The sequence below is a fragment of the Hoplias malabaricus genome, chromosome 5 (assembly GCF_029633855.1).
Source record: "Hoplias malabaricus isolate fHopMal1 chromosome 5, fHopMal1.hap1, whole genome shotgun sequence".
Lineage (NCBI taxonomy): Eukaryota > Metazoa > Chordata > Actinopteri > Characiformes > Erythrinidae > Hoplias > Hoplias malabaricus.
In genome coordinates, this window is record NC_089804.1 from 35,039,460 (window position 1) to 35,183,638 (window position 144,179).

The window sequence follows — 144,179 nt, forward strand, 5'->3', positions numbered from 1 at the left end:
TCAATGGTGCAAGGAGCGCAGCTCTTGGGCTGTGGACAATGTGAAACATGTATTGTTCTCTGATAAGTCCACCTTTCCTGTTTTCCCCACATACGGGAGAGTTACGGTGTGGAGAAGCCCCAAAGAAAAGTACCACCCAGACTGTAGCATGCCCAGAGTGAAGCATGGGGGTGGATGGATCAGTGATGGTTTGGGCTGCCATATCATGGCATTCCTTCGGCCCAATACTTGTGCTAGATAGGTGCGTCACTGCCAAGGACTACCGAACCATTCTGGAGGACCATGTGCATCCAATGGTTCAAACATTGTATCCTGAAGGCCGTGCCATGTATCAGGACGACAATGCACCAATACACACAGCAAGACTGGTGAAAGATTGGTTTGATGAACATGAAAGTGAAGTTGAACATCTCCCATGGCCTGCACAGTCACCAGATCTAAATATTATTGAGCCACTTTGGGGTGTTTTGGAGGAGCGAGTCAGGAAACGTTTTCCTCCACCAGCATCACGTAGTGACCTGGCCACTATCCTGCAAGAAGAATGGCTTAAAAACCAGGTGTTTCAGTTTCATTGTCCAACCCCTGTATATAGTGCTTATCTTCTACTAAATTTTCTTTCAGTCTTTTCAGTTGTGTGTGAGTTATATTGGGAGAGTACAGGTCATCAGACTAAATATTTAGCAGCTTGTGGCATCCGAATGCCACAGCTTTATTTTCTAACATGTAATAACCATTATGTCTCTATATTTGAGACCTAGCTGAAAGTATACCTTGACAAACTCACCAAAATCCATTAGAGCTAGAGCATACCTGCACCACAAAAATAGCAGGCATTCTGGAAACATAGAAACATTCTAAGTGGTGCTCACAACTTACTTAGTGGTGCTCAAGACATACTAAGTGGTTTTTAGTAACTCGTGATTGTTCACCATGTCCCTTCAGGGGCTCCATAATAAAAATATATAGGAAATTGAAAATTGAAAATAAATAATTTATTTAAAAAAAAAAAAATAATTGAATCAAAATTCTATTTAAACTGAAAAACATCCTGCTTTTATTTTAATTTTGAATACATTGTTGTATTTTTCAAAATTCAGTCTCAAGATTTGAACTTTCCGTTTCAATTTTTTTTTCAAATGAGCAAAACTTTTGACCCTAATATAGCTCCATAGTTCTGGAATTTTCAGTTTTACTTTTGGAAGAATGGAATCAAACAAAAAAATGATAATAGATAGATTTGCCTTTGGATGATATATATATATATATATATTTTTTTTTTTTTCCCCCAAAATGGTTGTTCCCATGTGTGTGTGTGTGGGGGGGTGTGTATTTACATTATATCTTAGGGTTGCACTATACAGATAAAAATACCCACACACACACACACGCACACACACACACACGCACGCACGCACGCACACAGACACACACACACACACACTAGGCGGTACTGAAGCCCCCTCCTCCCCATGATCTCACTGGTATTTAGCCTAAAGTCTCTTGTGTTTATGAGTAATTCACTTTCCAGTCTCTCAACGGGCAGACGATGGCAACTGAATCGATGGAGATGAATGGAGTGACGGAGGGAGCAAATGGGGGAGAGGTGAGAGATTTTTAATGAACAAATATTTTTTAATCCATCTGCAAAAAGCGCGCTATAACTTCTATTAGGCGATAAACATCCTTCTCGCCGGCTTCTTGTTAGAATTTCCCGTTCCACCTTAAATGGTCAGCGGTGGATGGTAAGTGCATTCTTAGGCGCCTGAATATAAACGCTGCCATTTAAGGTGGAACTGAGAATTCCAACAAGAAGCCGGCGAACGGGCTAATAATAGTTATAGGGGTTTAGGAATAAGCTAAAAACATGTTTATGTCGGATTAGTTAGGTTTGGGTGGGTTTAAATCTCATTTAGTCCAAATAAACCTCCTGGAAATGTAGGCTTTTGGTGAAATGAGGCTTTTGGTGCTGCAGTATGGAAAAACAGGTTACAGAATTTTGATCACACTTTCATAGAAAAAGAATTGGCTCTGATTACAAAAGGAATATAAAAGTGGACAACCCTTATTAGTCATAGTCTTTTTATTATTTAATTTTATTTAGTATGGCAGATATAGAAATAAAAAATCATGAGCCATTACAAATTCAATAAAGGGAACTGGGGATTATATTACTATATCAAAATATTAAAGACTAATTAATGCCCTTAAATTTTTATCAAGATTTTTTATACATATTACTTTAAGAAAAAGTAGAACAGTACCTGTTCATTAACCTGAACCTACTCTGAAACTAGTGGTAAAAGTTCTGCATTTTCAGGAGTGAGGTGGATCTGAGGTAATTCCAGAGATCAGTTTAATATGGTCAGTGTGTCCAGGCTGGGGAATGTCAGGAGCAGGTTTAGGAGAGTTTATAGATTTAAAGGGATTTCAAACAAAGCGTTCATTCATCTGTTTGTGTCTGAAAGAGGATGAGGACATTAAGTCGTCCAATGGAATTTCCCAATGAAGTGGAGCTTAAATTATCCCTGATTACAAACTGTGGTTTTCTTCTTACATCATTCAGCAGTTGTAACATCAGTAATCTGTATCTTGCTTGTGTTCTGGAGATATTGCCTGTGTTATTACATATTTATGCTTCGGTGAAGTGAAAAATGTTTTTAAAATACCATGACCTTACGGCTGGTACGTTTTGAAGTTGTTAAACTTGTATTAATATAAATGAAATAGTGAATTCCACTGATTTTTAAAATATATTTCTCCTTAATTGAAGGGTGACATCTGAGAAAAGGTCATGGAGAGAGGGGTACCTGTTTTGGAGAAACTGCCCGTCGTAGAATTGTGAATAGTGGTTGTCAATGGATCCAGATATCTTCCTCTAAAATCTTCTCACTGAAATGGTTCTGATTTTTTTTAATGTTTTAGGCCTAAAATGGTGTTGTGAGGTAAAATAGTCCTCAAAGAAATCTTTAAAAAATAATAAATTATTTACCTCATCAGGATCCATATAATATTCACGTGTTCTGCTGAAGAATAGTGTAATTTCTGTGCACAGAGAGAAAGGGAAAGTTAACCTTGTATAAAGTCTGATCTCAGGAAGTGGACTGAGATAAAGCAGGTCATTGTTTTACTCACTGGTTTGTGGTGGATATGGTTGAAGCAACTGAAATCATTCTGTACATTTTAGATTGTGTTCACAATCACATGAAATAGTAATTTCAGTCATAAATATTGATTTTTTTTTTATGGCATTAATGTTTTAATACCCGAGGACCTTAAATGAGAATGAGTAATGGTGGAACAGCTTTTTTGTATCACTGTCCAATTAAAAGCATCCCCCAAAACTTTAAAAGACTTCTTAACTTTCCATGGAAATTAATGTTATAAGATTTTATTCTAAATAATTTTGGAGTATTTCTATTGGTCCATTCTTCTTGAAATTTCCTCACAGTGTGGAGGACAGCTGCTGTGTTCAAATGATGTAATAAACTACATGCAGATACATGTTTTTAATTGGACTGCGATGAGATATTTGTTCATTTATTTATTTTACAAAATGTAATAAACGATATGGATCCTTGTGTATGAAGAGGGATTAGTCTCAAAATACTTTACAAATGCCTAAATGTTAATCCACAAATTAGACACAAGTCACAAATGAATACTTCCCAATCTGTGTCTCAGTCTGTAATTTGTACAAATACAGTTACATTCATAAATACATGTTTTCGTTTTTTATAGATATAATTGTATGCAAAAATTAATACATTTGATTCAATTTACATTGCATATATTTGTCAAGTCGAAGTCTCGGATTTAAAATTTATTTGTAAATTGTTTGATCTGCGTTTGTGGATCAAATCACTCACGTGTTTTCCGTGACGTGCATTTGTTCAATTCCTCTCGTGGGTTTTTTGATATTGAGACATTCCTTTCGTATTTCACACGATCCAAAAACAAATGCAGCCTGATCTACAAATGTGGCCAGCAGGTGAACAAGCCACCGCTAAGTGGCACTGTTGTTTTAGGACGTGTGGTGCAACTTAAAATGGAGATGCATTTAATGTGGAAGTTCTAACACAAATCCGCCCACGCCGCTGAATTCAGCTTCACATCACAGTCAGGATCAGGAGATCACCGTGGAACACTTTTAAATGTGCCCTAAATTTAACGACGTTAAAGTCAAGCGGAACTTCCCTAATTTCGTAGCAGACTATGTTTGTCAAATAAAATACTTCATCGTATTTACAATCATCCCGTATTTGGACACTAAAAGCCGAGTTGCGTATTGGACTGATACGGGACGCGCTGTGTTCCGTATTTTTGAGATTGGATTGTTAAGACGTGTGATTTGTTTCAGAGAGGTCGATGCCGGAGGGAGGGGCAGATGTCCAACGACTCCTAAACAGAAAATGCGGTTTTCATTTGTCATCATTTTTATTCAGCCAATCCGCAGCCATCATTTACTGTGGCAGCCAATGGAGTCAAAGTCCCGCCTACAGGGCGTCGTTTTGCTGCTGCCCTCAGAGCAATAGGTCGCTTGCTGGCCACATTTGTTGATCAGGCGAGAAGGCTATCTGTGCAGGCCGGAGACAGCTCCAAGTGGGCGGTACAGCTCCAAGTGAGCGCGGAAGAACATTTTAAGCACGACTCAAGAACCCTTTTTATTTGTTTTTGAAAACAGGGCTGATATGGAGCTGTTTTTGAAAGCTCGTGTTGATTAGCAGGGTCTCAGGGTCAATGCGATGTTTGTGGTTACGCCATGCCCCTCACCCCAGAATTTTTAAGGCATGGAAACTGGACTGTAGGGCCCTCACCTCAATTCTTAAGGCACAGAGACTAGACTGCAGGGCACCTTATACACCACAGTTCAGACAGTTTGTATAGTTTGATACTTTTAGAAACCTAGGCTGTCTGGTTAACTGTGATGTCCTGCTTTGAGTAAAATACCCTTCACAAAATAGGATTACTAGTTATTTTCTTTCTTCAAACAAATTTCTATAACTAATGCGGCTCAAATTGCTCTGTTTGAGCATTGTTTGGAAGTTTAAGAGAATGTCAGTGAGTTCTTTGGGATATTGTGTTAGATTATTGTGTATTTTGTAGTACAGCTGTGTTCCTGGTGACCATGTCATAACTGTTTTGTTTTCAGTGTTAATATTGTACCTTGCAAACATTGAGTACATTATATAGAGTACATTTTCAGCATTATGTGATTTACAGACTTGTTTGTGGTTGGCTTAATATGTGAAATTCTTGCAATAAGAAGAGAATAACCATTTAACTGAGACCACATGTACTGAGAATGATAATTTTTGCTTACATATGGGCTACTACTCACTTCCTGACAAGAGACATGACAGTAAATATGGGTTCATTAGCACAGCCCAGTGCTGTGATGCAACATATTCTTTGCCTGGCATTAGGTTCATGTTTCTCTACTCCAGAGAATCCATTTCTATTGTCAGTATTTCTCTACAGGGATTAGAGAGGCAGTGTGTGCACATCTGTGTTAGTAATGGGTGCAATGTAGAATACATTCATTACAAATTTGTTCTCAAATATTTGTACATATGGTGTATTTCTGAAATAAATTAAACTAAATAAATGAACTATATACGAATAAACTGATAGCCCTCCGGGCGGCACGGTGGTGAGGCAGGTAGTGTTGCAGTCACACAGCTGTGTGTGTGTGTGTCGCCCTGTGAGGGACTGGTGTGTTCCTGCCTTGCATCCAGTGATTCCGGTTAGGCTCCAGATTGGATCCACCGCGACCCTGAATTGGATAAGCAGTTTCAGACAATGAATGAATGAATGAATGATAGTCCTTCTACAAATTCACATGCACAATGCAGGTAAGAAGAAAGGGAGGCTTTCTGACAGTCTAAGCGAATGATATCCAATTTGGATCCTGTTCTACCTGTTCAAAGAAACTTGATTCAACTAATTTTGTGAGTAGGATGTTCCAGGACCTGGTTCTGATGCCAAATCAAAGCATGTGTGATCATCTGAACGCAAAGAGTAATACATAATACTCTACAACAAGGACATACTTCTATAAAGAATCATTTAAAACCATGCAAAGGAACTAGATGAAGTACAGTGAACACCTCTGAATGTCTGTTTATATTCTTAGTTTTAAGCTGAGTCAAATTTCCTGAAAGGTTGCATCACTGTCTAGCAATTCATTAAACCATAACTACATTACAGTGAATTTCCATCTTATTAAGTTCACCTCACTTGTAGCTACATACACTGACTATACTATCATATACACCCACTATGACTCAGTGGTCATGGTAGGTTTGCTGAATATTATGATTATTTGCAAATCATTAGCACCATTTCTCAAATGTCCATTAATGGAAAGGAGCTGCTTTAAATATTTATTTGAATAGTGGGCCATTTTCTATAGTGTTACCTAAGGGTTTACACATTTAAACTGATTATAATCCAATACTGTGCTGAGTACAAAACAAATAATTTAGTCCTATAATATCCTGTAATCAAATTAAAATAATGATTGTAGACATGAGAGACCTAATGGATTTCATAAGTTTGCAGTTCACCCCATAATCAGATTACCAAAAATATATAATTAAAATATCAGAAGTGCTATGTATTTTGTTTTCACCGAAACATAATATTTTAAACTATATAACTAGTAGAGGGTATCTAGTTCTGTTGGAGAGAAACTATGCCCTTTTTTCAAATCACAAAGGCTGCTTTTCCTACATTCGCTTTCCCACAAAACATAGATCGCCCACTTCCTGCGTTCGCCCCTCCCACTTGCTTGCCTCCGGCCTGCAGAGATATGTATTTGTGTGGATCAGGCTGCATTTGTATTTGGATCGAGTGAAATACGAAAGGAAAGTCTCTAAATCTAAAATCCACGAGAGGAAATTAACAAATGCACGTCACGAAAAACATGTGAGAGACTAGATCCACAAATGCAGATTCAGCAACTTACAAATAAATTTTAAATTCGAGACTTCGACTTTACAAATATATGCGATGTAAATTTAAACAAATTTATTTATTTTCGCATACAATTATGATATATCTATGAAAAAAAACATGTATTTATGAATGTAACTGTATTTGTACAAACTGCAGACTGTGAGACACGTATTCATTTGTGAACAGTGAAACATATTTGTGACTTGTGTTTAATTTGTGGATTAACATTTACGCATTTGTAAAGTATTTTGAGACTAATCTTTCTCCATACTTGTGCTACTCTTATGTGTCCTAAAGTATCCAGGCAGCACTTGTAGTGAATGAAGGTGTTACTAATACAGGTGTTCATCTGTACACACACAGCTTTAGACAAAATAATGGAGCCCTGAGGTCACAGAACTCAATACCAACGCTTTATACTGATGCAGGAGACAATGAAGTTCTGCTTCAACTTTAGTTATCGTCACTGTCCAAAGAAAAAATGTACATCCAAAGCAGTAAATGTACAGGAGAAAGGAATGACATTCTTAACTTCTAGTGAAAATCTGCGTAAATAAATTTTATTCCAATTTATTTTGGAGCATTTCCACTGGTCCAATCATCATGAAAATTTTACACAGAGTAAAGGACAGCTGCTGTGTTCAAATGATGTCGTAAACACCCACAAACATGGGAATACATGTTTTTCCTTTGACAGCGATGTTATATATTATGAAGTTGTGCTAATTACAACTGTAATCGGTACTAACTTTAAGTGTGAGTTTTTGCCGGATGAACTTGCAAACTTGTCTTGGGTCAGCAGAGGGAATGAGAATGATTGACAGACTGCATGTGTGGGTGTTGCTAAAGGTCAGTTAATGCAACACTGAAAACCCAGAATATAAGCAACAAAAGAGAAGAAAACTTGGGAAAATCCAGGTCAGATGACTGGGAATAAACTGCAGCAGCTGAATGTTCTTTCCTTCTTCACTTTCACTTTCAGAACGGATGCTAATCCTTGAGGGGCCTTTTAAAATGGGGTTTTAAATGGATTTAAATTTTGTTTCCTCTGTGGTGTTGATCTGCTCTAAGTTCCAAGGTCATGGGAAGGGGATAGTGTCCATTCATTCTGATATTTTAAACTTCACAGTAATGTGAACTTCCTAAAACCTCAGGGCGGAGTGGATGTAAGATGGGGGTCTGTAAAAGTTCCAGAACATAAAAGAAGAAGTTTGTCATATCATGTGCAGAGATCTCGGTATCGTTTTCTCCTGTACATGACACAGCGAGGGCATCTTCCCCAGAAAATGACCAAGCAAACATATTTTTTTCTGTCGAAAGAAGAACATCATCATGACTTGGAACTGTATTGCTTCAGGAAAAAAAAACAGAAGAATGGTAGACTAACTGAAGACTTAGAAATAAAAAACAACTGCTTTCAAGTATGTGGGTGGTGTAGAGTAGTGGGTACTACCAGTATTTTCTAGGGAAGCTGCTTATGTACCCACACTACACCACATCACTGTGAATCTCTGGGCAAGACTCCTAATGATACAGGTGCTTGTCATAAAATTAGAATATCATGAAAAGGTTGATTTATTTCAGTAATTCCATTCAAAAAGTGAAACTTGTATATTATACTCATTCATTACACACAGACTGATGTATTTCAAATGTTTATTTCTTTTAATTTGATGATTATAGCCGACAACTAATGAAAACCCCAAATTCAGTATCTCAGATAATTTGAATAGTGTGAAAAGGTTCAATATTGAAGACACCTGGTGCCACACTCTAATCAGCTAATTAACTCAAAACACCTGCAAAGGCCTTTAAATGGTCTCTCAGTCTAGTTCTGCAGGCTACACAATCATGGGGAAGACTGCTGACTTGACATTTGTCCAAAAGACAATCATTGACAGCTTACACTAGCAGAGCAAAACACAAAAGGTCATTGCTAAGGAAGCTGGCCTTTCACAGAGCTCTGTGTCCAAGCACATTAATAGAGAGGCGAAGGGAAGGAAAAGATATAGTAGAAAAAATGTACAAGCAATAGAGATAACCGCACTCTGGAGAGGATTGTGAAACAAAACCCATTTAAAAATGTGGGGAAGATTCACAAAAACTGGACTGCAGCTGGAGTCAGTGCTTCAAGAACCACCACGCACAGACGTATGCAAGACATGGGTTTCAGCGTCGCATTCCTTGTGTCAAGCCACTCTTGAACGTCTTCAGCGTCAGAAGCGTCTCGCCTGGGCTAAAGACAAAAAGGACTGGACTGCTGCTGAGTGTCCAAAGTTATGTTCTTTGATAAAAGTAAATTTTGCATTTCCTTTGGAAATCAAGGTCCCAGAGCCTGGAGGAAGAGAGGAGAGGGACAGAATCCTTGTTGCTTGAGGTCCAGTTTAAAGTTTCCACAGTCAGTGATGGTTGGGGGGGGGTGCCATGTCATCTGCTGGTGTTGGTCCACTGTGTTTTCTGAGGTCCAAGGTCAATGCAGCCGTCTACCAGGAGGTTTTAGAGCACTTCATGCTTCCTGCTGCTGACCAACTTTATGGAGATGCAGATTTCATTTTCCAACAGGACTTGGCACCTGCACACAGCGCCAAAGCTACCAGTACCTGGTTTAAGGTCCATGGTATCACTGTTCTTATTTGGCCAGCAAACTCGCCTGACCTTAACCCCATAGAAAATCTAAGGGGTATTGTGAAGAGGAATATGCAATATGCCAGATCCTTTTTTTTTTTTTTGTATTGTTCTTAAGTAACACTTGAAATATATCGGTCTGTGTGTAATGAATGAGCATAATATACACGTTTCACATTTAAATGGAATTAATGGAATTACTGAAATAAATCAACTTTTTCATGATATTCTAAATTTATGACCAGCACCTGTACATATGACTACACTGGTCACAGAATTAAAAAGCCATGTGCAGACATATTAGAGAGACTTGCTCTGTGTGTGTGTGTGTGTGTGTATAAGGAAGCTGTGGTAGGCTCTTTTCCTTTGTGTTTGCCAGCTCTCTCTCTCTCACTCACATTCACGGGGCTCAGGGACTCCACCCCACTCATGCACCACACAGTTCCTCTACAGCTCTCAAGAGTGTTTGGGTGTAGTTCAGTGTGTATAAGCCACATTGCTTGAGCTCCTAAAACTCATAAAGCAAGTATATCTGCCTTGTTTGAGCCTCTAGAGCTCATTGATCAGATATAGCCACGTTGCTGGGGCTCCTAGAGCTCATCATGTAGGGTATAGCTACCTCACTGGAGCTCCTAAAGTTCCTGGAGTGGGTATAAGCCACCTTGCTTGAACACTCACTTACTCTGGGACTTTCTGTGGGGGTTTCACATTATCATTTTAATACATCATCATCCTTTTCAAGTACCTGCCACTTTTTCCAGTACCGCATGTATATTGTATTATCGTCACACCCCTGAACCCTAGCATACAGTAAGATCCTGTAAAAGCAACTATGCCAGAGTTCCCTGCAGAAGTAGCACAGAGAAACTAAAGGCATTTCAGATTGAGATTTTACACCATTAAACCAACCTTAGCTGACAGTGGGTTACTGTGTAATTTATAGGGAATTTAACTGGTATTTAACAGTATGCACTAGCACTGCTCTTCAGGACAGGGTCAGAGTAGAGTGCAGTTGAGGATGAGCGTGTTCTTTTGTAACTGTCTGAGCATTCAGTATCACTTCACTTCTATTACTGCAGTATTTTCTCGGACTGTCCTTTACTTATTCTTCCATTCATAATGCCACACTGTTTCCAGTGCGTCACATGAGCACAGTGGCAATGTTTAATGCAGCACTGAACTGCTGATACACCCCCCCCCCCACTGTAGCCAGACTGATATCCTGGGGAACCCTTCATCTGAAAAGGTCGGCATTATTAATATCAACATAATGGACAGTACAGTCATTAGTAAAAGTTACACTTTGTACATTTCTAAGCAAAAATAAGAGAACACAGTAAAATTATTGTTTATTTGCAGAAATCTTTCAAATATTATTAGAATTTATTTAATAGTAGTTATTTCCAATAAAATATTATTTAATTTCCAAATAATTATGTCCAATAACTTAAATAACTTTCCAAATTTCCAAATTCTACTCTCCATATAAAAACAACTACACATAATAAGAGGCTTTATGGTATATGTTACAACACCCTTCTGCACATTTTAACTGCATATGTACCATAAATTTTCTTATTATGTATAGTGATTTTTTAATAAGAAGTAAATGTAAAGTAGGTGAGGGGCATAGGTCTTTGGGTCATTCTGAATCCTGTCCACAGCTGTGGGATGATGTTTAAACTCAGAACAGTAGGAGATAAAACTTAAGGATTTAGTAGTCAAGCGACCCCAGTAGCCCTGTTGTTTTACAGCCCACCATTCAGCATCTCACTGATCATAAATGGAAAATACCAGTGTCTTCACTCACGGCAACGCTGTGTTTACACGGCAGCAAACATTACAACACACAGTAAAAACCACAAACTTCTGTTGTCCAGCGACAGTTCTGTGTACACATCTTATATCTCTTGCAATAAGCAAGCAATTCTTGCATTAATAATCCACATCAGTTGTTTATATATATTTATACAGTGTAACATCCTCCACACTTAACAGTGTAGTACATCTTCACAAAGACAAATACACTCTTGTTTACATTACTAAACAATATAAATATTCATTTATTCATTCATTGTCTGTGACTGCTTATCCAGTTCAGGGTTGCGGTGGGTCCGGAGCCTACCCGGAATCACTGGACGCAAGGCAGGAACACACCCTGGAGGGGGCGCCAGTCTTTCGCAAGGTGACACATACTCACGCATTCACTCAAAAACTCACACCTATGGACACTTTTGAGTCGTCAATCCTCTTACCAACATGTGTTTTTGGACCGTGGGAGGAAACCGGAACCCCCTGAGGGACTTGAACCCACAACCTCCAGGTCCCTGGAGCTGTGTGACTATGACACTACCTGCTGTGTTGCCATGCTGCCCCACAATAAAAATATTTTAACCCAAATTTTTCCCCAAAATTTTTATTCCTAACAATGCCTCTCCTCCTGTTTACATGTCCAGTTTGAAGGCTAGCACTGTACACACTGGAGATCGACACGCTTGAAGGAGAACACTAAGTACTCCTACTTTCTCATATCAGTTAATTCCCAGAATGAGAGAGACAGAATGTCGCAGATCTCCGGCTCCTGTTTACGGACAGCTAAAGCATCATCAGGGATTAATCCCCCAACAGCAGGGCCCAGCCTTGGATTCCAATCTAGAGCCAGACACTTATATCAAGGCATGTGGAACTTTAAAACAGCCATTTATTTAGGAAACCCATCCAGAAATGCGAGGAAGGAAGTTAGTATGAGGAAATTGTATTATCCTTCTGCTTCCTTTTGGCACAGAGAACAGGTCTTGGTCTAAATCTCATATTTGCTTTCATTTCCTCCCTAAGTTTAGGTCTGGCGTCAGAGCTGATGTGATCAGACTGTGCAGGAATTCATGGAGAAGCTGAACTGATATCTCAGTGAGACCCAGAGTTTCACAAACATAACACAAGGTTAAAAAAGCTAAAAGGATGGAGCCTTGAAAAACTGACCTTGAAGCTTCATTTTGGATATTTTTTTAAAAAGTACAACAAGTACAAACACATTTTGAAGGTCCTAAAAAGAGGAGATGTCTGGGAAACCGAGGGCATATAGTCACCCTGCCTTAGGTCAGCTTGCCTAATGTCTAAGATTAGGCCAGAATGTAAAGAGGTATGAAGCTGGAGGATTTGCAACAGCAGAAACAGGTAGGAACCAGGGAGGATTTGGAAAGGCAGAAGTAACCGTCCAGCATCAGTATGTCAGTAATGCTCTTGTGGCTGCCATCAAACCTCCACAGCAGTGTTCCAATGTCTAATTCAAAGCCTTCCTGGAAGAGTAGATGCTGGTACTACAGCACACCAAAACAAACATCAGATCAGTCCCCTTCATTTTGGGAGAAATGAGCCCAGGTTAAAGGTGGTGCTAATGCTGTCCGTGCTTTGTGTGTTTAGGCTTCTCGGAGTCCGAGCTGGGCGAAGTTGTCTCGTCCCCTGAATATGAACACATACGCCAACAAGAAGAGTGCCGCAGAGAGCATGCTGGATGTAGCTCTGCTAATGGCCAATGCCTCTCAGCTGAAGGCAGTTCTGGAGCAGGGTCCTTCTTTCAGCTTCTACACTGGAATCATCGCCCTCATCAGCATCTCCCTCATTCTCCAGGTCCTGGTGGGAGTCATGCTCATATTCATAGGTGAGGCTAGAGAGAGGCATGACTATTCAAATATATAGAAAATCAGAATTTAGATGTCCTAAATTGGCATGAATTGGTTTTTAACACAATCAGAAAACAACCTCTGCCCTTGGCGTTGTGTCCAAGATTCAGATGTTAACTGAGGGATCCAGATATTGGAATAAAATATTTTTACATTTTTAAATTGAAGAGATTAAAGATATAAAAAAGAGACTGTTTTGAAGAGATGAGCCCTTTGGGGGTGGGGGTGTTTTTTTACTTATTAAATGTGTAAATGCAGTGTTTGCCTTATTAGCTCGTGGGTGTGGTAATGTTAGGGGTGGGGCTTTTGAGCTTCAAGTGAATGCCACAAATTCATTTCACTTGATTTGAACACAGTGCAAAGCGTAAAAATGAGAGTTCAAATATGCAACAAGACAGAAAATAACAAAAATGGAGATATGAGGTTTTGTATAACGGATATCTGAATTTGAACTATCAACATAAGAGATACATTTTGGCTGAAAACCCACATGGACTCACTGTTTGTTTCTCACACCAAATAATGAGTAGGGTCAATTTTGTATATATCAGGTATATATCCAGGTGTGTATGAACCTGGAGAACCCTGGAGAACGTTTTCTTTTGTAATTCCTCTGTGTTTTGTTGTACTTTAGTGAAGTGGAATCTGAATGATGAAAGTAAACACTACCAGCTGAATCTCCTGGAGAACATCAGCACGGCTATGATCTTCATCATTGTTGTCGTAAACGTCTTCATCACAGCGTTCGGTGTCCAGAAACCCAGCACCGGGGCGTAGTCAACTCACAGTCAACATGTCTCCGGACACTTCAGGTAAACAGACACAAGACAAACACGCATTGTAAAACAAACACTTTATTTCATCCTTCCTCTGTTCATTGTTCTGTAAAGATTTACTGGTTTGAGATATTTATTCAGTGGTGACAAAATAATGGCTCTAAATGGCTAAACAGAGGTATAAATCAGCCTTGTTTTACAGAAACCCAGAGCCAGAATCTTCATGAAGAAGCAGTAACATCCAGCCTCAAACCATTCTGCATGAGCAGCAGGCTGTGAGTGCATAAGCAACATCATGAAGACAAAGCACATGCTCAGATTTTTTTAACCACTTTCAATGAAATTGATGTTCTGTTCTACTGCCAGTATTTAAAGGTGCAAGGAAATGTCTTGATTGTCAGTTTGTTTAAGAATAAGGCCTGAATTAATACTGTATACAGGTATTGTGTATTGTTTTAGCTGGTTCACTCAGAGTTTGTATCCTGCAGAATCTCCAGCTGAGAGTAACTCATCATTTACTCAGTCAGTGTGTACCTGTAAACATGCATTTCCAAAATAGTATATTAACACGTGTAAGAAAAAACTATTTTATTTCAAGAAATTTTGGAGCATTTCTATTGGTTCATTTCACAGTGTGAAGGACAGCTGCTGTTTAAATGATGTAGTAAACTAAACATCCACAAACGTGGGGATACATGCTTTTCTTTGGACAGCTGCAACTCCTGAATATTTTTAAATCAAATTTTACCTTCTGCTGTACTCAGTGGGTGAATTTATATTCCATGATTTCCTTCAATGGAAAAAAATAATGGCTACTAATTTGGTGGACTAATTACGGCCCAGAAGAGTTGGGTAAAACCTCATTATAGCTATAAATATTCACTCAAACATGTGTACACCTAAATATTTTAAATGGTAAAATTCTACTTCCTAAGAATAGGAATGATATCTCAGTGAGTTGGACGCTTGCCTTGGGCAGGAGTGGACACTATATATGTATATTTCTGAATAGATTATGTTATAGCCAATACCAAAGTGTGTGTGTGTAAAAAAAAGCCTGCAAAATAAGCATGATTTCATGTCTTCCTGCTGTCTTTATGGATGTATGAGGACAAAGCCTGATATTTACAAACTGCGAATCATTACTTGGACATAAAGTAAAAATAAAGTAAGCGGCATCTAAAATTTACCCTGACTGTTCTAGTGTGTGAGCCTCAACATGGAGTACAGTGTAACAGTGTTAAGTGCTAGTAAAAGCATGCAACTATGGAACATTTTTACTCTGAGGAATCAATGGCAGATATTCCTGAGTGCAGGTGCTGATGTCAGATGATTCTGGATCACAAACACCACTCCATCTTGTGCCCGGGTTTTTAGATAAAGTTCTGGAAACAAACTTCATAGAACAGTGTCATTTCTCCACAGTCCAGTGCCAGGGGGCTGTATACCCTTCTAGTGGACACACATTCACTGTCCACTATTTTAAGGCATGCAAGTTGGAATGAGTCAGGGTTATGACTTAAGTTAGAGTTCTTTCTACTGGTCCCAGCTTTATTTTCATGAGAGAAATTTGTATTTTTGCCTTTATTTTAGTTTATCTGTGAGTTGTTTGTCTCACCTGTGGTTTTACTTTATCATGTGTGTATATTTGATATTTGTGTGTTTTTTTAACTAGCATTTTATTATGGACCAAATAAATTTATTTCTTAATGCAGCTGTGTATTATGTATTTTTTACCTTAGAAAAATACTTTTAAAAACAGAAAAAAAAACATCACAAAATGTTTTTTTAAGTTGTTTAATGTCATGTAAAATTTGGCACAGAAATAGATAGGTGCTATTGATATATTAGCATTTTCATTTAAAACATTGATGTACAGAGTTCTACCCTTTATTTTGCATTAAGTGTTCAACACAGCAGCCCTACATTCAGTTATTTTTTAAGGCACATATATAATCTGGGACAAGCAACTTTAAAAACAACATTAAACCAATTTATGTTAATCTAGAGTCAGAACACAGACACAAACCTTAAATTAGTCTTTACCTCAAGAACTTATAAGAAAAGACTGAACAGTGTTGTCCCCACAGATACATTCAAAAACTATAAAGCAACACAAACAGGGTGACTAGCATGCTAGTTGCTAGTTTTTGAACCCAGCTAGATTCGTCTGATTGTTAATTAAATGTGTTTTTCTTTTTGGCCAAAACATTTATATACCCACAAAACTCTGATAAATAAATGATATTTTTACAAAATAAATCTGCTATATTAAGTTTTAAGCTATGAAGATTGCTAAGAAACAGGCAAGAATAGTACATTACACTATTTTATTTAAGGAACTAAACTTCTCTGTGATAAAGCTCTTTAAAGAGGTATTTAGCGTTCTTAGGACTTTAATGGCTACAAAAACATCCCTCTAGTGACAATATTCTCCATGCTGAAAATTTTTCAATTTAGAGTTACTTTGAATTCTGAAGCTGTGCCAGTTTAATAAAACAGGTCCCTGGCACATTTAGCAAAGAAAGAAAAGGCCATGTGATATTTTCACCTCTGTACGGTTTCTCATTCATTAGACTTTAAACTTAAAATGCTAAACATATAAAACCACAACACTTGGCTTAGTATTCAACTGTAAAAGCAGCTAAAAACAGTGTTAATTCAGCACACAAGCTTCACAAAACAACGTACAATTTATATGCTGAAACTATGATTATATAAACACTATGTCCAAATGTTTGTAGCTCCCCTTATTACTTTAAAGCAAACCCATAATGAACACAAGTTTATATAATCTCCATAGATGAGCATAAAACAGAATGGGATACTCTTAAGCAGTTGCACATGAGCCTGGGTCACCAGTCTCAATACCAAGTGCTAGCTGGAGCGGCACAGTTCACCTGTGTTTTCTGCACTGATGGATGGATGATTTGAAGTGGCATTTTTAATCCAGAACTAATCATTCAACACCAGTGCCTCTGATATTCTCCCTAATATTCTCTTGGCCGAATGCCTTCAAATCCTCAAGGAAATGTCCCAACATGTAGTCTGAAGCCTTCCCAGAACAGTATTTCCAAAAGCATTTCCAAAGATATATGGGGTGAATACGTGATCATAAACTTTTAGACATATAGTGTAGCTCAGATGCATAGCCAAGAAAGCTGCATAGATATGAGGACTGAGAAGTCCAAATCCAGTTTTAAAAAGTCGCAATGTTAGCACAGCACTGGACAGTATCATGGTAATTTCTCTTAATGTAAGCATTTATTTTTAAACCAACTGAGACTGATAATAAAAATCCGAAAATATGAACAACACCCACAGAGATATATCTTAAGCTGCCTTTTTAAATTCTAACAAATCCCTGAATTAAAGTAAAGGTCAATCAAGTCAATAAATGTCCATTAAACAAATAGCTGGTATAAGGATTTTTTTGCCTTTTATGTGCAATTCTACTGTTATATAAAATTTCTCCATACAAAAGGAACTGTGCGTACATAAAGATTCGCCAAATAAACCCACAGCAAACGCTAACCATTTCATTGCTGGTTTTCTTTGGTATACTGGTTTTACTTCCTATAAACCTATAATAAATACATTTCATTTAGCACTTTAAAGCCCATATCAGTTTAAAACCACAACAGTCTCAATGCTGCTCCATGCTATCAGTGTCTTGCATAGAAGTTTGAATATGGGAGTGTCTTTTAAAAGTTGTAGTGATTCCTGACTGGTTTTGTAATGTTTATATATGAAGTGTGATATCTGTCAGTAAAATTTTCGTATGAACATGAACACATGGCTGTTATAATTAAACACATTAGGAAGACATGAAAAGAGCTAAGTTGGTGACCATTCCTCTAAGAGAACAGGATATAATCAATCCTGAAGGCCATGTAATAATAATTATTACTAATTATTATTAGTCAGTAACATATCTCCAATGGAAGACACTTGTAATTGTTAAGGCACGTTAAGACAGAGTAAGATTACTGATCTAGGATCAGTATTTACAACTCATCCTAGAACAACTGGGATACTTGTCCGTCATGTCACACTCTGTCAAGACCATAGTTTCGCATTATTTACAGCTTGTACAGATTCATGTTTATACCCTGTAGTCTGATGTTGAAAGCCACTTAAACTTGGATATCTCCAGCTCTGTTCAAATTAAATGCAGCATCATTGTGGTTTCCATGGTAACAGCCAATCCTAGGAGTACCAGACCAGAACCTCCCGAGCTTTTTTACCAAATCCCAGAGCAGCAAGACCCAGAGCACTGCTTGAGCCAGAGGCACTTTTAAAATCTGCATTTACACACAGACATACACACAAAAATATAGTTTGTGATTATTTTCATTAAAACATTTCTTAATTTACTGTTAATCAATGGGTTTAAAGCACTAGATTCTCAATCAGTTATTACCAGTAACTGCTATGCAGTTTGTATGTTATGATATGATAGGAAAACATACACATTATAAGGATTAAATATGTAGGTTACATAATACAGCTCAACAGCTCTTACCTCCATAGTAATACAACAAAGCAGCTCCTACAACTGCAGAGAAACAGCTCAGAAAAAACAATGGCCCTGTGTCAACACAGAAAAATCATCACAACAGAACAGTGGACACCATATATGCACATAGAACATATGAAAAATGTGAGGTTACCCTGATCATTCAGCACATATCTGTTCTTTGGGACGACAACTGGATTCAGCAGTGGGTCCACAGAGTCTGGGAAAATGAAACACACGGATACTAACTTACATCACATATATGAGCTAACATCACACACCCGAGCAACCAATCCACACTCAGAGGCAGAGGTGAATGGAGATAGAGGTAGGACTAATTCCTTATTCATAAACTCATGAAACTCATGTAGTGTAACATTTAAGCCACTTTTAAAGCATTAAGTTACTTTTATTTTGTAAATATGTTCTAAACATATAACTCTAAAATAAATATATAACCAAGAGAGGGGTTTTATGGGTTTAACCAATGACTTGGGGTGGAGTACTCTGTGCTCAGTATACTCAATAAGTATTTTGCAATTACAGCACCTAAAGGTAGTTACTACACCATAACTGTAGTTATGAGTGTGAGGTGGTCAAATACAGACCTTAAACAGCAGCAGCAGCAGCAGATGAGTAGAACAAATTTCAAATTTAAGCTTCAGCAATACAACTAAAGCTGTGATTTGAGTTTAGACAAGCTCTAAGCAGAGTTTAAGTCTGAAAGGCTGGAAGATTCTAATCACAGGGCTGGGGTTGAGGGATTCTCTGTTTAGTCTGAGGGAGACTAATCAAAGTGAGCTTTTATAAAGGGCATCAATTAGAGCACCATTTTAAACAGACAGTGAACCATGGACTGTGGAATATACACTTTTTCAGCCCAGTTGTGTCTTCTATTAACCCTTTCCTTATGAAACTGGTTATAGTTTTATGCCGTTTTCTTTGCCTAGCACTTAACCACTTGACTGTTTCTATCAAGACACAATTGTCTGCTGCCAGAATCTTAAAACTTTAAAGGCGCAGTCATTTTCACCGCTGATGCTTCTTCATGTTTTGACACAGATGTTATACTGACATCTAGAGGCCGAATTATGTATTTAGTTTTTTTAATGTAGCAGCCCCATGTATGGGACCCATTCTATGGATCATAAACTGGTTCATTCTGGGATTACAAAGCAATTTGATTGAAATATTAATAAAAAATAAACATTTAAATACATTTTGATATTTGTAAGTGGGCACAATTATTTATTGCTCTTTTAAACTCAAATTGGCACAGATTTGAATCAATGCAGTCTAAAGCTCAAAGTTACATTAAGTCTTGTTTAATGAAACAGAATCTGTAGGATAATTAATTAACCCCATAAATACATGCGAGGGAAGCATATATAAGAATTATACACTGATAGGCATGTGGTCAAGGTTTATTTATGAATAAAAGATTACTCTAATCTTATTTCCTGTATTGTAATTTGCATGCTGTGGTCAGTACTGACCTCTGCGACGGCTGAGGCGAGTGGGTAGACTGAAATAAACCTCCTCCACATGCAGGTGTAGAGCACGATAAAACTCTCTGCACGCATCCTCACCTTTCCCCTGGAGAAACGTCAACAACTCCGACAACCTCACACAGGTCGGCACGTCCAGGTCTCGGAACTGGACACCAGAGGGAAAATAAGGCGTTAATATATTTAAGAAAAGGGTCAACACACACTGCTGTTACAGTCTCCAGCTGTACAGAATCAAGGTGGAGCTACAAGAGAGGTGTTTCTAATGAACTGGCCAGTGAATGTAAGTCTGACACAGGGAACCTCCCTTCAAAGGCATGTGAAAAGTGGTTGCCCTCATAAATGCCTCTGGGCATGTGGGTAACAAGCCTGTTTGTGTTGTTTGAGTGTGTCTCCTGGGTTGTACTCTCACCCTGGTGGCCTCCTTGTCAGTGAGGATCTGGGGGTAGATTCTGTTCAGCTGCAGAATGAGTTTGTCCACCAGCTCTGTGTCCAGACGCCGATCGGACTTCAGGAACCAGCTGTCCGTACGCAACTGAACCTGGAAGCTGTCTAAAATTTGCATTAAAATTTTTTTTTTTTATTATTATTTCAGTTATCATAGCTGTTATCACTGGAACACAATTATACTCATACAATTATTCCCTTTATAAATCCAAATGCAATTTATTTGGTAATTTTCCTCCTCACAAATTAGACCTTCAGTTCAGCTCCTGAAGTCCTAACCAATGGAAAAGTCTGTTAACCAAATCTGCCTGGACACCACTGAGATATAATTTGTAATTGAATCATATGTCTCTTGTCGTTTCAAAGGTTTAACCCTTTGGTTTCCATCCCAGATTTTACAACAAAATAAGATAATTATTACAGTATTTGAAGATTTTAAGTGCAAGTATAATAATAATATTCAATAAAGATGGGGTAAAAAGTGAGATAACTTTTCAGTAGTTTTAAAATACACTGAGAATTCAGGCTGTGTATAAATGTTTTAGCCTGTAACTTTATTATACATGTGGTTGAAATCTTATAAAACTACACCAGTGAAATATCAGTCGAAAAGTATGCACTTATCTAGGACACCTTCGTAGAAATGCAGTTGAAACTCAATGACAAGCTACTGAAGCTCAAGCCCAGACAGTTTAGTACATTTTACTGTAAACTCAAGCTCGAAAATAGCGCCAAAGTAGAAGCGCAAATCAATTAATATCCGCGGATAAAGGAAACCACTCATTAAAACGCTGTACAAACGATTACTGCGGTGAAATACGCCGTGTTTTAAACTAACCTCCCATGTTGGATTTTCTCGTTGCCCTTTGTTTGGACACGGCGGCCACTCCCATCAGCAGAGGGGCGGGATCAACGCCATGGCGTCACGAAGAGGCGAGGCATCCGAGGCCTGGTAACGCCTACTCCCTGAGTCAACTGTCCACGATTACGGTAGGAAACAAAATAACTATTAAAAATAAATGGACAAATAAAATAACATGAAAATAGACATAAATTAAATAAATTAACGAGCTAAACATGCAAACAAATAAGTTTAATACTATTTGTTCAAATAGAAATTTAAAACGGTTTAACTCTCATTAATATTTTCATGCATATGAAAAGTAAATGAAGCAGCGAGATGATTTTTATAACGAAAAATATTTAGCAAACAAAATGGAGTTTTTATGAATACAAATGCTCCAAAATTATTTTTCATTAGTAAATAAGATGCTTACCGTAAGTTTCTCCATAAAAGGCCACATATTTAAAATATTCATAATCAGTGTCTACTGTTTATATATTAGTGATATAAAAATATATTGCCATATTAATGCACTATTAAAATAGTTAATAAGTAATGAACTTCAAATAAACTATTCATTGTGACCCAGCCCTGTAATGAATAGATGAGGGCGGCAGGTGGCGCTCAAAAATCGCAATCTAAAAATGAATGAGTGTGAATGGAACAAAATTAATCGTATAGGACCCTATCATACATTCAATTCTTTTTCTAATCTGTTTTTTTTTTTTTTTTTTAAATATTTTATGACCTTTTATCTGATACAAGATAAATATTAAAACTAGATAATAAACAGTAAATATTAGAACCCCTCTCCCCCACCCCCCCCCCAAAAAAAAATAAAAATCCAAGCAAACGTTCCTAATTGGGAGGGGGAAAAAATTCCAAATAATAAACAAACACATCACAGCAGCGTTGTTCTGTCTGGTTTATTTCTGCCAGATGATAAACTTAACACAGTGGACTGTTATGTTCTTTCTTTTATAGGCTTTTCCCTTGAAATGCAACTTAAAAATTTCTTATTGTTAATTTTAAAAAAATGGAGCACAAACTCCAGCTTCATAGCTACCAATAAAAAAAAAAAAAGCTCCAGACTGCTGACCACAGTCCAGTGAGTCATTCAAGTAGACATTAAACACAGCGACATACAACACTCAGCTCAGAACACACACACACACACACACACACGCACACACGCACACACGCACACACACTAGCTGACGTCAAGGGTTATGAATAAATATGAGAAAAGGTAATTTTATATATATAAACAAAATGGAACAAAGCAAAAGCCATCTGAACACGATCCCAGAAATGATGGGACAAAAATAGCACTTAAATTCTAATAGAACGCAAACATAGCATCCCAATAAAACGTTCATGGCCATAATTCTCCGCTGAAATCTAATATTCAAAAGTTTCCACAAAGCTGAAAAAAAAGAGATGAAATTTTTTAAGTCTTACAAACAATCACAGAAGGGGAATTCCACTGGATCATTTCTTCGAGAATGGGAACATGCTGAGGGTAAATTGGGATTGATTTAGTGTCAAATGCTCCAATCTAGAGAAACCTATGAAACTTGATAATTGACAGTGGGGGTGAATGGAACCAGAGGTTCTTCTCAAAGATCTTCAGAAAGTTCTTCATGTTAGGAATACACTGAATAATGCCAGAAACATCAGTTTATGACAGATCTAAGAAGGTTCTGGCATAAAACATTTATAATCAACTCAAGGCAGATATGCACACACAGGGCATCATAAGACAATAATTCACAATCATCTTTGCATATTTAGTACTTTAGACAGTTGGAGGTCACTGTTGCTGTTGAAGTGGGAAAAAAATGCTGGATTTTTTTGCTGACACATGGAGAATCCTGGTTCCATTCACCATTCATTGAAGCACGTTCTCTTCAATCAACCATTTTACAGCAGAGCACTCTCCATCACACTGTGTACATCTCAGCAGTTACGTAACAGAGTGATGTAGAAAGTTATGTAGAAATTATAAAAAAATTGGGACATTTCCCATTAAAACACCTGTCACCTACTGGTACAAAAAAGACTGTCCACCCCAGCAGAGTTTAATACTGTTGAAGGAAAACCTGATGTCATTGCTCTCCCAATTCCTCATAAAATGTTAATTTTATTAAAAAGGCACAAGTGGTTCTCCAGCGATTTTTAAAACCCAATCCTGACCTTGTCCAAATACTTTCCGAGATCTGGAAGAAAGAGAGCTTGGACTGAAGCCAGTGTTGTGGTGATCCACGCTGAAACTCACTCCATAGCTTCCTGGAGTAATGAAACGTAGGTTTTTCCTTCAGGTTTGAGCTCCTCATTAAAAAGAATTAGAATAAGACAAACACATTTACTGAACCTGGAAGTGTCATATTTCCCTGGGTATCTTTTTAAGAATATGGCAAAATAATGCAGATAACATCAAAAAAAAAAATCAATACTTATATTATCTTTTATGTTAAATACATAAAATTTAAGTGGTGTACACAGAAATGTGCAGGTCTTACATAGTGTGGAGACGAAAGGCAAAAGTGCATATAAATTAAAAAGGAGCACTGAACTAAAACAAAAATCATTGAAAATAGTGTGAACTGCACGCTTGGTATTAATGGTAATAACAATAATAATAAAGATGACAAAAATCATCATTATTAAGCTCCTTTGCCAGCATGACTAAGGCAGAGTGAAGTCTGAAGTGTTCTGGAGCAGGACTGTCACTGGAGGGAAGAGCTGAGTTTCTCCTTGGCAACTATAATTACTGTAAGATTAAAAAAAATACATCCATTAGAATCATCATAGCAAGATTAACATTAGATGTTAAAAATTTATCATAATTTACAATAAACAACGCATTATAAATCTACAAGGGTTTTCCTGCATCAGTCCCATACTCCAGGGTTTACTTGATAGTTTTATTGGTGTGTGGCTGAATGAGCATTTGTAATAGATGGACCACAGTTTGCAGCACTGACAGTGGGTTGTAAGTCCAGAGGTCGCCCGTTATCTGCATGCTTTCTGGTTTGTTTTCCTATTCCATATTCAGAAATATAAAAATATTGCAATAACCATGTACAAAAAATAAGGGCTATTGAAAATCGTAAGTATTCCCTTTTTTAAGAATGGTATTTACAAACATTGTATTGGAGCAGTGGTTCAGAAACATTCAGACACTTGAAGCTCAATTTAAGTCAATACTAAACCTACCAAATTAGTGTGAAATACAGAGAGAAATGCACAGAAAAGGACCACATACAGCTTGGGACTCATGCAACTGGCACACAGGAACACATGCAGGTGGAGTGAAAACAGATACCATGCAGAATGAGACACGTTTATGGACTGGTGGTTATTTATATACATTTATATAACAAAATATATTCCATAATGGACTTACAATGGAACTGAACAAAAGACAGTATACAGTTAACTTTACGTGGAGATTCTCCATACACAGTATGCTCTGATCCATAGTTAGGCTTAAATCCCCTGGGAACCCATTTAGAAATTTTGTGGTTTTTATGCATTTAAATGTTCAGCATGTTGAAATAAAAAACACAAAACAGAAATATGATAAATCTCTCCTCAAAAATAACCAGCGCTGCTCTCCTCTCGATGTAGAATGGACAGTCCTAAAAGTGGGTAATACTTATGTCAGTATAGGTTTCACATAACAACCAAGTTTAGAACTGTACAAAAACACTACATTTCAAAATGGGTTCCCAGGGGTTTTACGCCCAGACACTAATTTCAGAATAAATCCAAATCATAACAGATATTCATCAAAAAATAAATGCTCCATCAACTCAAACATGCTACAAGGAGTGAGAACAATAATCCATTTGTAGATGCAACTGTATTCTTTCTGATGCACAAAACCTAATAGTATGTTTCTCCTATAGACTGCATATACATACACAAGCATTTAGACTGTATAGAGCTCGTCCAGAAGAGAGAATGTTGCAATCACAACAGCACACAAATGGCCGGTGTGCGCATCATTAGAAGGGAAGAAAGTGAATATTTGGTTTTGAACATTTGACTTGTTTTCAAAACATGCTGTTACTCAGTTAATTGAGGTAATGTTACAGAAAGCCTAGAAAACCATATACAAATCTTACCATAGGTTACAGAATTAACAAAGGGAGGTGCATCCAGAATCAATTTATAACCAACCCACAGCCCCAGGTTTTAAAACAAATCATAAGTGTGCCCAGAGATTCCCACCCTTGTCCCCATGGCTATAACTCTGTGGCCTGTGGTTTTAACCCAAGATGTAAATGGTAAAGCAGGATCAAGCTCAGCAAAGGACGTCTGACCTCAGGATTACACCGACTTATTCCCACTGACACTCCGGTGGGAGATTAGCAGGGTAGCGCTGAGGAATTAGCCGCACAGTGCTCCAGTGTATGTACACTGTGAATGTGGGTCACCAGAGGCCAGCCCAAAATATACAGAATCTACCTAATAAACAGATTTGATTAAGGTAGCTGCTACTTTGAAGCACTGCTGTAGGGCCAGCCCCACATTTTGGACCAATGCTGACCTCTACCAATGTACGACAACCCAAAATGGTCATGTCCATATTCTCATTAAAAAGGAATTTGAACAGGATGAAGAAAAATATCTCCTGTAACAGTCCAACAGCAGCATGCTTTAAATACTAATTCTACAGCAGAAGCCATATCACCCCCTACACTTCTACAGGAGTATTGCAATCTGTCAGAATGGCCACACAGAACACAGACTTTTGCTGAGTACTCTAGTAGAAAAGTTAATGTACAGGTACATTGTTGTCACTAAAGATTTAAAAAAGTACAATTAGTATAGTTATGATCACTAACTAAAAGTATCGAATATTAACCCTTGAGGGTATATGTAATTGACATGTTTCCCAGTAAAGTGTGGTCTTTGTGTAAGTCATGTGTTCATCTTAACAATGAAATCCCAAATCTTATTTGAGTTTCTCCACAAAGACAGCTGAAATATTAGCAGAGAAAATGTAAACATTGTCATTTTCCTGTCCATACGTAGACATACTGCAGCCTTACAAGACAAACTGCCTCATAACAGAGTTAGTGAGGGTCACAAAACACAGACAGGTGTGGGACATCCATTAAAGTATGTAATGACTCCAATAAGAGATGGTTAGTGGGCCGCAGTGATGGAAGCAGGCATTAAGCACTTCAAAAACAAGAACTCTGCAATGAAAAAGCAATGATTTGACTTTGTTAGTCGTGAGATGAAATGTCTCAGATGGTAGGAGGTTAGTGAGGTTCAGGGATGAAGCAGCAATGGGTTGGATCAGACGGTAGAGTGTTAGCCTCAGGTATCACACAGGATCTTATATTTCTCACTGCAGAAGACCACAGGGCTCCCTGAACGGCTCACCATGGGGCTACCCACAATGCCCTGGGGCAGTGGGCGGCTCCTGCAAGCGAGTCTGGGACTTACGTGAGGGCTGGAGGACGAGGCTGGCCCTTTGCCCCGAGAGAAAGGCCCTTTTCCGCTGGGGCCAGGATTACTGCCCCTGCGAGACTGCTCATGGTCAAACTCCAGGTCTTCCAGCCTCTGGGTCAGAGCCAGCTTCTGCTGAATGGCCATCCGCAAAAGGGAGTTGAGGGTCTTCTTTTCATCCTCCGCAGCTGCCAGTTGCCTCTGCATATCATCCAGCTGAGTCACATACTCATCACACCTGCAGGGACACAGGATTTAGGAAGAATGAAGGAATATTTTGGCTATGTTAATACAGCAGGTAACAAACACATGTATTAACTTTGTCTTTCACACAGAGTTCAAAACTGATGGACTGCGACGCTGCTTCAGATTCTGAATTAGAACCAGTTCTATTTTCTATGTTTTACGGATGTGTTAAAAATCAGTGCGCTGTTGTCATGGTTACAGACCCAACAAATGAGCAGTAAGACAGCAGCTGAAGAGCTCATCTTGTTCGTAGCAAAACTAAAAAGCTTAAAAGGAATACAATGTAAGAATTGGCTTTTTCGTCTCCTGAGCACCCCCTACCTGCTGCTAAGTGTAATTCACATTTATAGTACTGTCAATCAAGTCTCACACATTTCTCTCTCTTGCTCACTCACTTATACAGGACTTGCACACACACTCCCTGTCTCTCTCAGACAAACGTACCTGTGTAATCAAATAAAATAATGTGGACTACATGATTAAACCCCATATAATTGCTCATAATACACACTGGACCATGTTATTATAACCATAAATTGTAAGTTTGGTGGTACACTAGCTGTTATAATCAAAGCAACCGACAGTAAAACACGTGTTACCAGAATAAATGCTAAAACTGAGCTAAACCAGCTAAAGTAAGAAGGTGTTAGCACTCATCAGTTACTCTCAAAACCAGATTATGACACTGTCCTTAACAAAGACTGGGTTCCACCTACACAAATATTAAAGTCATTTAATTCATATAGCAACTGGCCAAAAGCACTTATTACCAAAATCAATGTCTAATGCGAAAAAGTGAGCTAATCCGGCTAAAGTTAGCAGCCGCAAACCCTGGCTCACTGCTCAGTAACACTGATTTAGAAGCTGCTTAGTACAGTAAACCAGAAGAGGACCTGGCATAGCCACAAAAGTGGCTGTATTCCTCCTATCAAAGCTCTGTGAACATAACCTAATACTCCAGAATATGAGAGCGAGAGAGAGAGAGAGAGAAAGAGAGAGAGAAAGAGAGAGAGAAAGAGAGAGAGAAAGAGAGACTCTTTACCTGGTGGCGAACATGGCTCGGAGGGAGGAAAAAGTGGCTGCATCCTCTTTTAAAGCTTTGAGCTCGTTCCTCAGTTTCATCATCGTCTCCGTGACCGCAGCTTTCTCGTTCTCGTATTTACTCTTCAGATTGGCCAGGGCCACTTCTGCCGTCTGCAGGGGAGAGGGTACGGGGGAAGAAAATACAACAGAGATCAGATGTAAACCTGAGAATGAGTTGCCCGGGTGTAGTCAGGAAAACAGATTGCTTTATACTACCATCCATGTCTGTGTTTCAAAGACGAGTGTCCCACGCTTTTCTTTAGCTTTGAAACAATCCAACTATGGGTGGGTCCAATGTAATGAGCCATGAATCCCACCCAATTCTGACCCCTCTCACTCAAAAAGTTCTCCTCACCTGGTTCTTGCCTGTCCTGTCTGACATGATTCTGAAGAAAGAGTGGCTGGACTGGTGTGTTCTTGTCTGCTTACTGTTTGACCATCTTTGACCACAGGACAGCACCTACAAACCCGACCCACCCTCCAGAACAAGGCTCTGGATTTGAGGTGGGGGTTTCTTCAACAAAACTATCTGCCTCTCACTGTAATTAACCCAGTCTTAACACGTTCCAAAAATGGTGTTATAGACCACTGTACACTCCCTGTACATGTTCGTATTGTTCTTTGTTTATCATTGCTCTTCATTTCTCATTGCTCTCCATGAATATGATGTTGTTTGATACTGCTCTTTGTTTATATAATGTTCTTTATTTATAGCTGTTTTCCCATTTATATAATACCCTTTTTTTAAATTGCTCTGGTGTTGACCAGGAGGATTGGTTCCACTTTCAAGTCCTGGTTCCTCACCTCTTGCTTTGAGGGAGTTCTCATGCAACAGTCGTCTCCACAGCACTCGCTTAAGGATTGGACCTAGATTTCTGCAAAGTTGCTTTAGGACAACTCCAGCTGTAGAAATGGCACCGTGCATGAAACTAAACTGAACTGAACACTAACACTAAATGTCCTCCTCATCAGTGTTCAGATCATGGTGGTTATAAGGGTTTGTATGGTATTTCTCTTGACGCGTGTATGTGAAACAGCTGGAAACCTTGTGAAATAACAAAAGTCAGAGAAGTTTCACCTGTTTGTTGGCCTTGAGCACGGTCCTGAGTGTGGCGATCTGCTCTCGTTTGGTGCTCAGGAGGGATTTGAGCTTAAGGATCTCCTCCATGTAGGCAGCCTGGTCTTTATCAGTGACGGCTGTGAGCTCCAGCGAGGCCAGTCTCTGGCGTGAGAGCTCGGTGGTGCGGTCTACAGCCTGCTGCAGGTGACGGATCTGGTCCCGGATGATGGCCACCAGGTTATAAACGTCCATGGGCTCTTTTTTGGAAGCGTCTTCCCTTGTAGGACCAGAAGGGGCACTGTCTGAGGTTTTGTTAGTGGAATCTGAAGCTGGTTCTGAGCCTGTGGGGGTCTGGGCAGATGTTTGATGGCTCTCTTTGCCATCTGCACCTTTTCCCTCCTTGTAGAAGTCGAGCATGACGCGGCTGGGCGTCTCGTTGTTGCAGATGCAGACGTGGTGGTAGAGGTTGGCAAGCTCCTCACTGAAGGCCACTAGCTCGTCCTGAGCAACGGCAAGCGCTCCCTGAGTCTCTCTGGCCAAAGAGCTCACCTCCTGCAGTTCCTTCTGCAGCTGGAGCACCTTCTGATGCTCTGCTCGCCCTTCGCTCTCCAGCTCACTCACCTGAGCGCTCAGGTCACGAACCTGAACCTCCAGCCGCTCCCGCATCTCCGCCTGCTCTGCCAGAACCTGCAGACACCAACAAGTTTACTTAGTATCTTACAACCCACGCCTTATCTCCTGTAATGTAAAAGAATACCTCCTCACCTCCTCATGCTCTGCCTTCAGGACTTTCAACTCTTCTCTCAGTTCCCCTGCCTCAGAGACGACAAGCTCATATTTACAGCGCAGGATTTCCGGGCCGTGAATATCCAGCTCATAATAATCCACGTCTCCGTCCTCTCTGCTGTCCCTTTCTCTCTCGCTGTCAAGTGCCGTCTGACGCTCTTTTCCAGCCTGGAGCCTCCTCATGGCCCCAAGATCATCGCTGAGCCTTACCATCGCCTCCTGCTGCTCCGCCATTGTGCCACGAGCCTGTTCAAGCTGCTTCTGAGTCTCCTGCAGCGTGGACAATAAAGCCACCTTCTCTCGCTCCACCTGAGACAAACACAGATAAAGAGGAAAAATTAGCAAGACCCTGACGGACAATATGGAATGCATCTTTAACGCCTGTTCTAAACCTGCCTGTAGCAGCTGCTGTTTGAGCTTCTGGATCTCAGAGATGTTGAGTTCACTAAGGAGATCGTCCACAAGGCTCGGGGCCGGCCGGAACCTCTCGTTCTTCTTTGGAGTGGATGCCCTGTTGTCCTCATCGATGTCCACCTTTGCAAAGCCATTTTCGAAGGCTCTGAAGGCCTCATCGTTGTTGGGTTCGTCCAGGCCCAGTCTCAGAGTGTCCAGAGAGCTGGAGAGCAGGGAGTCTCCCAGAGTCATGTGATGGGTCAATTCTTTCCTCAGGGCTGCCTTCTGCTCACGCTCTGTCTTCACTGTCTCTAGAGCTTCAGCCAGCTGCCGCTCTGCGATCTCCCGCAGACCAACAGCATCCTCCAGCTGGCTGTTCAGGTATTGTGCCGCCTCCTCCAGACGCCGGATCTCATGCTTCAAACCCTCAAACTCCACCTAAACTCAGAGATCAAAAAACAGACAACAGAAAGCTCAAAAAGTAGAAATCTCTAACTGCAAGGTTCGACTGCATCATGATTCGTAAGTAGAAACAACTCAGTGCATCATGGTTCTTTTGAATCATTAGAAAGTGTCTGGAGACAATGTGATTCATTTATTTGATTAAAAATTTAAATTTAAATTAAAATTAATGATTTTTTAATGATTTTTAAAATCTTCACAATTCAGTTTGAGTAGATTCTTCTTTGAAGAACTGAAGTATAGAAAGCACTGAAAATAGCCTTATAAACTTATGCTGGCCAAGGCTTACTCTAAATATTTATGCAATATATATATATATATATATATATATATATATATATATATATATATATATATATATATATATATATATATATATATATAAATAAAAAAACAGAATTGCATGTTTGTCATTTCCAAAAATCCACCATTATACTTCACCTGTCCCTGTTTGAGCAGTGAAACTTGTTTCTGGAGGCTGATGTTTTCCTCCTCCAGCTCGGTGTAATCCTGTAGCAGCCGAGACTCACGAATCTTAAACTCCCTGATATCATCTCGCAGACGAGCTCTCTGCAGCTCCACCAGCTCTGTGCTCTAATGGAGAGAGAGAGAGAGAGAGAGAGAGAGAGAGAGAGAGAGAGAGAGAGAGAGAGAGAAGGGTGGGGAGTGAATTTGCAGATCAAGGTTTAATCCATAGGAGTTATCACTGGCAATATATATATAAAAAAAGTTTCTATAATTGATTTCCATCTTTGCTTAAAATCTTTAAGACAGCAAACAGGAAACAGTAAAATCCTGTTGATATTCTGCAGACACCTACAGTTTATCAGTAGTGGAGGGAGTATGTCAAGAGGAACCAGTGGTTCTTTAGTGACAATGCATAATATGAAATTTTAAAGAATTTTAAAATTATTATATCATTATATATCATTATATCAAAACAACAATCATAACTTGATATTTCTCTGGCTTAAATTAATTTTTATAATCATATATAATCATTTAACTTTAACATCAACTTTCTGCTGCATTTTTTCTCTTTTCTGGACACTCACCTCCCGCATCTCAAGAGTAAGAGCAGTGAGCCGCTCATTCTCGCTCTGGGAGCTGCTCAGAGTGGCTCGGGCCTGTCTCAGCTCCGTCTGCAGCTCCTGAACCCTCTGCTCATAGAAGGCTTCTTTAGAAGCAGACTCCAGGATCAGAGACTCCTCCCTGCTCTCTCCATCCGCCGCCACCTTCTTCTGATTGGAGTGAGCCTGGCCATATGCCTACAGGACCCAGGAGAGAACAGCCTAAGTATAGATCCACTTCACAGAAGCGGTACATGTTAACACCTTTGTTAACATGACCAGATATGATTCGCATATGTGAAACTCGTAACTGATACTGCTTCAGACAGATAACAGTGGCACCCCCTCTCATTATTGTGGAGCAGAAACACACACACTGCCCACATCCTGGAGGGTGAGGGGCATGTTTCCTCAGAGTTGTGTGAAGCCAATGTTTATTTTCGTAGACACCCCTGCCAACACGACACCCCTGGACAGCTCAACACACTCAGAGGAGAACACCAACTGTCCAGGTTTCCCAGAAGCATCTTAGTGCACTGAAGATTCTTAAGTGGTAGAGCAAGCATCACACTGAATACTCTCTCACCCTGTTAAGATGATCTTAGCACTAAGATGTTTTTGGGAAACTGAGCCAGGATCTGTTAACAGCTAACAGACGCATGCTAGCTAGCACTGTGCTTGTGTGTGAGAGAGAGGATGAGAGAAATAGTAAGAGACAGAGCAGAGCCAAGGCACAGAGAGAGAGGAGAGAGCTGAACCCTTTCTTTCAAACCCTCAATCATAATTTTCGTTCCCTGCCAAAAGCTAATGCAGACGTCCCTCTTTCCCTCTCTGTTAGATCCTCAACTTCTCCTTTCTCTTTTCTTGATTCTGCCTCTTTCTCCTTTCATCACCCTTTCCTTTTCTTCCTTCTCCCTCCTCCTCTTCCTGCTCTTTTGCTGCTTCCCTCCACCTCCAAACAGACCCCTTTATTTCTTTTCAACTTTTTTTCCCCTCACTTTATCCCTCCCAAAAAAAATCCCCCTCTTTACTTCACCCTTCCTTCTCCTAACAAGGCCCATCCTTCTTTCTCATCCTGTCTTTTTTTTATCATTCACTGTCAATTTCTTTCTGTCTGGTTATAAATTTCTCTCATTTCTCTTACTCCTTCTATTTTCCCCATGTTTCTCCCATTCTCTCGTGATTTTTTTCCATTACTTGTTGCTCATTTACTTTTCAGGCAATTTTTTTCTCTCTCTCTCTCGTCCTCCTACTCTTTTGTTTTTTTCTGCTTTTTTCCCCTCACTCGTTCCCTCCCTCCTTTTCTGAGGTCAGACAGTATGATGTCATTGCTGAGAAGCTGATGAATGCTTCACTAAAACAGAGCGGGGAGCTATAGCTAAATGCCAACAGACTCAATGTCTCTTGCCTCCACAGATCCACAGGGGCCACAGAGAGATTACAAGTGAATTCCTTTAACACCAGAAACACTGAGAATGACACAGCAGACCCATGTAGAAACAGAGATATCACCATACACACCTCTACATCTCAGAGTGTGACCTGAGGAGAGGATCCCCCACCCCGGGACCCTAAGACCCTGGAGTAATGTGGCCAGCAGCACTAATTATCCAATTAAACATTGTTAATTATTTACTTTCCAGATTTCCATGGTTTTATTTAGTAATGAATTTATTTTACAGTGAAAGTGATGCAGAATCTAAATCAAGATCACCCCTCAACCCCAACCCCAAGCTGACCCTGGCTCTGAGGGTGTGTGACAGGTTAAGCTTTGACCTCATGCCTGCATTGGAAACAACACACACACACACACATACCAAACAGAGGGTCAGCTCTTCAGTGGCTGGTCAGACAGCCCTAGACAAAATCCTACTGGATCAGATGCTCGTGTGTGTGTGTGTGAGAGAATGTGCACGTGTGCACATGTTTGTGCACGTACATCACTTGGACAGACCTCAAGGAGGAGAATAACAGGTTTGATTCTGTAAACGCAAATCTTACCGTGGCCTGAATCTGCTCTGAACACCAAAGTTAAAGCAGCAGCTCCTCAGCCAAGACAAGCTTCCGCTCCTTTAATTTAACACCGGAGATACGAGGTTATCGAGCAATCAGCAAACAGACTAAGGCCCCATTCACACTGTGATGAGATCATTTAAGCCACATTCGGAGTTGGTAAGAGATGCATCTGTCCACATAATTCCTTTAGTGTGAACGCAAACGCGCCTTGAGCCTCAGACAGCACCACCCACATCAGAGGGTTTTAAAGTAAACAATGAAGTTTTAAGTAGTGTGTGTGTTAATTGGTGGGCCATCATGGCTTGTGCTCTGATTCTCAGACTGAAACGTGCCTTTATTTTAATTTCTGGTTTCTCTCATAATGATCTTAAAACTCAAGAGCCCTCAAATCTAAAGAACTGGCTCGCAGCCTTGGTGTATTAATGGACTCAGATCTCAGTTTTAGTCTCATATTAAAGCGGTTACTAGATCAGCATTTTTCCATCTTAAGGACATCAGTAAGATTAGAGGTTTTCTGACTAAACCAGACCTGGAGAAACTTATCCATGCCTTTATTTCTAGCATTGATTACTGTAATGATCTCTTAACTGGACTTCCAAAAAAGACCATTAAACAGCTTCAGCTGATTCAAAATGCAGCTGCCAGAGTTCTCACTCGGAGCAAAAGAAGAGATCACATCACCCCCATCCTCAAATCCTTACACTGGATACCAGTCTCATACAGAATAGACTTCAAGGTGTTAATACTGGTCTATAAATGTCAAAATGGGGCAAGACCAGTGTATTTATCAGATCTGCTAAAGAGATATGAGCCGAGCAGAGCTCTCAGATCTTTAGGAACTAGTCAGTTAAAACTAAACATGGAGAGGCAGCGTTTAGCTACTATGCCGCTTTTAAATGGAACCAGCTGACTGAGAATATTAGAAGAGCCCCGACTTTAGACACTTTTAAATCAAGACTTAAAACACTCCTGTTTGAGCAGCTTACAGCTCAGTGTAAAATATTCTGCACTTTTCTGTAACTGCATTTTATTTCTTTCATTTCTTTTCATTTATTGTCATTTTAAATTGTTTTAATCATTTTACTCTTTTTATGTAATTGTCTTATTGGAAATTTATTATTTTATTCTGGCTTTTAATTTAATTGTTTATTTTTCTGTAACGCACTTTGAATTGCTTCTGTATGAAAGGTGCTCTATTAACAAACTTGCCTTGCCTAAAAACATTTAATGCAAACCTGTATTTGAAAAGTCATCAGTTCAAAGTTTCTGGGCGTGTGTTTATTATGATTCTATGACAAAATGTTGCAGAGTTAAGTGTTTTTGTGACAATACTCTATTACCCCACATGCAGGAGCCCAGACACTACCATGCCTCTCCCCTACTACTGTGTGAATAACAGGAGAAAAATGATAACAAGCGTTAAAAGGAGACATTTAAATGTAAGGTGTGAAGGTCTATTGGCTTTGATTTGTGACTGGATCACCTGAGATGCATATTAATGCCATGTGTGAACGAGGCATGAAATGTCTGTCCCTACACCCAGGGAGGGAACATTTCTCTTGTCTGTAGCCCTTAGAGGGCAAAACCATACTTCTACCAAGGAACGACTGATGGACTACAAGTGAAACTTGAAATGTAGGAACCTGTTACTTCATGGATCCTACACAGAGTCAGTTAAACACACCTGAGCTCATTAGTTTAATCACAACAACTGAACAGAAAACTTCAAAAGGACACCAGTGGCTTCTGGACACTGAAAACCCACTGAAAACCCTCAAATGTTTGCATGCAGTCGTTCTTTAAATAGTCCCGGGCCCCATAAGAACTGCAGCCAATCCTCATTATACAGGACCAAAGTCTAGGGAAGCAGCTGAGTGCCTGGAAAAGCCCCACCTCCCCTCAGCTGTGGACACTTCTGATTGGTGGAGACCATATTTGCCTCCGTTTCTTATTTGTGGAGACCACATTCCACTCTTTTTTTCTCCACTCCTTCAGACAAAGTGCACAGCTGTGCAGCTCTACTTCCCACTTCCACTGAGTTTTACTCCAGATCCCGGAGTAAAAGTTTTAACAGCCACACAAACGAAATTCCAGCTGTTCCTGTTCCCTTTCTTCTCTACAGTGGAACACAGTTCAGGTTCTTAATCAAACAGCTTTGACCTGTTTGGGGGAGGGAAAACCCCACAAACCCCAAAGCAGGGTTCTCCTCCTGTCTAAAGAGCTCTGTTTAGAACACATGCTTTCAGCGCCTGTTCCTTTACTGGTATTTGTTTAGAAACAGACAGAGACCGAGCTGCTCAGGTCTGATTTGATGAAAACAAACACTGGAGCAATGGCTATGTTTGTGCTGTTTGTAATTGTGGTTAATCATATGAGCTGATTAAGTGTATTTGTCAGTTATGGTGCTTTTCTACCGCATTTGTCCAGCACTACACGGCTCGGCGCACTTAAAACTTGTTGCTTTTCGTTGCTTCCTCACCAAAATGGAGCAAGTGACATTGAAAAATCCCATCTCTAACAGGAATCACTGTCTGTGAAATCCACAACAATGATGGCTGTAAAGTTAGGTACTGTTTACTCATCGTGTATTTGCGTATTGTTATAGTTTTTTGGACTAAACACAGCTCCATGCCCCAGTTCTCCACAGATCAGTTTTTACTCATTTCCTCTTCCAGCTTTCACTGGAAATTTTCATTGGCCATCGGTCCAAGGAGCATATAAACCTCTTCACAACACCTTGAGGTAAAGTTATGAGCTACCGCTGCAAGTCCGATAAAAATAAATGTAAAAGCTCTTAAGTTACAGTAGCTTTCACAAGCTATTCACAAAGGTGTGTGTGGGAACGAAATGAGCCTTGCATTTCATGGTGGTTGACATGGCTCTGGTCAATCAGCACTCTACAGGGTTTACACGTCATCAATTAAGTACCTACTCAGCACGGTTACAACTGGACTGAGCTGGAACTGAAAAATGTACCCAGTCCCAGGGACAAGTTCCAGGTTTGACCAGTGGAAAAGCAAAAGTGCCGTGCCGAGTCAAGTAGAGTCGAGTCGTGTAGGTTCTATGCAGTGGAAAAGCGCCTTTAGAGGGAGTGTGTGCGCTGTATGTTATGTAAAGGGTGCAGTAAATTCAGCTAATGACTAGTGTGTGTGTGTGTGTGTGTGTTTGCACTGGGGGATTAAAGTGTCCTCTTGTCACCTTGCCTGGAGTCTGATTCAACCTGTCTGAGCCATCAATGCCATAGACAGACACACACACACACACACATTCTCCATGTGCATAGAACAACAACAACTCAATCTTCATGTGACTCAACTTGTGTGTAGAAAGAGGAAGTGTTACTTCATGAATACTGGTGGAACTGAATCTCTGCATTTAATTAACCTGTGACACACACACACACATACACCAGTGAGCTGCCAGCCATAGTGTGATGGAAGCAGTTGTGGATCAACTGTGGATGTTGAGGGAGGGGACAGTGAGGTTTCTTCACTCCCCCATCCCCGAATTTCCTGTCACTCCTGGTGATCAGACTGATGACCTTCTGGTCCCAAACTCATCTCTAGTACCTTAAAGCCATGGCTGCCCCAACAGAGACACAAGAGAAACTGACTTCGCTGATAATTCAAAGAAGAGGGGTTTGTGGATTATGGGCATTTTCTAGGGATCTGGTTAATTTTAAAAATTGCATTCATTTATAAAGGATCTGAATGTGTTTAAGTGTGTGGGAGGGGGATTTTGCCTATGCTCAATGGAGCTGATGCTGTAGGACAACCACTCTGAAGATGTATTGAAGAAACTTCAGTTCCTGTAAATGCAATGTGTGAAATGTGCCAGATAAAGGGTTTTCTGAAGCTGTATGTCCAAGGCAAAGACCCCTGTGGCAACTCTCATGATGAAGGTCCAGACTAGGGACTCATATGCCACAGCTCTATGTATGACTCCACCACCACGTTCACTGGGCTGCAATGTGCGAATCATTATGTTATCAGTTCCTCCACAAGTCAAACCAAGCCCTGGAGTTTGGAGTGGGCTCTTGGCAGTTTTCACTGCCACAGTGGGTCTTCTATGTTGTTTGAGATTTTACTGCCTCAAGAGATTCACCTCAATATTTATATACCACTCAAATTACAGCAGAATGGATTCTGACAGAGTTGACATACATCTGGGGGAGAGAGACAGATAGATTTTAACACAGACAGGGCTTGCCATGAATGGAGAATGAAGGGAGATTCTAAACATCCTGCTGTAACACACAGGAAGGATGTATGATGGTCTTTTTTCAGGCTGTATCGGGGTCTCAAACACAGTATGAGAGCACTAACACATCCCAAGGTAGTTGTTCAATTTTCTACAATGTTTACAAATGGTAAACAATATTGACAAAATCCTGTGTAACAATGCACACAAAGCAGTCTCGTCTATTTTTGCCTCTCACCTCCAGAAGGAAAATCTACTAATGCCTGAAGTTTCTCTCTCACACACACACACACACATCTGTGGACAATTTCAGACACTCACCCAATCATTCACACACACACACACACACACACACCTGTGGACAACGTCACATTCAGATCCCACCCAGGACCCAGACCCTGCAGCTGTGTGGCAGAGACAGCACCTGCAGCACCACCATTTCACTCAGCTTTATTACCTGACGTCACCATCTCTCTCATGTATCTGTAGTTTATCTCTCTCACTGTTGTTTATCTGTCCTCTCCCTCTATTGTTTCTCTCTCACTCAGATGTTTCTATTGTCTTTTCTGTCTTTCTATCTGCCACTTCCCTTTCTCTCTCATTTCTCTCTCATTTCTCTCTGTTGTTTCTCTCTCTCTCTTGTTTACCTCCAGTAAATTATGGACCAGATTTAAAGGGCTGCAGAAATTACTGGATTGATGTTGAGGAGAGTTTTTAAATTTAGCTTCACTTAAGATGGAAGAGAAAACAACTAGCCAACAGTTTCATCATCCCATTTTAAGTGAAGCTCCAATTTAGTGTAAATGTATTGGTGAACCTCGGCATCCAAGTGTAACTTCTGCACAATTTAAAATGATATATAAACATGGAATAAAAACCCAATTTCAGCAGTATAATATTTCAGCTGTCCAGAACTGAAAAAAAACGTACATGAAGCCAATGAAACTTTAACTTTTCCATTTTCAACTTCACTCCACGATTTAAGGTGGAACGTAAACTAAGGATAAAAAAGTCAGTGTTGCTGACTGAACTTGTAACTCATGCAGCATTTACAATGGAGGTGACAATTAGGAAAACTCGAATAAGAAGCTAAAATTGGCCTATAAGAGTACAATTTCGGTATTATGCCATGTAATGTGAAACGTAATATTCAAAAAGGGGTTAATTTTTGCCGTATATTCAAGAAGCCTCTCACCTCTCTGAGCTGCTCTAGCTCCAGTCTGACAGTCTCATACTCGGCCTCCAGCTCGTCGAATTTCTGCTGGAGCTGCTGTTTCTCCTGCAGCACAGCGAGCCCATACTCCGCCGCCTGGATCTTCTCCCGGCTCTCGGCGCTCAGCTCCCGCCAGAGCCGCTCCACCTCGGCCCGCAAACACGAGAGCTGCTCCCCCGCCGCCGACATCTCCCTCACACTGCCTTAAATACACAAACAATTCTCTGCCGGTGCTTCTGCACTTCGGCTTGTCCGAACCACCTTAAATTCTTCCCAACCGGCGTTCCATATCTCTCTTAGTCCACCTTAAAAACACAAACATTCCTTAACCGACGCCTTGTCTTCATCTTCTCCCTCAACACTGAGTACTCACAGGAGGGGAGTCATTAAAGCAGCGCTAGAGAAAAAAAGGCGCGTCTCAAATCACCGCTCACTAGTTTTTTCACGAATAGGTTCCCTACTCCATACAAAGTGCACTACATTGGTGATTAGAATTTCAACACGCAACCACGAGGTTAAGTCTTTAATAGTAATTCTTACAATTTCATATTATAATAAAATGTATTTTTATTAGACATATAAATCACCGTTCATTTTAACGTTATTTAAATGTACACTAGCTATATAGGGAATGTGGCGCCATTTGATACAATTCAAGCTACCAGAAGTACCTTCGGGAAATGAAGTCCAGTTGTTCGGTAGAAGAGTTAAAGAGATACGTAAAGAGACTACAACACACACAATCATCAGTGTCACGCATAGATCGTTGAGCAGACATTTTCTATAATAAGAGTGCTGGAGGAGGCTCTTTGTAAATTAAAAAGAAACGTTAAATTTACAAATTTACAAATTTACAAAGTGATAACTTGCCTCGTTGTTTTTAAAATCGTGAAATAAAGATTTTTTTTACTGGACAGCGTCATGTGCAATAATGTTCTTCTATACTGCCACCTGCTGGTAATAACCATCGGTGACACCTGAGGTATTGTTTTACTTTCGCAGGTAAAGGCCATTTTAATTATTAGACACATGATTTAAATTAAAGCTAAGATTTCAAGTTATAGTAAACTAGCCTTTTTTGATTTGCTCATCTCATTAGTTTTAGTATAGTTCAGCTTTGTCTATGTTGTTTTTGTTTGATTGATTGTTTGGATGCTCTCTAAAAACCATCCCTGATGAATGTAGATGGTGCTGATTAGTGAATAAGTACTTGCCCCTTTACAAATGATATAAAGATAGTTTATTTTATTTTGGCTGGAATAGGACTCAAAACAGGATTGAAGAGGTTTGACAGGGAACTGACACGATGCACGTGAAACCAAAATCCACAGACAAAGCCGTATGAAAGTGAAATTAAAGTCTGGGGAAATTCCAATCATTTGTTGATTGTGAGATGACTTGTGCTGTTGACAAAACAGCCTGTCTTAGTTGTGACTTCCCTGAAAGTGCTTTTTACCATTACACACTCGTAAAAGTTCAGAAGACACAGCCTCAGAAATCAGCTCTCTCCGAAACTTGATGGACTTCTATAATCACTGTAAGTATTTGAGCAGAATGATCAACTTTTTTATGAAGAAAATAACACAGGAAAGGTATTTGTTATGCATTTGAACATGTTTCTTTAATTCCAGATAAATATTATCACTTCTTTTCCGTTTGCTTTGGGCTGGGCTGTGGACTCTGTAGCTACAGGCCATATTACCGTGAGTCTGTGATCAGAACTCAGGCTGTGTACATACTCCACCTTGTTTCTACACTCATTGCCCAAATCATTTTATTATTTTTTTACATTTTTTTTTATTTCCACTGACCATAGAGGTGCACTTTGTAGTTCTACGATTACAGACTGTGGTCTGTCAGAGCGAGTGTTATTGCTTTGGTGAATAATACTTAAAAACAACAGAACTGCTGTGTGTGAACCAGTCATACCAGCGCAACGTCCACTAACACACCACTATCCCCCATGTCGGTCAGTGCCACTGCAGCTCCAAGAACTATCCACCACTCAAATCATACCTGCTCTGTGGGGGTCCTGAACATTGAAGAACAGGGTGAAAGGGGCAAACAAAGTATGCAGAGCAACAGATGTACTACAATTTGTAATAATAGAAATACAGAGTTCTCCCATGTGCTCAGTAGAGCAGAGAGAGTGGATAGTGAGTGTAGTAACAAGGAAAAGTTATTTTTGGTTTTGTGTGTGTGCAGTTCTTTTTTTATTATTTGAATTTTGTGTGTTGTCCTGAAACATTTTCTGTTGTTTTAACACAGCATTGGTGATGCCGGTCATCCTCACTGTGTTCTGTATATTTGCGTTTGAGGCTGTGGGCATTTCCTTTGGTGAGAAATCTTATCCAAATTATGGGATTGTTTTACAAAATGTGAAATATAAAATATTAATATAAAATAAACAGCAGAAGGATCAAGTCCCAGACTTATTACTTTAAAATGACAATAATAGCACTGTAAAAGCTACAGAAATTGATTCCAGGTAAAATGATAATGAGACTGCTATGTGTCTGACCCAGGTTTACCTCCACACACTAAAAAATGCAGGGGACAGCTGTACCACAGAAGAGGTGAAATATCCTCAAATCAACAACATTAAACTCTCAAAGATAATGATAGCCACATAACAACACATTTAATATCTCTCTCTCTCTCTCTCTCTCTCTCTCTCTCTCTCTCTCTCTCTCTTTCTCTCTCCAGATGCATTATTGGGGTTTTGTGTTGCTCTGTTTGTAGCTTTCCTACACCTCAGATCTTACCATGGTATGTATCAGGTACTTCACTGAAGTCCAGAAATCTTTAATGCTAATTTGTTAGCCTCTGGCTATTTTCTGAATTTCCGTCTGAAACTACACGGCCAAATTTAAATTAATATTACTTTCTAAATACTTGGGATAAATGAATATATATATATATATATATATATATATATATATATATATATATATATATATATATATATATATATATTTTATAATAACACTTTAACTAAAAAATACGTGTTTTTGGACCATAAGAAAGTTTACATATGCTCCAATTGACACTTCCCTGAATGCCACAAACTCACAGTTTTTTTGTTACACTATATATGACTATATAGACATTATCTGGGATCTACAGATTCATTCATTCATTCATTCATTCATTATCTGTAAGCGCTTATCCAGTTCAAGTTCGCTGGTCCAGAGCCTACCTGGAATCATTGGGCACAAGGCGGGAATACACCCTGGAGGGGGCGCCAGTCCTTCACAGGGCGGGATCTACAGATGTGGATTAATACGTAGAACCAGAACTATTTGTCCTTGTTTTGAAAAATTGGGGTAATAAATCTCCAAAGTGTCAAAATTGTGTCAAACAGTGCTTCATTACCTCGAATAAGGCATTCAATTAATGGTTAGGTCTCTAACGGCCCTCTTGTGGTCGTTAAAAGGTATCGCATGATAATGTGCAATTCTATAATACATCCATCCATCCATTATCTGTAACCGCTTATCCAATTTAGGGTCGCGGGGGGTCCAGAGCCTACCTGGAATCATCGGGCGCAAGGCGGGAATACACCCTGGAGGGGACGCCAGTCCTTCACAGGGCAACACAGACACACACACATTCACTCACACACTCACACCTACGGACACTTTCGAGTCGCCAATCCACCTGCAACGTGTGTTTTTGGACTGTGGGAGGAAACCCGAGCACCCGGAGGAAACCCACGCGGACACGGGGAGAACACACCAACTCCTCACAGACAGTCACCCGGAGCGGGAATCGAACCCACAACCTCCAGGCCCCTGGAGCTGTGTGACTGCGACACTACCTGAAGGATAAGGATTGCATATTATTTATTGATGCAGATTCCTCATTATTGTCCTTATATTTACATAATTTAAAAGTAGACAGTTCCAGCTTCCATATGACACCTTCATCTTCCATATATCTTATAAAATATGAAAGTTATGAATGTGAAATGTGAAAAGAGAATGTGAAAATGACAAGTCTGGAACCACCACCTGAAGATTATGATTAGTTTCTATTTCAGAAGGAAAACCCATTTGATCTCTACATTTATTTTAATTATATTACATTCCTGTGTGTGTGTGTGTGTAGTGTACACTCTCTCCTATGGCAGTGGGATACTGGTGTTTGCGCTGACAGGGGCCAAGCGGAAGTACAGCTCTCTCCAGTGAGTGATCGCCATTAAACTCTTTGGCCTCCGATTTAGTCCTTTTACCAATGGGACTGTATTGTTAGGAGTCTTGCCCAAGGATCACTGCTGTGACTATGCTGGGGTCATAGGTTATGGAGGCTGGATGAATATAGGATTGACCTGAATTAAACAGAATGGTCCTTGAGAGACATTCAGGATTTCTTTTGAGGTAAAGATTCATTCATTTTGATTGTAGGGAGAAGTGGCTTTTAAGTGACTGAAGGAAGTTGGACTGACGGGTAAGAAAGTCATCACACACACACACACAAACACACACACAGCTGAAAAAAGCAAGCAACACACTCCTGATCTCTCAAACGCAATGCAGAGGGCTTTAATGAGCAGATTAAAGGTACATAGAAAAGTAAGAAAGGGTTTGTGTTTATGTGTGTGTGTGTGTGTGTGTGTGTGGAGGTTTATAGACAACGGTGTGCTTTTTGAAATATCAGTGGTATTCTTGCATAAGTTAATATTATTAGCTTTAAAAGTCCAGCCCAGTCCAGGACTAAAGGGCCACACTAGGGTCACTCTGAGCTACATTAAAGCAACACAAGGTAGAAAACCTTAAAACTGCAAAATCACAATGATGCCCCACTGAGATGTAATAGGGAGAACAGAGCCTCTGTCGTTGCTACTCCAGGCTCAGCACTGTAGAAACCACACTATGTATAATTTGGAGGAGGGTAAGAGACCAACCCCCTCCCTCCCTGTTACTTTTGATGTCAGGACAGTGCTGTATAAGTGAATTACACTCTGTAACTGTAGGGGGAGCCCAAGAGCAGATATAAAATAGCAGATCTTACCTAGTGTTGCTTTAAATTTGATTGATTGTCCTGCAATATAAGTCCCTTGTTGTACTTTGGGTCATTCCTGCTTAACATTGTTTGGAATCTCCACTGTATTGTTTTCCACTGTATTACACTATACACAGCTGCGTTTGTGTTGACTTGACACGATTCCCAAAACTGAAAACTGTAAGACCACACCGTGCTGATGAAACCCAAATGGAAATTAATCACACACTCCAGGTGAAGTTAATTTATGAATATTAAAAAATACCGGAGCTGCATTTAACTGGAGTTACACAGAAAATATTTGGAAAAGTTCCAAAAAATAACTTAAAATCCATGGCATTGTGTGCTACACTGACCCTACATCAATTATGTGAAATACTGCGTCCCCTGTTGTAACCTCTCTCTCCAGCTCTGTTCACCTCCGGTTTGTCTGTGATAATAGATGTCCAGACTGTTTATTCTGGTCATTATTCTCTGAGCAACCCAGCACACAGCTAATCACAGTGTTATGTCCGCAGTGTTATGCCTGGCCCACACTACAGGATATAAAGACATTTATCCCAGATGTTTCTGTACTGGATCGTTGTTAGTCCCCTCACTACACAATCTATCCTGAGTAAACACGACACACGTCTGACAGACAACTCCACTCCTCAAAACCTTATGGGAGTCTCCTGTGAACATCGCGAGAGCGGGAGGGAGTCCATAACGCAGCTTGGATCTGATTGGTTCACAGTTCACATTTTACACCTGAGTATTAGTATCTTAGATCATCAGGGAAGATCAGCATTTACGATCTCCCTAAAACAACGAGATTTTTGAGATTGTCAGGAGGAGCAGGCATTAGAGATGATCCGTCACCTACAGATGGTTTAAAATGGACAGAGGGTGTATGTGGATGGAGGTTATAAACAAACATTATGCGATTTTATATAAGGAACTTGAGCATTTGCAGAGTTTGGTATCTGCAGGGGCTCCCAGAACCACAGAGGACCAGAGGACAGATTGTATTTGGTCTCAAACCTCCCTTCACTTTACAGCCACGTTTGGTGGATTCTCATCACAAACACAGTCTCAGGTTCAACACGTCAAAAGCCAGCTGTGGACCACTGTAATCCCAGTTTACTGCATCTGTAACATTGTGTAAAAATGTCGCCCTCCTAAAGACATACCCATGTCCATCACCTTCTGCTTCCGATTGTTTTGTTTTGGTTCTCTTTAAACTACACGCTACTTCAGCATCACAACATCAAGATTATCTTTCAGAAATGGTCCTCATAACAACAACTTACAGTACACAAACCTGTGACCATAGCAACAAGCCCAACCTCATCCCCAGAACGACACCGTAACAATGTAAATAATACGAAAAACCTACAGCACGCAAAATCTGAACTCACAAAACATCACATAGCACACAACGATGACCACTGAGATTTTCACCCTGACTACAATCTGGCAGCAATTCTCAACCCAGAATAGGGTGTGTGTGTGTGTGTGTGTGTGTGTGTGTGTGTGTGTGTGAGACGGTGATTTTAAACCTACATCATACACTTCACTTTACTATGGAACTCACACAGTGGGCGGTCACAGTGAATGAGTGGGAGGAAATACATAAATTGACACTGGCTGTGTCCCAAACGATGCCCTGTGCACCATATAGTGCATTGTTTTTGGCTCATGTTCAGAAATATGCCTAGCTCATTGTACAAACACTCAGTTTTGCTGTTTTGGAGCTGTTTCAAATAATAACTTGTTCACTACATAGTGCACTATTATAGCAATGTACACTTCACTATTAAATACATTAATTTGAAACCTGCCAAAAACTATGCCGTTATTTTGGCCTATTAATTGGATGTCCGCTTAACAATTTAGTTGTGGGCTAAGTAATATATTGTGCCTTGCTCACTACATAGTGCAGACTATGTCTGAAATTAGGACACATACAATGCATTGAACCCTGTTCACTATACAGTGCACTTTGCCCTAGTCCATATGTAGTGTACTATGGCCTGGATACTATATAATGCACTATGCCCTAGTCACTAAGTAGTGCACTATGTAGTGATTAGGGCTCCATGTCTGTTCCCTGTAAAAATGTTTAGTGTGGTGTTTCTGGTTGTTCAGTGTAGGGGACAGTGATTTAGGACCATTTCGGACACAGCGAGGGTCTTGGTGGACTTGGCATCTGGTTGGCTGGTTTAGGGTGGTGTGGCTGGGGCTAGCTGAGGTAGGCAGGGCTACTTGGCATTGGCCGAGCTGCTGATCATCTTCCTGACTGCCTGGACGATGGAGTCCCGGTCGATCCCGTAAATCTTCAGCAGCTCTGACATTTTTCCACTGCGTGGGACGTGAGGGACAGCGAGACGCTGCAGGACGATGCTAGACTCGTTCACCACAGCAGAACACACTGCTTCACCAAGACCACCTGCATACACACACACATAGACATACACACAGCTGTAATAATAATAATAATAAATAATGTAATTAAAGTACTGTAATTATATTTAATTTTATGCCAAATTTTATGCCATTTTATGTAATAAACTACTGTAATAAAATGTATACTTTTATTTTGTTCTTACAGCCTGTACTGTGTCCTTTAAGTCGTTTATTATCGTAATAAATTATTAGATTAATTATTTCATTCATTCATTCATTTGAGTTTGCCATTATTATTGAAGTATGCAGGGTTGTATCTGCCTCCCCTTGGTGGACAGTCTCTAAACTGCAGGACCTGAAACCTATAGTTATATCTGAGAGCCTTAATGCTCCATTTTATCCGGACCCCAGAGAGAAGGATGAGGAGGATAGAGAGAATCTCCCTCTTTTTACCATGACCCCATTATGACGCCCCTGCTCTGTGCTTCTCTGGATCTCATTCTTTTTCTATTTTCACTTATCCCCATGTATTTGGACCTGCTCATTTTATCTGTCCCTACAGGGGACTCTCTCTCTCTCTCTCTCTCTCTCTCTCTCTCTCTCTCTCTCACTCCCCTCTTCCTGTCTAATTCATATTCGCTATATCTCTCCTGTCTTTTTTCTCTTCTCTCTCTCTCTCTTTCTCACTCCCTCTTCCTGTCTAAATCATATTCTTTTTTTTCTTTTCCCTCTTTCTGTCTTGCTCTCACTTTCTCATCTCTCTCTCTCTCTCTCTCTCTCTCTCTCCCTCTCTCTCTCTCCCTCTGTATGTAGGTCATTTAGAGCCCTGTGGGCAGCCTTTTATTTAAGGAGAGATGACAGGCCTCGCCCACCACTCCATCTCTGTTTTCCTTTCTCTTTCTCTACATCTTGCCTACCTCTCTCCTTCTCTCCATTCCTTCCCTCCCCTTTCATGCCACCCCTTCTTCTCTACATCTCTTGTGTTCATTTTAATTCCATTAATTCTACTTGTGTCATGACCTCATTTAACCCTTCAAGCACCTAACAGATATTGTGAATGCTATTTATTATTACATCATATGTAATATCTCTCTCTCTCTCTCTCTCTCTCTCTCGTCCCTTTCTCCTCGGAGACAGCGAAAGCCTTGTGGTCCGAAACACTAAAACACTCCCAGTCTGACATCACCACAAGTGCCCTCCTCCGACCAATGACTTAACAGCCCCACATCAGATGTTGCATTGCCAAACCAATCACAGACGGCCACAGCTACAAAAACCACAGCCATCGACCAATCAGATGTGCCATATACAAAATAATCATGTGACACTGGTGATATTTGACCAGTGATGTGGTGTTTAGTTTGATGGTCACTACATGTTCAGTTGTTCCTGTTGTGACCAGGTGGTATATCAGACCCACCTTCGTAATAGTGGTCCTCCACGGTGATTATGCGGCCCCTGGTGCTGCGGGCGTGGTCGATGATGGTTTTAGCGTCCAGGGGTTTGATGGTAAAGGGGTCGATCACCCGGATGTAGATCCTCTCTGAAACAAACAAACAAAGTCAAAGTTAGCTGTGTAAAAGGAGTAGACTGTGATAAATAGCGCCCCCTCTGTCTTCTTCACACCTTTCTTCAGCTGTTCTGCTGCAGCGAGAGCCTCATGAAGGGTCACTCCAGCTCCAATCACTGTCACCTGGTCCTCCTTATTCTGATACACCACCTGAGCAGGCAATTACACACTTATTAATGCTTTACAGATGATTTAATACACTGCTCTTTTAAAATGTTACCTACAAATGCTTCTCACATGGAATGGATCAGGAATGGTGTTTATTGGGGTGATAGGAGTGATTGGAGACATAGCTAGGGCAGATGGCGCCAAGGACCATCTTTACTCTGTTGTTCATATTCATATTCAGTTTATTTACTGCATCAGCTACATGTGAAGCCATGCTGAACACTGTAAATACACAAACCTTGGCCTGGCCAACGTGGAAGTCCTCGTTGCTGTTGTAGATGACGGGGCTTTCAGGACGGCTGGTGCGAATATAACACACTCCCTGTACACACACACACACACACAGAGGAGTTTAAAAAGTTATTTATCTGAGCAATAAGGGTTTATTTTCTCAAAAAAAAAAAAGAAATCTTTAATCTCTCCTTGTGAAAGTACAGTACTTGGGTAGAGATATAGTTGCTGTTAACTACACATTCGCGTAGGCATTATAACTGCATTTGCACATTGTATGTGCATGTCCTAAAAAATAAATGCTATGTGTATGCAAGGTGCAGTACACACGTAAATGGTAGGGGGCAGTGCAGTCGAAAACCGAATCACAATGGTGGAAAATTTTGAAGAAGTCTGTGTCAGAGACAAGTCCAGAATTATCGGTGTCTTTCACTGGTCTGCCCTCTAGTGGAAGCCTCTAGTTAGTTGCGTAGCACATTGGTAAGTATGTGAACAGTTGCATTCATGAAGCATACGGTAATCTACGTGAAGGCACGCACGAAACAGTCTCTACCCTTATTTGAGGTTATCATCCAATCCCAAGTCTTAGCAGTTCATAAATACTTCATTACGTTAAAGTGTGCTGTTGATTTAACAAACCCATATGATTTGTATAAGCACCCCACTTATTCATTTAGGTTTTTGTTAAGTTTAGGGTTGCACTGGGTCCGGAGCCTACCCAGAATCACTGGGTGCAAGGCGGGAACACACCCTGGATAGAGAGAGGCAGAGGGAGAGAAAGTGTGCCATTGAACCTGAAAGTGGCTTGTAAGTAGTATTGGTACCTTGGTGTTAGCGGCCAGTTCCACAGCTTTCTCAGTGGACACACCGTCACTGGGGTAGAAAATAGTGGAAGTGGGCAGAGCCCTGAATATAGCCAAGTCCTCCAGACCCATGTGGGCAGGGCCATCCTCACCTGTTAAACACACACACCATACAAGTATACATTCTCACTCTATAACCTTGGAACTTCAGAACTGGTGTAGAGAAGAAGACTTTAACCCTAATGGAAATGGATATGTTTGTAAGAAAAGACTGAAGAGCTCAAGTTCACATTCTAGATTCATATAAATAAACTCCACATTTATTACCATTAGAGTCTAAAACCAACACATACTTCAGATTTATACTGGATTTGAATAATTTAATCAGACTATTGAAGACACACACTTCAGATTCAAACTATAACTATAGTCACAGATGGCATTAATAAATGACTTTGAGTACAAGCCCCCCTCAGACAGACAGAGACAGACAAAAGAGCAGACAAACTGAGAGACAGAGGGCAGGCAGGCATATGAGTGTACAGACAGACAGACAGACAGACAGAGAGTGGCGTGCAGTGTACCTGTACTAACGAAGGGACAGGTGGTCACCCGGAGTCATGGCCGGGGGGGTTAGAGGGGGAGGGGCTAAAGTGAGCTTCACCTCCAGACAGGAAAACAAAACACATCAACAGCTCAGGAAAAAAAACAGAACAGAAATGTTCAGCAGTTCTGTAACTCACAGTCACAACAAAACCACACTAAAACCTTTACCCATGGATGTTAATGTACATCAGTAAACCAAGATTCACAGTCATTTTGGACCAGTTCTATTGGTCTATTTGTGGTAAAATGTTTACACAATGTTGCATTATTAATGCTGGAGTTACAAGGTTTTGCTGTGAGAGTGATGATAAACTACAGAGACCATTAAACACTGGAGGAGCAGGAAGTGCTGGAAAATACAGAAGGTGAAAATCACAACAGTTCAGAAGAGACTTAAGAGCAGTGCACATGACTGAAAATAGGAGGAGTTTAGTGCTTAAGGTGGGGTTTATTGGAAAATGGGGAGTGGTCACTCACCGATGGACAGACCGCAGTGAGAGCCGCAGAGGTTGATGTTGCTCTCGGAGATGGTGGCCATTCTCAGCTGGTCGTAGGCGCGAGTGAAGAAGGTGGCGAGTCCACTTGCAAACACAATGTTCCTCTCGCGTGCAGCACAACCTGTCGCCACGCTCACCTGGATAGGTGAACAGCACAAGAACAGGTCAATACCGTGAGGACTCTTAGCTACTGTCCCTAGAAGAGGTGGCAAATTTAGGTAGCCAACTCGATCTAAGAAATAGTGAGGCTAATGTTAGCTCTGTTAATCAATGATAAACACCTGATTTATCTTAAACATGTGAAATTTCTTAAAGATAAAAAATACTAAAAACACATAGACTCTAAATAAAAGGGTGCTATTAGCGCCCTCTTGGGGAAAATCCTCAGCCTGCTAAATGTGAGAAAGTGAGTGAGTGAGTTAGGGAACATATGTAGTAATACTTTCTCAGAAAATATCATGGAGAAATCTGCACCAAAATATCTGAATATCTGTCTTACATCTGCTTCAGAGAGTAACAGAGAGAGAGAGAGAGAGAGAGAGAGAGAGAGAGAGAGAGAAAGAGAGAGAGAGAGAGAGAGAGAAAGAGAGAGAGAGAGAAGAATGCTCTAAATCCTCAATATGAATAAGATCACACACACATGCTCATTTCCTGTTAAAATACCCTTCATCCAGCTTCTGTTTCAAACCAAAACCCATCTCTGAGCAGAACTGACCTCTCAGAAGCACACTGCCACATGGTAGAGAATAAAGTTGTGTTTATGCTTCTGCAAACAATTCACATAAACATCTGTCTGCATCCATCCATCAGGTCCAGGTTCGATCCCATGGCTACCCCCACTGGGTTCAAACCTAGTAGCCAGCCAGTGGCAGAGATTCTGTACGAAACCTGCTTTAAAGAAGGCTTCTTCCTCTAGAGTGTTTTCTGCCTGGCAGACTGCAGGGGAACACACAGTGCAGTGCTGCATCATCTGGAGCGTAAACTGGGTCACTGCTTCCCTGCATCTGCATTATTAATGCAGCACCATGCATTATTCAGCCAACCAGCTTCGTCCATCAAAAAGAAGCCTGCTCCTATGGACCAATCAGAGCCCTGCAGAGCACACACAAGTCTAGAATCCCAGTCAGGGGAATGTTTAGGGGGAGTTCACACACTGAGACCAGCTTTGAAATGTATAGATGTCTCTGAGTCAGCACAGTTATAAGCCCCCAAGGGCAAGATTTAGTGTATATTTATATGCTCTGTCACATACAGCTGCAGAATAAAGGAGCATTACACAGCAGAGTAAGGGTCCGCTACGTCAGGGGTGCCCAACTCCAGTCCTGGAGGGCCGATATCCAGAAAATTTTGGTTATACCTCTGCTCACACACACCTGAGTCAACTCATCTGTTAAATGCCAGGTTTAAGGGGTGTGTTTTAGCAGAGCAATCACCCAACTTTGCTGGATACCGGCCCTCCAGGACTGGAGTTGGGCACCCCTCTGCTATGTCATTTCTGACACTGAGCACTCCTTAACAGTGCCAGTGGGGCTTGGTACAGCCTTAGTCACCAGCAGCTAACTGCAGATTACATCATTAGATCATAAACAGCCACAGCAACCTTAGTGTTTAAGTGTGGGTCCTTTTAAAACTCCAATGGACTGAAACAGGATATTTTACATCTTAACCTTTGCATAATTATAAGTACAAATAATAAAATATTAGTAAATAAACCCAGAATATCTGCTCCACTTATTATTATTATTATTATTATTATACTGCCAGGTTATTTCACTGTTCAGTGATAAATGGCTCATACCATGTTCTGTTCTGCGCTGTAACACTCCACAAAACGGTTCGGATGTTCATTCTTGAAGATCTCAGAGTAGGTGAGGTTTTTTGTGTCCACATCCATGGCGACCACTCGCTCATTATAGCGGCCAAGTTTGGCCAGAGCCATTCCATACGCTTTACGAGTGGAAACCTGCAGGAGGACAAACACAGCACAGAATAGTTTAGTCTGTATCACTTTAGTCTGTATCACTGTATCTCTCTCTCTCTCTCTCTCTCTCTCTCTCTCTCTCTCACTCTCTCCCTCTCTCTCTCTCTCTCTCTCTCTCTCTCTCTATTTCTCTCACACACACCCTCCTCCTCTCTCTACATTCATCCATTTATTCATCTGATCATTAGTCCATTCCTCCACTACAGATATTTACACTTCTTTTTAACCCTTTAAAGCATTGTGGATAACACCTCAATATACTGATATAATATATACAGGAGTTATACAGCCCTCCCTCGCTCCCTCCCACCCTCTGACCTTCTCTCCAGGTTTGTAGTTGGGGGCGCTGGGCATGCGTGTGTTGCGGAGGCTGACAGGTGGAGAGTCCTCTGTGGGTGTGGCTGGGTAAATGCGCTTGTTGCTGTTGAGGATGCGACTCTGCAGGTCTCGGATCACGCTCTCAGCCACGTCCTTCGGCAGAACCTTGGCGTGCCACCCCATCTTATCCTCCGCCACTGCAACAGACCATGAGAACAACAAACTACCAACCACTTCACTTTTTCTTTTCTTTCAGCTGTAACCACAATCCTGGGTTAAATTAATCCTGGATCTTTATGGTTAGGTTAAACACTAGCAGCTATACGACAGGTCAACTGTTAGTGTGAGTGATTTAAGGTGGTTTTTAAGGTAGGCTAAGTCTTGGGCTGTATGTAAAGTGGTGTCACACCAACAAATCACAATTCTGCTGAAGTTTAAGCAGAGTCTAGTGAACAGGAAGAGGCTGAAGGTAGTGTAGCAGACTTTTTGGAGAACAGTGGGTGTGTGTAATTGGTGGAAATGGTCTTCAGTACCGGGGATGCCTTTGCCCTTGATGGTTTTGGCGATAATGGCGGTAGGCTGGTGGCGAGGCTGAGTCAAGGCCTTACACAGCTCCTCAATACTGTGACCATCAACAATGATAGCATGCCATCTGAAAGACACACACATACATAAAGCTTGTTGAATTATTGTTGTAGCAGTCTGTAATATTGCTATTGTATCTGTAAAATTTGTGTGTGTCTCACCCAAATGCCTCGCAGCGTTTCTGGTATTTCTCGACGTGATGCTGCAGTGGCGCTGGCTCGCTCTGACCCAGACGGTTAATGTCCAGAACTGCCACCAAATTGTCCAGCTGATAATAAGATGCAAAGGCCATCGCCTCCCACACAGAGCCCTCCGACATCTCTCCATCTCCCAGCAAACAGTACACACGGTAACTACACACACACACACACACACACACACACTTAATAGCAGTCAATGAAAATTTCATATCAACCATAAAAATCAATATCTACAATATCCTAAATTAATTCCCTCCATTAACTTCATTCATCCCTGGTCGGTTTCTGAAAACTGAGCCGCTGTTGTCCAGATGTTTTTGATGAGGTGCTGGGGTTGACAGTGGAACCCAGCCAAAAATAACCAGACAGAAGCAGATGGATGAAGGGCTAGCGCACGGAGAACACAAATTGTCCGACAACAGATGAGCTGCAGTCTGTAACTGTACACCAGCAGAGAGTGCTTCTAATAAAATGGCCAGTAATAGTTCTGTTGTTCATTTCTGTTAGAGTGTTTATTATGTTTATAAATACATAATAATTTTATCATCAAGTTTTATAAAACAGTAAAGCTGCTTTATCACAAAAAATATCCCAACATACACGCATGCTCCCTCTCAGAGATGGATGGGGCTCTGGTTTTGCAGAGAGAGAGGTGGGGGGGTTAGGGAGCGTGTGAACGTGTGTGTTAGATTTTGGAGCTGTAGTAAAAATAGCTGGGTGGCAGCCTCTGGAGCTTTGATTATTAGAGCGGAAGAATCGGGAGAGGACAGAAAACGGAGCAACTACGCACCCCTTCAGATTGCATACAGACACACACACACATTGCCTCCCACAGAGACAAATGGAAGGAGAGGTCTGTGAGTCAAATGTATGCTTAAACAGATCCCCACAGCCACAACACAGAACTAAAGTTATAACAAAGGTTGTAGAACTAAGGGCCAGGATCTTGTTACTCACTCCTATAACGGTAACTCACACCCATGTGGTGGACAGAGAACATAACACACACCTTAAAATGTAACACATATGGAAATGTTTATATTAATAACATATGGAAAGGTTGTCCCTGGTGTGTGGTCACTACCTGCCAAAAGTGGTACAAGGCTAGTAAGTCTGACCCAATCCCACACAAAAATCTTACCTGGACTTGTCAAAGTATTTTCCAGTGTAGGCCATTCCACAGGCCACGCCGAGACCCTGACCCAGAGAACCAGTGGCCACATCCACAAACTGCTGCTTCTACACACACACACACACACACAATTGCAGCTGACTCATTGAAAGGAATAATAATGGTTTAAAAATATTAGGCAGTAAAAACCATAAAAAATTAGTTAAGAGTTAAATATAGAGTAAATATAAATGCATTTACATAATTTTTCACTCTGAGCAAAACTGTGTGCGTGTGCGTGCCTACATATGTGTTTACTGTTCACATCCATTATATGTCACTCACAGGTGTGGGATGTCCCTCCAGAGCTGAGTCCACCTGACACATGCTGACCAGGTCATTCTCCTTCAGGAAGCCAGTTTCCATCCACATTGAGTACAGAGCTGGGGCCGCATGACCCTGAACATACAACCAGAATAAAATCACTTTACAACCCTAACATCACCACAACACAAGCATTTAACCATGGGTAGTTAGTGTTCTCCTCCAAGCTTGTTGAGTTCCAGTGGCTTTCTGTTAAGATGTGTGGGAATGTTTTCTGTATTTCAGTGAGGTGTGTTGCAGTCTGACCTTGGACAGGACAAAGCGGTCATTATTGGGGTTTTTGGGGTCATCTGGTCTGTACTTCATGGTGTGGAAGAAGAGGACAGACATGATCTCTGCCACACTGCAGCATGATGTGGGGTGTCTGAGTCAGAGGGAGAGACAAAAATGACTGTAAACCCACTGATTACAAACATCTTGGAAAGCCCTGTGACTCTATTTATATGAGTTAATATCATAAGATTTAATTCCAGAGAATTTTAAAATTTATATCAGTTCATTTGTCATGGGGTTACAAGGTCTTGACATGACTGTAATAGAGTACTACTGCAAAGTGCTCACTGAAAACAACTGATTATGTAACAGCTGCATAGCTCTAAGACATCAGCTCTCTGTCACGCAATGAAACATTAAAGAAAATGATGTGAGGAGCATCCAAAAACACACACACAAATCAGAGAAATAGTATACAATACACACACTTTAGAACCACATGAGGAATACACACACACACTGACATTGACTTTGTCTGGAAAGGATAATGCGATTAGTGTTGATGAGCCTAAATCTAAAATTGTGTGAAAGCCCAGGTTCCAACCAAGATGCCCAACTGGCACCACATTATCCTCCAGTAAACACCCCCCACTGAAGGACAGAGCTCAGGGTAAGGACATGGGTACCAGAGTCCAATCAGCACCACTCGACACAAAATAAATACAAACATCAGATCACAGAAGCTAAAGAAATTACTTTTCAGCCTTTATACTTGTTCTCATGCTGTATTTGGCAGAATTAGCAAAAGATGTCTCAGTGTCAGGTGAACTGCTTGAGGTGTGGAAAGAAATTGAAGTAAAATACAGCTAGACATCTCAGCTACTGCAATTAGCTTCTGGAGTCAGACATACAGCAGTGGAAAATAAAACTGACTTTGTTTTAGCTGCTATAGAGTCTCAAAAAGACTTTTCATGTAGTATTTAATTAGAAATCTCATCCACAAACTAACAGCAAACTAGCATGGGGACAACCTAAGGGAAATAGCTGTGTAGGTGCAATTTATTTGTAGGATAACTAAGCTGTGAAATGAATACTATAGGGCTACAGGGATCATTAAAACACCAAAGCTAGTAGTCAACATAAAAGGTTAAGTGTTTAGAATAATTTATTGTGCCCAACTATAAGAATGAGTTGCACAAGTAGCAAAAAGCTAGTGATGTTACAACTCAGACTAGCCTGGCTGCAGAACACAATGTTATCACAAGATGAACAGCAACACCAAAGCTAGCGTTTGAGATATGTTGTTGCTACTCACACAAACCAAGCTCCTTAAGCACTGCCTGAAAGTGGCTACTCAGATAAACAGCAGTAACAAAGCTAATAGTTAAGACCAGGTGTTGCTACAAAGAAGCTGTTCAAGGCAGCTCTGTCAGTGCTAGCAAGTGGCTACTTGGAAAACCAGTGATATCTAAGATGGTAGTAGTTCATTTTAACTGGTGCTTATCAGACAGCAGAAGCATTTTCTCAACTTCTCAAGTTTAAATAAGTGTTCTTACAGCACTAGCGCTAGCTCAGGAGACTGTGAGCTAATTTCACCTTATTTCTGTTGTTAACACATATAAACTTGTACACAGGTGTATGGGTGTCCACAGAGCATTGTGTCAAACCCAGCGGTCAGTCGCCATACAACAGGAGCATTTACATAACTCCAGCTCTCTCTGATTGGAGGGCTCTCATAGCCAGAGTGTTTGGATTGGCCATGTATGAAGTCATAAGATCTGCCACAAGTGCATGCACTATGATATTAAACACTGAAAAAAGATGGTTAACCATCATCATAGAGTTTATCGAACCATGCTTTTGTAGCATCTTTGGAAGCCCTTCTGTTTAAAAGAGTAAAATATAAATATAAATATAAATATAAATATAAAAAGAAATTACATGCATCTCAAGCCTTACATCATTTTTATGATCCAGTAAACATAAATCTATGAGAATCTGGTCATAAATGTAATAATAATAAAAGCAGTTTAGTCATTTTACCATTAAATAAATAAATAAAAAAGTCATAGGTAAAAAAAAAGAGGAGACACTGTATGCAATTGAACAATGAAATGTACAACAAGGACAGTATGCAGAACCAAACAGAACCAAACAGACGCAGCATTTCACCTGAATAAAAAAATCAGTCTCATCCACTAATGTTAATCCTGACTATAAATAATATCAGAATAAATGATCCTACACTCCCAATACCTGGTAAATATGATTTTATTCTGTGTAAAAACAGATCATTTAATTTAATTTAGATTAATTAATTATTTTATTATTATTAAACAAAGCTGCTTTCTAAAACATGAATGATTAATTTTATTGTATTAGTAATTGATTTAGCTCATTCATCTGTTTATATTCTTATATATCAGTTTTGAGCTTTTTCAATTCAGCAAGAACAAAGAACATCACTGTGTGTGAGAGTGTGTAAGGCTGTGTGTGTGTTTATGCCAGTTCTCATTACCAATTTATATTGCCTTAAAAAAGAACGAATACATATATAGTAATAATAATAATAATAATAATAATAATAATAATAATAATAATACATTTCAATCAAATCCTTCATGGAATTAAATCAGATGATAATGGTGGAACTGAATAAATCTTGCACTGAGATCCAGAGCCGAAGCTGTGTGTGAAGTGTGTGAAGAAATCTTTCTTAAATTTACTGTATTCATGTGTGCACTGATGCTAGAGTTGCATGTTAAGTATGGAATATAAATAAATTATTAAAACCAGTAAGTTCAGGTGCCTCTGCACAGTTCTGTGTAACTGTATTGTATACATTTGAACGCAAAATTTGGGGAGGCCCTGGTGAAATTCCTTGATGAATTTCCTTACAGAGGACACACCTCTGGACATTTTAGTGCAGTATTACATGTAATTGCTGAATGGACAAAAACTGAAATATAACAGAAAATATTTGGCCAGTGTAAAAGGTAGAGTATAGTTTTCCAATTTAATAAACACAGCAAATAAATAGGAAACTGCTGCTGTGAAACCCTTAATAAAATGTCATCCTTAGGTTGGATTGATTAAGATATATCTGTGTGTGTGTGTGTGTGTGTGTGTCTGTGTGTGTGTGTATGAGTGTACCCGCTGTTGGCAGCTGTGGTGGCCCTGATGGAGTTGATGCGGAGCCGCTGGGCGATGTTGCGAAGAGCCTGCAGTGTGGCCTGGTCCGGTTTATGATAATCCTCCATACCTCCACAATTATCCAAATTAAACACACACACACAAAACGAGAAAGGAGAAAAAGAGAGAGAGGCAACGGCTACTCACTCAACCTGAGAGTGTGAGGGGTTATGTGACGGAGAGAGAGAGGGAGAGTGTGTGTGTGTGTGTGTGAGAGAGAGAGAGAAGAGAGAGAGAGAGAGAAGAGGGAGAAAGCATGGAAGAGAGAGGACAAGATTTACACAGACAGGCTGACACAGAACAACACATTCACACACAAAATTTGTTTTATTGCTGTGTGGAGTCAATACTTAGACTTAGATTCATTTTGTGGAGACTTACCATGACCATATCCATAACTACTGCCAGCCTAACACAAAAACAATGGGATCAGTTTTTTTTTTTGTTTTTTTTTAAATCACCTCAAAACTCTACATTCCCCTTCCATAATTTAATAATCCACTAAAAACTCATCTATGTTAAAATGACACAATAAGCTAATTTCAAGAAAAAAAGAGATCCCCAATGCCTTAAACATGTGCCATATGTAGCTCTACACTTTCACCTTTGTTCAGTATGCACAAATATGCGTCCCCTCTTCTTTCTGCACCCACCATCTGCTTGAAAGCTCCACGCCGTGAGCTGATGGGATCGGTTCCGTAGATGTGTGAGGTGTAAAACCCTGGCTGTCTGAATCCGTGTTTCTGAGACTGTGGTTCCATAGTGGAAGTTTCACTCAGGACATTGTAACAAGGCTTTACACTGGATTTACATTCTAGGGGGCTTGAAATTAAATAAACTTTTGAAGACATGACAGGAATAAAGTAAATGACTTTATGAACGATACTATGGAGGTTTTCTGTTTGTGCCTTTGCTTTGATTGTAACGTGTAGGTACCCCTTTTTGTTGATGCGTTGGATGCTCTTAGGGTGGCAGGATTACTTTATTACTTTATTTAGCTCCTTGGGGAAACTAATTCTATGCATGTAACCCCCCCTACAGTGACTCAGGAGCATTTAAGGGATAGGTGTCTCGCACATGGGCACTTTAGCCATGGAGGTTTAGGGAGGAGATAGTGCTGTTCCTACCACACACACACACACAATGGTCACTGTAACCTAGGACGGAGTTTTAGGGCCACAGCGTTAAAAAATAAAAATAAAAAACAAGATTCCGAGATTAAAGTCAGAATTCCGAGAAAAAACTCGGAATAATTCTGAGAAAAATCTCGGAATAATTCGCTGCGTGTAATGGAGCAGACACAGTGTAACTGTGGAATGCAGTGTGTTGCTTGTCATGCTATGGTATACATTTCAGGAATAAACACTCAGTTCTCTTCCACATCAGGGCCACAGTGTGATTAGTGTTTAAACCCTGAATCGGTGCACGAACCCATGGCATGTAGTTTCACATGATACAATTAATGATCACGAAAATGATGGATCCAGAGCGAATAGAACTCCGGCGCCCACGAGGCTCCATCGCGTTACGGCTCGGACTCGTACAAAAAACTAATGCCTTATGCATGAATCATTTATTAAACGCATTCACAGACATGACGCAGCCCCTGACTGAGATGCATAAGGCTTTAGTTTTTTGTACGAGTCCGAGCCGTAACACGATGGAGCCTCGTGGGCGCCGGAGTTTTTTTCTCAGAATTATTCCGAGATTTTTTCTCGGAATTCTGACTTTAATCTCGGAATCTTGTTTTTTTTTTCAACGCTGTGGCCCTAAAACTCTGTCGTAGTAACCATATCACTTGACCTATCGGATTTTTTTATCTTAAGGCACATCACTGTCAGCACGACTGACCTCTTCTATGCACAAATACACGGTAGGTCCCTGTTACAGTTCTGCCCTCTAGTGGACAATGTGTACATTTTCTGGAAAGAGAAATAAAAGCCTGTGCTGCCATCTGGTGGACATAATTCTATGTTGCACTCAGACTCATCCAGCTCATCCCAATTGTATCAGATGAAGCTCAGTCACTCCAGAGAGCCACGGCTCCACAGCTCAATGAGCAGGTCCACAGCTCCAGGACATTAGTGTAGACATTGGCATGGTGAGGTTAGGCTCATGTTTAGCTGCTTCAGAACATTCCATTGGATTTCCTGCTTTTCTACGGGGATTAGGCTAAATAAATCCATTCAAACTCTCTGGATTCACTGGTTATCTGGTTATAGAAGATGTCTATAAACTTATGTAGATGAAGTGTACATTCAATGCTGTATTTAGGTCTTTTTCCATCTTCATCCGGTAAAAATGGTACAATCCGGAATGATCCAGTAGCTTCAGGAGCTGAGGGGATGCCTTTTTCCCTCTTTGGGAGAGATAATTTTAGACATGGTAATGTGTGGGAGGAGGGAGAATAGACACACACACACACACACACACACATCCTTGACAGCAAGGCTTAGCCATCACTGCCGAATACATCATACACTACATACACATTTTACTCTGCATATAAAGCTATGATATTTATGGCATTTAAAGTCATTTTCATGTCTGCTGGAGTCATAACTAATAATTACCTAAAAATAACAGTAAACAGAGAAGAGAAGGAGATGATGAGACATAAGATCCTCAGTTACCCTTGGGATCATTTTATCTCAATGTGACATTGCTGAGACACTAAACACACTGGTGCTCTCAGCAAAGCTGCACCAAAAGCTAATGAATAGCAGTTTGTAGATACTCCATTAGGAGAGACAATAGATAGAGCCTTTAGGTCCAATAAACATCTTTATGCAGTTCCAATCTCCACCACCAGATGGCCACATTAAACTGCAGCCCTAAGTCCCATGATGATCTAACATTATGAACTGTTAATGTTATGTGATATCAGCTCAACTGACCATACAGGAGCAGTATTTGGGTGGTGGATCATTCTCAGCGCTGCAGTGACACTGACGTGGTGATGGTGTGTTAGTGTGTCTTGTGCTGGTACGAGTGGATCAGACACAGCAGTGCTGCTAGAGTTTTTGGTCCACTCTTTTAGCCACTCCACCCTAATTGGTCCACCTTGTAGATGTAAAGCCAGAGACAGTACCTCATCTGTCACTGCACAGGTCATGTTGGTCATCCTCTAGCCCTTCGTCAGTGGACACAGGACGTTGTCAGCTGGATGTGTTTGTTTGCTGGACTATTCTGTTCCGGAGTAGAAAGAGGTGCTGTTTTAGATGCAGTGTGCATTCTGTGTGTGTAAGACAACACAGCAGACATGACTTTTAGCTCTGAACCTATCTCTCTCTATGTCCACTGGCGTCTCCAGCCGTGACACGTGTCCGTATCTCTGAGGCATCCATGATGTCACGCATGCCCCTGACCAGCAAAAGGACAGGGCAGTGAAGTCATGAAAAGAGTGAAATAATCGCAGGCAAACAGGCTGCTGTGTCTCACACACACACACGCAAACACACACACACACACGACATCCACGATCACGCTGCTGGAGGAAAAACCTTCAATTCTCTTCCACACACACTCAGCCTGTGGATGAGCCCCACAGAGAGAGAGAGAGAGAGAGAGAGAGAGAGAGAGAGAGAGAGAGAGTGAGAAAAGCTTGTATACAATCAGAAAGAAATTCAACAACATTGACATTCCCATTTCAGTCTGGTGTAAATTATTCTATAGTGTGTTCCAGCCCATTGCGCTGTACAGGAGTGAGGTCTGGGGCCCACACAATGAGCACAGCTACACTAAACGGGACACGCATCCAACAGAAGCCCTGCATGCTAAATTCTGTAGAATGATTCTAAAAGTACAAAGAAAAACAGCAACTAATGAATGCAGGGCTGAATTAGGCTGATTTCCACAGTACATACATATACAAAAAAGAGCTCTAAATTTCTGGGTGCATTTAAAGACAAGTCCCACAGCCTCGCTCCAGCACTGCTCTAAAACCAAGACTCAACATTCACCACATCATCAAAAGCACTCAGAACGATTATCTGGATCACTGAGAAAAACAACATCACAATCAGAGTAAATTAAAAGGCTATCAGACTCTAAAAACAAATTATGAACTGGAAGAGTATCTCTCGTTTGTCAGAAATACAAAGCAGAGATGGATCCTGACCAGATACAGACGCAGTGACCACAGTCTGGTCATAGAAATGCGCAGGTATAAAAAGTCCTGGCGCCTCAGAGACCAGAGACTCTGTGGTCACTGTACGACAGAGGAGGTTGAAACAGAACTACACTTTGTTCTTCACTGTGAAAAATTCAGAAATACACGTGAAACTTTTACAAACAAACTCATGAAAATATTTCCAACACTTCAACAATGTACAGAACTAGAGAAATTACAAATAATTCTGGGCAAGGGACACACTGCAGCCCTTGCTGCTAAATATGTAACAGCATGTCACCTCCTGAGAGACAGTGAGTAAGACCCCCCACCCCCACCCAAATGATCCTAAGTAATTTACTTCTTTTATATACTGCAAACAATTATATCGCTGTTAATAAGAATGTTATTATTGTAAACATGATCAATAACTGGAGTTATTTGTTTTAGTTCCTGTAATTCCTATTTAAATGCTTTGTTCATCTTCACTGTTGTAATGCTTTAGCAACACTGTAATCCACAGTCACGCTAATAAAGCTTTCTGAATTGGTTAGAGAGAGAGAGCGAGCGAGAGAGAGAGACAGAGAGAGAGAGAGAGAGAGAGAGAGAGAGAGAGAGCGAGCGAGAGAGAGAGACAGAGAGAGAGAGAGAGAGAGAGAGAGAGAGAGAGATGGATGGGGACAGGGAGAGAGTGACAACAACAGGGGAAGACAGGCTAAGAACTCATAAAGGACAGTGAACTGAGATATAGATAGATAGATAGATAGATAGATAGATAGATAGATAGATAGATAGTGAGAGAGAGAGAGAGAGAGAGAGAGAGAGAGAGAGAGAGAGAGAACAGAAAGCAAGAAAGACAGAGAGAGAGAAAAGGACAGAATGGGGTACAAAGAGAGGCTGAGAGAGAGCTAAGAAAGAACATAACAGAGAAAGGGAAAAGGAGAGGGGCAGGGATGTGAGGATATAGAGAGTGAGAGAAAGAGACAGGGACAAGAGACAGTGACGGGGGACAGAGAGAGAGTTTTTTGAGGTCCACTCACCAAAAATGCATTTTTAATGAAACCGTGCAATGTTCCTGAGCCATTAGTTATTACTGCTTCATAATTTCGTGTTCCACTGCACTGTCGTGTTTAATTACAGTCTCAGTCTTGGTCACTTGTGCTGGTCCAGTAAACACTGGCCCCATGCTGGACGCTGACCCGGGGCTCTGGAGGAATGCTGCTCTGCTCCAGTGGATGCTTGTGTATGGCCGGGCCCATATCTTGAATAAACAATCCTAAAAATACTGGATGGAACTCTGTCATTCGTGAGAACACAGTTCTAATGGACCACAGCAAGGGGCCTGGAGTCTATACACTCCTCCTGCTGACACTTGGCTTTGGGCATGGAGATTTAGACTCGTGTGTAGCTGCCTGGTACTTGCTTCTTATATAGATTACAGGAGAATTGCTGAATCTCATTTCTCAAATTTTACCCCACCCCTGCTTTTCGAGTGGTATCTTGCCCCTCTGAGCTGAGTTACAGGGTGTAGTAGTTAAAATCTTCCCCTATGAAATGGGGCGACCCTTCAGGATGCTGAACCCATATCAGAACACAAAACAGCAGCACTCCAGCAGTGCTCTGCCCTTGGTATACTGCGATATCAGAGCTTTTGTACTTTAATATAGTTACATTTAGGGCATCATGCCTTCCACAATCATATTTTATCACCCACTCCTCACATTTTGTTGTATGAAGCTGATTTAAGCTGCTTACTCTGTGGATTTTGTTCGAAAATTCTAGTTCCACATTAAATACTGCAGGTGGAACTGGAACTTGTGAGACATTGGCAAACTACAAGTGATATTTACTTGTTTTAATAAGGTAATGAGACATAATGCACTGAAACTACAGTAGTAGAAACTAAGATAATGCAATCGTTTTCATAGTTTTTAAAGAGAAAAATACTGACATTTGTGGGTTTCTTTGGTCACTTGTGCCGCCATCTTGCAAGAAATTCATAGCTCTTCATATGAAGTGTGCACATTAAAAACCTCAGTTTCAAGGGATATATAGCCCTCCCCCTTGGCCCTACCCTCTTTCCCAACAAGGACTGAGACACCCAAACCCCTAGGCAAAACAGAGGGGTAGTGATAAGGAGTGAAAAAGGATTCACCTTATTTTTAGTTGGGATGTCTACAAATTTTGGACACATAGCATAGCTACTCAGGTGCTTCTGATGTTAGGAGGGATATCAATGGTTCTCCACAAAGAAAAGATGAGTCTGAAAGACAAGTAAGGAGAGAGGGATCTCAATTTGCTTTGTGTCATTCTCTCATTCTTTCTGTCTGTCTATCTCTCACACTTTTTTCTCTCATTAGCTCTGCTTCTCTCTCTCCCTCTCTTTCCCTCACTCTCTCTCCCCTGGGCTTTCCATCCCCATCAGAAACACTTCTCTTCAAACTGCTCCCAAATGTGTGACCCAATCGTGGCCTGGGAAGGCGGCATCATGTGGCGCCTGCCGTCCAATCAGGCAGATCATTCCTGCCCAACTTCCTGGAGGGAAAGTACATTCCGGGTGCATGGCTGTTTCTATTTTTACTTTGAGTGGCTGCGAATGGCACAGGAGAGAAACTGCAGTTAGAGTGCTGTCTTAACATAGCACCCCAGCACACCAGGGTGTGTGGGGGGGCTTTTGGTGGAGTACGCGGTGGAAAAGAAGTGGGAGAGGGAGGGTAGACCTGGGGCTGCTTTAGCTAACACCTCAGATGCACGCACGCCAATGCACACACTTGACCACCATGTATAGAGGAGAGGGAAATAAAGAAACTTGCAGATAGAGCTTGGTTTAGACACACACCAGCATGCACAAACACATATGTCTACACACCAGCCCACACATCAACCCACACACGGAAAACAATGTTCCTGCACCGACTTTTAGGCCAGGATTGTGTTAGGGCAACACACTTTATTCACAGGCAACAATGGAATCAGAGGGAATTCAACCACAGTGCAATACATTTGCTTTAAAGGGGGCATATTAGGAAAAAAAACACTTATTCAATTTATACACACATTAATGTGTAGATCTGGAGCCCACCAACCCACACACTGTGAAACAAGACCACCCAGTCAGTTTTCAATGTGCTGAAAGTCAGAAAACATGGGATAATACAAGTCATTCTGGTTTTGCTGATTTTGTGTGTGTGAGTGGATGCTTTTAAACAGCCAATCTGTTTCAGCCTTAAGAACCCATGCATTTTGTGCTTAGGCTTAGTATGGGTCTGGAACGGAGGCGTTTACTGTGCTATAATTTAGTGTTGTACTGGTTTAAATGTGTGATTTTGTCATTACTTTGTCTCTTTCCATTTTTCATCTCCCTCCCGTCTCTGTCCATAACACTCTCCTTCCTGCTCCATGCTGGCGCCTCCCCTCTCAGACACACGCTCATATTCAGGTTCACTTTCTTTTAATGCCACATGCTCCTCCAGGCAAGCTGCTCCCCTCTGATCTTCACTCCATTACCCACAAGCCCTGCTGCGGTCGCCACAGCGACACAGCACTTACCCTCAACACCTCTGAGGCCACAGGCCTGTCAGTCACCTGCTAATCACCAGCCAATCACCTGTCAATCAGGCACATCAGGGGCAATTAGAGGAAGACAGAACTTAAAGAAGAAGATTAGCAGGGTCATCGCTATTTAGGAGAAACAGAACCTTACAGAACCGTCCTTTTGTGGGTTCTGGTAAAGCAGCATGAGCCAACAAAGTGACTAAAACCAGCCTAGAACAGCATGGAAATAATGATGTGTTTTCAGAAGGGAGAGCATGTACTTTTATTATTGGAGGAATTTAGGAAAATTGTAAAATACAGCCACGTAAATGATTGAAATGAACAGAACAGAGCTAAACTGAACAGGTAAAAACCTGTGAAAGATGGAACGATATAAAGTAGGAGAAAGAAAGAAGCAGCAGGAAGGAGGCTTTGCTGGAATCATTGTGTGTGCACCCGTGTGTGTGTGTTGGGCTCGGATGAAGTTGACGATGCACTGGGAGAACAGCTGCGCTGCAGGGCTCTCAACCTCCATCACTACTGCTCTCCTTCAAACACACGCGTGCGCTCATCCACACACATGTACACACACACACACACACTGGTTTAGAAAATAATCTCATCGGGTCCAATGAGCAAGCACATCACTGTACGTTACAACATACATTTAAAGGCACAGATACATACAAGACTCACACCACATTCACTTCCTGGACAACCTTCAGGAGCCAGCTAATGATGTGTGGATACTGCATTTCTATATCTGTATTTGTTGCATTTATTAGTATTTACTTATGGTTTTAAATAGCAATGTAGTGCTGTAGAAAAACCATGTGAAATATGTTGAGTATTCTCCCTCTGAGCAATCTGTGATAAGTGGGTCTCCCAGTGGCAAGGACTTCAGGAGCTGCACCAAAAGCCTTAAAGATGAACTATTCAGGGAGCTCTAATTGTACATGCAAATGATCCAATTCATAAACAAATACCCATCCAAGTTTTCAGAGTGTCATCATTAACCCTGTCCCTTCCTACATGTCAGCTGTGTGTTATCCTCTTGCTGGTGAACACATGGAGGGCCAGCTGCCTGGTGAAAGTGCTGGAAAAAAGTGACCATGCTCCACCTCACTGCTGCAGGACAGGAATGAATTTTCTCAGCTCACAGACCTCCATTACACTCTCACCAGTGAGCAGTGTGTGTATACATTATTCTCTGCCTAACAAAGAGAAAATGATAGAAGTTCTGTTATTAATTCTGTCAATAATAACAATAATTAATACAACAGTTAACTGTGACATTCACAAATTTAATCAAAAAACACTTTTTAAATCATGAAGAGAAATAAGGATGTTGCTCTATTCCTGCTCCATTGGTGGATAATATTGACATATTTTTGCTATTTCAGATTACATAGATTGGAACTGGCTCTAAATTTAGGAGAGTGCTAACTGCATGAAAGTATACAAAAACTGAATGTGCCATAAAACTAAACAACTTGAATTACAAATGAGATTTCCACAGAATCTCATTTGTAATTCAAGTTGTTTAGTTTTATGGCACTTTAACTAGTCTGTAAAGCTTCAGCGACGTACAAACTTATTTTTCTTCAAACACACTGTTCCACCTTAAAAGATGCAGAGCTTCTGAATGTAAACAAACCAGAGGGAACTGCAGTTTCCCCCAATCAGAGAGGTTGTCTTTAATACTAATTCACAGATGTGAGTGTATGAAATTGTCCACAGGTGTTTGTAAGTGACTGGGTGAGTGTGTGAGTGAGCCCGGTGATTCTGGTTGGGCTCTGGACCCACTGAGACCCTGATCATGATACTGAGGAACAGAGTGTTGTCTTTTCAACTGAAAGGAGAACAGGTCTCTGATTTGTGCACTTCTGTACTGTACATTTGAAGTACATTCTCGGTTCTGGGTTCTGAGCGAAGCTGCCACTCCTGGAGAAGTCAACATGGCTTTGAAGAGCGAAAATTCAGGTCAAAGAGATGAGAAAGACAAAACAGCAAGAGAGGAGAGAGAGAGGGAGATGAGATTCAAGTGGACAAGGGTGCTTACAAGCAGCAGCATCCTGGTGAAAGAAGATGAGATTTTGTTGATCAAAGCTGGTCTTTCACAATGACTGGATCTCAGGATTGTGTTTGCGATAGAGGTTTAGTTTACATTAAATGATCCATGATCAGCTTTTACCTCCAACTTTTACCTTTAGCATTTCTCTGCTGCAGTCTCACTGACCTCAGTCATGTGACCATGACACCAAATTTAACCTCTCCTATTGGCTGAGGCACACCATGAATCACTGAATAATTCAGAAAGATTCTGGGAGAAGTCATTATACCTGGCCAACAGGTAAATGGACACCAGGTGTAAAAATATCCAGGCGTGCAGCATCCACCAGCTCCTGTCGACAGGTGAATGCTCTTAATCTGCCACGACCATCATCAGCTAAAGCTACAGGAAAAACATGGGGCTTTTTAAGCTTTTATCAGATCCAGTGAGCATGCCATCCCCCAGGTGAGAAATTACTGATGCATGGCATTTATGATATTGGTGTCCAAATAAGTTTTTAAGTTTTTTAAAGTGTTTTAAAGCAGCAAATTTAAACATTCCCTCTCTCTTTTGTCATTTTATGGTAACTGTTGTGTAGCATTAAACATGACAATTGCCATTTTATTCAGTGAAATATAACCTATAAATGAAATAGACTGAAAATTGGGAGTGATAAGAAATTAATGGTCACTGCATTTGTATGAGTTCCATCAGGAAAAAGAACAGCAAAAATGTATGTATTGAAAAAGCATTGTGATTTCAATGTTAGCGAGTGTGAACGTACTTAATATTTAATTCTATGTCCTTTTTTTAAAAAAAAAATAGATAAATGTCATTTTTAATACGAGACAAAAGTTACCATAAAATGACATCTAATTTGTATACTTGTATTACACACACACACACATCTCTAATTATACTTAATGTTGGGTGTTGGACTTATTTGGAAAATTTATCTGTACACCTTCCCTATATATCAGTGGCGGTTCCTGCCAAATCTCTCAGGGGGTGGGCAATGGTTAGAGCTAGCCATCTAGACAACTGGCACAATGCACTGCACAAATTACTCAGGAATCTATCTTGACAGTGTCATCTAACATTAAAGTGTTATTTCTGTGGTCACCTCGTGTAAAAATACCACCAGTAACCACTAGATTCATAAAGCTTTCTCTTTATCTACATATTGTATTTAGCTTTATCCAGAAATTCATTATAAAAGTCTTCTTTAATAAAATTACTTTGCCTCTACAGTGAATCAACCATCAACTGTGGTCATAAACAAATAATTCACCATTGTGTCGCTCTCACACTTAGTTTGAACAGAGATCACCTTTATCACTACTCATATAAAATTATCTAAATCTTTCACTCTTCAGTCTTCAGATATTTTATTTAGGTCCAGGAGTTACAGAATAAAAATTATTGTGAAATTTATGGAAGTTGTACTGGCCAGGTCATTAGCTGTTCTCTCTACACTGCTCTGGCTGCTCCGGGTATCCATCAGGGTTGTGCTCAAAATTAATTAGTGCCCTATTCACTATATACTTCATAGTGAGCAATGTAAGGAATAGAGTAGGGGGCCATTTGGAACGTGCCCTCCCGGAATCCACTAAGAATGAACCGAAGGCTCTGCAGCTTGTAAAAAGAGCCTTAACATGAGAGTTTATGAAAGGAATAGGGCAATTTTCCACCATCTTGAAATTGGCCAAAAAAGAGGCGGGACTGTATGGAAGAAAACCTAATGCTGATTGGGCTGTGATATTTAGAGTTGGGACAAACAGTCTGGCAGAGCTTGCTTAATACAGAGCCATGTTTTTACTGTAGTAGAATAAAGGCTTTCCCTTTTGGTGTTGCGGCGCCCCATTGCCCCAGGAGGCAATGTGCTAATCTCTATATAAAATAATAAAAAATGCAAAACATTAAAAAACATATATCATGAAAAAAATAAAAACATTGTAACTTTGTACAGGCCATATTCATTTTTAATTTCCTCACATTATTCACTCTGCAAATAATTGAGTTATCATCCACAGAAGTGTATTGTTTGTAAAAGTGTGTTTCATTTTTTCACAAACAATTTTCATTGATTTTACTCATCTGTTGTTTTACAACAAAATGTTTTGCTACAACACTGATACTTCAAAAAATGTAATGTTCGCATACACATGCAATACATGCAATTAAACATATACAGTAGCAAGCCTTTTCTAGTTTTCCTGGAGCTGCAGAGGCTTGTGTGGAGAGATGTGAGGTGTTGTATTGATTAAGGAATATTCTGGAGGGTGCTGAAGGAGAGAAAGAGGGCTGATGATGGAGGGAATATTCCAGAGACAGCTGTAAGATGAGCGATGGCTGCAGTGTGAAAGTGGATCAGATGGAGGATGGAGGGTGTAGTCTTTCCTTACAGCAGCTTGTCTATAAACAGTAACTATTCAAGCATTAGGATGGAAACGTATTACTATGTAACACAGAGGTGGAGAGTTTAAAGAGCAAGCAGTCATTTTTACCATCAAAAAATTACAAATTTCTACAAGTCACAAGAGATGAAGGATCATGTTGATTTGATTTAGGTTTAGCGTTGTCCCTGAATTAACCAATTTATATACCATAGAGCGGGTCCCCTACATGTGGATGGCACTACAATACATTTAGTGCAGAATCTGAGATACACCCAGGCCCTCCACATATTTGTTAAGCTGCATTACGTGTTTAATATGATGAGATTTCTGGCTGGATCACGAAGACAAAGAGTTTTTCTGTCAGATTATTCTGAACATGTCCACACACACACACACACACACACACACACAAAACCTAATTTTACCCACTCTGTTAAAATAGAATAAAGAAAGTCACTGATGTAATTGGTTTTCAAGGTGAATTTCAGCAGTGAACTGGTTGATAATTTGCTGAAAACCCAATTTGGGGCAATTTCCAAGGCTCTTCCCCTCAGGACAAAGGAATCTGGAATATTCTTTTACAATTTATGGATGAATTAAGTTTGGACATTTTATTTAACCTTAATTTTTTGACAATGAATTATTATTTTTGATGAAGAATAATCCTTTTGATGAACAGCTTTTGCACAACGCTAGAGCTGTGGAGAAGATTTAGAAAATATGAGATCTGGAGATTACACGGTTAAATGAGAAGCATCTCATGGAACTGGCTTGTACCTCACTCACTTACTCACACACATGTTCACTTCTCGACAAGGTGGAGCTATTGAGGGCTTTGCATCAAAGACATTATTGTCCAAAGCTGTGTCCTATTCTCTATTCCCCAAACTGGAACAACTGACTCACTATATAGTGCAGTTTTTTTTGGAGCAATGTTGATGAAGGTAGTGGATGATTTGGGACACTGTCATTTACAGTTAGCTCATTACTGAGCCACAGAAGATTGCATCTTGTAAGTTATACAATAAATATTTATTAAAGTGTATTTGTGTTATGTATAATTTTAATTATAAAAACTCAAACATTCTCCCACTCGTTTTATGGTAACTGTTATGTAGTATTAAAAATGATAATTGTCATTTTAGGGCGGCATGGTGGCGCAGCAGGTAGTGTCGCAGTCACACAGCTCCAGGGGCCTGGAGGTTGTGGGTTCCAATCCCGCTCCGGGTGACTGTCTGTGAGGAGTTGGTGTGTTCTCCATGGGCTCCGTGTCTACGTGGGTTTCCTCCGGGTGCTACGGTTTCCTCCCACGGTCCAAAAACACACGTTCTAAAGTGTCAGTATGTGTGTGTGTCTGTGTTGCCCTGTGAAGGACTGGGGCCCCCTCCAGGGTGTATTCTCGCCTTGCGCCCAATGATTCCAGGTAGGCTCTGGACCCACCGCGACCCTGAACTGGATAAGCGGTTACAGATAATGAATGAATGAATTGTCATTTTATTCAACAAAATTTTGAAAGCATATAAATAAAGATCAAAATAACATCTTTAAATCATCTAAACCAAAACTCACAAATACTTTTTGATACAGTATTATCCCCAAGAACAGAACAAATCAATCTACTACTTAATTTTTACTTTATTGTTTACTTTGTAATTGCAATTGCTTTTGTTAATACTACACAACAGTTGCCATAAAATGACAAAATCAAATAATTTAATTTTGAATTAAAATTATATGTTACACACAAAAAAAATAGCTTTAAAACATATTAACTTCATATATATACTTCTTGCTGTGTTTACAGACACAACTACATAATGGCATACCACTAAGTAGTGCACTATATAGTGAATAAGACCCAGTTTGGACAAAGCGGATGTGTCTTTGTTGACATTCTCTACAATTCAGTCTGAGGTGCTTTCTTTCATATTCTTTCTCATTTCAATGCTCAGGAGTGTTAGCATGTTAGCATCTTGTGGCTCTTACACCCAAATAGTGCACCACATGCCATGGAGGGTATTGAGAACCATGTTTCATGGAGGTGCCCTATGTAGTGCCCTAATTAGGGTGTAGGGATGTACTTGTACTATTTTCTATGTTATGTGCCCTGTAATAGCAATCTCACCTTGTCTACATACAGTACAAAGCTTAATTAGAAAACCAGGGTTACATTAGCATAAGATGTGATGTGTGGAAGTGGCTGCTGATGGGATGATGCTCCAATGGAGTCAGAGAGAAGGCTTGGTTAGATGAGCACGAATTAGATCTTACTTTGTGAGTTTGGAATATTTTCTGCTGCTTGACCAAACCGGCTCCACGCTCACACAGACTAGTGCTGCAGAGAACTGCTGATCTCTGCTGTGACACTGCTACACACACACTAACACACACACACTGGCCCCCCTCTGCCTGCGGCTGTCCATCCTCATTTTTGTGCAGATTATTTACAATTCGACGGCTTTGCTTTTTACGTCGCTTTTATTTCCTCTTTGGCTCTGGTGCAGCAGGCTGACTCAGAGAGAGAGAAATATTGCTCTACACCACATTTCTGCATGTAATACTACTACTACTACTAATAATAATAATGATAATAATAAAAGTAATAATAGTAATAATAGTAGTAATAATGTTCAGGAATAATATATTTATCCTTGTGTTTACGTTTGAATGGATTGTGTGGAATATTTGTAAACACAAGGCCAGAGTAGGTTCTGCAGAAACTTAGATTTCTTCCCAGTGGTGGTGAATGGCACCAGACGTCTACAGCCCATGTTCTGCCTTTATTCCCTCTTCACCTCCACCAGTGACCTCCACCTGTCTAAAGAGCTTTATATGGAGTGATGATGATGATGATGATGTCTGTGATGCTGCTGATGATTATTATGATGATGGTAATGATGGAAATGGTAATGATGGTGATGAAGATGATCGTGATGATGATGGTGTTGATCACCAGTGAAAGATGAAATGGATGAAATAGACAGATAGATAGATAGACAGACAGATAGATAGATAGATAGATAGATAGATAGATAGATAGATAGATAGATAGATTTCAGAAGAGGCATTCAGAAGAGAAATATAGACTGAACTGACAGATACATCAAAGAGTGAGGGAGGAAAAGGAGAGAGAGAGAGAGAGAGAGAGAGAGAGAGAGAGAGAGAGAGAGATGGATGTTTGGTCCGTTACTAATGGCAACCACTCTCTCTCTCCGATCCTTTGATGTTTGGCGCACGCGGCTCGTCTCTTTTCAGCTGACCGCAAAAAGCCGAAGGACCCGGATGTGGAGGCTGAAGTGACGAACGGGAGGGACGTGTTACACGCGCTCGCGCGGTTTTGAGGACGCTCACGAGAAACGAGCGAGAGGCGTTGGGTGCATTGGTTTGTTTTTACTGACATTGTTTCTTTTTTAAATTGGCATGTAAATAAACCCAGTCTCGCGCATGCACGAGTAAGGCGATGCTCGCGCGCGCACCCGCGTACCACGGCTCGGTCTGTGCGCCGAAAAGACCAGGGAACGGCGTTCTCGTTAGTGCACGCGGAGAACATGGAACACTTTAATTAGAGCACGCGCGCGCCTCTATGTGTGTGCGTGTGTGTGTGTGTGTATGTGTATGTATGTATGTATGTTTATGCGTGCGCTCTTCGTGTCCACGCGTGCGTCTCTCGTGCCTACAACCCAGACACGGATCATCCCTCCGTTTTTCGTCGTTTCTCTGTGCACTTGTTTTTAATTTATTTATTTGAAGAGTGGTGACTTTTAATGAGGACTCCGGCGACTCTTTGGTGGTTTCTTGGTTTTTATGGATGTAAGCGAAACGAAGCTGCACGCGGACGAGGAAAGTCTTCTGAGCAGGTACGAAAAAGCATCGGTCGTCTCCCAAACCCACACAGTAACGTTAGATAGTGTGTCAAAACTAGTACACCTAGATTAGTAGTGCATTCCGGGTTGGTATCATTGCTGGATATCATTCTTGATGGGATATGGCCTATCATTGGGGACCACTCAGAGCACCCATAAACCCTTTTAGATAAAACTCAATCAAAAGTTCTTACAATTGTTTCATATCCCTTTATAAACCACATTATTTATGCATTTATAAAATAATTAAAATGTCTTTCACTTTATACACCAGAGTGTAGTACATAACATAGTAGTACATTACATAAAATTGAAGACGTCATGTGCAAAATGAAAAGTCAGTGTTGATCCTTTCCATTCTAGGAAAGTCTCAAAAACATGGACTCAGGCAGCCAGGGTTTCATACGTCACACACCTAAGAAACCAATCCTGTTAACTCATAGGGCAGGCTTTCAAGCTGCAGGTGAATGGTGGAGGGGTGGGTGGAGATAGAGGCAGGGACTAATTGCAAATTTAGTACTGCATGAAGGAGAACATGCAGAGTTACAGAAAAGCTACTTCTAAGGCATTAGGTGTTTTTTTAACAAGAGGAAAAGGAAATAAGGTCATTTGAACAGAGAGATATGTTTTGGGTTTTCATAGATGACTCAAAGGGGGCTTTTAAAATCATTAGGAAATTTCAAAACCATTTATTGTACAGTATCCCTAGAAATATGCTATAGGTTACCGTAACACTAAAATACAATAATGGACTTCTAATGGTGGTGTACTATTTTGGGAACGGGACCCTATTTAAAGGTTTAGGACGCAGCCTATTATATTTCAGCAGGGAAGTGTGTAGTGGAGTAGATTGTGGTTTGGGACGCAGCCCTCCAGTTCAGAATGGAACGCTTCTGCATTCGAATTATAAGCAAATTTGAATTTAACGGTCGCTCGATTCTCCTTCAACAAGAGCTTACTAACCATTCAGAGACACACTCCATTTTTGGCCTTGATTTTTGTGCATTTCTCTCACATAAAACCATAGGTTCCATCGGTTTTGTAATACTCTCCATTTTGGGTCGTATCTGAGAAAAACGATGAGTTTGGTTGAATTTTTTGGAGCACGGTTTTGTCTGAGGTGAATACCGTCCACGGTGGGCTAGTGTTATTATCATTATTGTTAACGGCACTACAGCCACTTACACACAGTGTCCTTACACAGCGATTAGCCTGTGCTATTCATATGTCCTGATGTCTACAGACAAATGTGTGTCGTGCATACGTCGAGGAGAAATATTTGCAAGTGGGTTTGTGTGTGTTTTTGTGGTCTTTTAGTGTTCCTTTTAGGGGACTTATCACGAATCCCTTTTGGGAATGTCACTAGCTGTCTGCATCATCGCCATGCTCCCTGCTCGATTCAAATCGACGTTAAACAAAAAAAGAGGCGAGGACAGAGGACAAAAATACACCACCTACAAAATAATCTAGAGGTCGTGTAGGTAGTTTGTGCCAGCAGCATATAGTGTATCTAGAAAATGGGATACTTGGTTTTACCCTTCTTCAGTCCGTATGCAGTGTAACCATGGCCTTGCAGATACAGCACACAATGATGTGGTTTAAAGAGAATATACTTGTGAGTATATACTGGTTTCTCCTTTCTTTTCTCCCTCTGCTGGGGCCAAGCAATTTTCAAGGACTCAGCAGCTGATTTATCGGAGTGACAGCTCTATGGATGCTCGTCTCTTTTCTCCTTGGCTTTTTCAGCTCTTGTCATGTCATCCTGGAGCTTGAGACAGAGTTGGTTTTACTGTATTGATGCTCCAATGCATACACATTGTATGCCTTTTAGTGTATGAGAGAGATCGAGAATGAAAAAGCCATTTTTGTCCCCATCCGGTCACCATTAACTTCTCTGGAGAATACAGGGAGGTTGTTTTAGAACAGGACAGGCCCTCTGTGGCTCACCTGAGCTGGGAATTTAAAGCGTCAGCTCATTTATTCACTGTAGTGTAATCTGACACTGAGCTAATGCAGTAGACACTGGCTTATTCATCTTTCTTTTGTTTTTTATGTTAAAACAAACTACACTGCAGTATTCCGTAGACTGAGATTTTTAAAATTTCTTCAAAGGCATCACATGGGCAGATGTGTTCAACTTATGCCTGCTTGTTTAATTATTAATTCTCAAAGATGCCTTCCAGTGAAAATCCAGTGGCAAGCCCTGTCAGCATATGAGTATGGTGATGTTTACACAGTAGAATCCGTATCCTGAGTGAGTAAGCAGTCAATGCCATGGCTGAGCATTTCCCCATGAAAACTAAAAAAATCAGGGCTTCACACGTATGGGATTTCTTACATCACACCTAAACAACCAGTCCTGACAATTTTTGCAGCAGGGCTTTTGATCTGCAGGTCAGCGGTTGAGGGGTGGGTGGAGATAGAAGTGGAGACTAATTGCATAGATCCTGGAATGCTGAATGGAGGTGTGAGTGTGCTCACATTAGCATTACAAGTTAGTTGTCTTTTCCATCCTGACTAGTTTTGCCTATACACAAAGCAGTACAGCACAGAAATGTAGTTTTTCAAATACTTTTATATAAAATTGTATTATTTTAAAATAGCTTTTTATGGAAGCTCATTATGTTCTAAATTCAAACTGCAGAAAATGGACCTTAATACTTTACAGATGTTCTGTGGGTGCTAGGAGAGGACAGTCTTCCATTAGCCATGTTGGGCTCAAGGGGTTGTCTCAGTGTCCTCATACCTGGTTTGTCCTGACAGTCACATGCTGAGTGTCCAAAGCCGCATCTGCATTGGGCTTTTTTTTATGTGTTTTTTCCAGACATCCAGGAAACTGACAACCCACCACTATGGGACCACATGCCTGAAAGTTCATTTGCAGGCTACAGGCCATGCCAAAGTCACTCCGAGAAATTTCACTCCACGTAGTCTTATATTAAACATATTTTTAAGTTATTCTTAATATATTTTATTGTAGGGCAGCACGGTGGCGCAGCAGGTAGTGCCGCAGTCACACAGCTCCAGGGACCTGGAGGTTGTGGGTTCGATTCCCGCTCCGGGTGACTGTCTGTGAGGAGTTGGTGTGTTGGTGTGTCCGCTTGGGTTTCCTCTGGGTGCTCCGGTTTCCTCCCACAGTCCAAAAACACACTTTGGTAGGTGGATTGGCGACTCAAAAAAAGTGACCGTAGGTGTGTGTTGCCCTGTGAAGGACTGGCGCCCCCTCCAGGGTGTATTCCCTCCTTGCGCCCGATTGATTCCAGGTAGGCTCTGGACCCTCCCTAACCCTGAATTGGATAAGCGCTTACAGATAATGGATGGATATTTTATTGTAAACTGTAGTACAGTTAAAAATAAAACAAAAGTTTGTTTTTTATTTGTAAGTTTTTTAATTCCTCTAAATTATATTTTAGTAGATGAGATTAAAAAGCCTTGGATTATTCCTTTTATAAAATATTACTACTACTACTGCTAATAATGATGAAGATAAGTTATTTGTAAGTGCCTTTAACGATACCAAATTTGCTGTAATTGAAGTAAAATTGAAACGGTTAAAACCATAATAATAATAAAATAGTTAAACACAAATTGTAAGAATTAAGTAAAAGAGTAAAGCAATTTGAAGATATATTCGATTCCTATTATCCAGGATAAGAGCAAACACATCTCCTCCATTCAGAGCAGCTTTCATGGCAGATTGAAATATTCTAATTATGCCTCGTGGCCTTGCCCGGGCTGATATTATAGGTGTACAATTGAAATGTAAAATGTGCAGTGAATGATCCTCTAAGGATCTAGTGTTGGCCCATTGGACCAATATGGACATTGATAAAAACAATATTTGCATGTGTAGCCTCCATAAATTGATAATCAGATCAAAGTGTATGAGAATATGCATGGCTGCATATATAAAAATACAGAAACATGTGGAATAATGTCTCTATATCTCTACTGCTAAACAGTTAACCTGCTTGATGAATGACAAAGCTATAAACTGTGTGAATATTATTACTTAATAAGTCTGTCCAGGGTCAGAAACACTGGAGGAAAAAGCCCAGTCATGTTCATGACATCTTTAGCAGTTCAAAAAGATCTCATTACTGACTGGGGCTTGATCACTCACTCATGCATACGTGGTGCCATCTGTGCGCTTAGATGCAGCGGAAGACATGAGAGCGGTTATATTTTATTTGGGTTTTATTGGGCTCTTCGTGAGGATGTTTATTTTAGTGTCTTTGTGTGTGTGCTTGCTGGTAATGAATGCCAGCTTTTAGCCCCAAAGACTCAGCGTGTAAATTTTGACTCAACACCCACAATGTTGCATAATGTAGTGGATGGTTAAGGAAATCATCACAGAGCCTCCTACAAACTTCATTGGCACACTTTTTCTCTCTCTCTCTTTGCCGTTCACTGAATTATTTCAGTGCTTATGGTTAGTGAACTGTGAAGGAACAGCGCTGTCTCCTCCATCAACATCCATGGCTGAGTTGTCCTTGAGCAAGACACCTAATCGGCAGCTGCTCCCTGGGTGCTGGGGATGGCTCTGTATGGGTGTGTGCTTAGTGCTCTAGTGTGTGTGTGTGTGTGTGTGTGTGTGTGTTTTCACTGCCAAGGATGGGTTAAATTCAGAGGCATAATTTTGTTGTAGACTTTTACAATGATAAGAATACAGTATGTTTTTTTCTGTTTATCTTTAGAGTTCAATGCCTTGCTTTTTGTACTTCACTAATTTACATAAGCATCATCATAAAGCAACACTAGGTGATATCTGTACCTTAAAAATGCAGCCATAAAATCATTGTGATGCTTCACTGACCTGTAATAGGGAGAACATCCATCCATCCATCCATTATCCACCGCTTATCCGGGTCCGGGTCGCGGGGGAAGCAGTCGGAGCAAAGAAACCCAGACCTCCCTCTCCCCAGCCACCGATGCCAGCTCCTCCGGGGGTATACCGAGGCGTTCCCAGGCCAGTCGAGACATATAGTCTCTCCAGCGTGTTCTTGGTCTGCCCCGGGGCCTCCTCCCCGTTGGACATGCCCGGAACACCTCTCCAGGAAGGCGTCCAGGAGGCATCCGAACCAGATGCCCGAACCACCTCAACTGGCTCCTCTCGACGTGGAGGAGCAGCGGCTCCACTCCGAGTCTCTCCCGGATGTCCGAGCTCCTAACCCTGTCTCTAAGGGAGAGTCCAGACATCCTGCGGAGAAAACTCATTTCAGCCGCTTGTACCCGCGATCTCGTTCTTTCGGTCACTACCCAAAGCTCGTGACCATAGGTGAGGGTTGGGACGTAGATTGAACGGTAAATCGAGAGCTTTGCTTTTCTGCTCAGCTCTTTCTTCACCACAATGGACCGGTACAGAGCCCGCATTACTGCTGACGCTGCACCGATCCGCCTGTCAATCTCACGCTCCATCTTTCCCTCACTCGTGAACAAGACCCCGAGGTATTTAAACTCCTCCACTTGAGGCAGGATCTCACTTCCAACCTGGAGAGAGCATTCCACCCTTTTCTGACTGAGTACCATGGACTCGGACTTGGAGGTACTGATCCTCATCCCTACCGCTTCACACTCGGCTGCAAACTGGTCCAGCAAGAGCTGGAGGTCCCGGCTTGATGAAGCCAACAAGACCACATCATCTGCAAAAAGCAGACATGGGATCCTGAGACCCCCAAACCGGACACCCTCCGCCACTTGGCTACGCCGAGAAATTCTGTCCATAAAAATTGTGAACAGAACCGGTGACAACGGGCAGCCCTGACGGAATCCAACTCCGACTGGAAACCAGTCGGACTTACTGCCAGCCATATGAACCAGACTCCTGCTCTGTTTGTACAGGGACTGGATAGCTCGTAACAAAGAGCCCAGTACCCCATACTCCCTGAGCACCCCCCACAGAATACCCCGAGGGACACGGTCGAATGCCTTCTCCAGATCCACAAAACACATGTAGACTGGTTGAGCAAACTCCCATGCACCCTCCAGGATCCTAGCGAGGGTAAAGAGCTGGTCCTGTGTTCCACGACCGGGGCGGAATCCGCATTGTTCCTCCTGGATCCGAGGTTCAACTATCGGTCGGACTCTCTTCTCCAGTACGCCCGCATAGACCTTACCGGGGAGGCTGAGGAGTGTGATCCCCCTATAGTTGGAACACACCCTCCGATCCCCCTTTTTAAAAAGGGGAACCACCACCCCAGTCTGCCAGTCCAGAGGCACTGCCCCCGATGTCCACGCGATGTTGCAAAGACGTGTCAACCAGGACAGCCCCACAACATCCAGAGCCTTGAGGAACCCGGGGTGAACCTCATCCACCCCCGGGGCCCTACCGCCAAGGAGTTTCACTACCACCTTAGCCACTTCAGCCCCGATGATAGACGAGCCCCCCCCGGGGTCCCCAAGCTCTGCTTCCTCTGCGGAAGACGTGCTGGTGGGATTGAGAAGATCCTCGAAGTATTCCTTCCACCGTCTGGTGACGTCCCCAGTCGAGGTCAACAGTTCCCCACCCCCACCATATACAGTGTTGGTGGAAAACTGCTTTCCCCTCCTGAGTCGCCTGAGGGTTTGCCAGAAACTTCTCGGAGCCGACCGAAAGTCGTTTTCCATGTTCTCACCGAACTCCTCTCACACCCGAGTTTTTGCCTCAGCGACTGCCGAGGCCGCGAGCCGCTTGGCTCCTCGGTACCTGTCAGCTGCCTCCGGAGTCCCCTGAGCCAACCAGGCTCGATAGGACTCATTCTTCAGCTTGACAACCCCCCTCACCCGGGGTGTCCACCACCGAGTGCGGGGATTGCCACCCCGAAAGGCACCGACAACCTTGCAGCCACAGCTCCGTTCAGCCGCCTCAACAATGGAGGTCCGGAACATGGCCCACTCGAACATGGCCCACTGGCCTCCCCCGGGATGCAGTCGAAGCTCTGCCGGATGTGGGAGTTGAAGATCTTTCTGACAGGTTCCTCTGCCAAACGTTCCCAGCAAACCCTCAGCACACGTTTGGGCCTGCCAGGTCTGTCCGGCATCCTCCCCCGCCATCTGATCCAACACACCACAAGGTGGTGATCAGTTGACAGCTCAGCGCCTCTCTTCACCCGAGTGTCCAGAACATATGGCCGCAGGTCAGATGATACGACTATAAAATCGATCATCGAAATGCGGCCTAGGGTGTCCTGATGCCAGGTGTACTTGTGGACACCCTTATGTTCGAACATGGTGTTCGTAATGGACAAACTGTGACGAGCACAGAAATCCAATAACTGAACACCACTCGGGTTCAGATCAGCGGGGCCGTTCCTCCCAATCACGCCCCTCCAGGTCTCACTGTCATTACCCACATGAGCGTTGAAGTCCCCCAGCAGAACAATGGAGTCCCCAGAATGAGTGTTCTCCAGCACTCCCTCTAGGGTCCCCAAGAAAGCATGGTACTCTGAACTGCTGTTCGGTGCATAAGCACAAACAACAGTCAGAGCCCTTTCCCCAACCCGAAGGCGCAGGGAAATTACCCTCTCGTCCACTGGGGTAAACCCCAACGTACAGGCGCCAAGCCGGGGGGTTATGAGTAAGCCCACACCTGCCTTACGCCTCTCACCCTGGGCAACTCCAGAGTGAAAGAGCATCCAGCCCCTCTCGAGGAGATTGGTTCCAGAGCCCATACTGTGTGTCGAGGTGAGCCCAACTATATCTAGTCGGTACCTCTCAACCTCGCGCACCAGCTCAGGCTCTTTTCCCACCAGAGAGGTTACGTTCCATGTTCCAAAAGCCAGTTTCAGTAACCGAGGATCGGTACGCCAGGGCCCCCGACCCCGACCACCACTCGATCCACAATGCACCAGACCCGGATTACTACCTCTCCCACAGGTGGTGGGCCCATGGGAGAGTGGACCCATGTATCCCCTTCGGGCTAAGCCCGGCCGGACTCCATAGGTGAAACACCCCTTCACATTTATTTCAAAACAGAATCTTACCTAGTGTTGCTTTAACGAGTCTAAAGATAATTTAATGGAGAACGTAGGACATCACTTGTGTAGATTTCCAAGTATTTTAATTTTAGAATATTCACCCTCTGATATTTTCAAAAGTACTTAATGATAATTTTTCTCCCTTTATTTACAGAGGCAAATTATGCCCGCAGTGCCAGCGTTGCTACCTCTGGTGACGTGCCAGGCTGCTGAGACAGAGCTGCCTCTGTGCCCCTGCTCTTGCCCTCCTCTCTGTCCTTCTGCCCTCTCCTCTGGGAGGCCTGCGCCGGTGGATGTTTCGCTTCAGTCCACACCGGCACCATGAGCGCCAACGGCCCTGCTCCGCCCACAGCCCCACCTCCTGCCACTGTCCCGGCCCCGCCCAGCGCCCCGCCTGCCCCGCCCCCATCCAGCGTGGTGCCCGCGGGTTCGCTGGCGCAGAAGAAGAGACAGCAGTACGCCAAGAGCAAGAAGCAGGGCAGCTCGGCTAACACTCGGCCCCAGAGAGCCCTCTTCTGCCTCAACCTCAACAACCCCATACGGCGGGCATGCATCAGTCTTGTGGAGTGGAAGTATCCTTTACATACAGCTACAGAAGTTGGTTTTAAAGCTTATTTCATACGTTGTACCTCCGCTTGCATGAGCAAAACCTGGCCTTTTATTGTGGTCCGAGTTATAGAGTTCACGCCACCTCAAAAATGAAAGGAAAGTCCAGGTGACGAAGTTAAAACACTGATTCTATAGTGATTTTCACAGTTAATTCTTTAGTAATGTATTAACATTTACTTTAAACGGGGGCCTACAGTTAAAAATTCACTTTGTTCAGTGCCTGTGCCTATTAACTTGTGAATCTGGAGTCCACCAGCCACTCACTTTGAAACAAGCCCCCCCAGTCAGTTTTCTGTTTGCTGTCAGATAACACAGGATAAAATGAGCCGTTCTCATTCTGCTCCTCTTCTCAAATCAAGTGCAGAGACTTTAGAAATGCCCTGCTCACTTGTCTGTGTTTTTCTAATCGCAGAGCTGGACCCGCATGTTCAGAGACTCCCAAACATTCCCATTCAACTGCAAAAATCTGTCTATGCAGAAAAAAAAACATGAAAATGTACAGGATGTGAATATCACAAAGTTCTGATAGGATAGCAATTAAATCAGCACTGTTTCACTGAGAAGGTTCTTGGGTCTTCTCTGTGTGTGATGCTGAGGTTTTAAGCCTGGAGTTTTCATTTTGTGTGTATGAAGCCTAGTTAGGGCAAAGCATTTCTGTCTGTAGTTGGTGAGATGCTAAAGGAACTTAAACCAGACTCAGAGGGGTAGCAAATCCACACAGAGCCCTGCATGCTTCAATAAGAGGAATCAGGACTGAATAGAGCTTGGACTGCTGTTCTCTCCAGGTTCTCTTCAGGAAAAAAATAAATTTAGTTTCTTGATGTGGTGGTGGTGGGGGGGGGGGGGTGGCTATGAAATTACCACTTTTAGTGTGTTTAAAGTTAAACTTTGAGATAAGGTTGTATAAAGGTGTCCGTCCTGCTGAATCACAGGTTGGAGTTGGTAAGTAGCTGATAGCCCAGTTTCAGAAGTACACCAAAAATAGAGCAGATATCAATGTTGAATTAGGTTTATCCCCCAATAGAACCATTTTACGTTCTATCCTTCACTTTTTTTAGTTGTAAAGTGGTTTATAACTGGTTTATGAAGCTGATTGCCTTGCGTTGGCCTAGAGTTTCAGGGTATGTGTGTGTGTGTGAGAGAGAGAGAGAGTGTGCCGTATCAGATATTTTGGCTGAAATCCTGCATAGAAAAAAAGAGCTGGTAGCAGCTGCACAGTTAACATCATTGATAGACGTTTTCAGGTGAGTATCAGCCTTGATGAAGCACAAACAAGGACACATTGGCTGTGCCTGAAACACAAAGTAGCTGCTTCAATGCTTTGCTGCATGTGCGACCCTGAACAGGTTGGAGCAGTTACATGAATGAAGAATGAATGAAGAAATGGTATAAATTCATCTGCTTATTATTCGTTTGTGCTACTAGCTCTGTGTGTGTTGGTGTTGTTTCAGTGTAAAAATACTCAGAGCCTATTTGTATATATCGTTACAAACAACTACTGAGCAGAGGAGGTTGAGGCTGGCTCCAATTCAGAGACGCTAAGTGCATTAGCTTTATTAGATCGGCTTCTATTTGATTTCACTGAGCATTTCACTTTTTGCTTAATATGTGTTTGTCTCTAAGACTGAACGCTGATACAGATTGCCTCTGTCTACTCTGTGTTCCTTAACCCTGTGCTTTCAGGCCATTTGATATCTTTATATTAATCGCTATCTTTGCCAATTGCATGGCCTTAGCTGTCTACGTCCCGTTTCCTGAGGATGATTCCAACTCTACTAACCACGACTTGGTAAGTAAACTCCTATTAACTTTGGAGTCTTTCCGTTAGCTTGTTCTCTGATTTATCATCACACTACAGATGAAGCTTATCTCTTTACAGAGACCAGATCTCTGAAAATGAAGAATATTTCCATGAAAATTTCCTTCCAAACCCCTTTTCATGGAGGCTTGAATGTCAGGGACCGAATTTTGGTTCATTCATCATGAAATTTACACACAATGTGGAGGACCACTGCTGTGTTCAAATGATGTAGCAAACTAAACATTCACAAAAATGGAGATACATATAAGTCCTTGTACAGCAAATTTATTGATAATTTATTTCTTATTTGATTTATTTTTCATTTTGCTAGATCTGGTCCTGCAAAGAAGTGATTGCTGCAAGTCCAAAGGCATCACTCGGGGGACTAGACTGGTGCGAGATTGGTGTATTAAGCCAAAGCACCTTTTCATGTGACTCTTGATTAGGATTTTAGGCAGGTACATCAAGAGCTCATGTGCAGTCAGCATTTTAACTGACGTCTTGGCTGATGTATTTCTTTTAAGATTTGACATGAGCTAAAGTAAAGTGGGATTGGTGTAGCATCTTCTGATCTTCACAACCCGCAGTTCTCAAAACAGCTTTACAAAAGGAGTTATAAGAGCTGGTGACCCCTTTAACCCTAGAATTGTGGCTTGATGCATAGATTAGCTGATTGTTAAGTGGACTGCTCTGGCTGAAGAGCTCCTAGGTTTAATGCTCACTAGCCCCTTATGCTAGTGTTAGTATGTACTACCTGGATTAGTTTAGCATCTAATCTGCACTACTCTGCCTACTCAAAATGGCTCAGTACTGAGCCCACTCAGATCTCAAACACTCTCGCCCCATCACTGCACCATTACATCAGATTTTATGTTGCATCTAATGTCCTTTGTCTTTTGAGAATGCATTTGATCTCCTCTTTCAGAGCCTGCTGTGCTTGGTGTGTTGAATAGCTGTGATTATATGGGTCCGCTGTGGTATATTTAGAGTAGTGGCTTGTGTGTGCGAGTGTGTGCCTGTGTGGACGGTGGCTGTGCAGCAGGCCTGATGAATCGGGGGTGATGTGGTGTGTGTCTCTCTGCTCCTTGGCTGAGCGGGGAGATGAATTCGAGGCGAGACGAGACAGCTGTTCAATCTCACATTGGGATGGGGCTCAGCACCCGTGGCTAATGAGCAGTGAATAGCTTTCGAGTGCATGGGTACAGTTCAATTTCGACACTTCAAACTCTGCAGTTTATAGGGCTGAAATATAAAGGAAAAAATAAACACAAAGCATCAACTCGTGTGAATATATTAAGCATGCCACACTTTTAAGGAAAGATTTCAGAAACTTGTCCTCAGGCTTTTGCTCAATTGTATTCTCAATCATTAGTTGTCTTCAGTTCCACCTAGTCTCAGCCACAAATGCTCCGCCCACAAGTTGATGGTGAATACTTTAAGTGCCTTAATTTGGCCTCACACTCAGGACTCTGCCAGTTGCATTCTGAAAATAAACACAAAGATCTCCTGATGATAGAATCTGTCAGTTTTGAAATGCTCTTTCTCACAGTTCACATTCCTAACATGATTCAGCTTAACAGAAAACTAACAACAGAGATGCTGCATTGTGGGCTTTCTAAGGCTAACATACTGTTAGAATCCCATGTGTGCTAGCAGGGATTAGAATTACTGTAAATCCCACTTCTATCATTGCTACTCTGGGCTCAGCACTGCAGAAACTGCACTTTGTAAAAGGTTTGCTATGCAGTAAATGTGAATTACACTCTACAACTGCAGGGGGAGCTCAGGAACAAAAATACCAAATCTTACCTTGTGTTCCTTTATCTCCTTCAGGTTCAGTTCAGGATCGTCATTTTGACATGGATATTCATTTGTTGCTGATACAGAGTTAATGCACATAAGCATTAAATGTGTGTCTTTCTCAGTTGTGGTTCCCTGTGTGTGTGTGTGTCTGTGTCTGTGTGTCTGTGAGATAGATAGACCGAGAGTGAGATCCTCAACCTCATGCTCGCCTTGCACATCCATTCTGTGTTGCAGTGTGTGTGTGTGTGTGTGTGTGTGTGTGTGTCTGTGAGATAGAGAGACCGAGAGTGAGATCCTCAACCTCATGCTGGCCTTGCACATCCATTCTGTGTTGCAGTGTGTGTGTGTGTGTGTTGCAGTGTGTGTGTGTGTGTGTGTGTGTGTGTGTGTGTGTGTGTGTGTGTGTGAGTGTCTGTGAGATAGAGAGACCGAGAGTGAGATCCTCAACCTCATGCTGGCCTTGCACATCCATTCTATGTTGCAGTGTGTGTATGTTTGTGTGTTTTGCTCCTGGGGTGTGTTATCACAGGTGAACATTTCATTACATACACAGCATGCCCTGTGTCACACTGCGCAGGTAGCCTTCCCCAGGTGCACTGACGTGAGTCAGACGCTCGGTTCTCAGGTGTACAGAAATGAGCTGAGAGGTGTTTTAATACAAGAGCTACAACAGTTAACCTCCCTCGCTGTTGCTGTTGAGGTGATGTGAATGATTTGATTATTTTTTTCTGTGGGTAAGTTGTGGTCTGTCTGAGGGTCACTGGTTTGTTCCCCTCAACCGGCAGGAACCTTGTGGGCATGAACAGTGCTGTCTCCTGCAACCTCCATGGCTGAGAGGACATTGAACAAGGCACTGAACTCTCAAATGATTGCTCTCCACCACTGCGATTGAATGTGTGTGCACTGTGTGTGTGTTTATTTTCATGCATGGGTTAAAGTTTGTGGCACCTTTCGTTATACCACTGTGCAATGACAATAATCACGTTTTATTCTTAGATTTTTTTTATTGCTGCTGAAAGCTTTTTATTGTCATTGCACAGCGTTACAAGGAAATTGAGACTCTGTATTTATCCTACTGGTAGTAAACACATACACACAACACACACACACACACACACACAGATACACACCTAGTGAATAGGGGCAGTGAGCTCATATACACCAGGGCAGTAGTTGGGTTTTAGGTGCCCTTGCTCAAGGGCAATATGTCTGTGGATGTTGAGGGAGGAGAAAATGATGTGTTCTCTACCATTTTTCCAGAGGAAAGGTCATAGGGGAATCTTTAGGCAACATTTGCTTTAAATGAATAGGAAATTTTTGTTTATTTTGTATATAGAATTTTTAAATCATTTTACTCGTTTTATGTATTTCATTTTACTGCAATATTTTAATAGTTTTACTGGACTTTTATGATTTTTATTCTTACTTTTAATTTAACAGTTTCTTCTGTAAAGCACTTTGAATTGCTTTTGTATTAAAGGAGCTCTATAAATAAAACTCTTGAATGTGTAGACTCCACAAGGAGACCCAGTGCTGTCATCATCAAAGTCTCAGTTAAAGTTCAGGATTTTAGATTATTGTAACTTGTAAAGTGTAACTGACATTTCTTAATTGCTGAAATGATGTTTTCCTGCAGTATTACTTTAGCGCCTGCTGGGTTGGAGAGTTGCAGGTGCAGCACAGCTCCAGGGAGCTGTAGTGCGTTTCTCTCTGCCGGAGGTGTGTAGGTGTGATGTTCTGAGCACTGTGCAGCAGGGGATAGTGCAACCTACCGGGTGACTGTGACATTCTTCATCTTCAACTTTGTTCTGTTTGCAGCATGAAGATTTAAAAAGTTGACCAAAAGCGTTGTTGGACTTATAACTTAATATTTAGACCCTAATTACATTACATTATGTTGTGATTGTTGTAGTTATTGTTGACACCCAGGGGTTATCTACACATAGATTTAAATTAATAATGAATTTAACCCATCTTTATATTATTCATCATCATCATTTTCTTCTCCGCTTCTCCATTTCAGGGTCGCGGTGTCTTTATATTATTAAGAGTGTTTATTATTTAACAAGTGTTCAGCTTTTTACAAATTTTCTGTTATGTTCATATATGTTCTTAGTAGCTATAACTACCTTCTCTAAACCTCAGCAACATGCTCCACAGCTTGAGGAGCAGTGTCTGCGTTCTCATGTGAGATGTGGTTATGAATTATGAAAAGTGCCGTTTCAGTGTGTTACTGCAGGTGTAGCTGTTTTTTCACTGGGCCTTTAAACTGAGACACTGAGTGGCTTGGTTCTGTCTGTTACTGTCTGCAGTAGTGTGTGTGTGTTTGAACTTGTTGGCACAGAACACATTTACATACTGCATGCCTTTCTATATATTAACACTTTCACGTAGGAGTAGGCACTGTGACAGTAAAGGGCTCAGCATACTTCTCTCGAGATGGAATTTATGAGGGCTGGGCAAACTAAGAGCGCCTTGGCGAGCTTTGCAAGGTTGCATTATTTCTGTAGTTTTGTTTTGCCTGTCGCGTACTCTCCTCTACTGCAGAGGGCGCTAAGACATTTTATGATTGATGCAATGACTACAGGAACACGAGTATCAGTATCACTGTTGTAGCCATGGCGACATTCACATTGTTTGAAGCGAGCAAACACATGCTAGAAGAAGAAGAGAATGAAGAGCTCTTTTGCTGCTTTATCTTTATGAGAAGACGGAAAAACAAAACAACGCAGGTGATACGTGAGGCCGTTAAATACATAGGGGGCGGAGGGTGGAGAGTTTACAATGTTAGTAAAACCTTACATTGACGAGGAGACACACTTATCTTACTTGAGAATGTCTGCAAATCGGTTTGACAGCCTCCTGCATCAACTTGTTCTTCATGTAAAACATGCAAGAACACACAGATTCCAGTAGTCTTGGAGAAAAACTTGCTGTAACTCAAACAAATAAATGAATTCTTGCCAGTGGTCGCACTCAGCAAAGTGCAGCGGACAGCTATAAGTTGTGTTCAACAAAATTGTGTGTGGCATTTGATCTAAAATGACACATGAGTATCATGAACTGCACTTAGAAAATGTACTTCTCCTGTTTTAAAACTTCCTTAAAGCAACATGGTATTTTTATCTTAAAATTACAGCTTCAAAATTACTGTGATGCTTCACAGAACTGTAATAGGGAAAATATAGACTCTGTTGTTGCTACCCACACCTATTGATTTCAGGACAGTGGAAAAAAGTGAATTACAAAGAAAAGAAAACTGAATTACACTGCCCTGTGAAGGACTGGCGTCCCCTCCAGGGTGTATTCCTGCCTTGCACCCGATGATTCCAGGTAGGCTCTGGACCCCCCGCGACCCTAAATTGGATAAGCGGTTACAGATAATGGATGGATGGATGAATTACACTCTGCAATGGTAGCACAAACCCAGGAGCTGGTGTTCTCCTGTGTGTTGAGCTGTCCAGTAGTGTCGTGTTAGTTCTTAAAACTTGGTTTGTGTTTTGAAAAAAGACTGTGGCTGGTTCACACGTTTCAGAGAAAGCATGTGTTTGACTTCACCCTCCCAAGCTGGTGGCACTTCATGTGACAGAAGCAGTTCTCGCTAATAGAGTGGAATTGGCAATGACTAATGATTCATGACAAAACTGGTTTAAAAAAATCTCATTTAAAGTTTATGACCCTCTTACACAGAGAGACTAAATATACTTCAAAGTTACAGGCAAACATTAGACTCAGAGGCTCTTCTTTGGGGTGGCATGACGGGAAATGAAACCCCAGCCTGCTGTGTGTTATCCATTACACTTTCCATCCCCCTTTTTGCTCTGATACACAAACATTCCTGCAGCTACATCCTCAGTGTCCTTATTCTCCTGCATAAAATAATATGTATTCAGAAGTCATTGTCTTTTTAATGATTCTTCCTCACATTTCTTAGGTTTATGTCCACAGACACATACACACACACACACACACACACACACACACACACACACACCTTTTGTCAGACAGACTGATGGCCTGTTTAAAGGTCACTGGTCGGTGGTCTGGGTTGAAGGGTGCTGCAGGCGGCTCCTGTTGATGCTGCTTGGATCTGTGCCCTTTTCATAGCCAATCGCATCCATACAACACACACACACACAAACACACACACACACACACACACACACACCAACACAGCTGGACTCACAGTAAACATAAAGTACACATATACACACAGAAGATCACAGACACTTACACTTGTTACGTGTGTATTGAAGTCAGTCTTCAGAATTATTACTGAATTATTGAAGATTAATATCTGATAATAAATTTAAATCAGTAAAAATGTGTGATGTGAAATGATTGAAAATTATTTCACTCACTGGGAAACTAAATATGATCTATTATTGCCACAAGGACTGTGTGTGTGTGTGTGTGTGTGTGTTTAAAATGTGTGTATGTTTATGAGTGCAAGTATGTGTTTCTGTATTTTATGGGTGAATTTATATATGTGAGCACTCCTGTGTTTTTGTGTGTGTGTTTTTGTTGTGCTCTTGGCTGCGTGTGTGTGTGTGTTTTCGCGTGTGTGTCTGGCTGTGTCTCCAGACCCTGGTGGGAAGATGGCTGAAGAGTGTATTTAATCACTTAGCTAACTGCTCATTTGCCCCTGATGGTCTGACAGCCCACTGTTCTTTATCTAACACACACACACACGCGCACACACACACACACACACATACACACAGCTTTGTTGCAACATTAAGTAATTTAATTTAGTTGCTTCAGATAAAATATAATTGGGATCAGAGCAGTTTGCCTGCCCCTTGCATTGCTGCTGACACAAAGATATTAATGCTCACATGTTTAGCGTATTACAGCATCCAATCTTAACACCACCACACCACCACCATGTCTGTTTCACTGCAGCACTGAGAATGATCCACCACTCAAATCATACCTCTGTGGGGATCCTGGCCACGGAAGACCAGGGTAAAAAGGTGGCAAACAATTTATGCAGAGCAACAGATGGACTAGAGTCAGTAATTGTATAATACAGAGTGACCTGTATGGTTAATGGAGCTGAGAGAAACCAGAAGGTAATTTTAATGTTATGGCTGATCTGTATCTCACAGTACTGTATTGAAACGCACTAGAACACTGCATTGCAAAATACATGACAGAAATATGTGGTGAACAAATTTGTGCAAATGTGTGTGTGTGTTTGTGTGTGTATATGTGTGGATTGTGTTTGTGCTTGTGTCGTTGTCTGTGCCTACTGGTGCATGAAAGATGAAATGGTTCTGGCATCGTCACGCTGGCCTGGCTGAACTTTCCTCAGGTGATCTCGTGCTCAAGCATTAATAAACGATCCCACTCGCAGGCACTGAGTCACCTTAGATTTTGGAATCGCACTCACACACGCGCGCACACACGCACACTTTTGCACAGTCATTTGTGTAAAGATATTAAACAAACTAAAAGCCCCTCTGACTCATTTGTGGAAAGGCCTGCTTTTAGAAGGACAGAATCTGAATGGGCACAGGGGGCCTGTCTGATCCTGCACTCTGTGTTTGTGTGTGTGTGTGTATGTTTGTGTGTGTGTGCATATATCCTTGGGTCAGTATAATGTTAGTCATTTTCCATGGCTGTCCAGGTTGGAGCTGGGCTTCTACATTTGCATGTGTTTTAAGTTAATGAGCTGTTGTAACAATGTTGCTGGGTAAATGCCTAGTTCAAAACACACACCTGGAGATTAGTGCAAAACACTAGCCTCCCAGACAGGTAAAAGTGAAGTTATTCCTGCATGTAAATTAGAGCTGCAACAATGAATTGACAAAATAGTTGGCAATGAATTTCATTATCAATACTTAATACAAAGTATTGACACTTAAAACAAGTGTCAGCCAAAGTGCTTTACAGTAAGACAACCAACTTAAGAATAAGTTATAAATTGACACAAGGTGAGATTTCTTATTCTAAAATAGAACTATTAAAGGTGTAATTAAAATAAATAAAAACAATAAAACAAGCAAACACACAAGCAAAGGACCACACAGTATCTCTATGGGTAGTCAAATGCCAAGGCAAATAAATGGGTTTTTAAATTTGTTTTAAAAAGTTCTAATGTGGGAGAGGACTATGAACAGTGGAGGATTGTTCCATAGTTTTGGTGCAGCAACAGAAAATACCCGATCACCCTTAAACTTCAACCAAGAACGTGGATCAGCTAAAAACAACTGGTTTTAAGAACGCAATGATTGAGTGACCACAGATCATGTCAGATATATTGCTAGATGTCACAAGATGTAAAGCATTGAAGACAAAACGTAAAACCTTAAATTCAATTCGGTATCTCACAGGAAGCCAATGCAGGATGGCAAGTACAGGGGTGATGTTCTCCCTTTTCTTTGTGCTGGTCATAAGCCTGGCAGCAGTGTTTTGAACTAATTGCAGTCGTTTCATTCTGGATTGACTGAGACCAGAGTATATTGAGTTGCAATAAATGAGAGGAAATTAATTCATGAGCGCAATTTTCCAAATCTATTGTATAAAGGATATTCTTAAGTTTCGCAAGGTTTCTCAGATGGCACAAATTTGCTTCTCAAAATTAAGGGCAGAATCAAAAATGAAGCCAAGATTTTTTGCAGGTGAACAGTCAGACAATGGCCCCAGTGCTTTTGCTATAGTATTAGTAACAGCAGGGTTGCAAAAATAAAATGTCAGTTTTGTCTTGATTTAACTTATTTGACATCCACTAGTTTAAGCAATCTGTGAGGTGTCAAGCGAGCCATTATCCCCTGGTCTAAGTGGAAGATATATTTGCGTATCATCAGCGAAGCAATGATAAGAGATATTGTACTTCTGACAGATGGACACAAGTGGGGGCAGGTATAATGAAAACAGAATGGGGCCTAATATGGAACCTTGAGGAACACCATAGGTAATATTTGCTACAGAGGAGAAGAATTTTCCCATCTTCACACAGAAGGTTCTGTTTTACAAATAAGAAGCGAACCACTTCAATGCAGAACCCTGGATGCCAACGGCCCAACAGGATAGTATGATTGACAGTATCGAAGGCTGCACTAAGATCTAAAAGAATTAACATGATCATTTAACACTTTAAGGAGAGCAGTCTCAGTACTATGGTATGCACTAAACCATTTATCCAAGATACTGTGTGCACTTATAAATGTAGAAAGTTGAGAAAACACAACTTTCTCCAGAAATTTTGACAAGAAAGGTAGTATGGAAATTGGCCTAAAATTATTTAAATCCATTCGGTCCCTTTTAGAAGGGGCTCAACAATTGCATGCTTGAAACAAGACGGTACATTGCCATTGAAGAGGCTACTGTTTAATATGGATAGAATGCTAGGGCCAACAGGCTTCAGCACATCTCTGAGAAATTTTGTAGGGAGTACATCCAGAGTACAAAATTAAATCAGTCTGGTTGGTCATGTACACAGGTTGAAAATGAGTAAAAACGGCAGTGAGTCAGCTGTTCAGATAGATCACAACTAAAGAATACAATATTTGCTCTTAATGTAGCTACCTTATCCACAAAAAAAATCCTGAACATTTCACAGGTCTCTATAGAGGCTTCAGGAATGGACATGGCAGCTGGGTGCAGTACAGCATTTATTGTTTTAAACAGGACATTTGGACTGCGAAGGTTTTTGGTGATTATATTGGCAAATTACTTGGCTCTAGCTGTTTTAAAAGAGTGCTGGTTTTTGGCTAGACCTTCCCTAAGAATCTGGTAAGAGACCTGGAGCTTGTCTTTTTTCCATTTTCGTTCAGCCTGCCTACACATTTGTCTACGCACCCAGGTATCATTATTAAACCAGGGCTGAGTTAACAGTGTGGGCTTTTTAGGTTTAAAAGGAGCAATTGTGTTCATAATTCTGCCACATGTGTGATTAAAAAGGTTGATCAAATCATCTGTGTTAGTGTCTTTAGAAGGATTTTCAATGGAACTAGCTACGGAAGCAAAGTCTGATTGTTGACTGAAAACTGATTGTTGACTGTTGTGTTATAGTACGAGAAAAATGTACAGACGGAGTGTGCTTTGGAAGGGAGTGTGAGATGTGGACATCAAACAAAATAAAACAGCAAAAAAATTGAAAAATGACACAACAATAAAAACAACGGTTAGTTGAAGCCAAAGTGTAAATTATGATTATCAATTGTTGTAGATGTTTCAGTGCTGTTTTGAATGTTGTCAACCCAGTGCTAATTTTGATGATTAAGCAGAGCTTTTGGAAAAAGTGACTGAAGCGTTAACAAACAACTCGAGTGTGATTTTGAGAAGGATATGAAGTCGTGGGTTGCACAGTGCCAGTTTCAACGACAGGTTGATGTGACCGGCTTGTTCCTTGCTGGGAGATGTGCTCTGAGGTGGTTGGCAGCCCCCTGCTCTTGTTGTGTGTGTGTTAACTGTCCTTAGTCTGTGTGAAAAATTGCTCACTAGTGTGTGCTTGTGTGTTCACTACCATGGATGGATCAAATGCAGAGAAGCAATTTCCCTAAGGGGATCAAGAAATGTGTTTCATCTTCTTTAGATGTGTTCAGAAAACACAGTGTTTAGAAACATGGCTGTGGATTAAAAGTTGGGGCTACACGTTCATAACCTTGGCACCTACATTCATTGGCTACGTCTGTGATTATGTATCCTGGTCCTGGTGGGTCTCTGCCCTGGATGTTGTAGTTTTCTCCTTGCTCAAACAGGCCCACTTCACCTTTGGGAGGGGTTGGTAATTAACTCATTAGTTACATCAGGTGTTCTGGGAGCAGAAGAATCTCTAAAATGTGCAGGATAGTGGACCCCTAGGATCAGGATTGAGAACAACATTGGTCTGTGTGGAGTGAATCTAATGGGATTTTTTTGGGGGGCTGTGTGACCATATCAGTTCTGATCTGTTCAAATCAGATTTTGGTCACTTCAATATGAGCTCCTAGTTGATATATGTATGTGATTCTTGTGTATATGTATCTGATGTTAGGTGTGTTGTGGACCAAGTCAACATCTGTCTCATGTCTGGCCCAAACAACACTTGCTATTGCCATAACTGAGCCGTAAGAGCCAAAAATGTCTTGTTCTCACAGACGTGAGAATGTGAGGAACACCAAGTGCACCCGTCAGTACAGCGCTTTACTTTGGCTCTCCCTCACCCTTTGTGTCAGGGCTGCTTCCTGTCAACCCCCTCACACTGTCCCTTGCTGGTCAGGGGTGGAAATACACTCAAGGTCTTCTGATTTTCAGTAGGTCTGTTATGAACTGAAGGAGATGTTGCTGAGTTACTGAGATTGAGACACACACACATGCACAGAAAGACAGATTGAGAGATAGAGGGACAAAGAGAAATGGAAGGACACAATTTAATTTGAAGGCACAAACACGATAATCTTTGTCACTTGTGAAGCTCTAGTGGAGTGCACACACACACACACACACACATACGCAGGCTGTGTCCAGTATCACATGCTACCTATACTATATATGCTTAAGTGCTGAGACCTGTCTTCGCTGTGTCCATGTGTGGCTAATTGACAGTTTGGAGCCAGTCTTTTCTTTTCTGAGACTCTGATGTCTGTGTCGTGTAGACTTGTTTTCAGAGGTCATTTCCTCAAGTAGATTTCTCTGACTTCCTCCTGGATCTGTGTAATATTGGTAATGTTGGTGTTGTCTTGTGGGGTTTGTGGGAATTTTTTCAGAGGAGTGCTGGCACATGCCAGCCCTGTCTGGATCTTTTTCCTTGGACAAGAATTATTGCTGCAGTGACAAAGAGATGGTTGTCATTTTAAATCATGTCACCCCTGCCATTTGCTCCATGCATGAATGTCATTTTGTGTGTGCATGTGTGTGTGTGTGTGTGTGTGTGTGTGATTTGTGGGACCTGTGAATGATGGAGAAAGAGAGAGAAAGAGAGCGAGAGAGAATTATTAAATTATCATTTATCAGGTTGTGCTGAGGGAAATGAAGGAATGGGAAATTATATAATGACGCCAAGGTCAATCAGAGCTAATAGAAGTTACATGTGGTCAGGCTTTAAACTGAACACAAAGGATATATATATATGTGGCTTGTTTGTCTAGATCTCTCAAACTGTCCTGGAGTAGTTGTTTCTTGACATTGTGTTGTTTCTGTGGCCTTTGATTAATTTTGTAAAACAAATTTTAATGTAGGGCTGTACGGTGGTGCAGCAGGTAGTGTCGCAGTCACACAGCTCCAGGGACCTGGAGGTTGTGGTTTCGATTCCCGCTCCGGGAGACTGTGTGTGAGGAGTTGGTGTGTTCTCCCCGTGTCTGCGTGGGTTTCCTCTGGGTGCTCTGGTTTCCTCCCACAGTCCAAAAACACACGTTGGTAGGTGGATTGGCGACTCAAAAGTGTCTGTAGGTGTGAGTGAGTGTGTGAGTGTGTTGCCCAGTGAAGGACTGACGCCCCCTCCAGGTTGTATTCCTGCCTTGCGCCCAATGATTCCACCGCGACCCTGAACTGGATAAGGGTTACAAATAATGAATGAATGAATGAATGAAATTTTAATGTAAATATTGACCAAAAATATGTGTTGTACATTTACTGGGAATTGTCCTGCTGTAGCATGCAAAATCTGGTCTGGGTTGTGTTTTTGCTGTTTAAGTGATGATTTGCTAGTTGTGAGACAGCTCTGTGTGTGTGTGTGTGTGTGTGTGTGTGTGTGTGTGTGTGTGAATGTGTGTTAAAAAAGAAAGGAATATGTACTGTAAGTCTTCAGAGCATAAATAAGCTGTGATGAGTCAGAGATATTTATGGTCTGCCCCACAGGCCCTGTCCCCTCTCTCTCTCTCTCTCTCTCTCTCTCTCTCTCTCTCACTGCTGATGTATGAATAAAACAGATGGGTGAAACGATGGAAATGCATTTTTCACTGTTTTCTGTCTCCCTCAGCAGTGACAGTGCCATTTTAGTGGGGAGAGACATGCTTCTGCGCACATGACGTGATGATTTTGTGTGGTGCCGGATCCCTAATTAATGTCAGTGAGAAAAATATTGTTCAAGTTAATTTCAGTCTCTGGTCCTTTCCCTGTTCCCTCTGTCTCTTCGCCTGTCACTTCTTCTGAGAACTTGATGCGAATTTATTTGGCTCAAATGTTTCTATATGAATATAACATATTGAACAGCTGTTTTATTCATTGGAAAAGACAAATGTCAGAAGATTTTAGCTGACAAATATCACACAGGTAATTGTAAGGATTTGTAGTTTTTCTCCTCACTGTTTTAATTGCTGTGTGTGACTATTTGCAATGATTATTCTAAAGCTTACAGACTACAAATTGCATTCAGGGTTGCGGGGGGTGAGGAGCCTACCCAGAATCATTGGGCGCAAGGCAGGAATACACTCTGGAGGGGGCGCTGGTCCTTCACAGGGCCCTGAGGGATAAGCTGTATCCTGACAGGCATAAGCGGTTACAGATAATGAAATGAAATTAAATGAAATTATAAGTAAATGCAATTTGTAGTCTATAAGATTTAGAATAACCATTGCAAATAATCACTATTGTCAATCAAACAAATGTATTGTGTTATTTTTACCTTAAAATTACAGCTTCAAAATAATTGTGATGCTCCACTGAGCTGTGATAGGGAGAATAGAGCTCATTGCTCATTGATACGGCACAGTGTAACTTTTGAAGGAGGGTATGACCAAGGACAATCCACTGACAGTATCTGTGAAAGAGTAAAGAAGCATTAACCCTGCGCCAGTTTTGTGCATCTCTCTCTCTTTAACTGCTGCGGTGGAAATGCACTTGATTCACTTTCTGTTTGTGGGTTGATCATAAAATCTGCATCTGATGCCCACTTTAAATCCCAATCTTCAGGCTGTGTTGCAGCTTATAGAGTGGCTTTTCTTACCAGCCTCACTCTTTATAATCTGTGCATACACTGCTTTAGGGGGCACCGTTTAAAAACTATGCAGAAGTTAACCAGAGCTTCATAAAGTGGTCTAATTCTAGGTACAAAGCTAACAAGATGAAGTTAGGCATCTTGCATTGCCTTGTTTCATTGGGAAGTGGGCTGCTTCGTCAGTACAAGGACTTTTACGTTGATGAGCCTAAATACAGGTAGAGTGGAGTGTTGCCTTTATTGATAGTTTACAACTATCAAAAAACCCCATAAAAACCCAAATATTCTAATCTAAAAACTAAATTAATCAAAATTAAAAACAGAGTACCGACTCAGTTAAATAAAACTGAAAAAAATCTGATGCAGAAATTTAGGAAAACATTACAGGAAAACACTGATGGGAGAACTGGATAAAGTAGGCCGTAAGATCCCAGGGATATATGTCTCTTTCTCTTTTCCTTTCTCTCTCTCTCTACCCCTCTCTCCCCGGTAGCCCTGTTCAGCCTTTTACGGCGGTAACAAAGGGCTCCGTGTCTCTTACACTAGGCTAAGTGCTCCACTCAATCGTCAGTAAATTGTTGGCAAAACGAGGCCTGCAGCAACTAGACTTCCCACTGTCCACACACACACACACACACACACACACACACACACACACACACGCACACGCACACACAGGCACACACACAAAATCCCCTTTCTGTGGAGGCTCTATTGTGTCTGCTCAGCATTGAAGTCGCACTTATAAAAGGAGGGAAGAGTGTCACTGAGTGTGTGTTTGCTGGGGATTGTGGACAGTGTTTTTAAGAGTTAACTGAGCGTGTAAAACACGTTCAAAGCCCTGAAAATCCAGAGAGAAACTCCACCATACATTCTGCTGTGGTGGCAGAAGGTCTTTATAAAGTCATAGTGCTTTTGGAAGGAATTGACTAATGTACTTCATCTTCATAATCACTGAGAGAGGGAAGTCAATCAGTTAAACACACAGGTTTATAAGAGAGATTTGGGACGAATGTAATACATATAATGATCACATTATGCTATAAATATATACAATATTAGACTTATAGATATGTTTTAGAATATATATATATATATATATATATATATATATATATATATATATATATATATATATATATATATATATATATACACACACAGTGGAACCTCTACCTACGAACTTGATCTGAAATAAAAAAGAAATAAAAAAGTTTTAAGTGGTTACATATCGCTACCTTGAAGACGTGATGACTGGCTGGAGGAGTAACACAGGCACTGGCTGTATGACGGGAGGTGGGGGTGGGCGAATGTGGGGAGACAAAGCGTAGATACGGCTTAACTTAGCACAAATTTCGATGTCTGCTATTTATACTAATGCTAAATTGCTAAAACTACAATTTACTAATCTTAAACGCTCACTCAAGTCTGGGCGTGCTGGGAGACTTGCCTATAGGGGTTAGTGGCCATTTCTAGCCGCTGGCTCGGCGGAGGCTCGGGTTCGTTTCTAAAGTCATGGTTCGTTGGTGGAGGCAAAAAATATTCAAATGCCCGGTTCATATCTTGGAAAGTTCATTAGTATAGGCATTCGTTAGTAGAGGTTCCACTGTATATGATTATTACACAGTAAACAATAATAATGTTTTGGGTTAAAAACTCATTTGCATCTTACTGTCTTACAGTCGTGTTGTTATTGTCTATTTCTGGTTTGTGTTTGAATGAATGATATAGCAAGTTATTTAAAGAGGACATATTATAAAACAGGCGGCACGGTGGCGCAGCAGGTAGTGTTGCAGTCACACAGCTCCAGGGGCCTGGAGGTTGTGGGTTCGATTCCCGCTCCGGGTGACTGTCTGTGAGGAGTTGGTGTGTTCTCCCCGTGTCCGTGTGGGTTTCCTCCGGGTGCTCCGGTTTCCTCCCACAGTCCAAAAACACACGTTGCAGGTGGATTGGCGACTCGAAAGTGTCCGTAGGTGTGAGTGTGTGAGTGAATGTGTGTGTGTGTCTGTGTTGCCCTGTGAAGGACTGGCGTCCCCTCCAGGGTGTATTCCCGCCTTGCGCCCAATGATTCCAGGTAGGTTCTGGACCCCCCGCGACCCTAAATTGGATAAGCGGTTACAGATAATGGATAATGGATGGATATTATGAAAACTCCTTAGTTCAGTGCAAGTTCATGTTAATGTCTGTATTTGTAGCCCACCAACGCACACACACTGTGAAACAAGACCCCCCAGTCAGTTTTCTGTGTGCTTAAAGTAAGAAAACATTCGATAAAACAGACTGTTCTGATGCTGCTCCACTTCTGACGTCAAATGCAGAGACAATCACAGCGCTGGACCCTCGATTATGTGAGAGCGCAAAGGTTAAATGCAGCAAAACAGACACAGCAAGTGCAGAGAAGAAAGAGAACCAAGCAAAAATGGCTAAAAATCACTGCTCCAGGTCCTCGCTCCTCACTGCTGTGCGCTCGGGTCAGGGGTGAACAGCGAGCGGCTCATTATCATGTAAAGGAACAGGGCTGTTTAGACAGTGGGAGAAGCTGTTGGGCTTGTGGGGTTTTTACTAAAGCATGCTACAGATGCCTCATTAAGAAACAGAACTGTGTTCCACTGTGGACACATGGAGAATACACCCTCCTGTATTGTTATGGTTATATAGATGTCCTTTATGATGCTGTTTTATTCTTTAAACTGAACTGAGGTTGTAGGCAGTGAGCAGATGGTGAGAGTATTGGTCTCGAAAGGGATGGAGTGTTTGTTTATGTCAGTGTGTGTGTGTGTGTGTGTGTGTGTGTGTGAGAGCGAGAGAGAGCTTGTACACAGACTTGTGTGTGTAAAGGTAATCTTGAAGTACATACATTAAGGTAGTGGTCATGTGAATCAGTGAGTCTATCAGTGACAATGTGTTACTGCATTCGTTATGAGTTTCATCAAGAGAAAGCACTGCAAAAGCATGTAATGGATTTGTTTTAGTTCTTGGGGATATTATTGTATCCAAAAGTATGTGTGAGTTTCGGTTAAGACAATTTACAGATGTTGATTTCATGTTAGACATCATGAATATAGCACACTCATACTCGTACATTTTTAGATAAACTGTTACCATAAAGTAACAAAAGAGCAGGAGAATGTTTGAATATTGAAATACAATTATACATTACACAAAGGATCTGTCCCAAAACCAAGTGAGTTGCCTAAGTATGCATTGCCTACATAGGTATCTATTTAAGTTGGCCTCCGTGTCAGTGCTATGGAATTTCCTCTTCCCAATTTTAGTTTGAATTATCTTTGCTCTAGAAGAGGAGCAAAATAGACGGGAGCTGTGCTTGTGTTGCATCATGGGGTTGCTTTCGTATCTGAGGAAGGGTTTGATACAGCCTTATAATTTGGATAGATTAAAGGTATCTAAGAACTTGGAAAGCCTACGTGTTGTAAGTGCACACACTATGATGCTCTCTATGTGGACAGATCACTAGGTTTTTGGACAGACCCAAAAACACTATAAATTGTATTTGTAAATTTTAAGAGCCACTACATAAACACACACACACACACACACACACACACACACACACACACACTTTAGGAACCACTGTCCAAAATCATTATTATTAGAGAGTTCAGGTCTTCTGCACTAATTCCTCCTCCCCGTCTGTGTCTTGTTGCAGGAAACAGTTGAATATGCCTTTCTCATCATTTTCACGATCGAGACGTTCCTGAAAATCATTGCGTATGGATTAGTTATGCACCAAAACGCGTACGTCAGGAATGGATGGAACATGCTGGATTTTGTCATTGTCGTCATTGGGTAAGTGTGACCTGTTTACCACCTCCTCCATTGTGGTTACACTGCTCCCCTTTCACACCCCAGGCACAGCTTTCTAAAGTTGTTTGATATGTTTAGAGAATGTAAATCGAGTAGGTCTCTTAGATCCATGAACTCAGGTCAGTTAGTCGAGTCCAGAGCTCAGACTAAGCAGGTGAAGCTGTATTTAGCTGGAACAAACTGCCAGAAGAACTGGAGATCTTGGAGATGTCCTCAGAGTGTAGCAAATTTATAAATCCAGGATACACACATTTCTCATGTGCTTATGACTGAGCTTGTGCTGATTTATTACACGTTAACTGCATTTTATGTTTTTATTTTACATTCTCATTGTACTGTTTTTTTGCTTTTTTTATTTTGTAAAACACTTGGAATGTCTGTTAAACTTTCAGGACACACATTATGGTAGTAATTATTCACACAAGAAAATGATAAAGGCACTTTAAACAAGCCGTGGGCTAAAGCCTGAGAAATATTGGTCTAAATGAAGACTATACTGGAGTTTGTGAAACATTCACCGTGTTTTTGTCATAATTTAAAGCATCCATGGTCCACACACACACACACACAAGTTATTTGGACACTGAACACACACACACACACTTGGAGCGGTGGGCAACCACTTTGGTGTCTGGAGAGTGAGGTGCCTTGCTCAAGGGCACATCAGCAACATCAATGGACATTGAGGGAGAAGAAAGTGATGTTCTTTTTCCTGCCAATTAAACCTTCAACCTTTCTGTCCCAAGCCCGCTTCTCTATCCTCTAAGCCAAAGCTTCCTTCAAAGAAACAGCACATGACGTGGGACTCAGCAGTGAAAGCCACCAAATCCTGGCCTCTGCACCACCACTGGGCAGCTTCTGCTTTAAAGCTGAGGAACTGAATTTCTCCTTGATAAACAGAGGGCTCAGAGACAGAGCTGAGGAAAAAGGAGGAGATGGAGTGATGGAGACCGTGGTTCTAATGACAGACCTCATTTATTCTGTAACTCCGCCCCTCAGTGGGTGTGGTAGTAGTAATAATGTTGGATGGACCGAAAATTTAAATGATTCAGCGGCACTCTCCTCAGGGTTAGTTTTTTGGAGTGTGATGTCACACTCAGCTGCTGCTCTGTCAGGGCTGAATGAATCAGCTTTGCTGTGATAGGTGCTTTCAATCAGGTCCTTCTTCCCAGAATGAATGTCTATCACACATTTTGTCCTTGTCTTTCTCTCCCTTTGTCGCTTACTGTTTGTCTCTGTCTCTTTTCTCTCTGTCCTCTTCATGTCTTATTTTTCATTCATGCAGTCTTTTATCCCTATCTTTATTTTCTCTCTCTCTCTCTCTCTCTCTCTCTCTTTCTCTCTCTCTCTCTCTCTCTCCCGTATTTCTTTCTCTCTGTCTCTTATATGGTGCCAAGTGTCTGTCATTTTCCTGTCTTTTTTTCTCTGTCCTTTCTACATCTTCCTGCTTTTACACAAAAACATCTCTCTTCTTATGAGCCCCTCCATACCTGTTATTGTCTCGCTTCTTACACACACACACGCACACACACACACACACACACACACACACACACACACACACACACACAAACACACACATGTACAGAGCTATTCATGCAGTTATATGACCCAGAAAAGACACATGGAATAAATCAGTCCCTTCATTGTTAGAATGACTCACTGTCTTTCCCCATCTCTATTTTTCTTTTCTATATATTTTTATCTATTTCCTCTTTCTCCTTCCCTCCAGCGATCCGTCTCTTGTTACATTTTTATTGTGTTCATTTAACACTAATGATTTAGCACAGGTGAATATTCTGTGCATATATCAACTAAAGTTCTTTTATTTGTCTCTTCATGGACTTTTGATTCTTTCACTCGCTTTCCGGCATCATCATCTTGTCTGTTTACTCTCATTCTTCAACCTCTTCTACTCATTGTTGTTTTCTTGTCTTTATCTTTAAATGGACCCAGTCAAACCAAGAGTTGAGTAATTCTCATATGCAAAAAATATGTTTGCATATTTCCCCGGTTACTCTCTCTCCTCTAAAATAAAAAACTCATGATCCAATTTTCCAAAACGAAGTGGCATTGATTGTATTGTGCCGGTTTTCACATCTGCACCTTGAATTGTTGAAGTTGTTTTTGCAAGCTGTTCAATTAATTTGCTATGTCTCTGCAGATTGTTCAGTGTTGTCCTGGAATTTTTGACCAAAGATGGCGCTCAGGAGACGGGGAACAACCACGCCGCAGCAACCCATGGCCACGGGGGCAAACCGGGAGGATTCGACGTCAAAGCCCTGCGAGCTTTCCGAGTTCTGCGACCCCTTCGCCTTGTCTCAGGAGTCCCCAGTGAGTCTTCAACCCAGAGAAGAGACCCCTATCCTTTACTGTAGTTCTCTACTAAACTCTTCCTACATACAATAGAGCTGCACCTACATTTACTGAATTCTGTTTCACAATTGGTCACTTTCTCTCTCTTCCTCTCTCTGTATGGGTGGGATGGCCCTTTTCCTCCCCCTCATCACATGAGCACAGTGCAAGTTTGTCAGCTGCTATAATGCATATAAGAGGCTGGCATTCTCCTCCAGTGTGTTGAGCTGTGCAGTGTTGGACTTGGATTTGCAGTGTCCTTCAGGATCAATAAAGTATTTAATCTTGAAAATAGATGGTTTAATTGGCGCTGCTGGAGTAAATTATTCCAATTGCTAAATTCAGTTTAAAATAAGTATGTAGGATCATTTGTTTTCAGACGAGATATCTGTCACCTCTCTGCTCATTTACTCAATCACAGCCCCCATAACACACACAAACTTTCCAAAGTCTGGGCCCCTGGGGGTCTGGAAGCTCAGAAGCCCCTCAGTGGGGTTGGTTTGGGGTGAATGAAGCAACAGTATGTGGCCATATGGCAGAGGGAGCTCAGTGGCCTTCGCTGCCGCCCCCAGGAGTGTTCACTCAGAACAAGCTGTTAAACTCAATGCCCCAAAGACATCTCCTCTGTGTGTGTGTGTGTGTGTGTGTGTGTGTGTGTGTGTGCATGCGTGCTCATGTGTGAATTTTCTTTATAGTTTTCCCTTAATTTTTTTTAAACATGCACCGGAAGACAGATACTAAAATACGCATATAAATGTTAACTATCTGTAATTTTATAGTTTATTCTATTTTACAATGTTATTTTATTTATTTATTTATCTATTATTTATTTTATTATTATTATACTGTATTTGTAGCAGCTAAATGTAGTGTTATACATTTAGTCCTTTGCATTTTAGTGACATGTGGTTGGCACTTTTGTATGTTCATTTAGAATTACTTCAAATTTTTGCTGATTTTTCTCCCTGATTATTAGCCGTCATCAATTTCCAATCAGTGAGCCTCCTCAGATGGAGCCTCTGGAGCCTCTGAATTGTGGGGGTAAACTTGTGCCTCCTTCAATAAACGTGAGGCCGACCCACCACTTCTTTTCTAACTGCCCATAACACAACACTGAACAGCTAAACACTCTGTGGAGAATGTAAACAGTCCAGATTAATCACAACAGAGAACAGAAAACCTGTGCTAGCCATCACTGAGAGTAGAGAAACGGGGAGAGGGTAAACCCCCACCCACAGGCCCACTGTGAATATGATGACATGAAGAAGGCACTTTTATCATGCCATTTATCATCAGACATTAGTTTCTTTTTTGTGCTGAAATGATAACAAACGAAGCTGGATTTTATGTTGGAATAAAAATTCCAACATAAAAGTCAACACAGCGTATGATAAAGGGATTAATCCACAAACGTGCCACATATTTTGCTGCCGGAAAGAGCGGGTTCTATCCATAAAAATGAGTCGTACAAGTACATAACGAGATGCTTCCATTTCCTACATTTTATCCAGCGCTGTAAGTATGTTGGGTTAGAAAACCACTAGCAGCAAAATAGTGTCTCACCCATGATTTGCTCATAGGCTTTTGAATGTCTGCCAGTGGCTTGCTGCTGCCAGGCTGTGGAAGGTGAGCTCTTTGCCACAGAGGTGAAACTGCTCTAAAAACAATAAACATGCAACAGGAAAGACCCTGTCATTTGCTTTCAAGTGGAATTAATTCTCAGCTGGGAATGCTTTTTCCTCCTTATATGCTAATAAAAACTGTGCATCTGCAGGTTTTGTACAGTTTTGTAGGTTTGCATATACACAAACATATAATCTCTTATTTAATGTTAATTTAATAAGGGCACAAAACCGAGCATGGAAAACTCTCCTGCTTGATTATGCAAACATGTATACAGGCAGGTTTAACACTGAGTGTCTTTGTGTAGGATTTTACAGTAAACAGTACAGATTAAAACCTAACTGCATCTCTAGATTTCACATACACCTTTGTGATCTGAGCTGCAATGTGTGCCTGCAGGTTTACAAGTGGTGTTGAACTCCATCATTAAAGCCATGGTTCCCCTGCTCCACATCGCACTGCTGGTCCTTTTCGTCATCATCATCTACGCCATCATCGGCCTTGAGCTCTTCATTGGGAAAATGCACGCTACTTGCTTCGTTGTTGGATCTGGTGGGTCACATGAGAAAATACACAGGTCACAGTGCTGTATTTACAGCGAAAGTACATTTGCTTAACCCGCAGGGACAGGTGTCAGTGACACATGGTGTTTTCATGCTTTACTAATATACTGGAATTTGTGCTCAGCTTTTTTTCAGGATTGATTTGGGGAGAGAATCATCATTGCAGGTTTATTTTTACACAGGGATATTCCTTGAGAAACTTGAACCAACCAGACCACTCTAAACATGACTTACCGATATTAGAACGAAACACACAAGTCAAACTTGCTGAATGTGTGGCAATGCGAGTACAGCCAAAGATTTAAATCAGTCAATTTATTTGATTATTACTCTTTAAAAAAAAAAAAAACTAATAAACATAAGATAGGATTTATAACATAATAAGTAAGGTGTACAAAAAAACAAAACAGAAATTCTAAATAAGCATTACAAATACAGTAAATAAATACTTGAAAAATGGTTTGATGAATTTGTTTTTTGTCAGTTACTGTTTACTTGAGTATAGTTTTATGTTACTCTATGCACCTCAGTCATGTAAGACTTTTTATAATGCATCTTTATGTAATATATGCTCTCTCTCTCTCTCTCTCTCTCTCTCTCTCTCTCTCTCTTGCTCTATCCCTCTCTCTAGATATGATCGCAGAGGATGAACCCGCACCATGTGCGGTAAATGGTCACGGTCGCACCTGTACCATTAATGGCACTGAGTGCAGGGAAGGCTGGCATGGTCCTAACGGCGGAATCACAAACTTCGACAACTTCATGTTCGCCATGCTGACGGTCTTCCAGTGCATCACTATGGAGGGCTGGACAGATGTGCTGTACTGGGTCAGTATCACCGCAGTCTGCTTTATTTCCACTCTCAGCTCTGTAACAGCGCCCAACACCCCTTCTGTGTCAGTACTCCAGGCTCTGGACTTCTATAGTGCAGCAGTGTGAGAATTCAGTCCCAGGGGTCTACTGCACTGCAGAGTTTAGTCTTTTCCCTGATCAACTCGACTCAGCTAATTGTCAGGTGTTTTGCCAGTCAGCTCTGAGCTGCTATTCCCTAAACACAACAACAACAACGCTGTCCACTAGCCTCTGCCTCAACTGCAAACAAACCCTTACCCCTCCGGGTCCTTGTTTTCTGGTGATGGTGCTGTATTTAAATACAGTTGGGTGCTCAGTTAGCCTGTTACTGCTAATTACCGATCCGGACTGTGTTCTGAATGTTTCAGGTGCTCACACAGTGCATTCAGTGCTAAAGAACATACATCTTGTATACAGTGATAGAAAACATGCTACACACAAAAGGATGCAGCACACACTGTATACGCCCTGATGGCTGATGGAAATGAGTGTAATCTGATATCTCTGAACTCTCAAAATGAATTCCCAGAAGGACTCTAGGAACCCCTTGTCAGTTTTTTAGAACTTGGGCCCTGTCACCACAACTAAAACCAATTGGTCAATATGTGAACAGTCAGCTCAAACCCATGAACATTATGGTGTATTATTTAATGGCTACAAAATAAAATAAAATGAAAGCAGCACATGATGATAAGCGCTTCACCTCTTTTCTGCTCTTTCTGTCCTCATCTATGGGCTCTCCTCATCTGGACTGCTCATCCCAATGTTTATTTTTATTATAAAAATAAAACGAATTACTGAATTATTCGAAAATCGCACAGTATGAAAATAATAATAATAAGTCATATTTATATAGCACTTTTCAGATAACCACCGGGAAAGTAATCAGAGAGAGACAGTGTGTTCTGTTCTGAGACAAGATATATTAAAAAAGGAAAATAAAAATGTTTTAATACAGTCTTTGAAATTCTATTTTTTGCCATCTCACCTCTCACTCATGTCCCCCCTGCAATTCCTGCACCCCCCACAGTCTTCTGTCACATACTTCTGCTATAGGTTCACATTGATTCTGGTGCCAGCAGTGTGTGTTGTGTTTCTGTTAGTGAAGGAATTAGCTCATTTCACATGAAATAAAGAAGCTGACTGTGATAATCAGAGTTGAACATAACTCTGGAGGTTTAGTTGACAAGTCTTTCTCTGTGACGTTAAAAAGTGCTGTTTCTCTTCAAGTCACAATACCTCTGGCTTTGAACTGGCACAGGCCTCTTTTCTTAGATCTGTGTAAAGGAGCAGGCAAGATGGCCAGCAGCCCACACACTGCTTCTCTCTCTCTCTCGCTCTCTCTCTCTCTGTCTCTCTCTCTCTCTCTCCCCACCACCCACATTGTGCTTTAGGACATTGCTAAAGTATCTCAGCGCTCCAGAGTGTGGTGGACCCTCCTTTGGGAAAGGTGGCGCAGCAGTGTTCTCTCACTGCATCACTCGCTAAAGATTAGTTTCTTTTCTCAATGTTGATATTTACTGCTCTTTTTCTGGATCCTATTCTACCTGCACTTGTGCTGACTGTTCAGATATTGTGTGTTTCTTAAACTCAGATTACAATCAGAGAGGTTTTCTATTCTTTAAAGTCACTGGACAAATATTTTTAAGCTTAAAAAATGTTAACATAATTTTAAAATAAATGTGCATGTTAATCTTAATTATAAAATATGTGTTTACCTCAGTGTTATATTCAACATGCATTTATACAGTAAGGTTTACATTGGGTTTAAAATTCCTAAAAATTTCTATATGCTGCTGCGAGGGCGACTCACATCTGAGAATGATTGACAGTGGCATTGCAATGGCAGCACATAACAAATGGTCATCAATAGGGGAGCATAAACGCTAGTGAGAGGCTCGTAGAGTTAGCCTGGTTTTGGACGCCCCTGCAGCGGACGAGAGTGGAGAGGCGTCCAGAAAAGAGACTGTAGTCTGTAAACTGGAGAATACACACTGACATTGTAAACATATCAACTCTGATTGGATCTCTAAAAGACCTGTCATATAGAGTAAGTTAGGCCCCACCTACGTAAAATGCAACAGCAAAAAATGCCTTGTAATATATCACGCTTGAGATATCTGCACTGCCTCAGAGCACATTCGCCATCAAACACATAGACCATGGTCAAAAGACAAGCATGAAAATGAATGGACAGTGGCTTTAAAACACGTGAGCTCTCACTATGTGGACTTCATTTTCTAATGTCTGAAAGACTGTACTTTACGGTGCTGAAACTTCTTTGCATGATTTTCTCTATGAATCCTTCATCTTCTACAGCTTCATTCTGCTACTCTCTGTCTCTCCTTCCCTCTTTCTTTTGTCTTCTTTACTCCTCTCTTGTTTCCTGCCCTCACTCTCTCTCTCTCAGATGAATGATGCAATGGGGATGGAGCTGCCGTGGGTCTACTTTGTGAGCTTGGTGATCTTCGGTTCTTTCTTCGTTCTGAACCTTGTTCTGGGTGTTTTGAGCGGGTGAGAGATTCCACTTCTCCACTCTCATATTCTCTGTGTGCGTGTGTGTGTGTGTGTGATATATTTTATCTCTGTGTCATCTCCTTTGTTCTCTCCCTGTCTTTGTTTAGAAAGATAACTAATTTGCTCTTTCTCTCTGGGTGCTGATGTTTCTCTCGCCTCTCCCAGTCTCCTCTCCACTCTCTCTCCTCTCTGACTCTTTTATTTTCTATGTGTTATAACCCTGGTTTTTGGACCCATGCAGGTGAATGATGCTATTGGCTGGGAAACTCCATGGATCTACTTTGTTAGTCTGATTATTCTGGGATCGTTTTTCGTCCTGAACCTTGTTCTGGGTGTGCTCAGTGGGTAAGAGTGTGTGATGGGGTGTGTTTTCAGTGGGTAAGAGTGTGTGATGGGGTGTGTTCTCAGTGGGTAAGGGTGTGTTTTCCGCTGTGATGATTGCAGTGGTTTAGGAGGGTATAAGCAAAAGTTTGATGCTGAATTCTGTAAGACTTTAATTACAGTACAGTCTTTTAGATGTAGGTACTAGCCAATTTAGTTGAACCTTTAGGAGATCATGGAATGAATTTAAAGAATCCACATTAGACCCAAACCAGACTGAAATACAGAATCTAAAAGCATTTTTACATATACACAATAACATTGATATTCTAAATATGTACCTTTCAATGACATAGGAAAACTAAAGTGATAACCTGTGAGTTTAATTATGTTTAATGTTTAATTATGTACAATAAAGAATATGGCTATGAGTTTTGTTTGTTCTGGGTCAAATTTGCCTAGAGAGAGTGTTGACTGTATATTTTCAACAAGGAGCAGGATTTAGTCTTACAGAATTCTGCTCAAGTTGCTGTGAAAATGTATTGGACTTAAAGTTGGAGCTAACAGCAGGTCAGTAGTCTGAATCCTCCACTTGCTCCTGTGAGCTGTGTGCAGTCATTTCAGGGCAAGGACATTTTTAACGAGAGAGCGTCAGAGAGGAGACGGTGACATTAGGAAGACACAAACAGGATTTAGACAGATGAAGGTCAGAAAGAGAAAGTTAAATGACTGTCCTACACAGAACAGAAAGGACCAGGACAAGAGACCAGAGACACTTATAGCAAACGTGAAACTCATACTCATGACAGCACAGAGAGAGAGCGAGAGAGAGTGCGAGTGAGAGAGAGAGAGAGAGAAGCTGGGAGTAAATGTAAAAAGAATATTCGAGTGGATTGTGGGATTTGAATGGGGTGAAGAGAATTCTAGATCAGTGTGAATGGTGGAATGAGGGGATATTCTAGATCGCTGTGAATGGGTAAATAAAGGGATATTTTAAATTTGTGTGAATTGGGGACGCAGGGTATTCTAGATCAGTGTGAATGGGGGAATGAGAGGATCATCTAGATCAGTGTGAATGGTGGGGTTGTGTGTGTCATTCCTTCACTGAGATCATGGCAGATGCAGATGTCACATAAAGAAGAGGAAACAACAGTCTCTTATAGACCCCTCTTTTCTCTTCTATTCTCTTTTCTTTTATTTTCTTCTCTTCTTTTCTCTTCTCTTCCGTACCCTTCTCTTCACATCAGATCCCGCTTTCCCCACTCACACACATTTCCTTGGCTGAAATTAATCTCATTGCCTCGGTCTTCAGTTATCCAAGCATTGCCTCTCAGCGGAAACATTATTACTCTCCCACCAGATACATACACACACACACACACACACACACACACACACACACACAGAAACCACCACACAACCACATACACTGCATATTGCATGCGCATCATGTCCTGTAGAAAAGGACAAATGGAAGCAGATGGAGACACATGTAGAAAGCATCCCTGTTGCCCTCTTTTGTGTTTTTTGTGAAGAAAGATTTTCTTTATTTTTATTTTTTGAGTCATTCCTCAAGCTATGACTCAAGTAATCCCCTGACTCAGATTATGCTTGGACTGCTTGCTGTGTGTGTGTGTGTGTGTGTTTGAAGAATACTAAAGCTGTGTTCGTTACTTGACCTCTACTGTGTCAGTTGAGACTGCTCTTTTGAATGGTAGACAAGTCTGCCACCTGCTGGTGAAAATCAGAATTAAAACTGCTTTTGATTACCATTGAGTGTAGTGAAATCCCTGGCTTAACTCTGCATGGTCAGTGCATGTGTGTGCTTCTGTCTCTGCTGGTGTGCCTACAGGCCTGTGTGCTAAAAGTTTGCACGTGTGTGTGTTTGGCTGCATGCAGAGAGTTCTCTAAGGAGCGAGAAAAAGCGAAAGCCCGAGGAGACTTCCAGAAACTAAGAGAGAAGCAGCAGCTGGAGGAGGATCTGAAGGGCTACCTCGACTGGATCACGCAGGCGGAGGACATCGACCCGGATAACGAGGAGGAAGAGGACGAGAGCAAGCGAAATCGTGAGTCACAGTGAAATCTTCAGTTTTGTTTTTTTACTTTCATTGACATGCCACTAGGTGGCAGTGTAAGCCAGGAAGGGTTTGTGTAAGTGTTTAAGATGGCCATGTATTGCATATTTTAAACACACTTTAACTTCATGCAAACTGAGGCTGTAGAAAAGCACAGTTGGCCTCACTTTCTGGGTGTGTTTGACCGCACACTATCCTAATGTGGGCCTCTGTCAGCTGATGTGACAGATCTGGACAGTTTGCATTCAGTGCACTTACATCAGCAGCAGCTGGAATACACAATTCAGATGCTGAATCTGGGATTATTAATAGCGCAAATGTCTTTTGAAGATGCAGAACTTTTCTCACTTTCACGGGCCATCTTTTTGTCTTTTGTTCTACAGCTGGAATCTGAATGTAAACGTGCTATAGACCAGCTGCACTCTTTTTGTCATGTGTTAGGAGCTGTTTATTCAGTATTTGGCTGAGCTGCTGGCGAAGGCCAGGGACAAAAAGATTGGAGATGGGTGAAAGAAAGGCTAATCCAAATCGGCTTTTTTAAAAGGCATTCGGACAGCAGCTAGCTCTGAGAAGATTTACACCAGAGCCGTTCAGACGGTGGAGACTCTGAGCTCTGAAAGCTCACACATGAACCTTTGTGCTTACATCGCAGCTTTCGCCTTCGGCTGAAACCACATTGCCAAGACACATTGGAACAAATCTTCAGCTGGTCAAAACATCTCAAGCGATAGTGGGCACCTGGTTTATTTTAACTGGGGCAACATACAGTGAACACGGCAGCAGCAAACTGCTCTATTTAATGTGGAAATATTCTTCCTTTTTCCACTGTGGTGAAAGGCCTTTCACAGTTCTTAATGGTTCTTAATGAAATGCCTGTGACCTGCTTTGGTCAAAACCCCACAAGCCCCATAGCAGCGTTCTTTTTTTCTCTAAACAGCCCTGTTCAGAATGCATTTTTTCAGCGCCTGTTCCTTTAAATGATAATGAGCCACTCGCTGTTCTCCCCGACCCAAGTGCATAGCAGTGAGGAGCGAGGAGCAGAAGTTCTGTTTTTTTAGCAATATTTGTTCTCGTTTTCTCCTTTTTTTACCCAGTGCTCTTATTTCTTTGCGTTCATTGTGTCTGGTTTGCTGTGCTTAACAATGTCTTTGTACTCTCACATAAATGCGGGTCCAGTGCTGTGATTGGACAGACTCAGACGAGGGGGCAGGGCAATTCTAAAGTCTCTGAACTTGATGTCAGAAGTGGAGCAGACATTAAAGGGATATTTTTTACATTTTATTGAATTTAAAGGCTAGATTTTACATTTTAGGACAGAACACATTTGTGTGTAACAAATATATTATGTTAAAAAGAATTCTGTTTAGATTTGAGTTCATCTGACTAACTCATCTGAGTCTGCTTTGGAACATGCCCCTCAGTATAAGGTGTTCTGCTGCGCCATTCTGGTCTTTCATTGGACGACATTTTCATGTGAAACTGCTGTATATTTCATGTTAACATTACAGTACAGTGTGGAAATGGTACCATTTTCCTCATAGACCCTTCCTGTGACTAATTATCCATCTTCCTCTTGCCCCCTCTCCAGCCCACCAGTCCGCACTTGCCTCAAGTGTTGGTCTTGTTTATTGTTATTGTTTCTGTGTTGTTATTGTTGTTGTTATTGTCATGTCTGCTTTTAACCCATTGGTGCCTAAAATTCGGTCCTCCATACTCCTTCATAACTCGTCCACATAAATGTTTCACCTTTCAACACACCTGAAAAGAGAAGTACATAGAAAACAAGCACAAAAACAGACTATAAATAGGGAAAAACTCTCCCCCTATTGCACATGAGAACAAAATTCCGGTTCTCAATGAATCGTCTGACCTGCTTTTGTCAAAACCTCACAAGCCCCACAGCAGCGTTCTCCTAAAAAGGGTCTAAAAAGCCCTCTTCAGAACACTTGCTTTCAGCGCCTGTTCCTTTGAATGATAATGAGCCGCTCGCTATTCACCTCTGACCCGAGTGCACAGCAGTGAGGAGTGAGGAGCAGAATCTGGTGTTTAGCCATTTTGCTCGGTTCTCTTTCTTCTCCATTCCCATTTTCTCCATTTTTACTCAGAGCTCTTATCTCTTTCTGTGTTTAACCTCGTTTTTGTGCACTCATATAAAAGCGGGTCCAGTGCTGTATTTGGACAAACTCAGACAATGGGGCAGGATAATTTCAAAGTCTATTCACTTGACGTCAGAATCAGAACCGCTCGTTTAATCCCATGTATCTGACTTTCAGCCCACAGAAAACAGACTGGTGGTCTTGTTTCACAGTGTGTGTGCTGGTGGGCTCCAGCTCTGTGCGTTAATGTGCAGATGCACTGAATAAGGGATTTGTTTATATCATGTCCCCTTTAAGCCAAATGATCTCAGTTGATATAGACTGTAATTCAAAGAAATATTCAACCCAGTGATCAGATCTGGATAATGATAAAAATACTCACTTTTTTGAAAATTGGAACACTATTATTGGGTAAAACTCCCCTCTTTGAGGTGTGTTGAGAGCTGGAACAGAACAGGAATGTGGACTGGTACAGTGTAGTAGAGGACCGGGTGGGTGCCTGTGTTTAACTCCTGTTGACCCAGCTGCTTGTCTTCTCGTCCCTGCGCTGGTGCTGCCATGGTGCTGTGCTGTTCTGTGTGAATGCATGGGCTTTGCGTGCATGGCCCTGATCCGGGACAGGGGTCACACTGGCTGACCTCGTGGAAAAGAAGAAGAAAGGGTTTAGCTGGTTCAGTCAGTCCTCTGACACTCATGGTAAATCCACTCCTTTTCCCCAAGTACGTTGAGATGTTGGATGATGGTGGATAGGGCTGTCACTACTGAACATAGATGCAAAGGGGAACAGTATTGATTAGCAAATAATATCTCAAATGTATAATTAAGATTAAATTATAAATCTGGACAACAGGCCGTATAGAGTAAAGATCATATTCAAATATTGTATTTTACTGATATTGCAAGGCAATATTAATTGATGGACATAATGTACTTCAGAAGAGCTTAATGTTTAGCAATATCTGCTAAAACAGAGGTATTCAAACAGGGTTGGGGGGTGGAGGAATTGCAAGGGGCACTCAGTTGAGAGGTGAGATTGAAAAATAAATATGTAAACAACTCTGTCACAAAGTTTTTATTTTCATTCAAATCAATAATGCTTATTGGACCCCTGGATGAGGAGAGAAATCCCCTCAGAGGAGGAGTGTATGTTCTTCCATGCAGAAAAGAGGAGAAGCTCTTATCTTCATGTTCTGCTTTTGTTTAATTTTACTTTGTAGCCAGTTAATATTACACAATTATAGTCCTGGGCTAATGGGGTGATTCGAACTGATGGTTTTATACAGACACTGCCGTTTACAAATTGACCAATATGCTGTAGTTGGGGTTAGGGGCATGTCCTCGGCAATGGTGGGGAGTAGGAGAAAAAGATTTGAATACCTCTGCTCTAAATATCTAGAACTTACTTCTGGTACAATCATTTAAAACATTTCTGATCCTACAGCCTACATTTTATTTGATCATTTTGGAGATATGAATAGTGACAGCCCTGTCTTCTTTGTGTCAGATGGGAGAGTGTCTTTTTCTGTCTTTTTTTGATTTTGCTACTTCAAGACTCGTTCTCTTCTGTTTGACTAAACCTCGTCTCATTTTGCCTCTTGTTGCTCTCACCTTTTTATAAATGCAGCAATATAATCCATACCCCTGTTTCACTCTTTAGAGCAGATTCATTAATCCGCCCTGATCCAAAACAGACAATCACTTTCTGAAGTAGGCACTTCTCAGCAAAACTTCAGCCGACCGTTTGGGCCAGTGTTTTTTAGTAAAAAATGTGTGAGTTTAAAATGGAGAAAATGGGGCTAAATCCTGATCAGAGTCTCTCAGCTCAGCCCTTCTCAGAGCTTGATAACACAAAGAGTTGATAACACAAACACACACACACACACACACACACAGCTCATTCTCCACTGATGTGTCAGTACATATCCACATCACAAAAAGAGATAGAGAGATAGTAAGAGATAGATAGATAGATAGATAGATAGAAAGAAAGAAAGCACTCCAGTACATGTTAATGGTCTCTCTCCCTCCCAGCTGTGCTGTACTGTATTTTATTCCCATTATGCTCCTATTAGCCTGTGTTGACCTTCTGATCTTACAAATGACTGTAGCAACCTCACACTGGCTTATGGCTGAGAGCCATGTATGCCTGTGGCTGCCACACTGTTGGGTTATTTTTATATACCACACTGGGGCACCAGAGCCATTCAAGAGTTAACAGTTTGGTTCATTACTGGCCTTCATCATTTTTATTCATAAATCTTTTTTTTTTTTTTGGTATTTTATTTATTACAAATTTGGGAATGTTCTGGGTTTGCAGTAATAAAAAGTGGTGGGGGGATATGAAAAGAGAAAGGAATGTATCAAATATTAAATGTAAAATGTCAGTCAAACAGAAAAGGGCCATTATAATGTTGGAACATTACTGAGGGTGTCGGGTTTAGAAATTACAGCATGGAAAATCTTAAATCTTGGGCCTTGGCATTTTATTATTAGAAAGTGAGTCAGAAAGGATATATATGAAATGTGGAGATAATTTTGTACAAGAGGGAAAATAATATGATGCACATGAGTATAGTTTATAATATTATTATAGTAATATCTACTAAGGGTCCTGTCCCTGTGAAGACTTGATGAGATGATGTTGTTTGTAGTTGTGTGTGAGCTGTCAATCTGTTTCTGACGTGTGTGTAATGTTCCAGCGAGTGTTCCAGCGAGTGAAACCGAATCTGTGAACACGGAGAACGAGAAAGGAGAAGACGAGAAAACGACCTGCTGCGGCCCACTCTGGTACAAACATGAACACACCTGGAAATGACAAAATGCCTGCAGCCACAATAGTTCAATGAACTCCAGCAGAACGTCTGTGTCTGTTCCACTCATACCAGCACAACACTAATACACCACCACCACCACCTCATCAGTGTAACTGCAGCAGTGAGAATGATCCACTACCCAAAATATTATAATACCTGCTGTGTGGGGATCCTAACCATTGAAGAACAGAGAGGCTAACAAAGTATGCAGAGCAATAGATGGACTACAGTCTCTAATTGTAGTACTACAAAGTTCTCCTGTATAGAGCTGAGAGAAAGGGCGATGAGTGTAGAGTTCATTTTGGTTGATTGGTGTATGCTCACACTATAGAACTACAGTATAATAGAAATTTGGATACTAATCCTGTTATTGTATCTGCTGCATTATGAATATGAAGAGTGAAATCCTTGTTTTCCTGTTTACTTTTCAGTCAGAAAATCTCAAAATCGAAGTTCAGGTCAGTACACTGCCTTACATGCCTTTGATATGAATGTACATGCTGTTTCATTAGGGAGACCATTTTTATTCAGCTGAATGCATATGATCTCCATCACTGTGAAGTCTAATTGGGTTTTAGAGATGTTATAAATGTGTGTGTCTACACAAAATTAGTTACAGTGTCTATGGTTGGATATTTATATTTATTTTTACATTAAAGCCACACTAGCCAGTATTTCTACCTTAAAATTACAGCTTTGAAATCACTGTGATGCTCCAATGAACTGTAATAGGGATGGCTACTCTGGGCTCAGCACTACAGGAACTGCACTATGTACACTATTCCGGAGGCAACATTGAACCTCCCACTGCTACTTGATTTCAGGACAGTGCTGTAAATGTGTATTACACTCTGCAAATGTAGGTGGGAGCCCAGGATTGAAAATACAAAATCTTGCTTAGAGTTGCTTTAACATCAGTCTTGCAATAGTGATCTGCCCTCTGACATCCCTTCCTCATTTCTGACATCACATTCTGTCCCATGCCAGTCGGCGCTGGCGTCGCTGGAACAGATTCTGCCGCAGAAAGTGCCGCCTGGCGGTGAAATCTGTGCCGTTCTATTGGCTGGTGATCATTCTGGTGTTCCTCAATACTCTCACCATCTCATCAGAGCACTACAATCAACCCCTCTGGCTTACACAAGTACAGGGTGAGAGCATGCACTCATACACACACACACACACACACACACCCAATGATTCCAGGTAGGTTCTGGACCCACCGTGACCCTGAACTGGATAAGCGGTTACAGATAATGAAGGAATGAATGAATGAAAACTTGGGGCGGCACAGTGGTGCAGCAGGTAGTGTCGCTGTCACACAGCTATAGCTTTCTGGAGCTGGGGTTGTGGGTTTGACCTCCTCTCCAGGTGAGGTCTGTGAGGAGTTTGATGTGTTCTCCCCATGTCCGTGTGGGTTTCCTCCCTCCGGTCTCCTCCCACGGTCCAAAAACACACGTTGTTAGGTGGATTGGCGACTTAAAAGTGTCCATGGGTGAGTGTGAGAATGAATGTGTCCAGTGAAAGACTCCAGGGTGTTCCAGTTAGGCTCCGGACCCACCACATCCCTGAACTGGATAAGTGGTTACAGACAGTGAATGAATGAATTAAAGTACATCTCCATAGAAGCCAATAAGCAAGTGCTTTAGCATTAACTCAGCCCTAACCTTTTTATTAGCTTCTATTGTGAATGTCTTATACTCATACTGACCAAACTCAAAATTGAGCATGAGACCAGGAAGTGAGGAGATTTTGGAGGATTTCCAACTCTGTGTGTGCCACAGATAAAGAAGCTGAACATTTTGCTGAACATGTCTGGAGTAATTATTTCTGTAGTCTTGTGCTCTTTGCTGTTGCCTTTCCAGATAAACTCCCTGAATCGTATTCTTTTATTGGCTGTTTGTGTGCAGATGTAGCCAATAAGGTCCTCCTGGCCCTGTTCACGTGTGAGATGCTGGTGAAGATGTACAGTCTGGGTCTGCAGGCCTACTTCGTCTCGCTTTTTAATCGCTTTGACTGTTTCGTCGTATGCGGCGGCATCACGGAGACGATCCTAGTGGAACTGGAAATCATGTCTCCACTAGGCATCTCTGTGTTCCGCTGCGTACGACTCCTGAGGATCTTTAAAGTGACACGGTAAGAGGGTGGGTCTGTAAGTTCTGATGTTGTTGATCCTGTGGGATGCTGAATTACGGTTTGACATCCTACAGAATCTCCATTCACAGTGTATCACATACAGGGGGCTTCCCTTGGGTGGGTGTGAACATCACATCAAAGAAAACATTAAAGGAATAAATTGATGTCATTTGGTCTCTGCAGACACTGGGCATCTCTCAGTAATCTCGTAGCGTCTCTGTTGAACTCCATGAAATCCATCGCCTCTCTGCTGCTCCTGCTCTTCCTATTCATCATCATTTTCAGTCTGCTCGGGATGCAGGTGTTTGGCGGCAAGTTCAACTTTGATGAGACCCAGACGAAGAGAAGCACCTTTGATAACTTCCCCCAGGCCCTGCTGACTGTGTTTCAGGTGCGTGCGCGTGTGTGTGTGTGTGTGTGTGTGTGTGTGCATGTTGAACCAATCATGTGCCTTTTAAGGTCCATGCTTACTTATAATTGATTTTTTCCTCCAGCAAACTACTTATGACACTTCTATGGGTTTATGTTTATACATGTTCTCTTTGTCCATTAAAATTCAACACATTTTCTTTAAGACTGATCTATGTAAATTAACTCTGATCTGATTGGCTGCCCTCTGTATGTGCCTCTCTTAAAAAAAGGCCTGAGCTGATACACTTCTAACTGGGCAGGTATGAACCTATGTAGACTGAACAGTCAGAGTTATGTAATTAAAGGGAATATTTGTACCTCCTCAGATTTTGACCGGTGAAGACTGGAATGCAGTAATGTATGACGGCATCATGGCGTACGGCGGCCCTTCATCATCAGGAATGATTGTGTGCATTTATTTCATCATTCTCTTCATCTGTGGAAACTGTATCCTCTTTCAGCTTACATGTTCACTATTTAAATATTTAATTGCTGTCAAGTAATATGTTTACAGGTTTGTTTCTTTAAAATTGTGAATGAATGAATGATATTTCACTGAGGACAGCACAGTCACTTCACTAGAGACAGTGAGAGTGAGGACAGCGTGGTCAGTTCACTAGAGAGAGCAAGAGTGAGGACAGCGCAGTCACTTCACTAGAGACAGTGAGAGTGAGGACAGTGTGGTCAGTTCACTAGAGAGAGCGAGAGTGAGGACAGCACGGTCACTTCACTAGAGACAGTGAGAGTGAGGACAGCGTGGTCAGTTCACTAGAGAGAGTGAGAGTGAGGACAGCGTGGTCAGTTCACTAGAGAGAGTGAGAGTGAGGACAGCATAGCCAGTTCACTAGAGACAGTGAGAGTGAGGACAGTTTGGTCAGTTCACTAGAGAGAGCGAGAGTGAGGACAGCACAGTCACTTCACCAGAGACAGTGAGAGTGAGGACAGCATTGTCGGTTCACTAGAGAGAGCGAGAGTGAGGACAGCATAGCCAGTTCACTAGAGAGAGTGAGAGTGAGGACAGTGTGGTCAGTTCACTAGAGAGAGCGACAGGGACACAAGAGTGAGGACAGTTTGTTCAGTTCTCCATTACAGAGTCCCAAATGTAAAGCAAGAGCTGAGGTCTGGATCTATGCTGCAAGGAATTTTAGCCAATTAATTTTTATTGAACATTCCTGCATTATTTTATATTTTATATTAAGGTCCTTGATAAATCTCCTAATACAGACATCCTGCTGAATGTCTTCTTGGCTATTGCTGTGGACAACCTGGCAGATGCTGAGTCCCTCAACACAGACAGCGATGACAAGAAGAAAGAGTAAATACAATCAAACCTTATGCCACATGCACATAAAAAGAGAATGATACAGGTCTTATTCAGAATAACATCATGTTGTAAACAGAAGTTTATCTGTATGTGTTTGTGTTTTGAGCGTGTGTCATACATGTAGCTTTTCAGCTTGCCTTGCTTAAATGTATCAAACACAGCACTCAGCTTACGTTTATTTATGTTTGCTTTTTAAGTGATGAGAAGAATGATGAAGATGAGAAGGTAAAGGTTCTCTCCTTATTATTTGAGGTTTTCAGTGTTTTTGTGATCTTTATTTTCCTGGATTTAACTATTGTTTGTTTCTCACCACAGGGTCCAGAGGATGAGGAGAAGGACAATGCAGGTAGAAAACTCAGTGTTGCATGTGAACGTGACTTTTAATCCATGTGTCCTACCTAATATCTGCCCACATTTGTGCCTAAATTATAATAATTAATCAAATAATTATCTGATCGTTATCCAATATTTGCTAGCTACAGAAAATATTGTAAATTGACCGCCATAACAGCACCACTGACCAGATTTTTTTGGGGTGGTTGTCCAGACCCATTCCCTTCCACAGCCTTGGCACTGTTATGGATAGCTCCACTGTGAGGACAGAGATGGATAGATTTTCTCAAAAATCACTTGAAATTACTGCTTAGATAGACTTTTGTTAGGGTTGGGAACTCGTTTGAGTGTTTGTTCTAGTAGTGATGGTTTGTATGTGTTTTTTTTTCAATGTGAACTGGGGGTGAAACAGAAGATGAGGAGGATGAACCTGAGGTTCCCTCAGGGCCTCGTCCTGCCATCTCAGAGCTTGTGAAGAAAGAGAAGATTACACCCATCCCAGAAGGCAGTGCTTTCTTCATCTTCAGCAACACCAATCCGTACGTATCACACATGCACACAAAATATAACATTTCACACTGCAGCACAGCATTGAGAAATCTCAGTGTTTGCACAGCAGTGACCTCTCAGGGATCCTTACTCCTGAGGTAAAGTTAATCTTAGTTACTTAATTAACTATTTTAAGAACGATTGTAGGCTACTTCAACTTCAGAAATGCTCAAGTAAAGAAAATCTTCTCGAATAATACTTCAGAATAATAATAATTGTTTATTACCACTATAATATGAGCAGACAAGAAGGAATGTCTGTGCCGAGGTGGAGATGCTATATTTAACACACAGTCCAATATGAGAAATTAAAACTGGAAAGCCAATTAACTAAGGAACAAGTAAACATTAAAAAAACAAAAACAAACCTGGAAGCACAAAGTGCACGTCAATCTGTAATATGACAAGAAGGAGCAGACGCACGCGCTGTAAAATAAAACTCAGGATTTGTATGTTGTAAAAAAGCACTGTATAAATAAAATTTGACAGATTGATTGATGGGCGGCACGGTGGCGCAGCAGGTAGTATTGCTATCACACAGCTCCAGGGACCTGGAGATTGTGGGTTCAATTCCAGCTCCAGGTGACTGTCTGTGAGGAGTTTGGTGTGTTCTCCCTGCGTTGGTTTCCTCTTTGGGTGCTCCAGTTTCCTCCCATGGTCCAAAAACACACGTTGGTATGTGGATTGGCGACTCAAAAGTGTCTGTAGGTGTGAGTGAATGTGTGTATGTTGCCCTGTGAAGGACTGGCACACACTCCAGGTGTATCCCTGCCTTGCACTCAATGATTCCAGGTACACAGCAAATTTAACAGTGTTAAATCAACACCATTAGTGTAAAAATGTTAACTTGTCAACACTCAGGGTTAAATTAACACTAATATCGTTGAATTAAAACTGGTGAATTTGCTCAGGACCCACCGTAACCCCGATCTGGAAAAGTGGTTACAGATAATGAATGAATGAATGAATGAATGAATCATTGACTGATTAAAACATATTTTATTAATGTAGTAATGCAATAGGAGTTGTCAGAACACATGTAGAAGTCAAAAGTCAAATGCACACAGAAAGGCAAACAGAAGTATAGGTGCTACGCAAAATAAAGGGAAGTCAAAAACAGGTAAACAGGACCTTACACAGAATACATACAAATAAATGCTCAGAATGTACTAAGAAAACGTAAGCAAAACCTTGCAAAGACATGAATATACACACAGGGTTATATGCAGGGAAACCTATGGATTTTCAGACTGTGTGGGGCAGGACTAAGGCAGGGAAAATGAGGAACATAGAGGCGAACACAAAGACCCAAACAAAACAAAAAAAAAACAAAGGGTGGAGAGGTAAACAGAGGAAGACACAGGCAGAAGGTTACAGCCACTAAGTGTGTGCATGTATTTGTCTCTGTGTGTGGATTTCTAGGGTCCGTGTTGCGTGCCACAAGCTGATAAATCATCACATCTTCACCAACCTCATTCTCGTCTTCATCATGCTCAGCTCCGCTTCTCTTGCTGCTGAGGATCCAATCAGAAACTTCTCTGCCCGCAACATTGTAAGTCTACGAATGCACACAGGAACATACACAACTGGGCATTAGTCAGAGATGTTTAAATGGACCCTTTTTATATTGTGAATACATTTTTATATTTTTTAGGTTTAAAATGTAACAGAGTACTGAATAGAAGGTGACTGTTATAAAACTGTCTGAAAATAGTATTTCATTATGAATTATTTCCAACCTGCTCTGCCTTCTTCTCTCCTGTTGTCTAGCAATCATCTATCATGGGAATTTTTCAGATTTTTTTCAGATTTTGCATGCACATATTATAAAAATATTTTTGTATATGGCATATTTCGATGCTTTAATGCCTAGTTGCGAATAAACAATTTAGTTTAACCTATATTTCACAGGATATTGCATATACTCATTAGCAGTGGGGAATCATTGCGCTGCTTGTCCTCCAGACTCTGAGGATCTCTGAAACTCAGAAGCTTGAAAGATGGAGACCCCTGATGAGGGGAAACTCCAACCTGGGGGAACAATGTGGCCTTGCTTTTAAGTTAGGGAATGCCTCGCACTTGGTGCCAATGCAACATGCATTCTCAAGAGACCTCCCTCAACAGAGGTGATATGTGAACTGGATTTGCTTGCAATTATGAACCGATGCTCAAACAACTGAGCAAGTTTTGTTTATATGCCACCTCTGGTGAGTGGATGGCCACCATGTTCTTTTTGGTTGGCGTTCCCCCTCACCAGAGGTTCCCTTCTTTTGTGTTTCTGATGGCACTTTTCCACTGCATCGTCCCTGCTCCACTTGACTCAATTCTGTTCATCTTTTTTGATTTTCCATTAGGTAAATTTGGTCCTGGTACTGGGTTCTTTTTAGTCTCTGTTCCTTGCAGTGTGCTGATTGGCCTGAAAAACCTCAATGCAGATGTCCAGCACAAACTCGCCATCTGTAAAATGTCCAGCTACAGCAGAGATCACATTTGTTTTTATCTCACAACAACTCACAACGGCAGCTCGTAAAATCACCCCATTGCCTTTTAAAGAGGTTTGAATTCTACTTGGAACGATGGTAGAGGAAAGAATCCAGCGAGATTTGAGTGGACACAGCAACAAGGAAGGAACTAACCCCACTAATCTATCTGAACTGATGACAGAGCTATGTTCAGTCCCAAACATCAACAACAACACGCCAAATCACGATGAGTAAACAGAGCTTAACATTAACACTACCGTTGTTGTGGTTTTCAAAGCCTGCTGTTCCCGATAGAGATGGGGGTTTGAGACGACACCGTTTACTTTTTAGGGGGAGCTGTGGGAGTGGAAAACGGACCAGGGACCATTTGTACAGTAGTACAGTAGAGTAGGTATCATGCAATGCAAAAAGTGACATGCATCCTCAGGGTTCGGAAGGCGCTGTTTCAGCGGTAGTACAAGCAGACTGGTGATTCCCCTGTGAGACTCATGTATCATGTGAATCATTAACTCTGCTGTATGATCAAACATATTGCCTTCATTGCTTCTTTATGATAAGTAAGATATAATAACATTGCACTTCAGTGTCCTTGCTATTTTCTCCATCTACTGCCTCCAGTCTTTGTTAAACGTGTACGTTGCTTTTTGCAGATACTTGGTTACTTTGACTATGCCTTCACTGCTATCTTTACTGTAGAGATCGTGTTGAAGGTAAATTCTGAGCTCCGCGTCCATGTCCTGTCTGTGTTGTGTGTGGTCAGTAATGTTGTAATCATCTGGTCTATTCCAGGTCCTAGGCTATGCAGATTATGTCTTCACTAGTATGTTTACGTTTGAGATCGTTTTGAAGGTAACCTCTCGAATGGCGCACACGGCCCTTCTGCACTCTCTCCCCGTGTGTCACCTGCTCAGTCTTCAACCTGGCTTGATGCCTTTCTTTCTTTTCTTTTTTTCTGTTCTTTTCTGTCTCTCTCTCTTTCTGTCTTTCATTCTTCTTGTCCTTACTTTCTTTCTTTCTGTCTTTCTTTCTCTCTCTCTTTCTCTTGGCACCTCTTTTAAAAACAAAAAAAGAAAAGAAACAATTCAGCAGCATACAAGCACATCTTCATAAGACGCATTGACGCTTCACCCAATGCCACAAGAGTTGTCAGCTTTTTAATTCGACCCCAAGTGAACATCTTAGAGATGAGTGATGCTCAGCTCGTCTCTGATTGGCGTCAGCCTCGTCGTCTGTGCACTTATTGACCCTTCGGCCACAGCTTGTGTGTTCCTCTGTATCTACTAGTGTGAGGTTGGTTAAGTTTTATAGGACAAAGCTTGCCCATCTTGCTACAGCAGATACGGAAAACACATTTGTGGGCAGAATCTGGACAGAACAGTTGCAATTGAAAGCCTGTAAAGAGACAAAGGAGGCAAAACAATGCAACTCTTTGTGAAATTAGACACATAGGAATGACTTAAGGACATTTTTAAACACATGGCTTTGACTGAAGCAGGGTTTAAGAGAATCAAAAGGAGAAAACACACCTGAACCCTCTGCAGCCAAAGCTTCACGCGTGACTCAAACACATCCATAAAAGAGGGGGCAACAACAACCATGTTCAAGCCGGGCATGGTTCAGATTACGATCCCCTTTGATAAGCGCATATGAATTCAGCATATTCCCTGGACCCTCAGGGGGGTGGCGTAATCCACTGCTTCCTCCTTTTCAATTGAACATTTTTTATATTATGTGCCTCTTGTACTTTGGAAAGAAGTTGCCTCTCTGAGCTGATCTCGGACCAGCTTCTGTTATCCAGCCCCCATTCTCAGCCATTATCAAAAACAATACTGGTCTCAGAGCAGCAGCCAAGGGCACCTTCCTCTAGCACTGTGAGGGGTCTCTGGGTACCGCTGTATTGACATGTGCTTGGGAGACGACTCCTATGCGCTTCTAGTTTGGAGAGATTTTGGTTTTTGGCTGATTTTGAGTTTGTGTGCTGAGCCTGATGGGGGCGTAGAAAATCAGGGTGGGGTATGCTTTCAGGCAAACGGCTCACATGAATGTTAAAGTAATTGGGTTCTCGTTTCAGATCGCTCTACTGTATGCTCTGTCCCTCTCCATTTTACTGATTTTCTTTTATCTCTCTCTCTTCCTCTCTCTTTCTATCTATCTCTTCAGCTATTTGCTATTTTTCTTCTTTTGCTCTTCTACTTCTACTTTTCTGCTCTCTTTGTCTTAGCCCCTTAGACTTTATCAGACATATCTTTGTTTACAAACAGTTCCGTACAGTGCCACTCCATATGAAGTTTCATATGTTCAGTTGTGAAGGGCACTTCTAGTGAAAGTGTAAATAAACACAGGGGTAAAATTTATATTAGCATGTCACACTTTAAAAGAGTCTTGAAAAGAGGGAAAATGAGCACAGTATTTTGCAGATGAAATGGTTAAAATACAGTAAAGTCCATGCTCAATATGGTCAACATCAGTATTTATGTATATATATTGAATGTGCAAAGGAGCCAGAGCGTGTACAGCAAGGAAAAGAGGGGTGTAATGATATTTGGGTTCTCTCTCTCTCTCTCTCTCTATCATTCATTACTCTCCTTAACTTGGCAACAAACTGCATGTTTTATTGCCTGGTCCCCTGTAGCCTGGCAGATTTTGAAATGAAGAGCTTACTACTACATTCATGCTCATGAAGCCGTGAGGGTTTGGCGGAATTAGATTTAGCTGTAGCATCTGGCTCTGAACACGCCACCCTTAAACAAGAGTGATATTCAGCATTGTACTTGTGTGTCTATTCATAATTGTGTGTGTGTGTGTGAGAGAATGTTTCTGTATGTGAGTGAATAAATGATAGAGGGAGTGCCTTCTATTTCAAATGCTTTCCTTTTAAACTCGTCTCTAAGTCCATCTCTTTTTCACTCAGATGACAACGTATGGAGCGTTTCTCCACAAGGGGGCGTTCTGCAGGAACTACTTTAACCTGCTGGACCTGCTGGTGGTGGGCGTGTCTCTGGTGTCCTTTGGAATACAGTAAGTTTCTGCTATCCTTTTTAACCATGTCTTTAATTTATTGAACCATTAAAGCAGATGTATTTAAGCCATGGGCTGTGGTTTATATTATTTTTCTAATACATTTTCAGCATTAGAATCATATGAGAGTTGTAGCATAATGGTGGTATGCTCAGAGCTAACTGACAGTGCTACAGGAAACAGTGTTCCCATCCATTCTGACTGAAGAAGGCACTGCACATTTAGGGGCTGGTCGAGCCTGTAATGAGTCTGTAATAAACAAGAAAAGTTTTGAATTTCTATGTTGATATCTTTTGGACAACGAGGTATTGTAAATCTGATTGTGGCAATTGATTTCTGAAGCAATTCTGGTATTCTTTGATATGCTACACGACCACCTTCCCATTGGAAGACCTGCCCTTGGTCCAATATGGCAGCTTTCAAGATGGTGCCTATGTTCTGGACATAGCCTAAAAGATAGCACCCTCACCCATTACTTGCTGGTGTATTCAAATATGTCATGTTCTCTTTTGTTTCTGAAATCAAAGCGAATTTTGACTCACCCTGTATGCAGATAACATCAGCTTATTAACTTTCTCCTCCTGGAAACTGCTTACAGTTAAGGACACTGTGTTTTTGTTCATCCTGTAATAACACTAATAGCATTCAGATGACTGTCATCTGTATATCATGTACTCTGTATTTGCTCTTCAGGTCTTCTGCTATCTCTGTGGTGAAGATTCTACGTGTGCTGAGAGTGTTGAGGCCTCTCAGAGCTATTAACAGAGCCAAAGGACTTAAGGTAAATGAACTCCAACATCTAGATAGTGGCTTTAGCATCAGCACTCTACACTTTTTTTTGTTTTTGTTGTTTATATTTGCTATTAAACTACATTAAACTTTTGCAGCATGTGGTCCAGTGTGTGTTTGTGGCCATAAGGACCATTGGCAACATCATGATCGTCACCACTCTGCTGCAGTTTATGTTCGCCTGCATTGGAGTACAGCTTTTTAAGGTCAGTCAGCTTCATCACTGCCTGGCATTCCTGGTATTTGTGTAATATAAATAACATAATGCCGACCATCATAATGAACTCTTCATGAGATAAAGGAAACTCTGTATCCAATCTCTAGATTGTGGAACATCAAAGTTAAACGCATTAGAAACAGAATGTGTTTTATTGTATTTTTGCAATGTAGGATATTTTGGCTGCCCAAAGATAAACATGCAAAATAAGAAAAGGGGTTACTCCTGAGGTTACTGTCTTTGAGATGCATGCTTTTCTTTGGAGGCATCTACATATTCTGTTGGTATCTATGTGTTATTTGGATCAATTGAATGTGACCTCAACTAGTGCTGAAGGTAGAATGACCCCTGGCTTCTTTTGTTTTTACACAGGGGAAGTTTTACCGATGCAATGACGAAGCCAAATCCAGCCCGGAGGAGTGCAAGTCAGTTTAAATGATCAGTCTTTTATTATTGCTTGTAGTTATCTCATGGAGGAACCACTGGTGCACTTGTGCAATCACAGATCCAGCACCCAGAACCCTAAGGTACAGTAAAACTACTAGAAAAGGACTTCTTTGGTGCAGGGAAACTCCAGCCTGAAGGAACAGATTGGCTTTGCCCTTAAGCAAGGGCATGCCTCACACCCGATGGAACCCCTTGAGAGACAATCCTGGGAGACGACTATCAACACTAGAGGTGTTTTATGAATCGGTGTTCTACCATCTGAGCTTAGACTAGGGCTGGCCAATTAATGGAAAATTAATCGAAATCGACATTCAGAACTTCTAATCAACATCATATTGTCTATATTGATTATAGCGATTATTTTTATTCTGTTATGTCCCCACTGTGTTCATGTACTGTCCCTTTAAAACCACACTACCAAGCTGTAGTCATGTGATTCTGAACCTGTCTGCCACATGAAAGCAACCTAAACGCCGAGACTGACCAAGCAAAGAAAAACAGCGTCTGTGGTTTGGACGTGCTGTGTTTTCACTATAATTAGGAGGACAATGAACAAAAAACAAGAGAGGAACAAGCTTCCAGCGACATTAGAAAATTATCCTATATAAAGCCTTGTCACTGAAATATATGAGTATCATAAATCATTATCTGTAAATAAAATTAATTAATTCATTATCTGTAAGTGCTTATCTAGTTCAGGGTCGCGGTCTACACCCTGGAGGGGGCACCAGTCCTTCACAGGGCAACAAACACACACACACATTCATTCAAATCAAATCAAATCAAATCAAATTTATTTGTATAGCGACTTTTACAACTGACGTTGTCACAAAGCAGCTTCACAGTTTCAAATCAGAACATTTAAATCAAAGCCCAATGCAAGCAAGCCGAAGGCGACAGTGGCAATGAAAAACTCCCTCGAGGCTGGAGGAAGAAACCTTGGGAGGAACCAAGACTCACAAAGGGGACCCATCCTCCTCTGATCAAACTATAGATTGAATTTTAAATGATCACCAATGAAGTGTAATTATGCTACATAATAATAATAATAAGGTGAGCAGCTGGTCTGGTCTGGTCTGCAGGAGAATCCAGCAAACAATCTTCCATCAGTGGGCCACCATTCTCTCAGAAAACAGTAAAACAGTAAAAGGGAAGCAGTTAGTTTAGTTGAGTGCAGCAGAGAATAAGAGCATGTGAATATTTTCTTTAGTGTAGTGACGGATCAGACTGTAACAGACTGGGAGTAGGGAAACCAGAAGGAGCTCAGGCAAAGACATCCTTTCGTTCCAAGCAAGAGAAATTGTGAGCACATCATCCAGGTTTACCCTGATTCTCCATGTCCATGAGTTCCTGAAATGACAACCTTAAACTAGACAGAGGTTAGTTGCCAAAGGCTAAACTGAACAAGTGTGTTTTGAGCCTAGACTTAAACATAGTGACTAGAAACATAGAAACATCTGCGTCCCGAACACTAGCTGGAAGATTGTTCCAGAGCTGAGGGGCTTTGTAGGAGAAGGCTTTCCCCCCCGCTGAAGTCTTATGAATTCTGGGTACTAGTAAGAGGCCGGCGCCCTGAGATCTGAGTAATCTTGGTGGTTCATAGTGTGTGATGAGGTCTTGCAAGTATTCAGGGGCGAGACCATGTAAGGATTTATACGTGAGTAAAAGAATTTTGTAATCAATACGGAATTTAACTGGAAGCCAGTGAAGGGCCGATAATACTGGGCTGATATGATCAAATTTTCTAGTTTTAGTGAGGACCCTGGCTGCAGCATTTTGAATTAACTGGAGTTTACTCAAGTTTCTGCTGGAGCATCCTGATAAAAGTGCATTGCAATAATCTAATCTTGATGTAATAAAAGCGTGAACTAATTTTTCCGCATCTGGGAGGGATAAGGAATTTCTTAACTTAGCGAGGTTCCGAAGATGTAGGAAAGCTGTTCTTGTAATGTTACCTATATGCTGATCAAATGATAGATCTGAATCAATTATAACACCCAGATTTTTAGCTGATGAGCTCGGGAGAACAGGGAAGTCAAAATTATGTATTAAGTCTGATACCTTATTTATAGCAGGTTTTGGACCTAGAAGGAGAACCTCGGTTTTGTCGCTGTTTAGCAGAAGGAAATTGTATGACATCCAATGCTTCACTTCTTTAACACAGTCCTCCATTTTCTTTAGTGTAGGTTTGTCATCTGGTTTGGCTGATATGTACAACTGTATGTCATCTGCGTAACTGTGGAAGGTAATGCCATGCCTGCTAATAACTCAGCCCAGTGGCAGCATGTATAAAATTAATAGTAAAGGTCCTAAAATTGAGCCTTGGGGAACTCCAAATCTCATTTTTGTATGAGTAGAAGAAACGTTATTTACGTTTACAAACTGATAGCGATCTGTGAGGTAAGACTTAAACCATGATAGGGCTGTTCCTGTTATTCCAACCATGTTTTTAATCTTTCTAGCAGAATAGTATGATCAATTGTATCGAAAGCTGCACTGAGGTCTAGTAGAACTAGCATGGATACGCAGCCTCGATCAGAGGCGAGAAGAAGGTCGTTTGTTATCTTAACTAAAGCTGTTTCGGTGCTATGGTGTGGCCTAAAACCAGATTGAAATTTTTCATATATGTTATTCTTATGCAAGTATGACCTAAGTTGTTGGGCCACAACTTTTTCTAAGATTTTAGATATGAAGGGAAGGTTAGAGATGGGTCTGTAATTGGATAGTACACTAGGATCAAGATTCGGTTTTTTGATCAGGGGTTTAATAACTGCTAGTTTAAATGCTTTGGGTATGTGACCTAGTCTAAGGGACGAATTTATGATTGTTAAAATGGGATTGATTATGACTGGTAATACTTCTTTAAATAGTTTTGTTGGTATTGCCTCAAGTGTGCAGGTCGTACAATTTGACGAGTAGATGATTTTCTCCTGTTCTAGCTGTGGTAGTGGGTCAAAGTCCTCTAGTCTTTCTTCTATGTTTTGTTCTATATCATCCACACCAGATGACAGACAGGCTGGATTTAGTAATATGGTATTTATTGTTTGTCTAATTTTTTCAATCTTATTGTTAAAAAAGTCCATAAAAGCATTGCTGGTGTGAATGGCTGGGATCTGTGGATCAGTAGCTGCCCGATTGTTTGTAAGTTTAGAGATTACATTAAAGAGTGCTCTAGGATTGTGTTTATTATTTTCAATCAATGAGGACAGATGTGCTGAACGTGCATTGACGAGTGCCCTTCTATATTCACCCACTCACACCTACGGACACTTTTGTTGAGTCGCCAATCCACCTGCCAACGTGTGTTTTTTTGGACTGTGGGAGGCACCCGGAGGAAACCCATGTGGACACGGGGAGAACACACCAAACTCCTCACAGACAGTCACCCGGAGTGGGAATCGAACCCACAACCTCCTGGAGTTGTGTGACTGCGACACTGCCGCCAGTGTCAAAAATGCAAAAACAAAATAATCATTCATTAATCGCAATCATTTTAAAATGTACAGTTGATTGTGATATTAATTTGTGCTCGTATCGCCCAGCACTAGCTAACACCGTTCACATTCCACACCTTGTGGGTTAATTGCGATGCCAGAGAGTTCAGGTTGGGCAGGGCACAAGGTACCCCCTCGCTTACGGTCATGGCCACACTTTTCATTCAGTTTGGAGTTTCAATTCGCCATTCCCTCGCCCCATTCGAGTTTCAGAGTTTCTCAGGGTATGGAGGGGGGCTGGATCTGTGGTAGTGCAAGCAGACCTATGGCTCCCCACTTCACAAAATCACAGTAACCCCCAGAAAGTTTTTTAATCTTCAGGGATGTTTTACATATGTTCACTTTTCTCTAATCTACCTGCCTCTCTTCCTCTTCACCCTCAGGGGCACATTTATCTTGTACAAAGATGGCGATGTGAATCAACCCACCATCCAGAAGCGCCACTGGCACAACAGCGACTTCAACTTTGATAATGTGCTTATGGCCATGATGGCGCTCTTCACTGTGTCTACATTTGAGGGCTGGCCAGCGTAAGATTTTGATGCTTTATTTCGTTTATCTGAGGAGAAAGAGATCACACAGAAAGTTCAGCACACTTTAGTCCAGATCAAGGTCCTTAGTGAGAAATCAGTGCATCAGTGAACGGTATAAGGCCTCTATCTTTATTGTGTGTATTGTCTCTTTTATTTACTGATTTCCGACAGTGATTTTTGACAGTGATTGCAGTCTTTGGGTCCTAGCAGTTGATATTATAGAACTCTAGTTCTATTTCATGCCTCGTGACCACCAGAGGGTGGTTTAACCTTGTGGATATTCCCATGGGAACTCCTACCGGACTTATTCAGAATATCAGCATAGTCACATATGACCCAGCTCCTATAAGCTGCACATTTATGAATGTCCCCTTTTTCCTCTCGTGCTCTGGAACATTCACAGGTCACGGAGCTGCAGTTTTTTTTCTGCCCTCACAAGCATCTTTCTACTCCTACTTCAACTTTAACTTCAACTAGCCAATGCTTGTGCCCGGGCTGGTGAGTATTGCGGTTACCCATCGTGCCCAGGGTCCCTGAGCATTGTGCATTTTACTTGCGCTTGTCTCAGTTTCGAGCGCTGTTGGGTTCCCATGCAGGCCTCCTCTTCTGCCTCATGCTCACGCTGTTGCCTTTGTGCACGTAATACAGCGCCATTGGGCTCTTACTCTGTCTGTAATCCCAAGCCTCTTCTTCTTCTCCACTATGACTTCAGCGCTCTGGATGCCCCGCCGTGTTTTGCCTTTACAGCCAGATGACCTGCACACATTGTCCCCTCCTGCCTCGGAGTGCTCCACCTTCATGAAGCACTCATTGATCCCTGTGTGGGATCTGTCAATGTAGAAAAAGTTCCCTTTTTCTCAGTCAATGACGGTGACACAGTCTCGCCCCATATGACAAACATGAGTTTAATGCATGGGTCCTTGCTGTCTGCTATGTGCACTACAGCCTGCTTTTGCTCCTGCTGGGAATGTTTACATAGGCTGCATGCATTCTATCCCTTGGGCTTGTTAGAACTGCACTCGTTTCAGATTTGGATAAATCAGTTGATCTTGATCCGATTCATCACAGGTGCACGTTGGTGATGATTGATGAAACGTGCGAGGAGGCTCTCATTCTGTGAAGGCTCTCATTCTTTTTTTCACAGCAGGGGTGCCGCTGGGTACCGTAGTCACGTGGCAGGAGTCTTTAGAATTGTCCACACTTATGGAAGACTCCTCTAATCAACCTTCCGATATGTGCCCTGTTTGTGCACTGTGGCAGTACATTACAGTTACAGAGTCCATTCGCTGTACTGATCAGCTCTTTGTCTATATTTTTGAGGCCGCTCTGTCGGCAGGCCGCTCTCTAGGCAAGGGCTTTCACGCTGGTTGGTCTAAGTGATTACTTCGGCCTATACAGCATCAGGGATGGTGCTTCCTGGCACGGCTAAATGTCACTCTACTACAAATGTCTCCACATCCTGGGCTGTGCTTCATGAGGTCCCTCTCGCTGATGTCTGTTCAGTGCTGACATACTCATCCCCCAGTACCTTTGCAAGGTAATGTGCATGCATCTTTGGGCTTGAGCTCACTTAGGATGCGCTGCCCTCTTTACTAGGTTGGTATGTGTCATCCACAAGGTTAAACAGCCCTCTGGCGGTCAGGAGGCATGAAATAGAATGCTAGTTACAAATATAACTGTGGTTCTATACATGCTGGATGACCACCAGAGATATTTGTCCCTCTGTTAGCTCACGGTTGTGCGAGGTGTCAGAGGAAGTACATGTGCAGTGGCCCTTATAGGGTTAATATGTTAATATTCCTATTCAGTCCAATAGGCATGCCCATGGGAATATCCACAAGGTTAAACTGCCCTCTGGCGGTCATCCAGCATTCATAGAACCACGCATTTTATAGCAGTAATGCAGATTTAATAATGGTAGTTTAGGACTGTAATTACTGTTATTGTTGCTGCTGTGGGTAAGAAAGGAGGTGTGTTGATTGTATTCACCATGCTGTGAAAGTAATTACAGTATTACCCTGTCTATTTACTTAAAATACACACACACTAGGAGTTGAGTTACACACCTAAATAACCCTTTGGCTCTTATTGGAAAACATTTCTTCTTATAAACCTCATATATAAATATGTTGGAAGTGTTAAGGCTTGTAACAACAGATGTTTCCAAATGACTCCTAAGTCCTGCATAAAAAACATTATGTACATTACTTAATTTAAATATTAATTGTAGCAGCGCTGTTCTGCCCTCCCAGATAGAAGTGGAAATCTAGATATTGGTCTCACCTTTCTTTTCTCTCACCCTGATATCCACTCTTTCATTGTTTTTCTCCTAGTCTCCTTTACAAGGCCATCGACTCAAACAGGGAAAACTTTGGACCCATCTACAACTACCGTGTGGAAATTTCCATCTTCTTCATCATCTACATAATCATCATTGCCTTCTTCATGATGAACATCTTTGTGGGTTTCGTCATTGTGACTTTTCAGGAACAGGGAGAGAAAGAGTACAAGAACTGTGAGCTGGACAAGAACCAGGTGCGTGTGTGTGTGTTGTCATAATGTGGGCCAATCTAATCAGCCATAGCTACATATGTGCAACAGCAGAACAGGTATGAACCTGGTGAACCAACTGCTTGTCTTTAGTGTTTCTGAGTTTGGGGTTTGATTTGTTTTGCTGATCTAGACAGTGTCAGGCAGTGTATGAGTGTGTTCTTGCTTCTGCTTCTGCCTCCTCAGCGTCAGTGTGTGGAGTACGCCCTGAAAGCCCGGCCTCTGCGGCGGTACATCCCTAAAAACCCCTATCAGTACAAGTTCTGGTACGTGGTGAACTCCACCGGCTTTGAGTACATCATGTTCGTCCTCATCATGCTCAACACTCTCTGTCTAGCCGTGCAGGTAAGAGTATATTTGATCCCTTTCTGAACCAGAACCTTTCTGCTTCACAACTGACCTCTCCATGCTTCATAGCACTAGTAATTGGACCTACTAGCCATAAATAATTTGAATATGTTATATTGTATTTCTATAAACAATAATATATGTAAATGTGGTTGGGGGGCAGCATGGTGGTGCAGCAGGCAGTGTCGCTGTCACACAGCTCCAGGGACCTGGAGGTTGTGGGTTCAAGTCCCACTCCGGGTGACTGTCTGTGAGAACAGTGGGTTTCCTCGGGTGCTCCAGTTTCCTCCCACAGTCCACCCAAAACACACATTGGTAGGTGGATTGGTGACTCAAAAGTGTACGTAGGTGTGTGTGTGTGTGTGTGTGTGTGTGTGAGTGTGTGTTGCTCTGTGACTGGCCCAAACATTCCCGGTAGGCTCTGGACCCACCGTGACCCTGAACAGGATAAGGGTTACAGACAATGAATGAATGAATGTGGTTGGGTTTGTCTATTCTTGTTTTTTTATCTTCTCCTCTCTCTCTCTCTCTCTCTCTCTCTCTCTCTCTGCAGCACTATGGGCAGTCTCAGATGTTCAACTATGTGATGGACATCTTGAATATGGTCTTCACTGCAGTCTTTACTGTGGAAATGGTCCTCAAACTGATCGCCTTCAAACCCAGGGTAAATTACAGATGTGCAGACACTTAACATAACATCCAAATGTATCAGAATATTAAAACTGAGGTCTCTTTTGTTTGTGTTGAAAAAAAAAATCCTCGTCCTCACCAGCATCATATTAGAAAATATACATATCCACAGGAAATCACAAACATTTTCTGTTTCTGTTGGATTGTCGATTCTCACACGCTCTCTCTCTCTCACACGCGCACACACACACACACACACACACGCACACACACACACACACTGACACACACATCCATGATCCTGAGATAGAGTGGCATGAGATTCTGAACATGCACTGATGTAAAAAGAAATTGACCTGCGTGGCTCACAGTTCGATGTCAGCGTTTTTGAAAAGCTCTGTTTTGCACATAAACACTTCACACTGATAACGGCATTTTCAAAAATCTCCACCTTGAAGAGCATTTTCAGAAACTTCTGTTTTCAGTGACCTAAAATGCTGTTTTTGTGTGGACGGGAGGCCAATACGCAGACAGAAACCTCTGTTATTTTAAAATATCTGGATCCGTGTGGGTGAGGATTTATGTTCACTGAATCTTCTAATAAAAATTTCCCATCCACGTCCCCCTCTGTATCCAGTGCTGTGTTGAGAAGAAGGACAGAATGCTTGTAAGAGACATGGTGTGGTTTGCAGTGCTCCATCATAATAACCCCTTCCCTCTGCTTGGAGTGAGAAATATAGACGCATGCTACACAGTGCTATAATAGCAGATAGTCAGAATTATGAAGTATAAACATCCACTAGTAACTGTGTGTAATGTAACCCATCATGCTTGCCCTGCCCTCTGCACCCTGCTGCCTGTCTAAGGGCTATTTTGGTGACGCCTGGAACGTGTTTGATGCTCTGGTGGTGATTGGCAGCATAGTTGACATTGTGCTCAGTGAGATTGATGTAAGTAAGCCATGCCCATGGCTCCACCCCTTTCTTCCTGGATCTGTCCCTGACCAATGTTTTAATTCTGACCTTTCTTCACTCTGTTTTGACCTGCTACAGCTCTTTGTCTCAACAGGGACATACTTTTAATTAGCTGTCATTCAAAACTGATCTCTTTCACCACTGACTTCTAATTTCTGCCTCTTTCTTTTTCCTTCTGTGTCTTCCATAAATTCAATTCTCTTCTCTTCTCTTCTCTTCTCTTCTCTTCTCTTCTCTTCTCTTCTCTTCTCTTCTCTTCTCTTCTCTTCTTTCACATTTCACCCCTCTCTCCTCTCCCCTTTCCCCCTGTGGTGTGCTTTTTGCATTAACAGCATTATTTCACTGATGCTTGGAACACGTTTGATGCCTTAATTGTAGTTGGTAGCGTCGTAGATATCGCTATCACTGAAGTCAATGTAAGTATGACAACCTTTGCTTCTTAGATTAGAAACCATGCAAGAAAACCAGGTCTGGGGATCAGCTCTGTGTATATTAAACATAGCATGTTGTCTCAGTGCAGATATGTAATTTCTAGAGTAGGTAAGTAGTTGTAAATTGCATTATCAGAATGATTATTGTCCTTCAGGCACAGACAATTGAGTCAGAAGTAAAATGAACCTTTCCCTTCCCCCACTGGTTTTTTGCAAGGTTTCGTTTAGTAGTGTCATCTGTGATTGTTTTGTTCTGTGACTAGAACCTAGTTTTTTCTAAAATATACCCAATACACTGACTCTTTCCCCTGCATATCTAAACTGTAACAATACACTGCTAACACTGGGGATCACTGGGGACCTTGTATAGTCACCATAACTGTAATGTGTTACCTTCCAGTGTTTGATATGAGGGTATTGGGGAAGGATGGGGTCATGATCAGTGCTTACCCATCATGGTGTTTGTGCACCAATGGAGAGCCATATTGTGGTGTGTCTAACCCCTGTTCTTATTCATTCTGTTTCCATAGAAACTTGTAGAGGCAAGTATGGCGAGATGTGCTCTCCTCTTTGCTTGATTCTGCTTCATAATGGCTTATTTCCCCTTCTTACACTACTTCCAATCACATTTTGTGAGGTTGAAATTGTTGTCCCAATCTGAAACTGTCTCAGTGAGGTAATACTTATGTTCATATAGTTCGGAGCTACCAAGGCCTCTCTCACTTTTCTTTTGCTGATTCTGAAGTTGGGTCTGTTCCCCAGTAAAAACCGGCTGGAGGTAAACTTGTGATACTCTGAACTTGAAGATCAGCAATTGCAAGGTGTTTGAGATTTGATCTTAGCCTGTTCTGACCTATGTGAACACAGGTAAAGTCGTAGCCTGGGTGCTGAGTTGTTTGTGCAGGTATCTCAGTTGTCTAATCTCGACGATTAACTAATCCAGACTAATTCTTAAGATGGAGTTCTAGAGTTGTTGACCCATCTTGTGCATTCAGGTGAGAACTCTAGAACTCAAGTCTGGATTTGGGTCACATTAACAGCTTCGGCCAGGCTATGACCATCCCTTAAAAGAGTCTGAAGATGTCTTTGTTTCTGCTGATGCTGAGTGATGATGGTAAAGCTGTGGCCTCTGCTCCTCAGCTTTACTGTGCTGAAACCGAATCAGTAATGAAAACCCCCAGTTGATTCCTGAATGATGATGAAGTGGGCGATGATTTTAAAGTGGACTACTTCACCACTTTTCAGCACCACGTTCACCTTGGTCTGTGTTAGTGTCTTTTGACAAGCATATACTATAGTTGATCTTAGTTCTTTGTTTTGGAGATAAAGTCTAGTACTTCTCAAATCTAAATATACAACCAGGTATTATTATACCTTAATAATACAACATCAAACTCATTGTGACACAAAACTGAGTTGTAATAGAGAGAATAGAAAGTGTCCTACCTTCCTCCAAAAGTTACATAGTACAGTTCCTGCAGTGCTGAGCCTAGAGTAGCAACAACAGAAGCTCTATTACAACTTGGTATAGCATCACAGTGATTTTGAAGATGTAAGATGAAAAAATTATACAAATACTACCTAGTATTGCTTTAGGCTAAAAATAAAAACAACACTGTCATTCAAAGCACATTCAGAGTCCATGTGGACCAAATGCTTGGACAGTTTTTGGTTACATTTTTGTAGCTATGACATTTCTGCAGATCTGGAAAGGTACATGGTGTCCATGGTGTGATGGAGAGGTGGAGTGTTCCACTCGTGCAGTGGAAAGCCTTTCTCACTGCTGGTGGTGTTTCCTGCTGACCTACGTCTGTCAAAACTGTCAAACTTCTGCACATACAACTCCACACACGCTGTATCTGTGAGAATATGTACACACACACACACATATATATATACACACGGCACGTCCTGATGGCAGAGGTTATGGTTTCAGGTCTTAGATAGTGAGAACATGTTCTCATTGGGTTTAAGTTGTTAAAGAGCTAAATAAACATCAAATGAGTGTTTCACGTGCCTTTCATATGATTAACACGCTGAAGAGGAACACACACATACACACTCTTGTTTACAGCTGTCTGAGCTGCAGAGCTGTCTCTCTGGAGTCCTCATCCGTTCACATGTGTTGTGTATGTCCTTATAGGTGTTTGTACTGTGTTTATGTGGCCATGTATATGTTGTGATTATATATGTGTATAGTGTGTTCAGTTTACAGTATATGTGTTGGTCTATGTCCCTATATAGATGTGTGTGACTCTGAGCATGACTCAGATTTGTGTTGATGTGTGTGTGTGCGTGTGTAAGTCTATGTGTATGTGTGTCTGTGAGTGTGTCCTGTACATGTCGTTGTCTTTCTGTGCCAGTGTTCCTACATGTTTCTCCTCTTTAAACCTGTCTGTTTATTGTGACACATAGTTGGCAGGATTAGTTTCACAAGGGCTTGGTTGAATATTTTTGATTGAATACGAGGGTGAAAAGTGACATCTACATAAACAGTACTGTGCATGAGTAACTCTTAAAGCTATTCATTTTAATTGGCAAGAAAATCAGAAAAGGTACACAAAAGATTGAGAATTTGCTACTATTTGCTTTTTTAAAGGGAACATCTTCTCCACAGTGGAACACAGTTCTGGTTCTTAATAAAAACTTCTGTAACTTGCTTTGGTGAAAAACCCCACAAGCTCCACAGCAGCGCTATCCCCTAAACAGCCCTGTTTAGAAAGCCCACTTTCAGTGCCTGTTCCTTTAAATGATAATGAGCTCCTTACTGTTCACCTGGACATGAGCACACAGCAGTGAGGAGCAGTGATCAAGGAACAGAAGCTCTGTTTTTAGCCATTTTCCCTCGGTTCTTTCTTCTCTGTTCTTGTTTTCTCAGTTTTTACTCAGTGCTCTAATTTTCACTTGTCTGTGCTCACGTGAATGTTTTGCTGCGTTTAACCTAGTCTTTGCACTTTCACATAAATGCGAGTCCAGCGCTGTGATTGGACAGACTCAGATGAGGAGGTGGAGCAGTTCTAAAGTCTCTGCACTTGACCTCAGAAGTGAATCAGAATGGCTTGTTTTATCCCTTGTTTTCTGGCCTTGGCAGCAAACAGAAAACTGACTGACTGGCCTTGTTTCACAGTGTGTGGCTTGGTGGGCTTCAGATTCACACTTAATAGTGAACATGCCTTGAACTGTGAGTTTTTAGCAATATGTCCCCTTTAAGATAAGACGTAGATGTACTACTCATTGATCCCAAAAAAACTTTTAAGCATTTTTCAGGAAACTTTTCTGATTATTATTATTATTATTATAATAGTATTTATAATCTGATTATTATTTCCACCCAATCTACTCAGATATTTCCTGAAATATGAATCCACTAGTATGAAGCCTGGATGTGCTCTGACTTTTTGTACAGTACTGCATATAAAGATGTATAATGATAAGAAAAGGCCTTGTGAAGCACATTTCATCCTCCATTATATGTTTTTGGCTTGCTGTCTTACTAATTAAACCATAGATATAAACCCATTAGCTCAGATCCAGTCGATGCTTTAATTCAGTTTGAGCTCCAGTCAAAATCCCGATTGTCTGATCTAGTGGGTTTTATATCCATGATCTCTAATCCCCTCTCGGGGGTATGTGTGCTGTTCACCCAAGTCTCTGTGGTGTTTGCCCACCCCCTGTTGCATGCTGGGGAATGTGATTTCCGCGCCACGTGCTAACATTAGTTCATGTTCTGCAGATGGCGCTCGGCCACCCGCTCCATTCTCCTCCGGTTAGTCTTTGTTCTGCTGAATCACTGTGACGTCTGTCCATCTTCTCTTTCCAAATCTTTCCCCGTTCATCTCCCTCATTCATCTCCAGACAGAGTGGCCATGAAGCTCAGAGCTGAGTGTGTCCAGTGAATGTTCGGACAGGATTTGAACGGTCTCTCACTAGAGAGAAACCCGTGCCCAGACAGATTTGGGAGTCGAGTCACAGGGGTTAGGAATAAGCTAATTTTAATGGGTTATATTACAGGTTATATTCACAGGTTTTAGGGTCACAAACACATATAAATCTTCTTAGCTTAATGCATCCATACTGGAATTATCAGGAGTCTATGTGATTAAGGCACAGTAACTCTGGGTTCACACTTGCAGGTGACAATCACAATGTCTCCCATTGTTTGTCTCTGGTGGGTTTGTTTTAGACACCAGCATTATTCACCAGAGACACCAACAGTATTCTCTACTTTCTCTCATGCTTCATTTTTTTTCAAATTGTCCATGTATTATTGCAAAGTTGCATCGTATAAACTGGGAAAGGAGGAGCCTCTCTTCCATGTTGACCACTGCACTGTTGAGAATAGGAGCATAGTGCCAGTAGGAATACAAAGGTCAGAGAACAAAGGCTGGGCATCTTGGACCGCTGTGTCTATGACTTGTCCGAAAGTTAGTTTGGAGCTAATTGTTTAGAGAGCTGCTTGCATCTTATTGCTATATTGCATTACATTACTCCCACAGGAAATGACTGGTCTGGTGTCACTCTGTTGCCTGCTAGTGTGAACGCAGAAATGGTGTTCAGAAATGGTCATGTTCAAATTAATTACACAAATTTCACACCAATGTCATACACAAGTGTCCTGAATAGACCTCAGGGAATAAAAATTACATGTAGGGATACGGGGACTCAAGTCTGAAATCCTGTCAGGCTCACACCGCTTCGCTGGGTCTTAAGTGCAGTGAGGGGAAGCGAGCCCGCCCGGCTGGAGTTTGTGTCCGATGTGTGTGTTGTATGGTGTGTGATCGTGTCTGTCTCTGTTTTACCTCCCTCCAGTGAGCTTTTAGAGCTCAGATGAGAAAGAGAAAGGGATCATGGGTAGAGCAGGTGTGTAGACTCCAGCCAGGCTGCATGTCAACTCCGTCTCTCGCGCTTTCACCTCTGGCACTTGCGGTATTCTTTTGCTTTCTCTCCTTTGTCTCACTTGTCTCTCTCTCTTTCTGTCTCTCTCTCTCTGAGTTAGATATTTTCACTGGTATATTATTTTTCCTCTCTCCTCTCTCTCTCTTGCTCCCTTTTGCTCTAAACCTTTCTCCTTTTTTCATGCTGTTATAATTTTGGAATATTTTACTCTCCTGTTTTTATTCTCTTGTATTCTGGCTGAATCTAAATGCCACCCTTTGCCGTATGAAGTGCACTCTGTAGATGTTAAAATAATGGCTTCAAGACCCAGACAGCGCATCATATGCTATGTTATATTCGTCAAAGTAACGTATAGGACATAAAGTTCTCACTTAATTTAGGTTTAGAAGCCAAAAGGATGTACCTCACCTATGCAGGGTGTAGGGAGCCATTTGAGACTCAGCCTCTCACTCTGTTACGTTTGCGATTTTTCTTTCTGATTATTTCCTTTCCTCTCATCTTTTGGCACTTTATTTCCTTTCTATTGGCCTCTCCTCTTGCACTGGACTGTGAGAGCGCCCCCGAGTGGTGTCTCTCATTGCAGGATTCTGTCAATGCATGAAGATGCTACGAAACCTATGAAAACTCAATCCTTGTTTTCTTTCTGTGTGAAAGCGTGTGAATGTATCTGTGTTAGTGTGGCTCTATGTGAGAGTGTGTGTGAATATAAAAGGCTTGTTGGCTGTCTGGCTATGCTGAAGTGCATGCTTCATCAAGCACTATGGCTAGAAGGTTCTAGAAAGCTTATTCTGCATCTTATAATTTCTGAGCTTTTTGCACCTTCGATTTACACTCTGCATTCAGTCAAAAGAGATGGGTTTTAGGGTGGGATTGTTAGAGTAGAGCCGGTCTGTCTGGAGTCTCTCTGTCCTCTTCCTGAAAAGAAGCTCTCACTTTGATTCATGTTCCTTTTAGATACTGGGTCTTTATTTGTCATTTTGTGTG

The 144,179-nt window shown here is 41.4% G+C and overlaps 5 protein-coding genes across 9 annotated transcripts in view; 2 read left to right on the forward strand and 3 right to left on the reverse strand.

The window, feature by feature from the left end:
• The first annotated feature begins 1,495 nt into the window (after window positions 1-1,495).
• On the forward strand, window positions 1,496-15,723 carry ninj1 (ninjurin 1). Of its 3 annotated transcripts, none has more exons than XM_066671643.1 (5): window positions 1,519-1,603; window positions 2,771-2,897; window positions 13,003-13,240; window positions 13,897-14,074; window positions 14,241-15,723. In XM_066671643.1, the coding sequence occupies exons 2-4, from the start codon at window positions 2,895-2,897 to the stop codon at window positions 14,037-14,039; spliced, it is 384 nt and encodes a 127-aa protein (XP_066527740.1). In that variant the 5' UTR covers window positions 1,519-1,603; window positions 2,771-2,894; the 3' UTR covers window positions 14,040-14,074; window positions 14,241-15,723. The 3 variants fall into 3 exon arrangements, with proteins under 3 accessions (XP_066527739.1, XP_066527740.1, XP_066527742.1); XM_066671645.1 differs by lacking the exon at window positions 2,771-2,897 and adding an exon at window positions 11,679-11,767 and having other exon boundaries at window positions 1,537-1,603; XM_066671642.1 differs by lacking the exon at window positions 2,771-2,897 and having other exon boundaries at window positions 1,496-1,603.
• Window positions 15,724-15,836: 113 nt separating this feature from the next.
• On the reverse strand, window positions 15,837-21,488 carry card19 (caspase recruitment domain family, member 19). Its single transcript, XM_066670214.1, has 6 exons — window positions 21,351-21,488; window positions 20,478-20,617; window positions 20,054-20,213; window positions 18,712-18,777; window positions 18,564-18,629; window positions 15,837-18,342 (listed from the first exon to the last, which is right to left on the reverse strand). Exons 1-6 carry the CDS (start codon window positions 21,403-21,405, stop codon window positions 18,248-18,250), a joined length of 582 nt encoding a protein of 193 aa, XP_066526311.1. The 5' UTR covers window positions 21,406-21,488; the 3' UTR covers window positions 15,837-18,247.
• A 795-nt stretch (window positions 21,489-22,283) lies between these two features.
• bicd2 (bicaudal D homolog 2 (Drosophila)) lies at window positions 22,284-39,720 on the reverse strand. 2 transcript variants are annotated; one of them, XM_066670212.1, is made up of 9 exons: window positions 39,337-39,720; window positions 31,911-32,123; window positions 31,297-31,449; window positions 30,397-30,831; window positions 29,980-30,309; window positions 29,233-29,901; window positions 28,114-28,265; window positions 26,823-27,063; window positions 22,284-24,129 (listed from the first exon to the last, which is right to left on the reverse strand). In XM_066670212.1, the coding sequence occupies exons 1-9, from the start codon at window positions 39,541-39,543 to the stop codon at window positions 24,127-24,129; spliced, it is 2,403 nt and encodes an 800-aa protein (XP_066526309.1). In that variant the 5' UTR covers window positions 39,544-39,720; the 3' UTR covers window positions 22,284-24,126. The 2 variants fall into 2 exon arrangements, with proteins under 2 accessions (XP_066526309.1, XP_066526308.1); XM_066670211.1 differs by lacking the exon at window positions 22,284-24,129 and having other exon boundaries at window positions 24,147-27,063.
• Window positions 39,721-43,813: 4,093 nt separating this feature from the next.
• Window positions 43,814-58,692, reverse strand: tkta (transketolase a). Of its 2 annotated transcripts, none has more exons than XM_066671842.1 (14): window positions 58,567-58,692; window positions 55,447-55,564; window positions 55,162-55,275; window positions 54,847-54,944; window positions 53,667-53,858; window positions 53,454-53,572; window positions 52,921-53,117; window positions 52,420-52,584; window positions 50,602-50,758; window positions 49,540-49,670; window positions 48,723-48,806; window positions 48,373-48,466; window positions 48,167-48,289; window positions 43,814-46,789 (listed from the first exon to the last, which is right to left on the reverse strand). In XM_066671842.1, exons 1-14 carry the CDS (start codon window positions 58,671-58,673, stop codon window positions 46,602-46,604), a joined length of 1,887 nt encoding a protein of 628 aa, XP_066527939.1. In that variant the 5' UTR covers window positions 58,674-58,692; the 3' UTR covers window positions 43,814-46,601. The 2 variants fall into 2 exon arrangements, with proteins under 2 accessions (XP_066527939.1, XP_066527940.1); XM_066671843.1 differs by lacking the exon at window positions 58,567-58,692 and adding an exon at window positions 56,729-56,770.
• Window positions 58,693-74,012: 15,320 nt separating this feature from the next.
• cacna1da (calcium channel, voltage-dependent, L type, alpha 1D subunit, a) overlaps window positions 74,013-144,179 on the forward strand; it is a 108,557-nt gene continuing 38,390 nt past the window's right edge. The window contains exons 1-30 of the mRNA XM_066670571.1: window positions 74,013-74,559; window positions 82,675-83,092; window positions 84,813-84,918; window positions 102,264-102,403; window positions 104,586-104,755; window positions 106,799-106,951; window positions 107,594-107,790; window positions 110,225-110,328; window positions 112,552-112,718; window positions 117,523-117,610; window positions 118,068-118,094; window positions 118,624-118,784; window positions 119,544-119,769; window positions 119,953-120,160; window positions 120,507-120,627; window positions 121,405-121,495; window positions 121,702-121,729; window positions 121,820-121,850; window positions 122,250-122,376; window positions 123,808-123,937; window positions 125,519-125,578; window positions 127,780-127,886; window positions 128,580-128,667; window positions 128,774-128,881; window positions 129,265-129,317; window positions 133,217-133,363; window positions 135,700-135,901; window positions 136,103-136,261; window positions 136,818-136,928; window positions 137,761-137,844. Of these exons, the coding sequence (XP_066526668.1) occupies window positions 82,842-83,092; window positions 84,813-84,918; window positions 102,264-102,403; window positions 104,586-104,755; window positions 106,799-106,951; window positions 107,594-107,790; window positions 110,225-110,328; window positions 112,552-112,718; window positions 117,523-117,610; window positions 118,068-118,094; window positions 118,624-118,784; window positions 119,544-119,769; window positions 119,953-120,160; window positions 120,507-120,627; window positions 121,405-121,495; window positions 121,702-121,729; window positions 121,820-121,850; window positions 122,250-122,376; window positions 123,808-123,937; window positions 125,519-125,578; window positions 127,780-127,886; window positions 128,580-128,667; window positions 128,774-128,881; window positions 129,265-129,317; window positions 133,217-133,363; window positions 135,700-135,901; window positions 136,103-136,261; window positions 136,818-136,928; window positions 137,761-137,844 (3,645 nt within the window). The 5' untranslated portion in view covers window positions 74,013-74,559; window positions 82,675-82,841. The remainder of the gene's footprint in view (window positions 74,560-82,674; window positions 83,093-84,812; window positions 84,919-102,263; window positions 102,404-104,585; window positions 104,756-106,798; window positions 106,952-107,593; window positions 107,791-110,224; window positions 110,329-112,551; window positions 112,719-117,522; window positions 117,611-118,067; window positions 118,095-118,623; window positions 118,785-119,543; window positions 119,770-119,952; window positions 120,161-120,506; window positions 120,628-121,404; window positions 121,496-121,701; window positions 121,730-121,819; window positions 121,851-122,249; window positions 122,377-123,807; window positions 123,938-125,518; window positions 125,579-127,779; window positions 127,887-128,579; window positions 128,668-128,773; window positions 128,882-129,264; window positions 129,318-133,216; window positions 133,364-135,699; window positions 135,902-136,102; window positions 136,262-136,817; window positions 136,929-137,760; window positions 137,845-144,179) is intronic.

Excerpts from the sequence above, each read along its gene's own strand:
- ninj1 (XM_066671642.1), top strand. The coding sequence starts at position 1,547 with ATGGCAACTGAATCGATGGAGATGAATGGAGTGACGGAGGGAGCAAAT. Across the intron at positions 1,604-13,002 it reads AGGGAGCAAATGGGGGAGAG|GCTTCTCGGAGTCCGAGCTG; the intron begins GTGAGAGATTTT and ends TTGTGTGTTTAG. Across the intron at positions 13,241-13,896 it reads AGTCATGCTCATATTCATAG|TGAAGTGGAATCTGAATGAT; the intron begins GTGAGGCTAGAG and ends GTTGTACTTTAG.
- card19 (XM_066670214.1), bottom strand. The coding sequence starts at position 21,405 with ATGGGAGTGGCCGCCGTGTCCAAACAAAGGGCAACGAGAAAATCCAAC. Across the intron at positions 18,630-18,711 it reads ATATGTGCTGAATGATCAGG|GGCCATTGTTTTTTCTGAGC; the intron begins GTAACCTCACAT and ends GTGTTGACACAG. Across the intron at positions 18,343-18,563 it reads TTTGTTGTATTACTATGGAG|ATTTTAAAAGTGCCTCTGGC; the intron begins GTAAGAGCTGTT and ends GTGTAAATGCAG.
- bicd2 (XM_066670211.1), bottom strand. The coding sequence starts at position 39,543 with ATGTCGGCGGCGGGGGAGCAGCTCTCGTGTTTGCGGGCCGAGGTGGAG. Across the intron at positions 31,450-31,910 it reads TTACTCTTGAGATGCGGGAG|AGCACAGAGCTGGTGGAGCT; the intron begins GTGAGTGTCCAG and ends TCTCTCCATTAG. Across the intron at positions 30,832-31,296 it reads CACTGCTCAAACAGGGACAG|GTGGAGTTTGAGGGTTTGAA; the intron begins GTGAAGTATAAT and ends CTCTGAGTTTAG.
- tkta (XM_066671842.1), bottom strand. The coding sequence starts at position 58,673 with ATGGAGGATTATCATAAACCGGACCAGGCCACACTGCAGGCTCTTCGC. Across the intron at positions 55,565-58,566 it reads ACCACAGCTGCCAACAGCGG|ACACCCCACATCATGCTGCA; the intron begins GTACACTCATAC and ends CCTCTGACTCAG. Across the intron at positions 54,945-55,161 it reads TGGAGGGACATCCCACACCT|AAGCAGCAGTTTGTGGATGT; the intron begins GTGAGTGACATA and ends GTGTGTGTGTAG.